This window comes from Gorilla gorilla, chromosome 15 (assembly GCF_029281585.2).
Source record: "Gorilla gorilla gorilla isolate KB3781 chromosome 15, NHGRI_mGorGor1-v2.1_pri, whole genome shotgun sequence".
NCBI lineage: Eukaryota > Metazoa > Chordata > Mammalia > Primates > Hominidae > Gorilla > Gorilla gorilla.
In genome coordinates this window covers 102,425,602-102,569,780 of record NC_073239.2, presented here as the reverse complement: position 1 = coordinate 102,569,780, position 144,179 = coordinate 102,425,602, and the positions used below count along the sequence as shown (strand labels likewise).

General features: G+C 39.0%; 1 protein-coding gene across 1 annotated transcript; it reads right to left on the bottom strand.

Moving 5' to 3' along the window:
* Nucleotides 1–35,240: 35,240 nt before the first annotated feature.
* On the bottom strand, nt 35,241–115,962 carry FLRT2 (fibronectin leucine rich transmembrane protein 2). Its single transcript, XM_063698097.1, has 2 exons — nt 102,062–115,962; nt 35,241–42,026 (listed from the first exon to the last, which is right to left on the bottom strand). The coding sequence occupies exon 2, from the start codon at nt 41,648–41,650 to the stop codon at nt 39,668–39,670; it is 1,983 nt and encodes a 660-aa protein (XP_063554167.1). The 5' UTR covers nt 41,651–42,026; nt 102,062–115,962; the 3' UTR covers nt 35,241–39,667.
* Between the last annotated feature and the right edge of the window lie 28,217 nt (nt 115,963–144,179).

The window sequence follows — 144,179 nt, the reverse complement described above, 5'->3', positions numbered from 1 at the left end:
CAACAACAACAAAAAAAAAAAAAAAAGAAGAAGAAGAAGAAGGAAAGAAAAAAAAGACAGGACAGCATCAAAATTTTAAAAATATTTGTGCATCAAAGGGCATTATCAAGGGAGTGAAAAGGCAACCTGCAGAATGGGAGAAATCATAATATATCTGATAAGGGTGTAGTATCAAGAATTTATAAACAATGGGAGCTTCTATAGCCAGAGACTTCTGGAAAATATGTATCTTTCAGCTTCCAGACAAATAGTTGCCACTATGAAGTTATGGTTAAAAACAATATAAAAGAACAAGAAGTGCTAAATGAGAAATGTCTTTTATAGCTCATTATTTTGAAATACTTTGTGCCCTCTCTTCAGTTTATTTTAATTCAGGAATACAGTAGTTCATTTAACAACAGGGGAAATCTCATTCCAGCTGATAGATAGGCAGCCCTGCTTGTGTTTTCATTGTTACTCCTCTAAGCACTGTTTTCTATTCTGTTTGTTCGGGCTTTTTGTGTCTATTGTGTATACAAAGCATTTCCAAATCGCCTTTGAAGGAAGCAGTTTGACATGCTAAATTAAACGAAGCTCCAGAGACATTTGTTTTAGGCAGGAGAACAAACTCAACTAGACACACACACACACAAAATGCCGAGCCCATCAGATCTGAAACCGTATTTCTTCTTGTCTGCAAGTTAAATGGCAGTAATGTAAATGAATGTGAATCGCTTGGCGAGGTGTGAGAAAATAAGCTGCAAATTACAAAGCTGGCGAGTGAATGTTGAAACTGGTGGAATGTGATAATAATGCAATGGGTGGGGATCTGAGCCTTCATTAGAGATCCTTATTTCTCACTCATTTCATTTCCAGTTATAAAGTCCAGTGAAATGGATCTTGGTAATTGCAAAGTTGATTGCTACATTGGTTTAGGGGAAATGAATACCGCAATTATTTTTTCTCTTTCTCTCTCTCCCTCTCCCGCTCTTTTGTTACGTCCACGGGATTTTCAGAGAGCTTTTCCAAACTATCAGAAGGGTCTTACTCTTTGGTAGTTTTTACATTTCTATGGCCTATGGGCTCTGGTACAATTTTGTCTTTTAAAAATGAGACATGATACCATCACCAGATGACAAACCAGAGCTGCAGTCTTGGTATCTTGGATATATAACTCTTCATACTACCAAGAAAATAAAAAGAAAACAAAAAATCTCTAGTTGTCTAAGTAAAGGTTCTATAAGGAAATAACGGAGGAAAGCAGGTTTATTGGATATTAATGGTGACAGGATATAAGCTACAAACCCTTACATCAAGGGTGCTCATTAAATTGCATTCCAAGCTCTTTCTAAATTAAATTTATTATGATTTGGTAACCATTTAAAGTAGATTTGGTGGGACTGATCCAGTAGTCAGTTTTTCAGATTAAACAAAGAGAAACATCTCTGTTAGGTGTTGACATCTGTTCCCTGTCATGCTCAGAAAACATGCTAAGAATTGGCTGGATCACGGAAACAACAGTACCGTGTACTTCTTCATGAGAATAGTCCAGTTTCAAAATGACTGACACAGCCCTTTTAAGGTCAGTTGAAGGCACAGGTGGGGAATGACATACGGGAATCCTGCAAGAATCAGATCGACTTCCAGCCTGAAGTCGATAGGGTTTCACATCCCCCATGCCCAAGTTCTACTCTGTGTCTATGAGACTTGATCCCATATCCTTATTCAAGAAAGGCAAAGCAAAATTTTAAGATGAATGTTTACTGTCATAACTCTGATGAGTTGGACAAGGGAATTTGACCTTTTTGACTGCAGTCATCAGGTTTACAACACAAGCAAAGCTCAGTAGGCTATATCTAAATTCACAGTCACAAGTGAGTCTTTCTTCCCTGTTTGGTTGGCTCTGAATTGTATAAATAGCCTCTGCCACTTTGCTCTGTCTCTCCTCGGAGAAGGTTTCTTATTGTGAAAAATAAGTCACACAGAATGCTTAATTCATGCACAGTCAGGCAAATTCTGTCTTTCTCAAATCCTGAGCAGCTACAATTTCATGGTATGATGGTTTACGTGTCAACTTTACTGGGCTACCAGATGCCAGGACATTTAGCTAAATATTACTCATATTGTCTTGGATGTGTCTGTGAGGTGTTTCTGGATAAGAATAACATTTGAATTGGTAAACTGAGTAAAGCAAATTGCCCCCCTAATGTCGGTGGGAGTCATCCAATCAGTTGAATGCCTACATAGAACAAAAAAGGCTGAGTAAGAGAAAATTGTTCCTGCCTGACTGCTTGAGCTGAGCCATTGGTCTTTACTGACCTTCAGGATCAAACTAAAACGTCAGTTCTTTTTGAATCTCAAGACTGCTGGCTTTCAGATGAGGACTTACACCATCAGCTATCCTGGTTCTCAGGCATCCAGCTCAGACTAGAAGCAGACCATTGGTTCATCTGGGTCTCCAGCTTGCTGACTGAACGTCTTGGGGCATCTCAGCCTCCATAATCATATGAGCAAATCCCTTATAATAAATCTCTATAATATTATTTAGCCCATGTAATATAAATAGATATTATAAATACAAATGTGTCATAATATAAATATATAATATTGAAACAAATAGTATAAAATACATATAATAATATATTATATATGAAATAATACATTATATATTGTTATACTTGTATATATATTATATATTGTATATATTATACAATATATAATATTATATATATATGAAATATATAATATATGAAATATATATATGAAAATATATATATGAAATAATACATAATATATGTTATGTATTATACTATATAATATATAAAATAATACATTATTTGTTATGTATTATACTATATATATAAAATAATACATTATATGTTATGTATTATACTATATAATATATAAAATAATACATTATATGTTATGTATTATACTATATAATATATAAAATAATACATTATATGTTATGTAGTATACTATATAATATATAAAATAATACATTATATGTTATGTATTATACTATATAATATATAAAATAATACATTATATGTTATGTATTATACTATATAATATATAAAATAATACATTATATGTTATGTATTATACTATACAATATATATGAAAACAGAAACAGATTCTATATTAATAATATATAACAGATCCTATATTAATAATATATGATAAATATATATCTAAATATTATTATATAATACACATATGAAAACAGAAACAGATTCTCCAAAGAAACAGCACCAATACTATACATACACATGTGATTTTTAAATAATAGTTGGAACTTAAATACTTGAGTATGTTCACTTTGGCTCTGATGGGGCCAACCATTATCTTGAGCTTCTGATGGCATTAGCAGAAGACACCTAGAAAAACTAATGAAAATGTGTTTCATTAGTTTTTCAAGTTTGAAAATGCGATGCTTATTATGAACTTACATAGTAACCTTGCATGTGTGTGCTTTGAACAAGTACTATACCACTAGCAGAGATTTTTCTAATTTGAATGTTTGACTACATAATTATAGTAAAAATTATCATTGTGAAATACCTGCTATGTGCTAGGTATACTGAGATCTCTGCAGATTTTTTTTAACCTACCAATAAAGTTGCAAATGATGAGGAAATGGCATTCAGAGTCATTTAACAACTTGCCCGTAGTCAGTCATTCAGTGGTTAGAACAACAAACACATGGGTCTACTTGATACCGCCAACCCCTGGTATGGGTAGAAAAATAGTAACAGGAAGTATCAGGAAAAATAGTAACAGGAAGTATTTGATTCCATTGGGAAGAAATGAGCAGTAGTAAGCTTGTATTTGTCACCCAAGCTATAGTTATCACTCTGTTCATCTCCTCATCTTTCTCCTACTTACAGAGCAAGATTTCACTTAGCCCTCTGTTCTTCTATTATCCCTACAAACTTATAGAGAGAAATTCAAGCCAAAACAGGTTGCAAGACTCTCTTCTTTGGGCCATAATGGTGCTGTGCCCCAACTGAAATTTGAAGGGAATGAAAACTCTCTCTACATATTTTTTTAAAAAGAAATTTATAACATATATGGGGTTCTTATGCTGTTATAATTGCCTCTACTCATGATTTTATGTTGGGAGTTGGAGGGCCAAGTGAAAAGTAGAGAGAAATCCATTAAGTAATTTCACAATATCAAAGTCAATTTTCTATTTTTGTAGATAATGTGTCTAATTTATAAAATAAGGACTTTGAATGAGATTGTCTCTAACATTCCCCAGGATTAATGTTGTTTATATAATTCTATTTTTAATCCCACAAATATCTAAGACATTGTTTCATATTCCTCCTTCTATAATCACTTTTTAACTGACTTTTCTCAAACTTTTAGCAGTTGAAATTTATGAAATCTTTTAAATTCGCAAATTCAAAAGACTTTACTCAGGCCCATTCTTCTTGAGCCCCACGAGGTATTTGGCACTGGATGCCACCCAAGACATATGTAGAGATGTGTTTTTATGCATTAGTGTAATGTTCTAAGGAAAGATCCCATTGATTTCATCAGAATCTTCATCACATTTCATGGCACAAGAAATAAATCCTTTAACTGATACAATAGCAAAAATAAATAAATAAAATAGAAAGTCATTGGAGACCATTATTAAGGTAGCTCCGTGAAGTGCTTCAGATAAAAACAATGTACTGTAAAAAGGCATTAAAAGGTAAAAGAAAACTGATGAAGTGGCAACACCAGATGTAGTCAATAATTTTCAGAAGGAGATCTCTCTTTTTGTAATCGCCTTAATCAGATCTGTGGCAATAATTCATTAGTAACATTCAGAACGCTCATCTGCCAGGATGTGTAATGATCATCAATTGATTTCCTTTATTTTCTAGAATGTCTTAATGGGTTTATCTAAGTTGACACACTGAGTTGTCGTAGATCAGCCTACAATATGGGTTTCCAGATCATTTCACCCAAATCCTTGCCACCATTTTATATCACTTCTTAATGCTTTACATATGCACTTAGCAAGTCAGAAGCATAATCTTATATCCTCTAACATGATGTGGCTAACAAGTATTTGGGCTTTGACTCACAGGACCTAAGTTCAACCCAGTTTCTTCCTCTGTAAAGTAGAGCTAATATCACATTCACCTCACTGTGCTTTTGATGTGAGGATGCATAGAAAGCATTTTACAGTGCTTTGGAAGAGCACAGCCCACAAAAAGAGGCCCGTAAATACTGGTGTAATTATGATTATGATACTTGTATTGCTTTGCACGGTACAATATAACATCATGGTAAAAAATGAAGGCTTTGAGATTGCAAAGGGCTGAGTTCAAGTCAGGCATCACTCTTTCCTAGCTGTGGAAATGCAGGCAAATTTTATTATCATTGCAGGACCCATAGAACAGATGAGTAAATGAATTGATATTTGTGATTCACCATACTCACTCTTAGAAAATATTCATCCATGCCTGCAATGACTGTGTCATTCTTTTTTTTTTTTTTTTTTGAGACAGAATCTCACTGCATTGCCCAGGCTGGAGTGCAGTGGCACTATCTCGGCTCACTGAAACCTCCACCTCCCCGGTCCAAGCGATTCTCCCACCTCAGCCTCCCAAGTAGATGGGATTACAGGTATGCACCACCAGGCCCGGCTAATTTTGTATTTTCAGTAGAGACAGGGTTTCACCATGTTGGCCAGCCTTGTCTCAAACTTCTGACCTCAGGTGATCCGCCAGCCTAGGCCTCCCAAATGCTGGCATTACAGGCGTGAGCCAGGGTGCCTGGCCATGACTGTGTCATTCTGCATTCAAAGGTTATTTTCCCTTTTATCTCAGTAGTCACAGAAGGAGTTAATATGCATGCCACACCTCCCCCTTGGCCTAAATCTCAGCAAGTAACCGTTGCTTTGGCAAAGACACGGCTTCCCAGGTGCAAGCAGTAAATTGCCCCATCCTTTGTGAATAAGCTTTTTGTAAACAAAAGTAACAAGTGTCCAATGCCTTGGAATTCAAGAAAGCCAAACTGGCCAGGCGCGGTGGCTCAAGACTTTAATCCCAGCACTTTGGGAGGCCGAGGCGGGTGGATCACGAGGTCAGGAGTTTGAGACCAGCCTGGCCAACATGGTGAAACCTCGTCTCTACTAAAAATACAAAAATTAGCTGGGCATGGTGGCACGTGCCTGTAATCCTAGCTACTCAGGAGGCTGAGGCAGGAGAATCACTTGAACCTGGGAGGCGGAGGTTGAGGTGAGCCGAGATCGCACCACTGCACTCCAGCCTGGGTAACAAGAGAGAAACAAAAAACAAAAAACAAAAAGAGAGAAAGAAAGAAAAAAAGAAAGCCAAACCAAGAAACCAAGGAAGATATAAAGAGATATGAGGATTTGGAAGGATTCTGAGTAACACAGCCTCCCTCTCTATTAATCTCTCCTGGCCAAAATATTTTTTTTATCACCAAAATGATGCTGCAAATTCCACAGTTGTGGCTAGAAGTTCATATGATACTGCCATAAATCCATGTGATAATTTGAATTCTCACAACATATTCTGTTCATGTAGAGGAGAATTTGTCAAAGAGCCATAAGACCTCTAGGAAAGGAATATTTTGCAACCATATGAAGAATCAGGAGAAAAAAATCAAAGTTCCCAACATCTGATTTTTTTTTTTTTTTTTAGACAGAGTTTTGCTCTTATTGCCCAGGCTGGAGTACAATGGCATGATCTCAGCTCACCGCAACCTCATGCCTCCCGAGTTCAAGCGATTCTCCCGCCTCAGCCTCCCAAGTAGCTGGGATTACAGGCATGCGCCACCCACGCCTGGCTAATTTTGTATTTTTAGTAGAGATAGGGTTTCTCCATGTTGGTCAGGCTGGTCTCGAACTCCCAACCTCAGGTGATCTGCCAGCCTCGGCCTCCCAAGGTGCTGGGATTACAGGCGTAAGCCACCACGCCCAGCCCATCATCTGATTTAACAGCAGTAAGAACTTAGACTTAAAAATGCTCTATTATACACATCTGGCTGTAACTATCTAGTTTAATCCTGATTAACAATTCCGTGAGGCAGATATTATTATTAGTCCATTTTACAGATAAGAAAATTGAGTTGAGGAGAGGTCAAGTAATTTGCTAACACCAGGAAGTGGTAGAGCTAGGCTTTGCTCTCTAATTCAAATCCTAGCCTTCTGAGTCTGGACTGTATTAACTCTTGCTATGCTCTGTGTAGCATGGCATTGTAAAATCCAGGACAGCACTGCCTTCTAAAATCCAGGAGATTGTTTGCAAAACTGATATCTCTTTTCATTTGCTGACTTCTGATGGGGCTTCTTAAAAGTGTGCTGAATTTCACTATCCAGGTCAAAATCCATCAGGAAGTATCTATCCTGATGCTGACACCACCACTACATTAAATTGTTGGACATTAGAAAGAGACAACTCATCTATTGGAAATAAATCCCAGATTCTCTTTTGCTTTCCTAATTCCTTAACTTTCAGAAAATATGTCCAGATTTTCCAGGCTCTCAAAATTATTCAAATAGAGCAAAAAGGATCGAAGAGCAAAACCAGGAGAAACAATGTTGTTTGGGTATTTTGACTTTAAAACTATAAAGGCTTTCAAATCACTTTCCGGACTTGTGAGCTTGAAATTCTTTCTCAATAACACTACAGGTAATAAAATAAAACCAGCATCACCTTCAGAAGAGTTAATTATTTCTCCTTCCTTTGTGTGCTAGGAGGGAGCTTGCTTCCCCGATGCCAGCTGTTTCAGAGGCCTGGGGCCTGCTTCACCTCTGGGGACATTAGCTCTAACCTTTCCATCTACCGGATTTAATCATATAACCATGTAATTAAATTCCAATAGTCAAGTTTCAGGGGCAGGGAAGCAAGGGCTGGGCCAGTTCCATTTAGCCCAAACAGATGGCAGACACTGCTCCTAGAACAGCATGCTCAGATCGCATGTTGCTAGCATTTGTGTTGAGTCCCCATTAAACACGAGCAACAAAAGGTAGAGTCAGTCTGCTTAAGGAATGAAAGCCTCTTCACCTGCTTCCATGAGATAAGGTGCAATGTATTTTTAATGTACACTTTTATCTTTTCTTGGCATTCAAGATTGTTTCCACGTGATAGCCAAACCATAAGGTAAGCAAAGCTAATGGGTTTGATTTGTAGACAGCATATGGACCCCTAGGTTCCAAAATTAACGCGTTCTTTCTTTTTCTCTTGCCTACAGCTTTTCAAATCTTGAGGAAGAGCTTCAGGATTGAGTTTAAAGATGCTTCTTCAATTTGTTTAATGGTTGTTAATAGCCAGGTGTTATTTCAACATCTGGTTGAAGTCTGTTTTATGATTTTACCAAGAAGACATCAGCAACAACTCCTACCTTGTTAAATTAACATTGCTGTGTTGAGGATATAGTAAAATTGGGGTTTCCATACACTGCAGGTAAATCTGTAAGTTAGTAGTACAAATTTCATTGAAAGAATATGACAGTGTAAAATAAAAGCTTACAAATTCCTTTGCTCAATTTTTCCACCTAATTGAAATGCACAAGCAAAGCAATGTACATATTGCCTTATATATGATACTGAAAAAAGACATCTAATACCCTTCATTGGACCACCAATTAAATAAATGTTGTTACATTAATAAGATAAAATATTATGTTTGAAAAGTATATTTTATAAAAATAAATTGCTCAAGTAGGATGCAAATCTGCTTAAATGTATTATACCATTTTTTATTAAGAGTATGCACAGAGATATGAAAATGGTAAAATTAGTTAGATCTGGCTGATAAGAATATGGGTAACTTTTATTTTGTACTTTATGTACTTTCTTCAAGTTGTCAATGATAAGTATACACTACAATTACATAGACAAAGTTATTTACAGAATGATACCATGGCATTTTCATAACTGTCTCAAATCCATGCTATTAGTCATAAACAAATCACAATTAAAAAAAGACAGTCTTTTCATTCCACCAGGAACTCAGCAGAGCAAGTTTGGCATAGACATAAACATCAAGGTATTATATTTATGAATTTGTATTTTAATATGCCTTGCCTTAAGTGAAATCATTCTGATTTCATCAGACGACCTCAAAAAACAAGACCATACATGACACTAAATCCATTAATACAAAGTGACGTTGACTTGAGATAAGCAATAGCATTTAGGAATCATGTACTGTTAGTGTCAAGAAAGATAATTATAGCTACAGTTTCTTTGTACTTCAATTAAAAAAATAGGTATAATTTTGCTATGTTTTCTTCATTCATTTCTAGAAAGTTTGTTACTCAGCTCAGTTCTTAATGTCTTTAATAGCAACACACAGAGAAGGAATCACACACATCAACATATCCTCAAAACATCCCTGCAACACAAGCCAGGAATGGAGCTTAGAAGAGCACAGAGGTTAAGTGACACAATCAAAGTGACTCTGTGGCTGAGCGCTCTTAATAGTCTACATCTCCAGTCTCCGTGTGGGCTCTCTCCAAGGTGGCTTTGGTGAAGGAGACAGTTCGCTTGGACCAGGGTTTCTTTCATGTGCTTCTAGGAAAAGGCAGCAAGTTTCAGTAGCAATGTGGAGAATACTAATAGATCCCCTAGCAGAGGTATTTTTAGCTTTGTCAGTTTTCCTTAAATCTCCAAAGGATACAGTTAAATTGAGATGCTAGAGATCACTTGCTAGGAAGTTTATTTTAAATGACTTAATGGAGCATCCATCCATGTTCAATGACTTGACATAGAGCCTCCGGATATTGGTCACCCAGGTGTGACTAGCCAAATTGCATCCCATTGATGGCACCAGAAGATTTCTCATCTAGAATGACAAAATTGGTACTTCTCCAAGTTACATCTGTTCCCTAGCAAAGCTATTTTGTGGGTAGGGTTACAACTTTGCTCAAAACATTTCATTTACATATGTGACTCAAAATATCTTGAGCCTATCTATGTACAAGTCCTCAAGCAGATCACAAATTGAAAATGTTTAAAAAGAAAAGGTGTTCTGACTTCAGATGCATAATTATAAATGTCTGGAACCATTTGCTGCCTTCTTTCTTTTAGGTAATGGCCATTATCCCAGCCATTGCATATCAGCTGACTTGAGTTAAAACCTTAATATTCTCTTATTCGTTCTCATGTGGTTAAAGGCAACTTCCACTCACAGAATGAACTATGACATTCCCCAAGCAGAACAAATCGAAAGGTTCACAGTTCTATAACCTCAGAGTTCAATGAATGTAAAGTAAGTTGTTCTTACATTGATTAATGAGCAAAAAATACTTTAATCTCCTAGAGGGGAAGATTTGCCAAGCAAAAACTTTTTTAAATAATAGAAAAAGAAAACCCATTGATAATTTCTGGATTCTTATAAATCAGTGAAAATATTTCATGCTTATTAGTTCAGCTATATGTTCATTCTAAGCAACTTAATTGATATAACTTACTGTGAACAAAAGCCATGTGTGAAAATCCTATGATTGACTCACTAATAGATGAAGCTCATATTTAACTGTGGCCTAATAAGTCATAATGTCATCTTAAATTTATTTAAAGTTGTATAATATTTTATTCAGAGGCTTTTAGTCTAAAAATAAAGATGGGTTTTTTGTTTGTTTAATCAGATGAAGGACGTTATAAGAAAAAAATTCTCAGAAAAGAATTTTCCTATGGCAACAAACAAAATGGCAAGTGCAACTTCAAGGTGGAAAATGCAAATTACTTCTGAAAGAAAACTTGGTATCTTGGGTATTCCTCAATGAAAAGGAAGCATGTCATAAGAAATAGAAGTCTTTCCCCAAACAATTAAAAAAGTTGCTTCTCAATATAAATATTACTGCATATCAGAGCACTTAATAGTGCTATTTAGAGATTCTTCAAATAATACATAAACTCAAATCATTAAAACATCATCTGAGCTAATAAGGTCATTAAAAACAGAATTATAATTGACTTTAATATGTTTATGAAAGAATCTTCAGCAACATCAAACATACTTTTAAAAATACTTTGTTTTGCCTCCTAAGGAGTCTTTGTTGTTCCTTGCTCATTGCTTTTTTTAATAAACAGCTGATTTAATGAGAATTATCTGATCTATGCTATTTTCCTAGTGTTGTTTTGAGTCCCATGTTTTACACAGAAGACTTTTTAAGATGTATTTTCCATTAGCCCCAGCCCTAGTGGGAAAGCATATTTAATAGGCAGGTGATGACTACCAATAATATGTTTGAAATTCCTTTTATTGTTCAGGAAATTAAGAAAGTGTTTATTAATTTTAGAATTTAAGTCAAATATGCATGCTGAGATTTTCAGGAAACCAATAACAGAAATAAAAATAGAACATATATCTTCCAAATCCATTGAGGGAAAAAGTAAAACCTCCTTGTAAGGCACACAATTTAATCATAAAGACATAGAAAGGATAAAAATAAGAAAAAAGTAACGAAAAAATCAGCCAAAATAAAAGTCTGTATGATCAGATTAAAAACAGTCAAAATAGAGTTTAAAGTAATAAAACAAAATGTACTTCTGAGAAATTAAGTGGGTCACTGCTTAATTAGAAAACATACGTTAAGTATTCTAAAATCTTCCCAATTAATAATATAGAGTCATTGTATAAGATATTATTGAAATATATGGACACAGGCACATACATTTAACCCATTATCTCAATAATTCACAGCACAAACAAACAAAAACAAAATGTGATGAGAGATAAAATGAAGCGATATTAGCTTAATGTAATGGAGTTGCATAGAATTCTGTAGACAACAATCAGGCAAAATCTCTAATTTAAAGCAACTGACCAAATTGCTAAAACATAAAAACAAATCACAACAAATACACACACACACACACACACACACACACACACACACACAAACAAACGAATACTTTCCAGGCTATGTCCTTTGACTTAAATGAAAATAATTTAGAAATATGTAATTAAAGATATCTATATACCAAAAAAATTTTGAGACATTATCCTAAACAATTGATTAATCAAAAAAGATAATTGAATTAGAAAAGTTTAAAGCTGAATATTAACTTAAAATTACATATAAAAGATTGAGGGAGGCAGCTAAATTAGTTCTTAGAGGGAAATGTATAGACTTATATTAAGAAAAACAAAACAGGCCAGTGGCTCAGGCCTATAATCCCAGCACTTTAGGAAACCAAGGCAGGAGAGTATCTCTTGAGCCCAGGAGTTGGAGTCTACAGTGAGCTATGATCGTGCTACTGCATCCTAGCCTGGATGACAGGGTAAGAGCTTGTCTCTTAAAAAAAGAAAAGAAAATTTTAATTAAGAGCTTGTCTCTTAAAAAAAGAAAAGAAAATTTTAATAATTATTGCAAAGAATATAGCTAGCTAACACTATTCAGCATGTATAGAGAATATGAACCAGTAAGAGAAAAAATGAAGAAAATCATGAACAGATAATAAATAAATAAAAAACAAACTTAAACACAACAGGAACTGGGGAAGTACAAATTAAAATCAAAATAAGACTCCATTTTTATCACAAACATAAATACTTAAATGTTTTGCAATAGGAAATGGCAAGCATGTGAAAGTGGAAACTCACATTTTACCAGTGGTAAAGAAAATTGGCACACAGAGAACAATTTTACAGTATTTAGTAAAGTTAAAAATGAAAATTGAACGTTCAATTTTAGCAATTCAAATTCTAGATACACTGTGTGTGTTTAGGAACTCTCATACCTGACACCAGATGACATTAAAGGAGTGTTCATTGAAGGATAGTTTATGATACTAAAAAATGTAAAACAGTGGAAATGTTCACCAATATAATACAGTAAAATTAAAATACCTATATATTTTAAATATATATGTATCTATACAATAACATATTATACTGTTTTGCCAACGAATGAATTAAAGGAACATGGAAATGTTTCGACAACAGGATATTGAACACAAAATAGCAAAATGTAGAATGATTCATAGAGTTTGAAATTGTTTATGTATAAATTTAAAACACGTAAAATAAGGCTATACCGTACATCAATACATATGAACGTAGTAAGTATTTGACAAAGCAAAGAGGATAGTGTGGCAGGTGAGGGGCTCAAGGGCTTCAATTGTATTTGTAATTTTTAATGAATAAAAGCAATGAAGCAAATTTAGGATGACATTAATTTCAGACAAAGCTGGTTGATGTGTACATGAGTGTTCCTTTTATTACTTTCTTTACTTTCTTGTGTTATTAAAATATTTTCTAATAAAAAATAATGAAATAATATAGCAACAAACTTTGTAATCACCTAGGACAGAAATGCTTCATTCTTCAGAATATGAGAAAGTATTTTATGTGTATAAGATGTACATTAAAAAATAAAAGTAATTTATTGCCTTTACCAAAAACACTCTCTCTCCTTTGAAACTGTTGATACAACTCAGGTAAAGAAAAAAGAAGAACTCACCATTGACACAAAAATATTAATGATATAAGGTTCATTAAATTTTATAGTGAGGAAAAGTGTGGATAGTATCACAAATTCCAATATGAAAGAATTTATCTTAAAATCTTTTGCCTAAAACCAGTATGATCAAAACAACATTCTGGTTTTGATTCTGAGCTTTATGTTTGTTAGGATCAATCTGGCATCGTCTTTGCACATCATTCAAAAACTTAATCCAATATATTGTGTGCTACTGATAACAAATGTGGTTAAGGAGTTCATCTGACAAAACACTGAACAATTTTGAATTAAGTTCTGCCTCAAGACACACATATCCATCTTGGTTCCTGATTATCTTCTTGTTTTTCAAATTATTAAAGCACATAAACCAAAAGACCAATGGATGCAAATAAGAGTTACAGCATCTGCAACATATTTTATCTGCTTCAGGCTAGTTCTTTCAATGAGCTATTAAATCATCAGAATTTGAGTCAAGTGATTTCTACTCAAGTAAATTGTTACCCGGAATAAATACATAGGGGCTTTCTGGAGGAAACTGTAGAAAAGAAAATTAATAGTTTGTAAATTTCCAGATTCTAAAATCATTTCTAAAAGGTATATTTTTACATATATGCTTCTGCAATCAGACTACAGAATACTGATGCTCTCCCTGTCAATCTTAATTTATATTGAGGTAATAGGCATATTGACAGGGAGAGTATCAAAGTTGGAGCACTCCCTGTAGCCAAAATATTTTGCATGGATGCTATGATGCAAAGGAATTGGTAAATTATAATAGATCAGTGAATTCTGTGACTGCTCACACATGGTTTAAAATCTATTCATTCAGAAAAATGTTATTTAATTCCTCTTATGTGCCAAGCATTGTGTTAAGTCCTTATCAAAATAAATTATTAAATTCCTGGATCTTATAACTTAATGGGAGGCAGGCATTAAAAACACAATCACAGAGGTAAATGACCACTTAGAGTTGGCATCCTTGGTGGAGTCCTATGGGCAGTTAGGGTGGCAGACAGGACATCTCATCTGTGTTTGGTAAGAGGTCCAGTTTAGGAAATAAAACCTACCTAGTTATTTAGGGAAAATGGGCAATTATACACTTAGAAAATTATAGGAAGAACTAAAAGAGCAAAGAAAAGGGACTGCCAGTGGAAGTATTAAGTACAAGAGCACATCTGAGTGATTGCTCTCTGGGAATCAGGAAAACAGCTGCACCATATAGCCACCATCTCCACCTCAACTTCCCTTGACACTCATGTCTTAGCAAACTTGCTAATCAAACCAGCAGCACAAAGATGGCCTCTGCCTCATTTTTGCCTTTCCAAATGTATAAGTATATTTAATGGTGAAACCTCGTTCGCATTCAGCCCCCTAGCAACAAGGGACTCTGGGAAATGCACATGTGGGCTTACAGCTTCTTTAGTACAAGATGACTCCTAGAAGGATGTGAAAATAGATGTCAAATACTAAATCCAGTACAGTGTACACTTTGTACCTAGAACTTAGACTTGAAAAAAGCAGCAATAACAACATGCACCTGCCTAACATACAGTAACTATTCCTCATGCAATTAGAATGAGGCTTACACTGTCCCCAAATTTTGTTAGTCACTGAATCTATAGCTGGGTTTTCTTTAACCTTCAATTCCAATCATAATTTGAAGCTGATAGTCTGTAATTTGAGGGACAAATTACAAATGTATCACCATTTTTATAAAATTGTAGGGAAAAAGAAAGAGCTAAAAGGTCAGTACATGCATAACAAGGCAAAGAAGAGAACAGGAGTAGTTATTAATTTCTTACTCTGCAACTGGCCATAAGATCACAGTTGTTTATGACACTGTTTATCCTCTTCCTATTCCATATTACTTTTGGCCTCACCTAGCACTGTGACTAATTAGGGCTCTGCCAAGCAGGGTGACCCGAATCCTAATTCCTGAGGGGTTTTTACTCTTAGTGGTTCTGCCTGTATGTGGTTGCGATAGTTGTCCATTTAACTTGACAAAAAAGCATGGAAGTTCTTAGAGATGCTTCTGTAAAATTCCCTGGGTCTCATACATACATCTCTCTGTCTGCAGGAAAAACTTACTCTCCTTAATAATCAGGACCAATTGTTCCAGTTAATACACGTAACTTCTTTGCTTATAGGCATGGAAAGACCAAATTATTCAGTGGCAATCATAGAGTTCAAATGAATCATTGTTGTGTCCTCTTGGAAGAGAAACATTCTTCCTTTGACTAGTAAGACTTCTAAGCCATCATATCCCAACATTATGTGGATGGAGAGCTAAATATTGTGAGTGATGCATAGGTGAAAAATGAGTGTTATCTCTCCCAGTTCCATCCCTTGAGTTTTAAACACATATAATTTGGTATGATTTACATATAGTATATTGCTGGGCAACATTCAATTCTGCTACAGATAACAAGAAAACAAAACTCCTCTTAAGTAAGTTAGTAAACTATAAGGCATATTAAGCAAAGGTAAAATAAGTATGTCTTGTGCATACTAAACATAGATAGAAAGGAAAGACCAAAATATGCCTAACATTCATAACATACTATATATACATGGGGTACCTCAGGCACCTTCATACATGACATGTACATGAAGCATATGAGATACTACAATTGTATGAGGTTGTGGATCAGTTGCACATTAGTGACATCCATCTTGAGCAGATATGCACTTTGTCTGAGAAAAAGAAACAACATTCATAGCTGTTCATCAAGTAATTGGGAAGCTATAGCTTTGGTCAGCTGTGCATGTATGTGTCCCTGTGTCTCTTGGACAGAGTATGTTGGTCCCAGGCAACTTCCATATCTTAAGCCCCTTCCTTAAACTTCAGTTCTGGTCCACATAACCATACCATCAGAGAGGAAGGATGATAAAGTCAAGAGGCAGAACCAGCCTGGACAACATGGTGAAACCCCATCTCTACCAAAAATACAAAAATTAGCTGGGCATAGCGGTGGGCACCTGCAATCTCATCTACTCAAGAGGCTAAGGCAGGAGAATTCCTTGAACCTGGGAGAAGGAGGTTGCAGTGAGCCAAGATTGTGCCACTGCACTCCAGCCTGGGCAGTAGAGCAAGACTCCATCTCAAAAAATAAATAAAAGAAAAAAAAATTCAAGAAGCCCTGAAACAGAAGAGGCCAAGGAGGAAGAATATCTGATTCTGAACTCAAGATTCAAGTACTATGGTCCATTCCACCCACTTTTACCTTCTTCTAAGAGGACTGCAAACCTACTTCATCCTTTCCTCCCTTCCTTCTCATGATTTGTTTTAAATTGATTCATAAGCCATCTGACTTCAGCATCTTAATTTGGTCTGTGAGCTTCTCTGTCCAATGACATCTGAGATTACCATGAGCTTTGGTATTTCCTCACATCACATTTAACTACAGACAAAAAGGGCCAGGTATTGGCCACTAATTCAGATCATACATCTTATTCTGAATTACACTGTCCTCAACTTCCAATTACAGCTTCATCCAAGTGACACTCTAACTGATTTTTCCACAGTCCATTATAGTATTTTAAAGGCTGGTTGCTTCAGGCAACTTGTGGTGAATGATAACAGTGACTCTTACCGGCCTGAGTTCATTTTCTTAACCTCTGTGCCATAAACAAATCCACTGTTTAAAAGTGATGTTGTATGGGTCACCATAATAATGTCCCATTAAGTAAGTAAACAGATGCAAAGGCATGGTTACAAGGCAGGCAAATCTATATACAGAGTAATTGTCTATTTCAATATGGATAGTTGTCCTTTCCATAAGAGAAGAAGTCCACTGTCACCACCTGCCACTAAATAGATTGCTGAACCTCCTAGTGAATAGTGCAATATGAGAGTATAAGAATTGGGCTCTTAGGTACTCAGTATTGACTCTACCAAATGAACTATGTTGTTGAATGTGTATGTTACCAACATCTTTGCTATCATAAACTTTTCATTCATGAAGTCATTGAGCAAGACGTGAGGAGGGTGGCTGGGGAAAAGGACAGCTTGACATCCATATAATAGATCACCTTATCTACTGAATCTCTGAAAGATTCCTCAACTAGGAAGATCTTCTGAAAAGAAATAACATGTGGCATGAATATTCTCATAGGTTCTGCCACTTATGAACAATCCTTAACACGTATTTCTTCCCTAAGTCTCCTTATTACCAATGATCCAAATTGTGTCCATGCTTAGTGAAACCTTTGTTTCCAAGCAGAGTGAACAAATAGATGTACCATTCAAAGACCTGCTCACTTGGAAGTTTCCTCTTCTCTATAGTTTCTCTGAGAAGCAGGTATGGGTTGAAGAAAAAGTGGCAATTAAGCAGGATGAATTTATGTGGGAGGGTGAACACCTGCTCAAGCAACAAATGGAGCACTCAGCCAATCATATATATATACATGCACACATATATATGTGTATATATACTTCTATATACATATATGTATATACATATATACACATGTATACATATATACACATGTATACATATATGTATATACATATATACACATGTGTACATATATACATATGTATACATATACATACATACATATGTGTGTATATATATACTTTTTACTTGATGTAGGAGTTCTGCTGCCCAAGCTCAACTTTATGGTTGGTTGATCAAAACTCATGATTACAGTTCAGTTGCATTACTACTCGGGATCCAATAGCCAACAGTTGAGCCTCTTTCGGCATCTATTTCTATTAGCAAGACAAGAACTGTCCCTCACAAGGAGATTAATAATCTAAGAAAGAAAGCATGATTTTGCTTCAGAACCACAGAGCTCTACGCTATTAATCTCCTACGAGATTGGCAAAGTTTTACAAACTGCATGACCATCTGCCTGAAACATTTTATGCACCGTTGAATTTGCTGGATCGTTGTAACCAAGTAGCAAAGACAGCAGCCTGGACCACAGCCTGGAAAAGCTAGAGAGTCTACTCTTCCTCAGCAACAAACTCCAAATTCACAGCTTTAGGGATTACTAAGTATTGAATCCAAAGTATCGAAGCAGCGCATCTAAAACTAGTATATGTTGCCTTCAAACATCCAGGGAGCCCATCAAGAACAGGCCCAGTTTCTTTGGAAAGGATTTCCAGACATGCCGGACTAAACTCCCAGAAATTTGCAAAAGGTGGCACGTCCCTGAGTTTTAGTGAGAATTTTCTTCTACCTTCTTGAATGCATGTGAATTACTGAGTTTCTAGGTTATCTTTTCCTTCCAGTTCTTCCACTTCAGTCACATGATGTTATTAAGCTGTAGACCTGTGGGACATCCTCTGGTATGACAAGATAATCAAGGGCCTGAGAGTAATTCATGATATCTCCATGGGGCGTGTTAATGAAAGTGAAAGCAGACTACTTTAGTGTTCTTTGCCTATTGAGGTAAAAAGAAAGAAATTTCTAAATTGACAGTTGCATTGGAGATGCCATAGCTCAGTTGAATTTGTTTAAGTAGAGACCATATCTTCCACAACCATAGCAACTGGAATTACCACCTGAGTAAACTTACATTAATTGTATATTCTCCAAAACATAGCCAACTACTTCATAGATTAAAAAAAAAAATCAAGTTAAATGAGGACATCTTAGAAATATCCACTGCTGCACCTTGAATCTGGGAATTGTGTGAGTGTTAATGATACTACATTGTGATAATTAGTCTGGCTTCAATTTGCCAAACCTGCATCTTTCCTTCATTTGCACAATTCAGGTACAACTTAAGTTGGCTGAACATCTATATTATTCATGAAGCTATAATGAGCAATTATCCATTCTTGAAAACAGGTTAAACAGTTTCCTACTACTATACTTTTAATGCTTATAATAAAAACCACAACCACTCTGCTGCAACTGGACTAAATGTTGTCGTTTGTTCTCTGTCACTCCAGGATTCCACCAACCCCACTTAAACAGGGAGCACATTTTGTGGGCAGCATCTACACTTTCATCTCTATCTAAGAGAGGAGAGTCCTCATCAATGCATTAATAAATGCCTTTAAGAAACACCCTCTGGCCAGGTGCGATGGCTCACGCCTATAAACCCAGCGATTTGGGAAGCTGAGGCGGGTGGATCACCTGAGGTCAGGAGTTTGAGAGCAGCCTGGCTAATATGGTGAAACCCCGTCTCTACTAAAAACACAAAAATTAGCCAGGTGTGGTGGTGCACACCTGTAGTCCCAGCTATTCAGGAGGCTGAGGCAGGAGAATCGCTTGAACCCAGGAGGCGGAGGTTGCAGTGAGCTGAGATCACGCCACTGCACTCCCGCCTGGGTGACAGAGAGAGACCCTGTCTCAAAACAAAAAAAAGAAAAAGGAGAAAGGAAAGGAAGGAAGGAAGGAAGGAAGGAAGGAAGGAAGGAAGGAAGGAAGGAAGAAAGAAAGAAAGAAAGAAAGAAAGAAAGAAAGAAAAGAAAAAAGAAATACCCTCTGAACTCTCTCATGAGATGTTTTTAGACATTAAAGTGAATCATATGATGGGTTACTCCAATGTTCCTATCTCCCTGTTATGGACTGTATATTTATGTGCCCCTAAATTTCATATGTTGACATCCTAGCCCCGAGTGGAATAGTGTTTGAAGATGAGGCCTTTGGGAGGCAATTAATCCATAAGGGTGGAGCCCTCATGTTGAGAATAATGACCTAATAAAAAGAGACAGGAGAGAGCCTTCTGAGGGCAGTTGTTTACAACTCAAAAAGAGGAGCATCACCAGACACCAGATCTGCAGGCAACTTGATCTTGGACTTCACAGCCTCAAGAATTGGAAGTAATAAATGTTTATTGTTTAAGCCACTCAGTCTATGGTATTTTTGTTACAGCAGTCCAAACTGACTAATATACAACCTATATTTCAGATTCTACAATATGCCAAGGAATTTCTTCCATCTCAACTTCAATTAGTGTGACTCACCATTGAGTCCAGATTTCAGTCAACCAATCCAGAAAGCAAAACAATTATAATCACTCTGAGCTGGTTGGGTAAGCTCATTGCATGCAGGCTCTAGTATATGTACCCATATTGGCTAATATGGCCCAATCTGGTTATGATTTTTCCTACCTGGTGTACCTCCCTTTGAGTCTATTGCCATACATAGTCCGCAGATTTCTCCTGATAAAAAATAACAAACTATTGCCGTTTTTTGTTGTTATTTTAGCCTTTTCTTCCCAGTTTATACTTCATATTTAAGCCCTACTGAGACACTGGGAACGAACTCTAACTCTAGACTTGGAGGCAGTGAGGTGATCAGAACAAACTATTTTACATTAGTTACCTCAGGTGAGTTAGTTCTCCCCACAAAGGCAGAATCAACCTTATATAACAGAGATGAAGGAGTTCTACTGGCAAAGAAGGCTCATCGGACTTGGGGGTTCAGTATAGTCAGAATAATTTAAACCTACCTAACATTCCCATTATAATGCTCTGGGTTTCTGATATTTCTCACTCAATGTCCTAATTTTCACAGAGAAGACCTGATGAGGGTGTGATTCAACTGAAATTAAATTTCAGCAATAAACAAGATCAGACACTGTGTGCCATTTTTTTCTTTCTTTCTTTTTTTTTTTTTTTTTTTGTCAACAGCAACCTTGAAACTGTAAGAAATAAAATAGTGTCGGAGATAATCATAGATGCTCCTTGGACCTCTGACTTGCCTTGAGCCAGTTATTTAAAAATCTGAATTTGTTGTTTTCTTTCTATACATGCTTCAGCCTACCTCACAATTATTATATTTACATTCTCATCATAAAATTCTGAAGCAATCACATTGGTCACCAAAGCCTTGGCTTTAATAGGCTCTTCATTCCAGGTGATCTCAGGTAATAATTTCAGCTGCTGATTTTTTTTTCTCATTGCAAGCCAAAAATTATCAGTGATCCATTATGCATGAATAAGATTGTCTCTACTTTCAAATTCAGACAGTTTAGGTAACCAATATCAAATTTATACCCTTAGGTAAGTAGACCCACAATCAGTTTTATTATCAAATACTTAATCCAACAAGATAAAATGCAGGAAACAGAAATTATTCCAGTTATTCAAAGCAGGAGAGGTATTTAATATAAGTATTAGGTGTGCACAAAATCAGGGAATGAATTGGAAAGGGGAGGGGAATAAATCAGGAACTACCTCTTAAACTGTTGCGTCCAACGACGTACTACTGTAGTCCTTATCCAGAAATCAGGTCTCTCCTGCTACTATTCACATCACCTGACTCCACTGAAGATAGTGACCAGACACTAAAACACTGATTATGGGCACCGTGCCTGATGGCCTCTTGGGCCCAAGACTGACATTAGTAAGAAGAGAGTTTCCACTTCACTTCTACCTTGAAAATCCTGCACACGTGCCTGTAATTGGTAGAACCTAATTTATACATAGAATCCAAACATAAAGGAGTCCAGCAAATGTGATCGATTCTATCCAGAAAGGAAGGTATATAGAAGGAATTGGGAATAATGAATACCAATAAGCCACATCCAGGGAAAAAGCTGACTCTGACAGCTTTCTACCTTGGCATTAAACACCATGCTCTATTCTTCAGTCTTTGGAGGCTGTTAGGTTTTTAAAAGCCTTCTTTATTGTTAGTTTTCACTTTCGTGGGTTTTCGCAGAAATAAGTCATAGACTAAATACTTTGTGGAAGGGATTAGAATAATTGCCACCCACATTATGGAGAAATGCACTAGATGTAGTACATGCTTTCTATGCATTTTAACTCATACCAAATCTATGAGGAAATTATGGCTACAGTTTAAGCAACTTGCCCAAGGTCACGGGGAAGAAAGGCCAGAAGAAAGCAAGGTCAGGATTTTCATAGAGACGATTCAGCTGTGCAGCCGAAAAGCCTAAGGTAGGATCTGTATTTTAGAAACGTTTGTGTACAATTCTCTCAAGCTATTTAAGAGAGTGAATAGGAGGCAGTTTCTAATGATGTGTTTGCCACACTATGTGGCCTATGTTCTACTCAAGGGGCTCAAATCTCTTTGCAGAGATGCTCGACTCTAATAGCAAAGACTGAACCTGACCAGTGAGAACTTAGCAAATGTATGGAATATTCACAAAGCATATTTATTCAATAGTAAAAAATTTATGGCAGCAAGTAGTTCAATCATGGTACAGACCTTGATGACAGAACTTAGTCATTATTACCATTATTATTAAATAATTCTGTGTCTCCTAATTTGCTTCTGGCTCCCAGAAGGCTCCCAGTGGCTTTCCTATGAATTAAACAATTAAAGAAAACTTCTCAAGATATTTAATACTTGCTATGTATATTGTGGTGACCAAAGTTTACTTCCCAAGGAAAGCTTGGTCACGATCTTTATTAAAAACTAATAATTGCATGATTCTAGATGTAGTCAGCAGTTTGGAAGGATCATTACTCCACTGATTGCCTTACTGTCCTGATAAAATATACAGTTTTGGAAATAAAGTATTCAGGTTGGCCATTTCCAGATTTCCTTTGCTTTATCTGCAGAAGGAACCACCACAAGCTCACAGCAGAATCCACACTAGTCAAGTAGTTAGATAACAATAACTGTTAAGAATTTCTGCTAGTGGGTGGGGGGCAGTGGCTCACGCCTGTAAACCCAGCACTTTGGGAGGCCGAGGCGGGCGGATCACGAGGTCAGGAAATCGAGACCATCCTGGCTAACACGGTGAAACCTCGTCTCTACTAAAAATACAAAAAATTAGCCAGGCGTGGTGGCAGGAGCCTGTAGTCCCAGCTATTCGGGAGGCTGAGGCAGGAGAATGGCGTGAACTCGGAAGGCAGAGCTTGCAGTGAGCCGAGATCACGCAGCTGCACTCTGGCCTGGGGGACAGAGCGAGACACTGTCTCAAAAAAAAAAAATAAATAAAAATAAAAAATAAAAGAATTTCTGCTAGTGAAGCACCATGGTGCGGTGAGGGAAAACAGCCTGATTTGAAATCCTAAGCCGTGTGTTTTCAAAGCTCACTCCATCACTTATTGTAACAGCTTAGCCAGTCCTTTCTGGGGGCTTCAGTGTTTCCATCTTTAAAATGGGTAATGCACGTAATAATATCAATAGTCTATAAATATAAATTCTACTAACACACACTCTAATTTTAGCCAAACTCATGAGAGAAAATTCAGCAGCTATACAAGAAGATTGAGATAAATCAATCATTGCTACCATCATTTGGGCTCACTAAAAAGTAGCAGAAAATGGAAACACGTCTCAGAATGACTGGCGGGGGCCCTTCTTCTACTTGCATTGTAGAAAGTAAATGTGGTACCTTGAATGCCTAATGACCTTTAATACTCATCCTCTTTTTGCCCATCCCGGTAAACTACTTTCAAGAAAAGCTGCTTATTTTAAAACCATAAATCACTTCACAAAGAGAATTCGATTATCTTTTACTCCTGTCAAGATTTTGTCAACTTAACGAGAAGGCATGCTCATCAACAACTTGCCATCGGGTTAACTGAATTTGTCAAGGAGAAGGAAACAGGGCAACAGTGAATGAGAGTCATCACTTTCCCAGCTTCCAGCCAATCACCGAGAAAACCTGTGGGATCCTGCAGGTATCCTTAAAATAACTGGATCATGAGAAAACCTTGTTACAGAATAGAGACTGCCTGCTCTGGAAATTCTTTTGGTTTCAGTTTAGTTTTTATCTATCTACAAGAGACGACACTTATCCTAATGCACCAATCGTTTTGATTGTCATTTTCTTGGACATTTTTATTTTCAGATAGAGTTGATAAACTTGGTTTCACTGGGCTTCGTTCAAAGAATTGATTATTAGTTAACTTTTGTTTGCTTTTTTGCACTGTATGTTTTTTAATCTTTTATTTTTAGCATATACCAAGGTTATTTGACAATCATAAGAGAAGGGGAAAAATTCAATACTGGTTGATCAAAATAGGTTTGCGGACGTGCAGCAAAATCTAGGCCTCATATATGTTCAGGTGCGTCATTTAAATTCATGGAATTAGAACATTCAGTGGTTATAACACAAATCAATGTTACTTCGCTCTGCTCAATAAGTAAAGAAATCCCTTGGGCCCAGCCTCACACTTTTACATAATTACAGTTCTATTGTTGGAGGAATTCAAGACAGCCTTGAGAAGAAGTGTGAAGTAGGCTGTAGCAGGTTGGGTTCCCAAGGAAACGGACTCTGAGACAGAGTAGCATACAAGAGGCTTACTTGGGAGGGTTTTTGCAGCTGACACCTGTGGAAGGCTATGAAGAACCAGGACTGGTAGAGGGAGAAGTAAAGCCATGATGAAATCTCAAGGGAAGCCTAAACTGAGCCTGCAGCCCATCAGAGCTGATCTGAGCTGGAGTAAGATGTCTAAGACTTCCTACCCCAATATCGATCAGTCATCAGGAAGTGTTGCCTGGAGAAAAAGACAGAACCATGGGAAAGCACTCTGTCTTCAGCCCGGGCGAAAGGCAAGAGGCTAACAGCAAGGATCTCTGCCAATAGAACCAGAGCACTTCCAAGAACGCCAACCACACAGGTAAACCTTGCTCTCTGCGGTGGCGTCTGTCCATCGCAATGGCCTGTGCTCCAGACTCTTCCATTCCTCCTTTCTCTATCCACACTCAGTTGTCCTTTATCCCATTCTCTACCGGTAATTGTTACATTTAGGATAAGTCATCTAGTCCCAGCTTCCATCATAATGGTTACTAAACATTTCACTTCTTGAAAATCTAGGTAATGTGTATACATTTTGTAGTGATGCCTGGTATCAAAAGAATAAGGATAATGGTAGGCATTTCAAGCACAGTGGAGGATGGTGGAGCAGAGTAAGGACAAGAGAGAATTTAAATTCCCTTTAAATGACACTACTATATGGGTTCATATAATTAACCCTATTATTACCACTGGTGGGTGATTACAACATGAAAAATTTGCAAGAGTGTGTGCCCTGCCAGCTTTTCCAGAGACATCCACAGAAGCTCCAAAGGAAACTATTATGTTTCAAATCTTCCTTTAAGACAAGTGATAGATGAGGCTACCCAAGGAATATGGCAGGAATGGTGGATCCACCCTCAAAGCTACATCACTCCTGATTACATGAGAAGGCACCCTTCTCTGTCTGAGATATTCATGGAAGAGCAGACTGGGGGAAATTTGCTGTCATTGCAGGAGCATGGAAAATCACTTAGTTCTACCAGGAGTGACAGACGATTGTGGAAAGAAAGAATATTGAATGGAGTTAATGTAACAAAGCAACTGTATATACTAGACACTGTGCTAGTAACTTTAAATGAGTCTTCACACCAACACTGTGGTAGGTGTTTTTATTATACCTTTTAAAAAATATGAAACCAAACATTAAAGAGGTGAAGTTTTTTGACTAGAGAACACAGCTGGTAAGTGAATGAGTCAATATTTGAACGCCAAAGCTAATGCTTTTCCTACCATGTCTATGCCATGGTGATTCTTATATGACTTTTAATTACTGCAGTTTAACTTTCTAATACTTAGAGGGATAATATTTTCAACTACTTGTTAATGCTTTTAATAACTTCTTGGTCTAGATGAAAATTTTTTATAGTTTATAAATTACACTTGATTAGTTACATTTGTACCCATGCCAGAAAAGATTTGTATGTGTAAAATGTGTTTACATTTATCTCCACAAAACATGTTGCTAGTTTTTCCCTAAAAATGTATGTCACACCAGTATTTACTTGCCCACTTAGATTATTGTTTTGTAAAATGTGTTTTTTTGTTTTTTGTTTTTGTTTTGTTTTACCTGTTAGAATGTTGTCTCTTTTTTTTTTTTTTGGAGACGAAGTCTCGCTCTGTCACCCAGGCTAGAATGCAGTGGCACTATCTCAGCTCACTGCAACCTCCGCCTCCCAGGTTCAAGCAATTCTGCTGCCTCAGCCTCCCGAGTAGCTGGGATTACAGGCGCCTGCCACCATACCCTGCTAATTTTTGAATTTTTAGTAAAGGCGGGCTTTCACCATGTTGGCCAAGCTAGTCTCAAACTCCTGACCTCAAATAAATAATTCACCCACCTCAGCCTCCAAAAGTGCTGGGATTACAGGCGTGAGCCACCGCACCCGGCCCAGAATGTTCGTAATGTCATATAAACATTTTATTTGCCTTTCTTTTTCTTTTCCTGAAGATGTTTTGTTGCTTACTTTTCAGTTTATACTGGCTTTTTAAAACAGATTTCCTTTAGAGTAATTACTTCAATAGTGACAGCTATATTTACTGAAATAAAATGTTTCAAACATGTCTCGAAGTTTGAATTTCTGTCACTAAAGAAAATTAGTTAAGATTAATAAGAATGTTTATTGTTTTTTGTTTTTTATTTTCTGCAGGTGGCTTCACCTTTGATTTTCCTACATTTAGACAATGTTAGTGATGTTCTTTAAACCGCCAGGTAGAATTTCAATGTTTGCAATACAAATACCATTAAATACTTTTATTATAGTTACTTTGATAAATTCTTTTAAAAATACTATTTTGGTCCTTTATAGAGGTAGCATAATATTTAAAACTAACTTTAAAACAAATTATTTTACTAATCTGCTTGCATTTTATTAAATTCCCTTTACAGAATTAATGAACTTTTAAAGATTTCATAACAAAGAACTAATTAATGAGAAGCATAAATAACAGCTTATGAAAGAATAGATAATGATACCTTAATCTGAGTCCCAAGGACCACTTTCCAGTTACACAATTACAAGCCATTAATTTAAAGTATCAATCATTAGACTATTATCAATTATTAGAAGTGTGTATTATATAAAAATTATATAAACATCTTTAATAAAGCAATGTTGATTACATTCAGGTGTATGATGTGATGAAATAAAGCTAGTGTTCACTGGCAGATATTCTTAGGTAACCGCTTTAAAGACTAAACATTTTGAAATGAACATTTCATTGTTAGCTGCTAAGTAGTGGTTTTATAAAAGTATTGAAGGTCTGGGAAAGAAGAATTTCCTAATTATTCTAAAAAGTTTTCATCTTTCTTTTTTTTACACCATAATTGTATGTTTGTTCAAGGTTCAGATAAAAGTGGCAGGGATCAGGGTTAAAATCTGTTCTATTCCATCAAAAATAAACCACATTTATTATTTAATATTTTCTAGCTATTCTCATAATTCTTTCTCTGTAAATATTAGGGTTTAATAGCTGTTATATAATGGCTTGAAAACATAAAATATTTAATATTTTAATAAACAATTTTTTATACAATTTTTATTGTATGAAACTCTATCTTTGATAATTTTGACTTAAATAAAGTGTTTTATTAATAGTCTACTTAGTAATATAGTTTGCATTTCCTTGTTTTGAGGGAGAAGTGATTGAACTAATGAGTTTTGTTTTCACTTGCTTCTCTTTCTATTCATTTGTAATTTTTCAGCCATAATGGGTTTGAATATATGCCAACCACTGAAGTGAAGATGATATAAATTATCTCATCAAATCCTTAAAAGTATTAGTACCTCATTTCGTATATGAGGAAATGAGGCTTAGGGACATTAAATAATATCACACAGATACAAAGTCACAGTTGTTTGTGATTCTGTAGCTCCTGATTTTAATGGTTATGCAGGTTGCTTCCCAAACATATCAAGTTTAAGGTTATTATAACTAGTGAGAAACATGTTAGTCTTTATACTTAAGTCAATGAAACTGAGTGTTTATATGTTTGCTTTATCTATCCTAGTCACATCTTCCTGAATCTTAAAAGCACACAGAACACAAATCAGTCCAATGAACCAAATCTAAACTACATAGAAAATGAACAACCATAAAACAGAATTTAAGGTCCAAAGTAACTTGGGAGATCAACTAAATTCCTGCGCTTTGACTATAAGAAACAAGCCCGAGAGAGAAGTGGTCTTATCCAAGATATAAAGGAGATTTGAGTTATATAGCCCAACTTTTTGCACACTAATTCCATATATTTTCAGAAAGTAGCTGGCATTTATTGAGCACTTTATATGTGTCAGGCGCTGTGCAGTATGGTTACTGTTGAGGTGAGTGTTGTTATTAACCCATGTACAGATGAGAAAATTGAAGCTTATACATGCCCAAGGACCAAGGTTAGTATGAGCCAGGATTTAAATTTAGATGTAGACAGCATTGGACTCAGAATTTAAAAGATTCATCATGTTTTCATAATATAGCTTCCCATCCAATAGGCTACAGTCTTATAGACACAGTTGCTGTTAGATATAATTGGCCTCCATTACAAAACAGCTCACTTCCTGCTTCCTCCTTACTTCAGATACACTAGTAAAGCATGCTGTATTCCAACTAATGAGGGCAGTTATGTAAAATACTTAGCAATAGGATAGCTGAGGCCCACCAATCAAAACAGACACTAGTCCAAACAGAATAGAGATTGGCTGCAGACCACAGGAATGCCAGTACCCATTGATACTACTTGCCAAATAACTGTCCTGAAACCAATTAAATCATGCAGTCAAGGACTGAAAAAGTATATTTCCCCCCTCATCAAATATCTCAACTTCTGCATTTATTAAGCAAGGAAAGACATAAATAGAAAGGAAAATAATGCTAATACAGACCGTAGTGAGTGAATTGCTTTGAGACTATTAACTACCACAAAGTGTACAGAAAGAAAACAACATGATCCAGCTGAAGAGGATGCATGCCTGTTAATAACAACCAGGTTCCAAACTTAATAATGATATCGATTGCAAAAAGTAACCGCATGACAGGTGGTAGACTATTGCACCTGCATTGTAGAGACATTAAAATGTTCTTCCATTTGACTGCTACCATCCCCACTATCAGCAAACCCAGTGTGGATTTAAATGCCGTAATTGGTGGTGTACTAGCATGAAATAAAACTATGTCTTACTAGAAATTATAGATTTTTGAAACAGAATATCAGAAATTTATTACTTTTTTTTTTCTTTTTTGAGACAGGGTCTTGTTCAGTTGCCTAAGCTGGAGTGCAGCGGCACAATCAGAGCTCAATGTAATCTTGATCTCCTGGGCTCAAGTGACCCTCCTGCTTCAGCCTCCCAAGTAGCTGGGACTATAGGCACATGCCACCACTCCTGGCTAATTTTTTTTTTTTAGAAATAGGGTCTCACTGCATTGCCCAGGCTGGTCTGGAAATCCTGACCTCAAGCAATCCTCCCACCTTGGCCTCCCAAAGTACTGCGATTATAGGCATGAGCCACTGTGCTCAGCTTATCTTGATTTTGTTTTTAGTATTTTGATTTCCAATGCCTTCTGAATGCTCATTCCCAGGGCTCTTTTGACACCCACATACTCTGAATTAATTTTCAGCAATAACCACATCTATGTGTACTCTAGCAACCAGATAGAATATATGCTACATTATAAAGAAGTCTGTTCTCTTTCTGTTCAACCATGTTGTTCAATGATCCCACTCACCATGAGAAAAAAGGCCTGCCATGGTTGTGCGTTATCCCATGGCACCTCATCTTCCCAATTTTTTTCCCCCAGAAAGAATACAGAATAATGAAAACCTTTCTGACAGACTCATCTTGATAATGGCTGTGCAAATTATTGAGTGTTTTGAGGAATTTTGAATGCTAATTACCTTTAAATAGATCATCTCTACATGTAATTCTTACCCCAATACACAAGAAATTTGATTTTCATCATAAAAAGGTGGCAATTTGTCACCATGTGCTTGTGAATTACATCTGCATGAAAAATACATGGTGCTTCATGTCATTTATTCAATGTATACTCAGTACCAGATACTCTGTCAACTACTATACATGCCTTTAATTCTGACAACCACCATATGTGTTAGACATCATTGTCCCCATTTTAGGAAAAGTACACTGATAACCCTAAAGTGCAAGTTATTGCCAAGGACAATTGGCAGGTCAGTGATTGAAGCAGGATTCCAAGGTAAGTCAGCTGGATTTCAAACTGATTTCTTAATAACTACCACTCTCCACTCCCTTCTTTACAAGCATATCATTTCTAGGAAGGACTATTCTCATGGCAATAACCAAGATAACACAACGTGAACCTTTAAATGATAAATGCTGTATTTTTATATGGGATATGACATAGTGAATAATGACTGTCTTTTTTAATTTTGCTGATGAAAATGAAAAAAATCTCTGCTTTTCACATGCAAAGAATTCATTTTGACTAGCTGACTGTCGAAATGTTTAACTGTGTGTCTACTTGTGCTTTGTGGACTATTCATGATGGCGATATTTTGTTGCAAGGTGATTTTTTTTTTTTTTTTTTTTTGAGTCTCACTCTGTCACCAGGCTGGAGTGCAATGGCATGATCTTGGCTCACTGCAACCTCCACCTCCTAGGTTCAAGCAATTCTCCTGCCTCAGCCTCCTGAGTAGCTGGGACTACAGGCATGCACCACCAAGCCCGGCTAAATTTTTTGTATTTTTAGTAGAGACAGGGTTTCACCATGTTGGCCAGGATGGTCTTGATTTCTTGACCTCATGATCTGCCCACCTCGGCCTCCCAAAGTGCTGGGATTACAGGTGTGAGCCACCGTGCCTGGCCTTAAGGTGATTTTTAAAGATACCTCTTTGTATGCTTTTCTGCAAGCTGGTTCAGTTTTGAGTTTGTCTGTAATATATAAAAAGGATGTTCTTGGCTGGGCGCAGTGGCTCACACCTGTAATCCCAGCACTTTGGGAGGCCTAGGTGGGTGGATCACCTGAGGTCAGGAGTTCGAGACTAGCCTGGCCAATGTGGCAAAACCCATCTCTACTAAAAATACAAAAAATTAGCCAGGCATGGTGGTGCACGCCTGTAGTCCCAGCTACGCAGGAGGCTGAGGCAGGAGAATTGCTTGAACCCGGGAGGCGGAGGTTGCAGTGAGCCGAGCTTGTGCCACTGCACTCCAATCTGGTGACAGAGTGAGACTCCAACTCAAAAATAAATAAATAAATGAATAAAATAAAGATGTTCTTCAGGTCTTTTTAATTGTTATCTCAGCACACCCTATGAATGTAGACACACTGATTCCATCTAAAGCTTTCAAATCAGATGCATGGCCACCAAATAATCATAAAAACAAAATTTATTTTAAAAATGTTGATGAGTAATCAAGAGATTTTAAGGAAAATATATATGTTTGTTTGTTCTTGTAAAATGCATACTGTGGTGTTTGAGCAAGGCTAATTTTGTGCAAGTCAGAACTCCACAGCTCTTTCTCGGGCTATTAAAAAAAGAGCATCTGGCCATAAGCAACTGACAGAGGGGCTCTTCCCCTGTAGGTGGGCACCTACCAGGGCCTGGGCATGGCTCTTAACACTGGACGAGGTACAACAATTTACAGAATATGTTTTCTGTTTCCAGGGGCCCCATTGTATAGGCATGAAGCAGATTCACAAAAAATTACAATATATAGGTGCTAAAAATAAAAGTATTTTAAAGTTATATTAACTACACAAAGGGGTAAGATAATTGGCAGGTGTGATTCCAGCAGCTTTGGAAGACAGGCCTTTGACTTGCATCTTAAAGGACAAATATGTCATCAGGCAAAGGGGAATGTCATAGGATGAAAGACCTTGAGCACATATATAGTGGTTTGAAGGAACTTGAGATCCCAGGAAGATAAACTGAAAGCATTTTGTTTGCTCATTTCATATATATGTATTATATATATATATATATATAAAATCTAGATTATATATGTAATTATATATATATATAATCTAGAGCATGTAATGAAGGAGGAGGCAATATTGGTAAGGAATGTCAGGGAGCAACATGTAGTAGGATACATAAGTCACACAAAGAGTTTGAATTCTATCTTGCAAGCAATAAAAATGCATGTTTTGCAAGCACTACAGTATCATACTCAGGCATTCCTTATAGATTATGATTACCCTTTGTCCTTCAATGTGTTGGAAAGGCTAAATTAGAAAAAGACTAAAGGAAGGGTCTTAACCAAGTCAGAGTCAGGGAACCGAGAGGAGAAAACACATTTGAGAGGCCACTCTAGTGCTGGAACTAGCAGAATCCTAGGCTGATTATTTAAATGCAGTGGTGTGGCTCATGCCTGTAATCCCAGCACTTTGGGAGGCCTAGGTGGGTGGATCACCTGAGATCAGGAGTTTGAGACCAGCCTGGCCATATTCTGCTCAAAAAAAGCAAAGAGGCAGAAAGAGCCCAGGCTGACGGTTAAAAACCAGCAGCTTCCAAGAAAGATTTTTGATGAGCAAAATTTAACTCTCCTGGAAAACATTCTTATTCTGCACCAGAACTTACCAGGCCTCGGTAAATATTTGCTGAATGAAATCAAAACTAAACCAACAAAGGCCCATCCAATCCCAACTAGGGAGTTTAGAAGACTTTCTGAGCCAGCATAGTTTTATATTAGGAAAAGAGTGACCCAATACTGAGGTTTATTATGTCATTGAAGTAATAAGAATTCCCCTAAGGATATATTGAGGTTTTCATCTAGTTTAGACTTCATACCAAAAAAAAAAATAGACAGATATGATCACCCGTTGGTATGTGTGTGCTAAAATGACATATAGTTTGGGTTATTACCATTAAAAACTTTTGTATCCTTAACTTTCAGTAGAGCCAATGAAAATAAAGCTTATATAATATCCCCTAAAGCACACATTTTTATCTATGTTATGGGGAAAAAAAAGAGCATAAATTCAGAAGCCAGTTTACTAATGCCCTAATAGATTGTGACATACGTGCTTTTTCAGCAGAATCTACAAAATACTTAGAGCAGCATCTCAAGTATGAAACAAATTCATTCCTAAAAATAACCCAACTGAAGACCTTTTAGTAGCTCTTTCAGCTCACCCTATGGGTACAGACATATCTTGATTCCATCTGAAACCTTCAAATCAGATAAATGTGCAGCCATCAAATAATCATAAACAGAATTTTTATAAAAAATAGGAATGGATGACCGAGGGCTTTAAAAGACAAGAATTTTGAGGCTTCTAAAATGTTCCCTTTATTTGCCATAAATGATAATATATGTATCCACTGAGAAGTTATGATAGCTCCATCATGAAAAATCTGAATGCTAGTCAGTCTCAAGGATGGTCAATTTATTAAGAGGCAGGAAAAAAATTAAGAGTCCATGGAGTCATGCTCAGTGGTAATTGCTGACTCTGCCATTTACAGGATTTGTAGCTATAGACTAATCACTTAATTTCTCTTGAAGCTAAGTTTTAAAATCTAAAAATTAAAATAATGCACCTTACAGGATTATTTTAAAGACACAATGCAAACATACATTATCACACAGTTTGCACAAGGTCTTATATAAACAAAGGTTGTTAGTAATTATCAGGTGCCATTATTATTCCTTTAGATTGAGTTCCATTGTAGTGCTTAATAAAAATTTAAACAGCTGCATGTGTAATTACCAAATACAATATCTAAGTTTTCAAGTACTTGGTGGAAACTTGAAAATTTAATTCAAATTAAGTTCTGACTTTAGCAATGTACTCTCTCATTGCTGCATCTATTAAAAACCAAGAACATCTAATATATGACAGTTGTATCAACCTTACCAACAGGTAGAAACATCTGTTTTGTCACCTTAGATGTCCTGTCAATTTAGTGAAGTAGTATAAAGTGATTACGCAGGCTCTGAGACACTGGAATGCATTAGAAAAAGTGTTTATTACCTGATCTGTGAGTTTCTTAAAGGCTCACAGACATTTTTCTCTGAATCCCCAGAAGACCCTAACATAGTGCTGTAGAAAGTAGATGAATAGTAAATATATCAGATGAAGAGATTTCTTCAGGGACATAGCGAGGGAGAAGATTTGCCTGATTTGGCTAAGACCTCATTTCACTATTCTGTGAGGCCTCTGAACTCAGCCTAGTGTTTGGAAGAGAGTAGGAGGACATTAATGAATTACTGTGAATGAATGGTATTTTTTGACTAATGGTTTAGTCTGTATAGAATAAGGTCTGTAACTCTTGGCAAAAGTACCCAAGAATAGCATAGATGTTACTTTACATAAAATCCCCAAAAGTAATATGAATTACTTGTTAGCACTGTCTTTCATAGTCAATGTTCCAACAGAGATTCTACAAACAGGTAATACTAGTTAACTGAAATGTCATAAATTTGTTTCCTGATTCAATCTCTGTCAAATACATTATTAATGAAATGGCCAAGAGGGGTTAGCAAAAGGGGTTCTGAAAAATCATATGAGACTAATCAATTGAAGTTGAGCATATGAATAGATACATTTCCTTGAGTGCCTATTGAAAGGATGGACAGATGTGCTATAAATTCTGAGGCAGAAAAGTACTATGAGAATTCTTAAAGAAATCTGACATTTAAAACCAATAGTGTGGCTGGGCATGGTGTCCTCTGCCTGTAATCCCAGCACTTTGGGTGATCGAGGTGGGATGATTGCTTGCATCCAGGAGTTTGAGACCAGCCTGGGCAACATGGTAAGACCATCTTTAAAAAAAATTTAAAAATAAAAAATAAAGCCAATAGCATCTATTTTGAAATAGGGGAAGAGCCTATTCTGATAGGATAAATACAATGACATTATCTATATCCTAAACAACATAGATTTCACCAGTATAAAATAAGATGCTCTGTGTATGTGTGCATACCTAAAAGGTATTCGTAGGAACACACAATTTAGTTGGGAAATTTGAAAGAACATGAGGATTTCATATAAACTCCTCACACAAAAAGGATCAAATGGCCTTTAGAAATGCAAGTCATATTCATGATAGGAGAATACGAAAGTCCTATTACCTCTTTTATTCCTGCCCTCCTGCATCATTTCTTCTACATTAACAGCACAAGTATTGACTGTATCCCAATGAACTTACTCAGATAAACACAATGTGGTTTTCTTTTAAAATAAGACTTTACTGAATATATCAACAAGGTACTGTATAGTGTAGAGTGAAGTTTGTCATGAACAAAGTGTGCGACATGGTAGGTCTCAGAGGCTGTGTGATGCAGAATCTTTCAGCCCCTTATCAGAGAGAACACACTAAACAGAAATCAGAAGCAAATCAGCATATGGTTCAAACAATAACAAATCATCAGGTTAACTTTCAGTGAATATACACTAGTCCTATGAGCGACACACACTTGGCAATGCCTTCACCTTGCCTTAAACATTATAAATCTTACATTCCAGGGACACCTTCACAAATGCCCCTGTGTGTGTGTGTGTGTGTGTGTGTGTGTACAAGCATGTGCATGTTTGATAATAATTTTTAAATGCCTGTTGCAATGGCCTTGCTTTGTGCTCTTCTGGTGGGTGTGCAGATAGAAAACAAAAAACTATAGTAAAAAAATTTGTTTTGTTATAACAACGGTATCAGACATATACAAAACTCTTTCTCCACAGTGACAAGCATTCCCCATTGCTAGTAACTGTCTTTTGACCCTGCTGAAGAAATCAGAGAAGGATGTAGGTTATGCCTTCTTAGCATTCATATTTTGACTTTAGAAAGAGCATCAGGCAAGGTTTGACAAGACCAAGAACAAGACCAAGAACGGTTTTGTTCTGTGTGAGTATCTTTTTTCCATTTGGGGCACTGTTTTCTGCTTTGCTTCCCCATGCAGCTGGAATGGTAAGTCGTGAGCAAAACTGCTATTCTCATGTTCTAAAGTAAAGTGTAATGTCTCCTTGTTATGGGTTAGAGAAAAATGCTTAAGCAAAGACACCAGTGGAAAGTAACCACTTCACTTTTCAAAAGCTGCGATGGCCTCTGCAGCCGAGGTCCGGCGATCAAGTGAAGCATCCATTCCCTGTGGACTACAATATTGCCTCGTGTTCTGAATGGATGCTTCAATCACAGCATGAAGATGTTGTCCTCCCTGGTGGGGAAGGAAGTTCTGATTTGTGTGAAATGACTAAGACCATTATGATAGGTGCTAGTAGAAAATGAAGCTGTAATATTAGCTACTTCATTAATACTTCTTACCAGACTGGTCACATACTTTTTGTTTTTAACCTCAGGGAGAATGTCTAATATATTTTCAACGAACATCCAGATAATTAGAAATTGCATTATTTCTCACAGGGGAGAATGTTTTCCGTTTGTTACACAAGGAAAATAGGCAGGGGATACATTCCTCGTATCTGCCTGCGATTGTCCCATGCAGTGGGCTGCTAATGCATCTGACGGTGTTTGAGGGTGGCCCAGAGTCTCTCTATAATCAAACACATCTCCCCAGACAAGCAGGTATTAACAACTACCCTGGCTATAGATAACTGTCAATATATCCTTTTGATCATGACTATGCCTCTTCCTTTTCAATGTCTTCTGTACAGTGACATTTACCAAGCTCTGAACGGGATCAGATTCTATCTGAACCACCTCATTTGGCCAGGCAGCATCAAGCTCTTTATTGGCCAGTGAGCATGGCTTTTTTCCCCATGGTCTTGGCCTGTACTCGCAACCTTGACTCTTGACTAATCATCTCAAAATACATCATAATGACAGCAAGAGAGGCCCAAACACAGAGCAGGTATATCAGCAAAAATACATTCCCATGACTGAAAATGCCAATCAAAGCAGAATCCCCAGGGACAGTTGTTTGGCAATTTTCATAAGACACATTAGACATCACAGATTCCATCACGTGCTTTCTATCCTGGTGCAGGTGAGGCTGTAACAAATGGGAGACGGATTTTAATCTTAGCAGTCTTTGCCATGTTGTACACAAGGTGAAAATAAAGCCTGTTACTAGGTTCAATCTCTTCAGGAACACCTCCAGCAAAAGGGACCCTGTCAGACCATCTTAAGCATTGCACATGACTGTCTCCATTGTACCATTTAAGCCCCAAATAATTCTGTGAACCCCATAAGAAATGACAGGAACCTCTTCATCCTTGTTCTTCCTGGCCCAAAGCGGTTTCAGCAGCCAGAAATCCCACTGGGGGTTAAACATACAATATACATAAATGAGAATGAATATTTTGTGAATAACAGAAATAAAAACCCTCAAAAGTCAAAGTACCATCATTTGAATGCACAATTTTATCTACACAGCCAAGAGGAAGAGGACAGTAGAAGGGAATTATCCAGCTAAGTACACAAAGCCCCCATGTCATTGTCTTGATTTTAGATGTCTTACTGCTACACTGATCACCTTCACAGACTCTTTTCCCTTCACTGTGTGTACCTAACTTTAAAAAAAGCAACAGCCAAAACCCTCTAGCTAATAGACTAAAATGGAAACCAGAGTCACTTTAGAATTAATTTAAATTAATTCATAGCTAAGTTCAGCTCTACTGACTGCACAGTTTCAATTCTTGTGTCTACGACATACAGCTGCAGTTATATTTTCTGCTTATTCTGAGGGACAAGGGAGATTAAAACATATAAGTTGGGCTATATTATTAAAGAAAATAAAGCTCTTACTATAAAGAAAAAGTTGCATAGCATTTTATACCTAAACTTTACAAAGAAGACACATCACAGTTTTATTTTGCCGAGAGAGAGAGAGAGAGCTAGTAAGATGATTGTGACATTTACTTCATGGGTCCCTATAATAATGGTCAATGGTAAAAGAAACATGCAGCACAGAGTGAAATGTTTAAATTTGATTTTCGAAAGATTTTTTTCGAAGAGAGTAGTTTTTGATAATGTATGTGATCTATAGCCCTTCTCTATCTAAGGATGGCAAAGATTAAATTATGTGTTTTCTGAAGATGTTGTCTCAAAAGTATCTAGAATTAAGCATGGACATCCTCTCTTTTCTACGCCCTGCTCTGCCAGGATTGGGGAAAAAGCCTTCACTCTCTGACTTGTTTTTCATGGGTTGTCCTGCTAACATAAGATTGATTAGCCCTCCACAATTGCCAAAGTAGAGGAACATCCACGATGGAAAAGGAACAAATACAATTTCAAAAGTGGAACAGGATCAAAGTCAGTCCAAGGTGGAAACCAGGTATTGCTTTTTTAAAAAATTCATTATTTTGGCCAGCTTTGATGTGTCCTTACAGAATTATTAGCAGTGAAAATTAGTGCTCATTTTAAAATGTATAAGTACGTAATGGATATCTTGTGCAGCCAAGACTGGCATCCATAATTTTCCTTGAAATACTGAACAGAGGGAGAAAAACAAAGGTGTCATAAACAACTAATTATGAAAATGTATGGGAGATGATTGGAAGACAAGAATTTGCAAGGGGATAAAAGATATTACTTCAAGCTATTTCAACATGATACTAACAAAGTCAGCTGACATAACAGAACCACTGATCAGTTGTTTTTGTCTAAATAGCAGGAAGGGTAATTTTTAAATAAGTCATTGTTGTATTTTCCAAACATTGATCACCTGTTGGTCTAAATATCATGTTGACATAGCCTCAGTGAATCTACCCAAATAATTCTCATTATCAAAAATAATTCCATTCAATATAATTCTTCCCTTTATTAGCCTCTTCTAAAAAAGTATTCTAGAATATATCTCTGTTGAATGTGATTCAACCTGACATATGATTTGAACAGTAACACTTTTAAAGGGAGTCTTCTTGCTACAACATCAGACTGGTCCCTGATGATGACTGAAATCAGACTCAAGTCTCTAACTCTGTTATCACATAGGACCAGGGAAGCATGAAGAGTGATTTTTAAGTTCCCAGTCAGAAAGCCAACCCCTGCATTTTCGGGTCCTTTCAAATCTCATCTCAATTTTCTTGATTCTGTCAGGCCGGGTTAACTTATCTCACGGGAACTGGCTTCCTCCTGGTGCTTTCAGCATTTCCCACACAGGGTCAAATCAGGGTAACTACCTCCATTCTTATGTTATAGAATTTTTTACCTGTCTTCCGGACCTGGAGGTATAGGAATAGTGTGAAACTATCTGGGCCATTTCTTGTTTTACCCATATTATTCCTCTTACCCTCATGAGTCCATTTAATCTGCCCTTTCATCTGACCACCAGGAATTTATTCTGACAGCTTCAACAGCAAAGTGGTTGATGTGTATCCTAAGGAAGAATCACTCGTTCTTTTTGCCTTGGCATTGGGTTCTCATTGTACAACCCTGTACAGTACTTCAGCAACTTTTTTTTTTTAAGATTTAAAAAGCAAAGAGTTACAAAACTGTTTGTAATTAACTTGAAATAGAAAAGATAGCACTTTTTTTAAATCCCATTATATAGTACACCGTATAAATTACAGAGTATTCAAATGCACAAATGCATCTGTGTAACATTTATCAAATGTAATCTGCGTGTCTTTATGTGCACACACGAGTGTGTTCTCAAGAGTCTAATTGTCCGCCTTGATAACGCCGGGCCTCTGGCTGTCACGTATGGCAGTGCTCCAGGTCTGGCACGCTGCTGTTGCAGTATCGCATGTTGTTGGGGATATGGCAGTCTGTGTAATTAATGCCCCCATTTGGGGTGTAAATGGGCTGCAGTCTGAAATCTCCTTTAAGGAGTTGATCGTTATTTAAGGAGACGATCTGAAAACTGGTTTCTGTCATCTCCAGGATGGAGTTGTCCTTCTTGGTGCCTGCCTCGCAATAATCATCTTTCCGCCGACCCCGGTTGTATTTCCACTTCTGGGAGGTGTAGCGCCCCTTTTTGTGCATATGCCAGCAAAAGACGCTGAGCAAGACCACCAGCACAAATATCACCGCACCCCCGATCAAGCCCGCCAGCAGAAAGGGGGAGCCCATGCTGTGGGACGTCGTCTGCTCATGGCTGGACGCTGTGTTGCTGCCGTTGTTCAGATAGGAGGCATGGGTGGTGGCCTCTGAACAAATGGTGTCTTCTACCGCGCGGTAGTTAAAAGCATCCAGTGGCACTAAACAAATCCGGTAGGTGGATCGGGGCTCTAAGTTAACCAGGCTCAGGTGTTGCTTCTCACCGCTGACTATGCGCTCCTGAACGATGCCCCCTACTAAACTGTGGCCCATTTTCACCCATGTGAGTTTGTATGCCATCACGGTGAAGAGAGAGAGCCAGCTGACTTGAATGGAAGTATCATTCACAAAATGGATAGAGAGCTGGATCCGTTCAGAAATAGGTGGGGTCACTCTTTCTCTGCCATCCCAGTCAGGAATCGTGGGAAGTTTCGATGTGGTAGGAGTTGGAGGCGTGTAGCTTCTGCTAGGGTTTGGAATAGAGAGGGTGGGAGGCTGAGTGGTCGGAGAAGCTGTACTTGGGGCTGGGGTGAAGAGAGCCAGGCCGGGGGTCGTGGTGGGACATGACAAAAGATTCATATTTAATTCCCTGACGGCCATCCCCCGGACTTGTTCAGGACCTTGGCACATGAAACCCCGCACATTGAGAGATGAAGGGATATATTTGAGCCATTCTGTGACCCATTTAATACTGCAGTCACAAAACCAAGGGTTATTCCGAGCAGTGAGCTGCTTCAGGTTGGAGAGATTATCAAAAACCCCTTGAGTCAGCATCCGCAGTTGGTTGTTGGATATATCCAGCCGTTCCAGTTTACGCAGATTTGAGAAGGCTGTCAAAGGAATGTGGTTTATCTGGTTGTCCTGCAAATACAGCCTGATCAGATGCGTACCTGGGAGATCGGGAGGAGGGTGGGACAGCGAATTACGTACAATTGAAAATTCCTTGAGCTTGGTGAGATGGCTGAAGGTGCCCTCGGCGATACCCTTGTTGGTCAGGAGGTTCCCGTCCACAATAAGACGCTCCAAGCTCGTGAGATTCTGGAAGGCCATGTTGGATATGACAGCAATTCGATTTTCATCCACTCTCAGCTCTTGCAAGTCCACAGGAAGCCCAACAGGCACACTGCTCAGGTGATTCTTGGACAAAAACAACAATTTGAGGCTAATAGCCTCCCGGAAGGCCCCGTCTTCCACCCCCACTGTGGATATGGAGTTGTCATCCAGGTGCAGCTCTTCAAGCTTCAAGAGCTGGGCAAGAGCAGCCCGTGAAATGGTCTGAATATTGTTTTCCTGCAAATGGAGAACTCTGACATTCTTGGGAAGGTTCATAGGGAATTCGTCCAGTTGGTTGCCATACAGGTAGACTGTGTGCACCGACTGTACATTGTGCAGTTCTGCAGGAAATCCAGCATTATTAATTTGGTTGTTGTGGAGGTAGAGTACGGTTACGCCCTCCGGGATCCCAAGAGGCACTGAGGTCAAGCTTCGCTCATTACAGTAGACAAAGTTCCTGTCGCAGCGGCACACACTAGGGCAGGCCAGGAGTTTGGACACCTGTGAGTAGAGCCCCAGGGAAATGATAAGCCAAGACTTCAGGAAAAAAGCCCCATGGCTGGGCCACTTTGTGGTCTGTAGGCCCATTTCTGAAGTACGGAAATAAAATACAATGTGGTGGGAAAAAGAAAAAGAAAAAAAAAATAAACAGCAAAATCAAAATGACTGGATGGGATTCTGTTGAAGTCCAGAACTCCAGCTAGAGGGAACGTCCTGAGGGCGTATGGTAAAATAATCTCCCTGCTGTCTCTGTTCTTATCAGCCTGTGTTGCCCTCTTTGCTGCTGTCCTCCATGTGCAAAAAATTCAACAGGGAGAATTTTTCCACACTGGCAACAGGTGATGGCAAGTTATCAGCCGTGTCAACACAAGCCCAAGTGGGCAGGCAGAACTCTCTTCTTCTTTTGTAGGTCAAGCCAGCCTTGATTAGCCTACAAACTTCTTGCTTAAGCTCAATCTGCAATCTGTTGCAGGAAAGAAAAGAGCAAATGGTCAGTTAAAGGCAGTAATGAAAGAAGTGCCCAATATGACTCTGAGCCTTTCAAAAACAATGAGATTGGGATGAAATGTTGAGAGGCCAGGGTTGGCATTAAGTGGAATTTCAAATAACAGTAACTTAGTTGAAAAGGTATTCAAGAAATAATTAATATAGTATCTTCAAAAGGACATCATGCTATTACCTGTCACTATCAACCATCATATTGTGAATTTAACATCCTAATCAGTACCTTCTCTTTTATCTATTCTTTATCTATTTGCATATCCAAACACTTAATTACAACAGGCACACTGCTGAATCCACTCAATCAGTTAATGATAATTATCTACAAATCCTACTGGTCATAGACTAGTTTCAAGGTAGAGGTGATGACTGACAGCTAGCAAAAGTGAAGGGGAAAATGTGAAGCCCTGCAGAGTTATATATTTAAAAATGCAACATGGAGACTAATAAAGTCACTTAAAAAGATGCATCCTTACAGAAAAGTTATTCCAAATGTATTGTATTTCCAAATACATTTACTAGATATGAACTTTCATATACTATGTTATAAAAAAGCTGTAGCTGAATAAGTTGCCATTTCCTTTTAAAATGTATTTTAAAACTCTGATACAAAACCTTATTCATGCTTAATGGAAAATTTTAGAGAATAAAATATAAAGAACACAGTATGATGGTGATAAAGATTATTCATTATATTATCACTCAGATAACTGATCGATTTGCTTACTTTCCTTTTTTCTATACATCTACTTAACAAAATTGGAATCATTATTTTTCTTTTTGTTACCTAACATATGTCATGACCACATTACCACATGATTTAAAACAATCATTCAAAGAAAAAAAAAGAAATTCAAAGAAAAAATTTTTCAAAGAAAAATAAGTAGTATAAACATAGTGAACAGAAGCATATATGAAGGCAGAGAGACTTTTTGCTTTCCCACTTCTTGTCTCCCTTCCTCTTTATCTTCCTCCAAAATAGCTTGCACCTCAAGTCACCGAGGAGAATGACTAAGCTCCAGCCCACAAAACATTTCCACTTATCTCCTCCTTCGAGACCTCTAGGTCCAGATGAGATACACCATTGTGATCCCTTGAAGAGTTGCCAAGCTCACGACTAGGGGTAAATTATTTTTCAACAGCACCACCTTCCTTCCGTCTGTGCTTTCCTGCTTTTATAAGAGGTCTTTTAGCGAATTTTGAAATGACAGAAGACACAGTTGAGGAAGTCAAGGCAATCCACAGATAGTAATCATGCCTTCTTGCTCCAGAATGTATTCTATCTGTTTTTAGATTAGAGAGGTAAAGAAGTTAATTGAAAGGTGCCAGATTTGATTTCCCTACAAAATAAGCTAACATGACAGGACATGGCGAACTGCAAGTCTCTTAATTCTCACCAATACATGGAGATTGAAACAACTTACATCTAAAAGCACAGGGGAACTATTTGAAATTGTTCCCTTAGCTATCTTTAGAAATATAATTAAAAAAGAAAAAAAGAACACTGGAAATGTTATTTAAGTGTCAAGGATGTTGTAAATGTGTTCTATAATTTAAAAGATTGTAAGCCATCTCAAAAAATGCCTTTGGTGACTAGAAATGGTAAAATTCATTTTTTATTGTTTAGGAAATATAAGGTGGGTGGGAGGGGATCTTTTTTCAGGTAAAATAGAGAGATACGATGCTTTATTAAAAATCAAGCATGGCCGGGCTTGATTTCATGTGGTGGCTTACACCTGTAATCCCAGCACTTTGGGAGGCTGACGCAGGTATATAGCTTGAGCCCAGGAGTTCGAGACCAGCTTGGGCAACATAGTGAAACCCCATTTCTATTAAAAATTAGAAAAATTAGCCAGGTGCGGTGGTATGAGCCTGTAGTCTCTGCCACTCTGAAGGCTGAGGTGGGAGGATTGCCAGAGCCTGGGAGGCGGAGGTGAGCCAAGATCATGCTGTTGCAGTCCAGCCTGGGTGACAGAGCAAGACCCTGTCTCAAAAACAAAAAAAAAAAAAAAAAAAAAAGGCAAGCATTATTTAATTTTTTACAAAACCTAATATACATTTTGCTGCTGAAAAGGATGCCATTCCTTCCAAAAGAAACCTCTCTATAAACTTAAAGAATAATTTATATAACTGAGGTGGCATAGGAAAAATGAGTTTAATGCTATCAGCCTGATGGCATCCTTAGCTCAGGTTTCAAACCATCTTAATGTTCCCTAACATCTTGGTACTCAAGTGTGGTCCTTGGTCCAGCAGCATGAGCCTAACCTGGCAAGATGGTAGAAAAGCTAAACCTTAGGCCCAGAATGTTAGCGAGAGCCTGGGATGGGCGCATTCAAATTTGTGAAGCACTACGAACATCTTATTTAATCATTCATGTTTTAATTTATTAAATGTAAAATAGATGCAAGAGCATGTTACATGACTCTTTTGAGAAGAGTTAAGGCATAAGGCATACTAATCACTTTTGTCCCCGGGAGACAGTCTCAAATAACATCTTATATGTAAATTACATCTTCTGGGTGGAACAGTGCAATGACTATGTATGACACTTGGCCTTAACAGAAAATGTTTATCTAGATGACAAGTACTAATGCCTAGTAGGACATTAAAGAGTTACTTGTCATCACCGGAGCCCACTTTTGTAAAACATTTAAGAATAAAAAACAGTTTGGTGCTATTAATAATTACTTCCACAAGAACTAGGAAAGTGAGACTAAAGAATAAAATGTAATGTTTTTGAGTATTCTACTGGAATCTTCAAAGTGTGATAGAAGCAACCACTGAAGAGAATGTCCTAAGAGAGAAAAACAGCAGCACCAGGGTCTCTAAGTTCATATGTAAAAAGAATAGATACTCCTACATTGTCTTATAGGCCAAGTATTAGGGGCTAAGAAACAAATCAATACTTGAGGATGATGGTGTTTGCTTAGAGTTCATCTAACAGCCTCAAGGACATTAACACTGGGAGCAAACCAAGTACCCATGGATGGGCCTAGAAACTATTATTATGCATCCAAATCGTAAATTTTCCATTTCCTGAACTGTGTCCTCTGCAACGAGAGAACAGGCCCCCATCAGCCAACCCTTTGCCCCCAGGCCTTGCTCTCTTGCAGGCATATTTTACTCATGAGTGGCTCTTTTGTAATTATATAAGAAGATGATGTGGTTCTGAAGAAAGCTCCTAATAAGATTACATGGGGCAAACTGTCACTGTTCATATACCTTAATAGGAGAAAAGTCCCATCTAGACCACAATGTGTTGATCGGCTATGACAAGTTCAATTTTGAATGAAAACAAACTCTCAGAGCTTTCTTTGACCTTCCTGGGAATCCCACAAAATAACAGCATTTAGCAGATTTGTTCTGTTCCGTGTATCAACAGCAGCTTACACCTATCAGTGAATGCACTCTATTTTTGTTTCAATCAGTATACATATTGGTAAAATTACAACCACCTAGGCCATAATGATTTTCTAAATTTAAATTTTTAAATTTAAATTTTCTTTGCATTTCCAGCTGTGGTTCCTACTGAATAATGAAGGCAGCGATCCTTTTAGACTTTAAGTTGGGGACCATATTTACAGAGAAAGAATGTATAATGGTCACCAAGCATAGATCCTGAGTTCTCATCCTGCTTCTATCACCAAGTAGCAGCAGTATCTTGAGTACACATTTCTCTTTTCAAGTCTTAGTCTCCTTATCTGAAAAATGATAATAATAGTTCCTAACTCACAGCACAGTTGACAGGGTTAAATAAAATAATACTTGTGAAAAGCTTATGTCTGTACATGGCAAGAACATAATAATGCTGATTGTTCTCTATGTAATTATTATTATTAATGATATCCAAAGAGCTGAATTCCACTGTGTAGAACAAAATAAAATCAGCTCTGACCTGCCAAGCTTTATGCACTTCCAACTACCCCAGTTTCTCAGCCTAAGCACTACTGACATTTTGTGCCAGATAATTCTGTGCTTTGGGGCTGTGGTGTACATCCAAAAATGTCTCCAGATGTTGCCATATATACGTCCCCTGGAGTGGGAAAATCGCCACCTGTTGAGAACCAATGATCTACACACACCTTCTTACAAGTGCTTTAGAAAGTTGGCATTATTGCCATAATTTTCTAGAGAAAATTAAGAAAAATTTCTAATAAACATAACCTAAAAATGCTTCTCCCATGGACATCAAAAAGCATGAAAATGTAATAACTTTCCATTCATTTATTGAACCAATACTTATTGAGCACTAGAACGAGGATACAGCTGTATACAGAGCTGATGTAGTTTTTGGCTCATGAGGCTTAAAAGTTAAGTGAGGGGAGAAAAATGAGTAGGCAGGGAATTAGGGTTCTATGTAAAGAGTTCTTAACCCTAGAGCATCAGGTAATCGTTGTCCTGTGTAAAGAGTTCTACCCTAGCCCATGAGGTATCAGGAAAAACACTGCAGGGAAAGGATGGCTCTGTGAAAACTGGAAGGATACAGAGGCCCAAGCCAGGGAAGAAATGTAAGTTCTGCACACAGATCCAAGCTGCTTGTAATGTGAAGCCAGAGATGAATCCCAGCTCAGCTGAGAGAAGCAAAAAAATGTTAACTGCACAATAGTTTCTCCCAACTCTCTGTCCGCTTCTCACTGAGGTAGTCGTGCTTCTAGAAGATATTAAACAAACTCATGTTTCAAAATCATTGGGCATGTCACCTATAAGCCTAAATGTTGGTGATAAAAATAGTTGCTTTACAAGATGAATTTCAAATATCAAAAGGAAAAGGGTTTTTTTTTTTTGTGGTCTTTTAAATATGTCTCTGTTTGTGTGAATACTGTATTGAATATGTTGCTTCCTCTCCAGGAAACTAGAAATTATAAAGAATGGCTTAATGGCAGGTGCTAGGTAAAAACAGAAATTCTCATTTAAAGGAGACCATAGCTTCAAAAGCCTGGGTATAAATCAACATGCAAAAAAAAAATGCTCTTTGGGGGCAGCAAGAACCCGTCCTTGCCAGTCTCTTAAAGATGACAGTAAAAGCAGCAGCTATTCCAGGCTACTTTATTGTAATTTAACTCTTTTCATAGGAACTGAGACTCAAAGCACGAAAGTCATGCTATAGCTTTCTGCTCAGTGTTTCTCTCCTAGTGCTGCCTAAGAAGGTTTTTTCTTTTTCTAATTAATTCCAGGAGCCTGTATTCCAGGAGCACTTAATAAACTAAAACTATAAAAATCATAGTACAGAAAATAAGAATTGTCAATAAGCATTGCCAATCGTGTAATAGAATGACAAGGACAAACTTAATAAAATCTTAATGGTTTCAGCACTGGCTGAATTGTGACAAGGCAGCACAGTGCATGAAGTGATACAATGAGAAAGCTATACTGAAGAGGAATTCTCTTAGAAAATTTTCCCAGGGTCATATCTGACTTATAGCTTCTGGAGTTAAGCAGTTCATGCCAAAAATCAGACACAGGTAGGTACATAATCCACAGGCCTAACTACACTACAAATCTGGAAACACTAAAGCAATTTATAGATTTTATGCACATTTCCACAGTCTTAACTATAGGTTATAAATACTGTTTGCACAGTAATCAGGAGAGTCCTATCGTTAGCTGACCAAGGTGTGGGGATTAGCAAAGGAATTTAGGGAAACATATATCAATAGCCACCCCGTAGCCTGAAACCATTTTTCTATCTCATTCACTAAACTTCAACCAAGCCCCCGGAAGTTGATCGTTAGGCAGATATTTCTCTTTACTGAGATAAAGAGAAAGAAACAAGGGAAAGGAGAAAGAAGGAGAGAGGGAGGGGAGGAGGGAAGAAAAGAAAAGAAACACTTTGTTTAAACAGTTGGCCATTTCCAGGCTCCAGTCAGTCTAAAATTGAAAACATTAAAATCAGACCAAAAAGGAAAAGCTATGCTCTTGGCAAATACAAAATATTCTAATACATTTGAAGCGTTGTTCTCACATGGTTTCCACTTGGTTGAAGTAATGGGGGTAACTTGAGAACAAATAACCAGTGTTATAAATTCAAATGGATGAAATTGAAGACACTTTCACTACTGCTACCTGCCTCTCTCAGCCCACTGGGAGGGAGATCCCACTGATCATCCCTGGCTCCCTTTAAAATCTGGAACTGCAGGACTGGGTGGCCTCTTTCCACGTCAACTACTGCCTGCACGGTGTTTGGATCTAGAAGAATAGCCAACTGTCTTGATGCTCTGAAAGCTATTCCTGATAGCAACTGGTTGGGTAGTTGGTCCCCAGTAGTAAAAGGAAGCTGGTAGAGCAGAATTTCAGGAGGCAAATAAATTGAGAGAGTACTAATAAGATATAAAAGTATATGGTCCATAACAGATGTATCTTCTATAGTGAATGTCTATATACTTTCAGTCCATTTCAAAGGAATATAATTCAGTTCATTCATAACATTCATTCATTTGCTCAAACAGATACCAACCATCTTATGTTTCAGAGAAAATAACTGATTTTTTAGACCCTAACCTTTGGGAAAAATATTTCCCCCTCATCACTTGGTACAGTGGTTCCCCAAACCTGAGGGTCATTAAAAACACTAGGGGAAAGTGATGAGAAATGAAGGTTTCTGGGCCCCACCCCTGCAGATTGTGGTTTAATAGGTCTGCAAAGGAGGTGGGTCAGGTGCAATTTGTCAACTTTCCCAAAGTGGGGCTGATGATTAGTCACTAACGTTTGACCACCCAGCCGCTCCCTATCAGGAATTGCTTTCAGGGAATTGAAACAACTGGTCCTTCTCTCTTCTGGGTCTGATCTCATGTTGTGGAAAGAGTTGAGGGTTTGGAGTCAGTCAGAATTTAGTTTCTTATCTCAGCACTTCCACTCCCTAACAGCATGACAAAGGGCACCTGACTTAACCTCTCTGAATTTTACTTTTTTTTTTATCTCAAAGGGGATAATCAGCTTGCTTAGGAAATTGTTGGGAGGATTAGATATAAATCATATAAAGTGACTAAGAGTACCAATTAGGCACTCAATAAACTGGTTTAAGAGAGGTAGAAAAGGTGTTATGAGCAAGAGCTGGGCTCTGAAGACAGACGACCTGAACAGCTTTTCCACTTCCCAGTTGTGTTAACTTGGGCACACTACGTCACTTCTCTATGTCCCAGTTAATTCATATAAAATGAAGAAAATAATAGTATTAATATTTCACGGTTGTTAGAGGGCTGTAAATCACTTAGAACATTGCCTAACATGTGGAAAACACACACTCTTTATGTTGGTCATTCCTAAGATTAGCTTTAAACAACAACAAAAGCTCCTGTGCCGGGGAGCATTTGTCCCTAATTTGGTAGAGAGTTGGTTGTACTGAATCCATCAACTTTGACTTTCTTTGTTCATTCATTGATCACAGTTCTTTCCTTTGGTAATATACATATACATCTTCCTTCCATCAATCCTGAAAATAAGTGCAGACATTTATGAAGTTGATCAGTGAGTAAGTGACAGTGCTAGGACTTGAACTCAGGAATGGGCTGCAGGGCCTGCTCCTAACCTCTGTCCTGCTTCTCTGTAAGCTCTAGGCAGACAGGCTGGTCTGCTTTCCCTCACCGTTATTTCCCCAGAGCCTACAGCCGTAAGTGGCAGGCATTCAAGATCTGTTTGTAGCACAAATGAACGAGTCAAAGAACGACCTTCAGATGATTACTTTGTTTGAAAAGGCAGTCTGCAAAAACTCTTTGACATCTTCAATCTGAGGTCCCATAAGGAATCAGTGAGATAATATTTCAGAATAGCTTTCAAGAGTTTTAAGCTACCTAAAGCTATCTGGAAAGACTGAGGGATAGATAGAGCGATGGATGAATAGTCCCTGGGCATAAAGAAACTAGATGACCTTTGTAAAAGGCATAGAACATGCAACTAGGAAATAGTTGCAATTACTACAGCACTATATTTGTTTTAACCAAATAACATCAAATTCCATGCTCTTATTGACTTATAGTACTGCAGAAATAGGGTCACTCAGAAACATTATAACATACTTGGTTTGTTCAGAGGCATGTATGTACCTAACAGTTCAGTTCTGTGATGGCTGTGACCTGAAATCAAGTAAGTATTTGTGATCTATCACAAAAAAATATGAATTTTTACTTATATAATAACAACATATTTTAAATATTTATATAAATTCAATGTGACAGTTCAACCGAACTTTAATTGCATACTACTTTACCATTCCACACAGTTAGAATCAACGTAAAATAGGCCAATATCTTTGAGAGCTATAAAAAAGCTTATGAAAAAAACAAACTGAATCCAAAAATATAAACACGGCCTACTTCCCTACCCTAATATTGCACATATGTAATATACATAACAAAACAGAAAATCTTACGTCTCCTTCACAAGAGGAATACACATTTCGGTCGAAGATATTGATTAGGCCCATGAAATGAAATTACATAGTGCGTATTTCCAGGTGAGTTATCTGGTTTTGAGTCTAAAAAATGAAAAATTCATTGCTTAAGCCTATTTTGGTATCATAGAGATGGCTCTGAATGTAAATGGTATAAAATTTCCTCACTGAATAAATAGGTTTTTACAATGTGCCTTCTCATCTTCAGAACACCTGTCATGCTGAGGTGTCAGGCTATGTTCAGGAGACTATTTCTGGATTTCAGGAACAAGAGGGGATAAGAAACAGAAGAAAAATTAGTATTGCTTATTATCCTTGACCCTCTCCTTCTTTCAAGGACATTTCCCCCCCACCCACCCCAAGAACATGACTAGAAATGGGTTAAGATCAAATCGAGTCATTCTAAAGCTTTAAATAAAACCCAGATAAGCTGCCTCAATATCATATCCAGTGTGGTTGCACAATACTCTTAAGGAATAATTTGAAGGAGAATATTGAAAATACACAACAGGTTTTAAAAGCTACCTTTAAAATAATCTATAGTGGTGGGCTTGACTATGTGAATGAATTCTGAGATGTGTTCTCCAAACACAGAAGAATTTAAACGTACAGGCAGATCCTTTTACAGGTTTATACATAACCAGAATGCTGCTTTCATTGAAGGCCACGGCAGCTTTCAGACTCTACCCCAAAGGCAAAAAGCTCATATTTTTGTAGTGCTAATCAATTTCAACCACTTAACTGTGTTTTTTTTTCTTTTTTTAAAGAGTTCCCACCAATAATAATTTTAAAAACTCAGGTGCACATAATGACTTAGTTTTTTTTTTTTTTTTTGAAAAGTAAGTTACATTCTGACTCAGTCCATGTCACCCAGGCCTTGTGCATATAATGGCCACCAGAGGGAAGCAACACAGCTGAAAGGTGGTCCCAATACACACACACACACACACACACACACACACACACACACACACACACGCTTTCGCGCGCACGCTTTCTCTCTCTCTCCCCTCACATGAAAAGGTAGTTTTGACTTTTCATCCTTGACTCAACCATGTGATGTTTTTCCAGAAAAAGGTTCCAATCTTCAATGGTCAATAAAAATAACATTCATACATAAGGGAATAATGTAAAATCTGTGATGATAAAGAAGACTTAAAACAGTGAGAGTGATGAGAGAATCCTATGCTCGAAATGAGAGTGGGTTATGCATTCCTCCCTTAGCTACACTCCCAAGCTTGACTGGACTGCAGGCCCTGGTCCTTGGGAGGATCATACTTGGTTCCTCTTATAAAGTACTACATCTCCAAGATAGGTCAGCTGTCTGAGACAACACATTCTAGAAACAGGTCAAGGAAAAAGACATGTGAGTGGGCAACAACTTCACATGTTGTGCTTTCCTGATGAGCCTCCATTTCCTCAAAAATCTTTCCTTGTTGGTTCTCTGACGCTTTTTAAAATTTCATAATTATAAACCAATTCTTTTGGATTAGCCCACAACCCTCTCTAGAAAAGCAAAGGTTTTTGGTAAACATTCCAAACCAAGTGAAGTGTATCAGACCTTTCTTTAAAACCAGTATTTCTCATGCATTTATTCATCAGACAACTGTTGAGTGGCCACTGTGTGTCTGATGAAGCAGGAGGCCCGTGTGATGCACAGGTGAGCAAGACAGATAAAGTCCCTACAGTCAGGAAGGTGCTATGTTTAGAAAGCAAGATGGCCTGTAATCCCAGCAATTTGGGAGGCCAAGGCAGGTGGATCATCTGAGGTCAGGAGTTCGAGACCAGCCTGGCCAACATGATGAAACCCTGTCTCTACTAAAAATACAAAAACTAGCTAGGTGTGGTGCCAGGTGCCTGTAATCCCAGCTACTTTGGAAGCTGAGGCAGGAGATTCACTTGAACCCAGTAGGCAGAAGATGCAGTGAGCTGAGATTGCACCACTGCACTCCAGCCTGGGCAACAAAGTGACACTCTGTCTCAAAAAAAATTCATTAATTAAAACTACAAAACTTGAGATTAGAAAAGATAAAATTGTAAGCAACGTCATGAAGGAAATAAAGAAGTGTCATAGACGATGATAATGGTGTGTGTCAGGTAGATTTAAATATGGCAGTCACAGATGGCAACTTAGAAAATGGGATTCCTAAAGAATGAGGAGTTGCTAAGGATGGGGGATTCAGGGTGCAGAATGATGCTGCTCAGGAGAAGAGAGGCCAATAAGTAAGTCCAGGTCTAGGCAAGAGCAGGCACAAGGATACAAGGAAGGGAGAGCCTTAGCTCTGGCAGGAACTGAAAGACTGGTGTGTCTCAGAAATTTTATGAGAAATGAGAAGGCAAAGTGCAGAAATAGGGCCAAGAGTTTTAATGGACTTAAACAGGCAAATCTTTATGGCTTTGGTAAGCCATTTAGATTCTATTCTCATGGCAATGAAAAGCCTGCAGGGAAGGTATGGTGAGAAGGTAAAGATCAAAGACGCTACCTGGATCTACCCAATAAAGAGCTGAAAGAAGTTCTTGAGAAGTAATGATGAAGTAGAACAGGAAATTTTATCAAGAACAAGAGCCTGGAGAAGAAAAGTATGCTCTGAACTTCTGTCAGAATTCTCTCTTCAAATGTCCCATTTCAGAGAGTCTCTTCTCACAAACATCCCCACACTTTTTTTTCCCACCTGTCTCAAATTCTCTTTAGAAAGAGAGGAAGTATAAATAATAAATAAATAAAAGAAATACAGCTTTGACTAAACAAGGGCTTTGATGAGAAAGTGAGGAACCCATGCTGGGTAAAGACAGCCATGTAATTAATTAGAAGGGTCTCTTGACTTCTATCATGAGCACTGAAGCCTGCCACCCTGCTTAGCATAATGTCCCTTCCACTGGGGAAGGCACAGGCCACCCACTGTTCCCTAGCAAGTAAATTGGTCCCTACCTATAAATTATTCTATGTGTGGTGAAGAAAACCATTGGCTTTTTTCCTTCTTCTGAAGTTCTGTGCACAGTCTGGCAAACAACCTCCGATAATTTGAAAAAGTGGCTTTTAGTGACCCTAGCAATAAAAAAGTTACTAGTGCAATAGAGTTTGACACGTTTCTAGAAGGCTGCCTGGGCTGTGTCACTCACAAGAGGTGACCCTGTCTCACCTGAGAATAGAGGTGCGGGGCTGCTCCCCCAGCTCATGGCTCACTGCAGAGGGCAGGCCCCATTTAAGGCGTGCAGGTGCCCACTCATGCTCTGGTTCTTCCTGAAATCTGCTCATATGTTTCTAGAACCAAGTCTCCTAAAGGAGTTACTTTGTCTTTTGGGGGGACTCACAGGTGCAGAAACTAGGTATTCAGGGTCAAGACTAAATGAAACAAATTCCCGGTGAACAACAGCCACCTCCATTAACTACCTTTGCAGGTGGCTAAGCTCTGACTCTAGTGTTTTCTCCAAATGTTCTATCTCCCCAACTCTCTTGACCATTCTGCAGGGAATTCAGAATGTGGGAATAATCTCAAAACCAGTGAGAGTTCCTGAAAAAGCTGAAATTGACCACAGTACCAACCTTAGACCTACAACCAACACCCCTCCTATCAGGGTAAGGAACGCACAGGGTCAAAGGGATATGACCATCCAAAGCCTGTATTGCTCCTTCTAGGCTCCATCTTGGGTGCCCAGATTCCAGAATTTCCTGGCTCCAACTTTCTCACAGGGCCCTGGAGGACCTCTCCACTGGGTCTGTCCTCCTGAGGTTATGACACTTCTAAGATTGTTCGGATTGGGAAGGAGGAGTGCAGAGCTGGGGTGTCTGTGTGCAAAGCCTCTTGGGTTTCAGGACGGAACCTCAGTGGGAAAGGAAGAGACTTTAGACCAGTTATCCCTGCACTGCCGCTTTCTGTTCTGTATTTGGTAGAGTTTGAGAATTCTAAGGTCAAATCTGCCTGGCCTTCCAGGATATTCTGAAAGCCAGATGGGTCACAATAGGCAAAGTGCCTACACTTTTTAAACAACTTGCTAATGAGATTTGTAACTTTTGAACAATTAGATCTAAAGCAGGCCTCTCCCCATGTTCTTGCTCAGGACGCTGGCAAATGTTTGCGTGGGCCTGTTGAGGGCAGTGGCTCTTCACATGATGAGCAGACCTGCCTCCAAGAAGAGAAGGGTCGTGCATACTTCCTGAATAAATAGAAACATTGCTGAAGAATGTCATCTGTTAAGCATATCTTCAGGGTGGAAGAAACACAAAATCTTTAAGAAACATTATGACTTAATTCACGAATATTGCTAGAATTACTAATTCAACAGATTTACCACAATTAAATAAAAATCCATCCATCCATTCATCTGTTCATTCACTCATTCAATAATCATTTATCTGCTGGGCAAGGTGGCTCATGCCTGTAATCCTAGCACTTTGGGAAGCCGAGGCGGGTGGATCATTAGAGGTCAGGAGTTCAAGACCAGCCTGGTCAAAAGGGAGAAACCCAGTCTCTACTAAAAATACAAAATTTAGCCAGGCATGGTGGCAGGCTCGCTCTTGCAATCCCAGCTGCTTGGAAGGCTGAGGCAGAAGAATTGCTTGAACCCGGGAGGTGGAGGCTGCAGTGAGCTGAGATAACACCACTGCACTCCAGCCTGGGAAACAGAGTGAGACTCTGTCTCAAAAAAAAAAAAAAAAAAAAAAAAAAATCATTTATCAAGCAAACACATGAGAGGCAGTGGACTGTTAACGGACTAAACTGTTCCCACCCAAAACTCATATGTTGAAGTCCTAACCTCCAGTATCTCAGAATGTGACTATATTTGGAGATAGAGTCTTTAAGGGGAGCATCGAGTTAAAATAAAGTAATTAGGGTGGGGCCTAATCCAATATGACTGGTGTCTGTACAGGAAGAGGAGATTAGGACACAGACATACACAGAGGGAAGACCATGTGAGGACCCAAGAGAAGAGAAGATGGCTATCTATTAATACAATCTGAGGAGAAAAGCCTAGGAAGAAACCAGCCCTGCCGACAGCTTGAACTCCTAGCCACCAGAATTGCAAGAAAATACATTTCTGTTGTTCAAGTCATCCAGTCTGTGCAGTCTGTGGTACTTTGTTCGGGCAGTATGAGGTGACTCATACAGAGACGCTTGATTTCTTAATACAGTAGAAAGCACATAAAATGCATAATACATAAGACAAGCATGCCACAACTAATTACAACACAAGGTGATTAAGAAACAGCTCACTTACAACCAACTCTCATAGAAGGACTGCAAAGCAAAAACTTGTTTGTAAACTGAAGGCAAGTCCTTCTTCTGGACATTCACACTGAATTCAATCTCAGCTTCCAGGCCTCCCCCAAAACATTTCTTCTTGGAGCTGAAAACTTTCTTTTCCCTGGTGCTGTGATCCCACCCCTAGCTGTTGCAAGAATCCACTGACTCCCTACTTTTCTGTTCAATGAATAATGACTTTGAATCTTCAATGACAATCCATTAACAAAAATGAAAACTGCTGCTAAGTGGTTATTAAGAAAAGTCATATCGCCTAACTCTAATTGCTTTCCCAGACTCTAAAAATCACTGATGTGCATCAATCCCTTACTGTACCCTCTGCACCATTGGCTCCCAAATCTAAGCTTCCATCTCGGCAGGAAAACTTCCAGGAGAGGAGGGAGCATGACTCTTGGGTCAAAACTTGCTCAATCCCACATTAGAAAGTCAACCCTCTTCTAACATGGTGCTCTGATGCCTTGGGTTGAGCAAAAACGCAATCATCTATAACCCAATAGATCATGCATTCCCAATGAGCATATGGCGTCTTCCCCAGCGGGATAAAAACTGGTTCTTGTGGAAAAGAGATTTTAAAAAACCTTAGCTATTATGAGAATTTGTGTCCCTCCAGGTGGCTACAGTACATCCACAGATATACAGTAGATCTGTAGTATTAAAATGTCATGAGGGAAGGCAATCTTTAGAAAAAAAAAAATCTAGGCAATCTCCTTCGGATGGTGGCGGGGGTGTGGGGGAAGGGGGTGTAATAATGCAAGAAGTTTGAGAGACACTATCATAGACTACCAAGCATGGAAATAAGAATAACAGCTAACGGCCGGGTGCGGTGGCTCACGCTGTAATCCCAGCACTTTGGGAGGCTGAGGCAAGCAGATGACGAGGTCAGGAGATGGAGACCATCCTGACCAACATGGTGAAACCCTGTCTCTACTAAAAATACAAAAATAAGCTGGACATGGTGGTGCGTGCCTGTAATCCAAGCTACTGGGCAAGCTGAGGCAGGAGAATCGCTTGAATTAGGGAGTCGGAGGCTGCTGTGAGCTGAGATCGCACCACTGCACTCCAGTCTGGCAACAGAGCAGGACTCCCTCTCAAAAAAAAAAAAAAAAGGAGTAACAGCTAACATGTAACATGTAACGTGTAATGCACCAAGCCACGTGCTTGAGATTTGCTACCTAATTCTGATGGCCACACTGTGTAGTAAATATTACATTGCCATTTTAGGGATGCAGAAACTGGGACATCAAGTGTTTAAGTAACTTTCCCAAGATTGCAGGTAGGTGGGATATATGTAGCAGAAAATTTTCTACCAATATTCCATTTAATCATAGAAAACACTGTGTTCTCACACCCTCAGCAAAATACACGAGCCCATGACATACTGAGTGTTAGTGGTTGCTACAATATTCTTCTAATACCTCCACACAGTACTCTTAACCATTGAGCTGTGCGCTCACAAAGAGTCCCTAAGTATATGATGCCACTTATACCTTTTAACTGTAATTATATAATATAAAGAAATATTTGGTTGGGCAATATTAGGAGTGCAAAAAGGAGTTACTCATGGTATGAAAACTTACTTGAATGGTTCAGAAAAAATCATGAATGCTAGCTAAAGTTGCTGGTATATGGGGGGGAGGGGGAAGTAGGGAAAAGAGAATCTTACAAATCTTTCATCTCAATATAATAAAGCAAACTGGAAGTCAGAGTTGACATATTTGGGGGAGAAAATAATATGAATTCAATCGGTGCTATGGAAATATATAGATGAAAACTGAGCTGTATATCAAAAGATTGGCCAATTAATCTCCAATTTGATGTTTCTGTGTACAAGTTATTTTATTTTATTTATTTATTTTTATTTTTGAGATGGAGTCTTGCTCTGTTGCCCAGGCTGGATGGAGTGCAGTGGTGTGATCTTGGCTCACTGCGAGCTCCAGTTCATGCCATTCTCCTGCTTCAGCCTCCCGAGTAGCTGGGACTACAGGCACCCGCCACCATGCCCAGCTAATTTTTTGTATTTTTAGTAGAGACGGGGTTTCACCGTGTTAGCCAGGATGGTCTCGATCTCCTGACCTTGTGATCTGTCTGCCTCGGCCTCCCAAAGTGCTGGGATTACAGGCGTGAGCCACCATGCCCAGCCACAAGTTATTATTAAATATCTTTATGATTTCTTAATTTAACTGAAGTAACTGTCCCAATTATGTCTGATATTAGGTAACATGTACACTATATAAGTTTTCAAATGTATATCATGGTTCTATCAGCCATAAAATCTGGAAAATCTATGACTTTTTTGAGGCAAAACTCAAGCAAAAGTGTTGAGCACCATTCACAGGAGAGAGCTGCCAGTACTGGCTTAAAGGTGTTCCCAATCTCCAATTATATTTCCAAGTTATCAAAAGCACAATGTAGCTGAGAGAAAACAAAACTCTGGGCTCCCTAAATGGTCTTTCTTGACAATAGAAAGAGGGGGTGTGGGGAAATGTAGGTTTTAATCAAATTAGCTGGAAAGGCCTGAGATGATATTAAAAGAAAAGATAAAAACGCTCAGTTAAAGTCTTCCACACCCAGGCACTTCTGACTGCCTGAATTATTTATCAGGTTCACTGCAGTTAGGCCCCAAAAGGGCTATGAATTCTTACTGGCATCTTCTCTGTGACCTGTGATGATTCTGAACTCTCTGTGTCAAAGAATCATGTCGGCACTAACAGGAGTGACAGCCAGACTAGGCTGGGAGGACCCAATGTCTTCCTATTTTCCTTCCTAACCCCCACCCACTTCACCCCTCTGCCAACACACACAGCAGGAAAGACTAATTTCTTCCCCATTTTCTAAGCACTCTTTGAAGGTATTTCTTTAGCACTGCTCTGAACTACAGCTATTTAGAGCAATTTAGTTTATCTGCATCCTTTTATTCCCTCTACCATTAGTCCAATTTCAAAAACAATAAGAACAACAACAACAAAAAATCTTCTCAGTTTTAAAAACAGTCCTAGGCTTATTTATTTTAAATGCTTCTGATTTTTTTTTTTCTTTCTTGGTGGAGTTTTCCAACTCTCTCTCAATTTCTTCACCCAGAGCAATTTATGAAAACAAATGCAGCCCACAGCAATCATTAATCCTTAAAGTGAACAATACTACTGTGAATTATGATGTTCAAAGACTTGGGCTAGATGGTGGGAGCTCAAAAGAAGTCAAAGATATGATTCGAGTGCTTAGTAAATTGGTAATCTAGTCACGTAAATAAAATGAGCATATTGGAGATTACCAGGCAATATATAAATGTTGAAAACAGAGGAAATAGGCATAAGTAAAGGAAGATCTGGATAAGAGTCAGGAAGTCATGATTTTACTCCTGAATGTTCCGCTAAGGCAGACACATCACTTACCTTTCTTAGGCGTCATGCCACCCACCAGCATGAAAGGAGACAAAGCAGATTATAGTTAAGCTCCTTTTCAATCTTAAAATATGTGACAATTTCCAACCCATCCCACCCTCAAGATACTCCACAAAAATGTTTTCGCTAACTAGTAAGACAGGTTGGGATAGATTTAGGTAGGATGGCTTCCTGAAGTTCTTCAGCGCATCAAAATGATATTGAAGAAAGCAACAGAAATGGCCTTCCATGAAAGCAGCCATGTTTTAACACAGTAAAAATGGCACTCTCAAGACACAAGGATAAGTTACCTTGTGTTATCCAGAAACATGCATACATTTAATTTCGGATCTGTTCTCCATTCTCAATCCAGGTTTCAAGATGGAGTCTCGCTCTGTCGCCCAGGCTGGAGTGCAGTGGCAAGAGACCTCGGCTCACTGCAATCTCCACCTCCTGGGTTCAATCGATTCTTGTGCCTCAGCCTCCCAAGTAGCAGGGACTACAGGTGCATAGTACTATGCCTGGCAGATTTTTGTATTTTTGGTAGAGTGGGGTTTCACCATGTTGGCTAGGCTGGTCTCAAACTCCTGACCTCAGGTGATCTGCCCACCCAGCCTCCCAAAATGCTGGGATTACAGGGGTGAGCCACCGTGCCTGGTCTCAATCCAGGTCTTAATTACCTAACAAGACGTGACAGAAAAGAAAGAAAGGTAAGAATGAAAATGAAATCCCATCATCTATTATCAGAAGTTATTTACCTGACCTTATCTCATCCTTATCAGAAAGCCTCACTCAGCAATGAGCAGTGAGACACAGCTATTCTTTATATGCTGGTTTTGAAGCTATCAGTTATTCAGTCAATCCCATTATTCTAGAAAGCATCATGACACATCTTTTTTTTTTCTCCTTCATAATCGATGCCCAGAACTTTCAACTTTCCTCTTTCCCATAGACACAAAGGGGCCTCTATCTACTGTTCTCTGTAGATAGCTCTACAGGCGTTGTTCTCTGTCGCAGCTTGTACCAAGTACCTTCAGGGAATTCAGAAATAAATCAGTTAAAGTCCTTGCTTGCACATTATTTAGGAGAGAGGACGACAAGGATGATAGCCCAATTAATAATTTAAGTCAGATGGTCATAAATGCCATAGAGGTATCAACAAAATTATACCCAGACACCAAAGAGAAAGATCTTATTTAAATGGAATATTTGAAAGACTTGAAGAGAACAGGGCATTTAAGATAAACTTCATTTATACTTTTCACATTCCCCATCAGACGTAAAGAAGGAAGTTATGCTCAAATGCCCCCATTCTCCAAAAGCAAAACAAAACAAAACAAAACAAAAAAACCCGAAACCCTAAAACAGAGGTAATCATTATTCTGGGGTTATAGTAGATTTCTATGTAATACCTCTTCCAAATGGTTTATTTGTTCCATTTTAAACAGAAATGAAGGGTCCCCTACACAAAGAATTCACATGCATCAAAGAAGACACCATCCGTTTGTGACACTCCAGCAACTTGTTTCCTAATAAGTTGCCAGATCTATTCAGTTAACAGGGCAAAAATCACTGATGTGAAGGTGCAGTTCCTAAAGCAAAATTATGCCCACTCTTTCCATTTCACTCTTCATAATTGGAACTTTTGCCAAATCATAGTTCCCTGTGCAGAGCATAGAACTCCATTCAGCTACTCTGGCTTTGAAAGCTCAAACTTGGCTTTGAACAAACCCGGAGGAAGACAAAGAGAGCACATAACGTAATCAATCCTGATTTCTCCAATTTGTTCTTTGAGCTCCAGGGTGCTTTAATAAAATCGGAAGTGCCATCTCGCCTTCCAATTGAGAAGCTGGGCAGGGAGCAAAGCCAGTAGTGTACCAGGAATAATTCTGCAGTGACAACTCCAAGTCGGAGCAAAGGGACTATTCTAAGGTTGTGTTAGCAAAATGGTTACTTTGAGAAACTGAATTTGAATAGATTGCTTTGTCAGGAGACAGCAAAGAAAATCAAGTAGGTACATGTGTATTTTTGTGTAATATACATGCATATTTATGCATGCATTTACAGGGTGGACGTATGTATAAGAGTGCATATGTAAATACATATGTGCAAATGCATTTATAAGTCACTATATATCTAAGCAGACACTTTAATACCCTTCATTATAAATAAATAATAACAAATTGTATTCACAGGCTTAGATATGGTTAAAAAGCAATTCTCTATTGTGAAAATGGCTGCTCCTTCATACAGATCAATAATCATTGTTGGTGGTAGACAATGAACACTTTCACCGGACTTCCAGAAGCAACTATTTCTAGAACCTGATATTCAAAACATTCCACGGTGACCTCAGGGGAAAATTTCCCATTTTTGAGCTGAGTATGTCAGACACAGGGAAATCCTTCTGCTAGTACTCTTTCTTAGCTATCCACATCTCTGTGACTTTACCAGTAATAATTATAATTATTTAAAATCTAATATTTGCATAGAATTTACAAAGTTTTCTCTGATGCATCGTGTTTGATCCTCACATCTCTCTAAGGCAAGTATTATCATTGGTCTCATTTTATAAGCGACCAAACTGAGGCTCAGGGAGTAGCAGGACTTTGCTCAAGCTTGTCCAGTTAGCAAGTAGCAAAGATGGGGTTCAAACCCAAGTATTCTGACTCCAGAGTTGTGCTTTTTCCTATGGGCTGGGAAGGTCTTCAGGGCTTTGCTCCCTAAGCCATTAATCCATTGCAGCTTGCCATTCACCAGCTGCTAGGACAGCCTGCTGTCTTCCATTATCCAGAGGCCTGTGGCTTCCCCAGGGAATTGGTGATGCTGGGCATAATTTTAGTCCTGGAAGTCTGGCTGTGTTCCAGAACCTCTTCATTAGGATCATGCTGTGTCATTTAAAGTTCAAAGAGGCTTGTAAGCAATGCTTAAAAAATGGCTCAACAATGGTCCATGAGTCCATGGTGAGTTCAACCTAGCCCTGATGGCTTGGACTCATAGTTTACCGCCTGCCCAGGGCAACATTATTTCACTTGGTTTCTTCCACGCTGCATCTCCCTTCTATCTCATCCTACACTACCTACAGCACTTCAGCTTCCATCCCTACATCTTCACTGCTTCCTGTACCTTAGTCCCTACCTGGTCAGCTGAACATTCTCCTTTCTGAGGTTCAGCTTGTGCCCCTCATCCAATCTCCCTCTCACCCTCCTGTTACTGTAGGACACGACTTCCAATGGTTTATTTATTTCTACTTTTTACACAATATGAAATGAAGTCATATCTATCTCCTGGCTTGATAAAGACTAAACTTGTCATTCAACGAACATGTATTAAGCAGTTAGAATGGATAACACTCCGTGCAGCATAACACATAAGTCACAGACTCGACCCCCAACCAGGTCTTCTCTGATGAGAAAGAGGATCAGGTCTGCACTATTCCAAAAACTCTTTCCCAGCACTGGAAGTTCCCCAAGCTCCCACTCCACCTTTATTTTTGCTTCCAGGTAAATTATATTGTCTCTATTTCTTACTCCCTGGCTCCTTATAATCCAGCTTATACTCTCCTGAAATACTTTTGAAATTGCAAAAAAAGTCCACAATATAATTTCATAATAGAAAATCTAATGGTCTCTTTCAATTTTCCTTTGCCTTGACTTCTCTGCAAGGATTAGATTCTCTTGACCACGTTTCTTTTCCCCAAGCTCTAACCTCCATCAGTTTCTCTGATGTCCTGTCAGAGTCTTCCTTTTTCTGACCATGCCTGTTTTCTTCCCTGCATATAAACGTGGGCAGTCCTCATAGTTCTATTTCCAAGCACCTCTTCCTCAGTACACAGATTAAATGTACATGATTAAATGCTACCACTTTAATCTTAGAAGTCTGGATACCAAATCTTTAACCCAATTAGAACATTCTGATCAGAAATTTAGCCCTGCATTTCCAAACCCATGGATACTGACAGCCACACACGTCCATCTGGAACTTCAAATCAAATCTTTCAAGCTCTTTTTCTGACTTCTCCATTTTGACCAATGGCATCAACATCTTTTGTTACAGTAAAGAGGCCTATGCTGCCTCCTACTACTTCCTCTTATCGCCCAAATGAATCATTAGTGAGGTCAATTCTTCTTTTACAACATCGCTCACATGCCTCTCCTCCTTTATTTATAGCTACCCCCATAAATGAGCTGAACTGCACTTGCGTCACATCTCTTTGTCTCCAGTCTCTAAACACCATCAATTACTTACAGATGATATTCTGAAGGTATCACTGTGCCCATCATATACTGTCCTATTAACAACTTTGATTTCTACTGCCTGTGACAATAATATTTAACATTTCCATGGCTGTATGCAGCCTTTTTATTCGGATCTTGGATTTAAATCCCAGATCTAACACTTCCTAGCTATGTGACCTTGGGGAAGTTATTTAATCTTCCTGTGGCCTGGTTTCTTCACCTGTAAAATACACATATAATTTGTTAATCAACTGATAAAGGGAAGAAAGAAAGAAAAGGAGGAAAGAAGGAAAGACAGAGGGAGGAAAGAAAAGAGAGAGAAGGAGAAAGAGTAATTGAACTGATTAAAGATTAATTAATGGCTAAGGTACAACTTAAGTTTGTTTAGTTGTATATAGCGCTGTCAGACTAACTTAAAACTTCTTTCTTCAATCCAATGTGGTAGAGAGGAAAACACATTAGAGAAACCAGTGTTCAATGCCTGAATATTCTGAAATTACTGGGAAGTAATTTAATTTCACTAGGTCACAGTTTTCTCCTGGTACATATGAATAACAATGCCTACTTTACATGGTTGCTTTAAGAATTAGGAAGAGAAATATGTTGTATCTTTGGTAGCGCCCTACTTATAAGATTGTTCTTCACAGTGGTTTAGAGAGGCAGTAGCCAAAATATGGCCATTTCTGACCTTGCAAATACTTTTAGCCTATTGAGTTAATAGTGATTCATAGGATCAAAAGCTGTTTGCAATACTTGTCACCTTGAGAAAAAAAAAAAAAAAAAAAGGCCAGGCGCAGCGGCTCACACCTGTAATCCCAGCACTTTGGGAGGCCGAGGCGGGCAGATCACGAGGTCAGGAGATCAAGATCATCCTGGCTAACACAGTGAAACCCTGTCTCTACTAAAAATACAAAAAGAAATTAGCGGGACTTGATGACGGGTGCCTGTAGTCCCAGCTACTCGAGAGGCTGAGGCAGGACAATGGGTTGAACCCAGGAGGCAGAACTTGCAGTGAGCCAAGACTGTGCCACTGCACTCCAGCCTGGGCGACAGAGCGAGACTCCATCTCAAAAAAAAAAAAAAAAAAAAACAAAAAAAAAAACCCATCCCATTTCTCTTATTTCATCTTAATGTATAGCTATATAAAATAAGTTGCACAACATGAAACCTATCACACAACACAGCTTTTTAAAGAGAGGCTGTCTGAATAGGAGAAGGAGGTAAATTTAATTCCGAAGACCTACATCTTTGTCTTAGTTCTGTCACTAACGGGAAGTGTTGTCACTTCATTTATCTAGGATTGCATATTAAAACCGTAACAGGAAGAAGAGGAATTTTATAACATCTAAGGTTTCCTTCAGCTCGAAAATCCTATGAGGTCCAACTTAGAAGCAGCTCTATGATCACACAAACTTCTAAAGAACTTCTCAGAGCATCAGAACATCACCATCAGAAGCCAAGCCCTACGATGAATTCAGTGGACATAAACGGCTGATAAGGATGATAGAGAAGACTTGGTTTTCTGAATCTGCTCCCAGTATCTGGTGTCACTTGTGCACTGCACCCCAAAATCACTTGAAAATCTAAGTTTAGAATTCCCGTATAATGGCTTTATTCAGTTGTGAAATCTGTTTAATTCCAGGATGAATGAAACACAGTTCACCCAATCTCACTCCATCATTCCCTTTTCTCTGAAATGCAGTCAGACAGACTTGTATGTCCCAACACTTCCTCTGTCATTAATGAGCGCTGGACAAACACGCAGCAAATCGTGTAACTACTCCGATCCAAAATCTCCTTGCAACAAGGTTATAAAGATTAAATGAGGCTACTTATGCAAAGTTTTTACTTAGTAAATGGCCTGAATAGAGTAAGTGCTCAATAAATGGCAATGATTATTTTCATCATTAGATGTGGGATGTGTCTATATGAAGTGACTAGATTGACAGTTTTGAGTGAAACAACTGAAGGAAATAGTGACAAGTGTAGGCAAGCCATAAGAAAAAGAGTTTGAAAACTGAGATCAGCTCAGATGAGTTCCCAACTGCAGACAATTATGTTTCTGACTGTAAATAAACCACTTTGTGGGTATAAAGGCATGCCAACAGAATATATCATCTCAGCAGTCCCACTCAGCTGGAACATCTATCAGTATACAATTTGAAGCCACAAGTTTCCACATAATTCACTCATGTTTTTAGATTTCCACAGAAGTAGAAATAATTGTGTCTCTGAACAGACTGGACTCCTCACAAGTTGTTTAAACCAAATAAATGTCTTAAAGTTGGCCGCATCCTTAGCGGGGCAAGGTGGCACATGCCTGTAATCCCAGCTACTCAGGAAGCTGAGGCAGGAGAATCCCTTGAACCTGGGAGGCAAAGGTTGCAGTGAGCTGAGATCGTGCCATTGCACTCCGGATTGGGCAACAAGAGCAAAACTCCATCTCAAGTAAATAAATAAATAAATAAATAAATAAATAAATAAATAAATAAATAAAGTTGACCACATCTTGTTACTTCCAGTATCAAGCTTCTAATCAAGAAAATAGAGCAACTTAAGAAAAAAATAAGTTCACAGACTTTGCCATTTAGCTGGTAATGGCAGCCAGCAAAATCAGGTAGAACAAATAAAAAGACAAACTTAGAACGTATGTTTGTAATATGATGTATTTTCTCATAAAGAAATCAACGTTCTCTAAATCGCCCATCTCCTTTTCTCACATAGCTGTCTTAGTTAATAAGAGAATATGTATGGAGTATTGTATATATAAATGTAGTTCATGCCCTAACAGCTTATATTTCTCTTCATCTTTCTCTCATGGCTTGATATATATTCTCTCATTTTCCAGCTCCTTGAGCTACATTTTTCCTTATTATATTTTAATTGACTTTTTCATATTAAATTTTGTTTGAAAGGATGATTTGAGTTTAAAAGCGCCAAAGTTGTCATACCTTTTGAGCAAAGCCTTATGTCATATTTAATTTGATCCAAACTTGGATAGCAAATGCTGGTGTTCCTCTTTATTTTTTTCATCTCAATGCAATAAAATATAATAAAGGCATAGCTAAAGATAATAAAGAATAAATCGTTTCTGTCATTCAAACACCCAGCTTTCACCTTGACTTTGACGCTCAGAAAACTCTATCATTTTTAAATGTTTGCTTGTTTTCTGAGAATCAAATCGTTAAGGCCATATGCTCTCTCCCAGCTCAGTATTCTCATTACCATTTCAAGTGTGCTTAAAATCAATTGAAAGTCAACACACCCCATAACAAGGCACAACTAGCATGTTCTCATCTGTGCCAGATGCACAGTAACTGCTCACCTGTGAAAATCTGAATTCTCCCAGGTACCATCATGATAGGCTAAGAGAGTTTAAATAATGAAAATGTTTTTTTAAAAAAAGTCTTTAGCAAGACGATGGGTTCAATTACTTTAGAATCTCTACCTTTGAAATTATTTTATCTATTTGTACATTGGACAATTCCAGAAAATAAATTCCCACATTAAAATCCTTTTTCCACATTTAAAAAACAACAACAACAACAACAACAACAAAGACTGTCTTACATTAGTGTCTAATCTCTGTTTTGGTCCATGACTGTAAAAGGCGTAACATGACAAATAGCTAACAAATGTGCTGGAGCTCCTCAGAAAGAAAAACAGAGCGACATGAAAAGTGTATGTCCAGTTGTTTCAATATTTACAGAAACGCCTGATTCTATTTAAGATTCTTGTGAAGATGAGTATTGGTGGTAATTCAATGGACCGCACCTAAATCCGCGAGGACAGTTTCTATGTCAGTCTGCAGATCTGGAAGAGAAGATAACGTGTGAAAACAAACAACGGCAAAGGTTCAGGGGCGCCTGTTTCCTGGCCCCTGGGTGAGATGCAGCCTCCTTGCCCTATGCAGGGAGTCATTGTTTGTTTTTTGGGCATCACTATTTTAAAAGACTCTTCCTGGACGGTCAAAAAATGAACGGTAATTTCCTGAGAGATACAGCCACAGCCCATCTGAATCAGAATGAAAACCAGTCCAATCCCAATTGCAGAAATCTCAAAGACCTCCAAACCTGCCCCAGGGGACTTGTACAGCTCAACTCCAACCAACAGACAAAGAAACACGATCACTTCTTGCCCGCCAACTGAACCCTTCCAAATCTTCTTCACAGAACCAAGAAAATATATATGTGAAGTGAAGAAAACATAGCAAACCAGAAATGGCCTAGTTTTCCCACTGGGTCTGTTACTTGATATTGAGAACTTATTCCCCTATAGAAATAGCTATGGGTTTTACTTCCGGGTCCTTCTGTATCAGGGCTTCAAAGAAAATTTTGAATATTAATTCTATCAATGCCCTTTGAACATGGTAGGCAGTTACACCTTGGATAAAAGCAGGACATTAATTCCTAAGCTCTTTTCATATAGACTTCACAGGGTTCTTTCTTCCACATTTTTGAAAGGAATCCATGATTTCTCATAGCTGTGCGCATATACACATATGTAACAAACAAGCACACATATATACTTGAAATGTATGCAAATCAGTTACTGAGCACCTTCTCAATGCCAAGCACCTTGTCAGGCATTTTATTTTATTTTATTTTTTTTTTTTACATCTTACAGCTAATTGTCACAAAATTTTTGTAGGTCATTATTACTAGTCCATTTGTGAGATTTATCTTAAAACTAAAGTTAAGTAAATTCATTTGCTTAAATTTACACAGACCGTAAACATCAGCACTTGATCCTAGGATTATATGACTCCCAAAACCAGGGTCTTTCTAACTTATAAAACACATCTCTTATTAATTAATGACTTTGGGCATTATGGAAGTATACTTGGCACTAGAACAACATGGGTTTGAACTATGCAGGTCCACTTATATGTGGATTTCCTTGAATAAAAGTAGCACCAAGTGTACCTGCCTCTCCTGCTTCCCCTTCACCCTTCATCTCTTCCACCTCTGCCACCCTGAGACAGCAAGACCAACCCCTCCTCTTCCTCCTCCCCCTCAGCCTATTAATGTGAAGAAGATGAAGATAAAGAACTTTATCATGATCCATTTCCACTTAATACATTTACTTAAGTAAATGTATTTTCCTTACAATTTCCTTAATAACATTTTCTTTTCTCTAGTTTATTGTAAGAATACTGTCAATAATACATATAAAATACAAAGTATGTGTTAATCGACTACGTTATTGGTGAGGCTTCCACTCAACAATAGGCTATTAGTAGTTAAATTTTGGGGGAGTCAAAAGGTAACGGCAGATTTTTCAACTGTGCAGAGGGTCCGTGTTCCTAACTCCAGCATTTTTCAAGAGTCAACTCCATTAAGTAAACTTTAGTTTTTATGAGGATTATAGGAAAATTGAATAGGAGACGGGTTTAGATTCAAACGTACCAAAACATGTGTTTCTCAACTGCAAATGAGTGAGATTAAAACAACTCCAAAGACCCTCATTCTTTCAGAGCTCAGGGAGAAAGTTCTCAACTGTTTATTGAGCACCTACTGGGGTAAGAGAGATTTAGAGTTTGTGGTGGAGGGCCAAGGTTTAAACAGTCATAGTCAAGCTAAGCCGCACCTAGGGTATGTGAGTTGAGACTTACAGGCATGAGGGAGCGGCACACACACATCTCTGGGAGTGGCTATTTGATGAAGTTTTACTCACTCACACAAAACCAAACTCAAAGATGTGCACACACATTCCACACACAACACAAATCCCCAGGCCTTCCCAGCCATACTGATCAAGGCCTACACAATTTTTTCCTCTTGTCCCTTAACTGAGAGTGTTTAATATTTAAGCAATAAGTTAAATATTATATGCTTAGTGTATGTTTAACATTACTAAACAAAACTTATTTTAATGAATTTAAAAACAAATTATTAACAAATAGTTGGACCTGAATATTCTAAATAAGTAGACATATGATGGGATCCACAATATATAAGGTGACTAGGAATTTTAAATACATATATATATGTTTTGTTTTGTTTTTGAGACAGAGTCTTGCTCTGTCACCTAGACTGCAGTGCAGTGGCATGATCTCGGCTCACTGCAACCTCTGCCTCCTGGATTCAAGCAATTCTCCTGCCTCAGCCTCTGGAGTAGCTGGGATTACAGGCATGTACCACCACACCTGGCTAATTTTTATATTTTTAGTAAAGATGGGGTTTCACCATGTTGGCCAGGCTAGTCTCAACCTCCTGACCTCAACTGATCCGCCTGCCTTGAACTCCCAGAGTTCTGGAATTACACAAAAACATAATTTTTAAATATCAGATGCTAAGTATCTTTAATGCTCAGAGCTAGTTATAAAATTGTTTCAATTAAAGGGGAAAAAATGCCCAGGTAACTGTCACACGAACAATGCTAAATAGCCAAAAGAAACAGTAGAAGGTTGGCAATGATGTAAAGAGTGAAGAATTTGTAAAACATTATTCACTGGCTCTGAGATAGACTTTAAATACCCAACAATACCTTGGTTCTTATCCTCAGAAAGTACATGACATTGAAAACCCTACTGGCACTCACAGATTTGGGCTCAACACATTTTCAATCTTATCGAATCAACAGAGTTTCAATCATATGTAAGGAAGAGTCCTGTGAAAGGTATGACAAGCTCTAAATTAACCTTACTGGCCCTGCAGCCAGAAGGTGAGGTCTGAGAAAAAGAGTTTGAACATTATGTGCAAGAGATAGTGGTTAATTTCATGGACTTTCAAAAGTCACACAGAACTGGACACACAGACATTGTAGGAAAATCTGAAAATTTTAGGAAAAGCCTAAAATTAACCATTTGAAAGCAACCCATGCTTCAAAAAAAATTAAAAGTTAATCTAGGAAAATTATATAAACATCTAGCAAAATGTCTGTTTCCTTTTCTCTTTTGTAGTTAACCTAAATGTTCTCAAAAAAACAGTATAACCTGGTGGCAATTACTTAGCCTAAGAAGAAAAGGAAATGTTACCCATATCCAAATGTGAATTGAGATTAGTGTACAGTAGATGAAGATATCTTTTCTACATTTTCAATCCACTGATTTGAAACTATTACTTGAAAATATTGTGTTAAACATGTATGTAATTTGAAAATATTATAGAATGACTACAAAGGAAGCCCTGTGCACATGGAGCCAACAATGTAGAATGTTCTCCAGCTCCAAATATTCCATTATACTCTGCATGGTATCCTGTATGAACAGGTACAGAATTCCTGTGGTTCCAGGTTTTCTTTTTTTTTTTTTTTTTTTTTTTGAGACGGAGTTTCGCTCCTGTCACCCAGGCTGGAGTGCAATGGGACGATCTCGGCTAGCTGCAACCTTCGCCTCCTGGGTTCAGGCGATTCTCCTGCCTCAGCCTCCTGAGTAGCTGGGATTACAGGTGCCCAACTTGATGCTCGACTAATTTTTGTATTTTTAGTAGAGATAGGGTTTCACCATGTTGGCCAGGGTGGTCTCAAACTCCTGACCTCAGGTGATCTGCTCACCTCGGCCTCCCAAAGTGCTGGGATTACAGCCGTTGCGCCACTGCACCCGGCTGATTCCAGATTTTCACCTGGCAAGTAATGGTGATACTTCTTTGCACATTCCAGACCCCATTTGTTCTTAGAGTTGACGTATATTTATCACCAAACAGGATGGTCTATCAGTTCTATCTACCTGATAAAAAAAAAGAAAGGAGAGTGGAGGTTCCCATTTACCATGTGTCCCACAATTTGCAGCCCAATTGCTACCAGATAAGGAGAGGAACCAGGATGCGGTTTTCGGGATGTAATGAGCAGAAGAAAGGGGAGCTACCATCTTCTTTCTCTGGGGACATTTTCTTATTTTTCTATTTTCTCTTCTACCATCACAAGAAAACCAAGTTTATCCTATCACTTAAAAAGAAATCTTATAAAATATTTTTTTGTTTTCTTCCTGTCACATCTGTTTTAACGACCCACTGCAGGCAAGGTAAAATCAGCAACTATGGAAAAAAGTATTTAATGTGACACTTTTAAAGTCAATTTGTAATTTACTTTGTTAATTTCAACTTCATGGAGTTATTCATTTCTTGACTGTTTATGTGTTTAAAACAATGACATAAATGCATATTAAAATTATATAGCATTCTATATAAGCATAATGCCTCTTTATTCCCCACATCCATAAGAGTCAGGGCTTAGCTCATGAAATATTTATTAAGCAGTAAAAATGCTATGTATTCACCAGACAAAACACCACCTCATTTCACTCAATAAATCAAGAGCAGTTAAGAAGAAACATTTAGTTGCCTACTGCCCTAGATAAATGGAGATTTGTTATATTTTCAGCTGTTTCATGTAGTAATTGGCAAAAGCAATTTGATGGCTATTTTGCAGGGTTGAGGTGATGGGATTCCCAGTCACCTAAGGATTTACCTGTTACATTTCAAGTGCTTAATTACAACCTGCTCTGTAACTTCCTCAAGCAAGAGGCAGGGCTGTGGTATGTCCCATGCCTATGCATCTTCAGAACTTCAGAGGCCAAATCTTTTTTTCCATTGCCAAATTTCTAATTGGGAAAAGGCATTCCCACAAGACAATGTACTTCAAACATATCTATACTTCAAAAGGGCAAGATGTGTCCTCAGCTTCTATGAAATGAGTGGATGATACCAACATCCAGTCACTACTGATGCGTGCTTTCATTCAGTTTTTCTACAGTGGTTTTGTATTTACCCAATCCTCAGTGACTCCAAGGCTTGAGAAAGGGCCTATCCCTGAGAAAATGGCTTGGGAAGGGGTTGTGTTACTACCTCCTGGCTTTCTTCTTACCATATTTTAAATATCGATGGCTGATAAATGAACTAATTCATCTGCAAAATTAATTCCAATGAACAATGCTTTCTTTTTCCAAAAATTATATTTGCTTTTCAATGCATTGGATGTCTTGGAATTCCTTTCAAAGAGTTTTGCAGTTACTATCATGCTACCCTCCAAAGTCAAAAGTAAAAGGTATTACAGTAGAAGATGGTGTTTGCTTTCCCAAAAAAGATAAAGAAGAAATACAAATGATTTAGTGACTCACTCAAGGCCACACAGAAATTCAGGGGAAAGAGTGATTAGAAGTCTGACTCAGTGAACATGTATCCCAAGCACACAATTAGGAAAGAGAGGTGAGCAATTTAAAAAATGCTACGGCTCAAGCCTGTAATCCCAGCACTTCAGGAGGCCAAGGTAGGTGGATCACCTGAGGTCAGGAGTTTGAGGCCAGCCTGACCAATATGGTGAAACCCCATCTCTACTAAAAATACAAAAATTAGCCGGGCATGGTGGTGGGCACCTGTAGTCCCAGCTACTCGGGAGGCTGAGACAGAGAATTGCTTGAACCGGGGAGGCAGAGGTTGCAGTGAGCCGAGACCGCACCACTGCACTCCAGCCTGGGCGAAAGAGCGAGACTCTGTCTCAAAAAAATGAAATAAAACTAAAACTAAACTAAAATAAATATCCTTACTCTATCCCTTCTCCATATGCATGATACTGTGCAAATACTACTGCCTTCACAATACATGGATCTCTATACAAGATTTAATTTACTATACCCACAAAGAGAAAAGGAAGTATTCATCAATGCACTTCACCTATCACTGAGATGAAAAAGCAGACATTAGTGATTTGCTTTTCAAGTTCTAAACTCTTACGCTCAGATGAAAAAACAGAAGGGACAAGAAGACAGGTATTGTACAGTACATGGGTTAAGAGGAAGGAAATTCATCTAGGGCATTCCCAGGCTCTGTCACACGGCTAGCAAAGTCATTCTAATGGGGGCAGTTTTGCCTCACTGCCCCCACCCCAAGGAAATTTGGCAACGTTGGAGACATTTTTGATAGTCTTGACTGGGGATGCTACTGACATTTGGTGGGGAGAGACCATGAATGCTGCAAAATCCCATATGATGCACAGCTCAGCATCCTACAACAAAGAGCTCAAAAGGTCTATAATGTTATGTTTAAAAAAAAAAAATCTGAGCAAAAACAACAAAACTGGAGGAATCACATTACCCTCAAATTATACTACAGAGTTATAGTAACCAAAACAGCGTAGTACTGGCATAAAAACTAAAACAGAGACCAACGGAACAGAATAGAGAATCCACTCACCTACAGCGCATCCACTTTTGACAAAAGTGCCAAGAACATATGCTGGGGAAAAGACAGTCTCTTCAATAAATGGTACCAGGAAAACCTGATATCCATACGCAGAAGAGTGAAAATAGACCTGTATCCCTTGCCATATACAAAAATCAAATCAAAATCTATCAAAGACTTAAATCTAAGACCTCAAAGAATTAAACTACTACAAGAAAACCTAGGGGCAAATCTCCAGGACATTGGTATGGGCAAAAATTTCTTGATCAATACCCCACAAGCACAGGCAGCCAAAGCAAAAATGGACAAATGGGATCACAAGTTAAAAAGCTTCTGCACAACAAAGGAAACAATCCACAAGGTGAAGAGACACACCCACAGAATGGGAGAAAATATTTACAAACTATCTATTTGACCAGGGCTTAATAACAAGAAGACATAAAGAGATCAAACGACTATAGGAAAAAAGCTAATAATCCAATCAAAACATGGGCAAAAGATTTGGACCGACATTTCTCAAAAGAAGAAACACAAATGGCAATCAGGCATATGAAAAGGTGCTCAACAACACTGACCAATAGAGAAATGCAAATTAAAACTACATTGAGATATCATCACACCCCAGTTAAAATACCTTATATGCAGAAGAGAGGCAATAAAAAATGCTGGCAAGTAGGCAGAGAAAAGGGAACCTTTGTACCCTGCTGGTGGGAATGCAGATTAGTATAACCACTATGGAGAACAGTTTGGAGGCTCCTCAAAATACTAAAAATTAAGCTACCATATAATCCAGCAATTGCGTTACTGGATATATACCCCAAAGAAAGAAAATGTTGGCCATCTGTATATCAAAGAGATAACTGCATCCCCATGTTTGTTGCAGCACTGTTCACAATAGCCAAGATTTGGAAAGAACCTAAGTGTCCATCAACAGATGAATTAATAAAGAAAATGGAGCACTATTCAGCCACAAAAAAGAATGAGATCCTATCACCCATCCAACATGAATGGAACTGGAGATCACTATGTTAAGTGAAATAAAGCAGGCACAGAAAGACAAACATCACATGTTCTCATTTGTTTGTGAAATCTAAAAATCAAAACAATTGAATTCATAGACATATAGAATAGAAAGATGGTTACCAGAGGCTGGAAGGGTACTGAGGGGCTGGGGTGGGGGAAAAGTAAGTATGGTTAATGGGTAGAAAAAAAATAAAAAGAACAAATAAGACCTATTTGACAGCACAACGGGGTGACTATGATGAATAATAACTGTACATTTTAAAGTAACTCAAAGAGTATAACTGGATTGTTTGTAACACAAAAGATAAATCCTTAAGAGGATGGATACCCCATTCTCATGATGTGGTTATTTTACATTGCATGCCTGTATCAAAACATCTTATGTACCTCATAAATATATACACCTACTATGTACCCAAAAAAAGTAAAAATTAAAAAAAAAAAACTGAGCTAGTGATAGGACCTGGATCAAGTCATTTAATTTCTAGAAGGCCAAGTCTTATTTGAGTAATACTATCATTAACACAGCATACCTGCCTTGAAGGGTAGATGAGGGTACCACGAGAGACAATTCAAGCAAAGACCTTCATCCAGTTACTGAAATGTTTATTGAATTGGAAGTATTTTTATTATTCTTAGTAATATTAATGCCCGTCTGTCTTTCACTTAACAAGATATGAGGAGAAGAAGCTATAAGAGGAGACAAAAATAGGCACTAATTTTAAGTGTATAATAGTATGAAGAAAATAAAATTCGGGACTCAAATAGTCACTTGTTTTGTTCTACAATATTTTTGTCTAATCCCATCATCATCATCAATAAGAAAGAAGCTGAAATACTACTCGGGAGGCTGAGGCAGGAGAATGGCATGAACCCGGGAGGCGGAGATTGTGGTGAGCTGAGATTGCGCCACTGCACTCCAGCCTGGGAGACAGAGCAAGACTCCATCTCAAAAAAAAACAAACAAAAAAGAAGCTGAAATAAAAGCAGTCCCCCAGAACATTTCCTCATCATTCACCATGCCAAAGTTCCAGACATCTTACTAACCAGGTGATTAGACAATACAGCATTGTGGGTAATATTTAATCATGAGAAATTTATGCTAAAAGAGGATGTTAAAAAATATTCTCATATTAATATCATCTTTGAAATATGAGCTCCTCTTCCAAGGATGAGTTTTTATGTAAAGTCTTCAGGGTTTTGATTTTGTTCTTTTGAGCTGTCAACGGTGACCACATCTAAAGAGGCTGCTTGCATGTGTCTGCTGAACCTGCGGTAGGGTTTGAGGAATGGCAAAGTGTTCACTTAGAAAAAAAAAAAAATTCATGGTCAAGTCCTTTAATTTGTTGACATAGTTGGAACTTGAAGATCAAGTTCCAGTTAAAATGACCTAGGAACTGAATATGCTTTTTCTGTTTTAGGTGGTGAGGAGGGCCAAACCACAAGATTATACATCAAATGCACAAACAAAACAAATCAGGAAAATCTCGGACAGCTGAAGTAGCTTTTGCGTAGGAATTCTTTGGAGCTATTGGCACACTGGTGTTTGCTGTCAGTGCCAATTACAATGATCAAGATGAGCTCTGCTTTCTTTTTTTTTTTTTTTTTTTCCATTCCTTAGCCAGCTACAACCTGGATGACAAAGCAGTTTCAAGGCTAAAACCTACTCATGCCCACTTCCTGAAATACTAAAAGAATGTAAGTGCTGGTGTGTGTATGTGTGTATGTTTTCAAGTATCATTTTGAAAGCGAAGTACAACAAAGCTTCCTCGTTTGATGGTAAAATGGGCAATTGCAATACCTTTGTCTTAGACAGAGCCAAGGGCTAAATATCAAGTTAGATACTGGTTGTAGAAAGTAATATATAATTGTGTATAAAATAGCATGTAATTTCCCTATGGCCAAGCAGGAGAATATATACTGGTCTATAAAGGAAAACCAGCTCCACCTAAGCTCAATGAAAACCAGCTTATCTTTCCACGTCAACCTTTTGGATGTGAACTTCTTTCTTCTAACTTTGAGAAATAGCATGACCCCACTGTACAAATGACAGGATCACGACTAAACTGATTCTATATCTACCATGCCCATGAGAATTTGCCTGATTGGCGTTAAAATTTCAGTTGCTAAAACAAAAACCTAAACAAAGACCTTTTTTATTTTTTCCTTTTTACTTTGAGATATGTGTGTGTCTGTGTACATATATATTTACTTCATATATTTACCTATATATATCAAAATACCATATTTTCAATTCCTAAACTGTGTAAGAATTGGCACATAAATATGAGTGAGTTTTATCACGATTATAAAGCATCAATTGTAAGTATTCTTTTTTAAGTGTTCGTTTTATTATAGTAAGAACATTTAATATGCTGTCTACCATCTTAACAAATTAAGTCTTTAATACAGTACTCTCAACTATAGGCACAATGTTGTACAGCAAATCTCTGGAACTTATTCATTTTCCGTAACTGAAACTGTATGTTATTGACTGAGCATTGTTTCTTATATCAGCATTGTCAGTGCAGTAAGCAGAGTACATAAGAAAACTCAGGCTCCAGAGTGCTCTGGGATTGAAGCCTGACTCCAGTGTTTACTGCTGTGTGACTTATGGACAAGTTACTTCACTAATCTCTCTGTGGCTTCTTTTCCTCTTCTGTAAAATGAAGATAAAATGATAAAGATAAAATCATGGAGTTGTTAGAATTAATCATATTTATATTAATATGTAATATATATACATATGTGTATTATATATGTATTATATAAACACTGATTATATAAAAATATAATAAATATACACTGACTATATAAAAACTGTATATAGCTTATATCACTGAAGTACAATACATATTTTAATTAAATATATATTTCATTAAAATATATGCTTTTAATGAAATATATTTACATATTTAACTAAAAACATATATACTTAATTAAAAGCATGTAGAACCAATATCAAAGAAGTAAATTATCAAAATATCTTCTATCATTATCATCTGGTGCATCATTACTCCCGCAGAACATCAAGAACAGAAAATTCAGCTGCTCATCTTTGGTTCCCCAGCTCTTCACCTAGACAGACCTCATGGCAGGTGCCGCAAGGGCCCTTGTAGCTTTATATCTCCTTTTACCAAATATCCTGTCATTTAGATTTAGTTAAATATGAGAAAAACAAGGTTCACCCATCTTCATTCTCAAAAAAAGTCATTTATTTTACAGTATCAACAACCCTAAATAATAAAGAAATACAATACAAATAGAATGCCCTCTATACACATGCACATGCATATAATACACACACACACATGATTCTTTCTGTGTGCTGAGATTACAATTAGTAGTAATTTTATCCTTTAACTATGGATTTTCCAAATTATCAACAGTATACTTACCTTACATTAATGATCAGAAATAAAAAGGTTTACATTTTTTAAAATGAAGATAATTTTGGTATTATCAGTATAACTGAACACTGCTGGGCCCCGTCAAATGGGGAAGACAGCCTGAACACAGTGACAATATAAATACTGCCCTGAAAAATAATAGTCTGGGATGAACCAAACCTGCAAGAGATTTATAAGAGAAATAAAATATTTGAGCAAACCATCTTGACCTTTCAACCCAGAGGGCAGATCCTCACTTCCGTCAAATCTGAAGATGGATGGCCACGAAAGGAAAAGGCTTATTGAGTGTTGATGACAGATGATTGGACATGCATTAGGCCCCTTATTCCCACCTCCAACCTTGTAGGTAGTCATCAGGGCCACCATTTTACAAAGAGGGAAACTGGAGCTCAAGGTCACACAGGAGGTCAGGAGCAGCACTAGAATGCCACCCCATTTCTTGGTGCCAAGTTAAATATCCTTTCCTCATGCCACAAAAGCCCTCGACTGCGTCTGGTCTCTCCTTATCCTTCTTACATCTTTATCCATCATTTCTACCTTCCCCCCGCCCTGCCACCCACCTCCCACCCCCACTCTGTGCCTTTTGGATACAGCCCCATTTGCAATGAAAAGTAAGCAAGAGTACAAAAGCCTCATATAGCTCCCACACAGAAGGCTTGGCTAAGGTAGGGCCAGCGTTGCCTGAACCCACCAGTATTCTTGCAGATGTGCAGCTGCACACATGCACACCGCCTCTGCAAGGCTCATAAAGCAGCTTTCAGCACCACTTAGAACCCTGTGTCAGCCAGCATCTGCAGGGGCGGCCAGCAATTGCACAGGAAGCGATTCTCTGCTCAGCCCGGGCAGGACCTGCCCTGTTTGCAGAGGAGCAGGCATGGAGGCCCAGAGAAGGATGTCTGTCCTCTGTGGCTCTGGGGGGAATATTGTCATGTCCTGAAAGACACCAAGAGGAGAAAGAACTGCAGAATGTCTAAGGAAAAACCTCAAAATCTGACTGTATTGAGCCACTCCATCTAGGCATTCAATACCTACTGCTTTACAGAAATACAGAATTAAGACACAGCATAAGAAAGGCCGTTCACAGCTTTGATTGGCCATCACATTTTTCTCTTTATACCTTTCAGCATTTTTTAATATGATTTCTTTGCTAATTATTTAAACAAGGAAATAAGTGCAATGTCCTGAGTCAATACTATGCAGCCATATGTGCCCATCTCATTCAGAAAAGGCATTTTCTAGTCCTGTGCAAATATTAATCAACTTGTTCATTTTGCTAGGCAAGTAGCTAAGGAGCCCTAGTTCACCAGTGCTTAAACAGAGAGGTTAAAACAATAGAGCAATTTAATTGTAGAGCTTTCCTGAGCCTGCAAATTCACTGGTGAGGAAGTGAGGCAGCCCATATTCTCTGAGGGATAAATAAATAAATCCTATTGCAAGAATAAAAACGGTCTACTGCAACCACAGAGGCAGATCCAAACACTAATGCCAATCACTACCTAGTCTTTTTTTTTTTTTTTTTTTTTAAAGAAACAGTGTCTTACTACATTGCCCAGGCTGGCTTCAAACTCCTGGGCTCAAGGGATCCTCCCAGCTCAGGCTCCCAAGTAGCTGGGATTACAGGCGCACCTTTGCATTCAGCCACCACCTATTCTTAAAACATCCATATATCCATTTTCAGATTCTGATTAGTTTAAGAAAAGCCCATTTTCTCTTCCTTCTGCCTGATTTTCAGGAGGCTCCTGCCTCTGCTCTTTCTAGGGCATGGCAATCAACATGCAGCACTCCACGTTATGTAAAGTAAGTTTTATCTCCTTCCATGCACAATGCCTTGAGGGAATATTCTTTAAGCGGACCAGGATCTCTGATCCTGACTTTATCCTGTAGGAGTCCAGGGCTGTGCTAGGAGCGTCTCTCCACAGCATCTACTGCTTAATTCTGGAAGTACTTGGGGCTTAAGTAACTGTTGCCAAAATAGGAGCATTCTGTTCCTAAAATTCATTGCTTTAATCCACATTTGAATTCTGTTCATGGGACAGAGTGCTCATCAGTTGCTCAATGGATTAACTCCTTGACAACTACAACTAGGGGAAATCTGGCCACTTCAGCACACCAGCTGCAAGGCTTCTGAATGGGTTAAGAGTGTTTGTTGAATTTCTGATTCAACAAAATGAATGTACTTTACCTCTTCTTTTCCATTACCTTTATTTCTCTAAGTATTACAACACAGTATACAAAATGAAGGTGGACATTAAAAATAAATAAATCTCCCTTGTATTTCCTATTGGAAGCACTGGCAGAGACAATTTAACCTTCAGAGTTGATCCCTGCCAGTAATTTTCAGCATCCTATAAAGATTATCTTTCAACAATTTTCTGCACACAGTTCCTAGAGCCCTAACCCTTCACAAGGACAATTTCATTTCTCACATGGGAATTTTCCCTAGGTTCTTTTCTTTCAGATGGCTTTCTATTTTAGATAAGGGCAGGGACAGGAGAGTGGAGAGGTAGCTTAGCTTTAACCTCCAGAGCTGTGAAATCAAACAATGAGGCAGAAAATTATAGAAATATATAGTAAAAACTATATATATATATAGTTGGATATATATATATATATATATCCAACCTACACAGAATCTTATAAAATGAGGTCCTTTCTGCTAGCCGCTACTTAACAACACTCAAAATTAGGTGCTGTCATCCTAAATTAATAATAAAAACAGCTAGACATGTAATCCATACAAGGACTATATTAGTCCATTAGATAGACTAATTATTATTCCCATTATACATGTTATAGTAATGATTATAATGGCAATAGCTATGGTTTACTGAGTGCCTAACTACGTACCAGGCACCTTATTTGAGATGACTTCATTTAATTCACACAGTAGGATTATAAGGTCGATGCTCCAGTTACTCCCATTACACAGATGGAGAAACTGATCCCAGAGAGGATAAATAATGCACCCAAAATCTACGCTAATAAATGCTAGGATTTAAACTCTGACTGGCCTAATTCTAGACTTCTTGACCACTTTGCCACAATGCCTCAAACAAACACTAAGTACAAATCACAATCAATTAGTAGTATTGAAAAAGACCTCTAAGAGTTATTGAACAAGTAATTTCTACCTCTTCCTTAGGGTCTCCATTCAAGCTTTCTGTCACTTTCACAGAGGTTCCCAAATGGAAACAATCCACAACTACACCCTGCATGCATATACAAACACATATATCATATAATCACAAGGTTGTATTTCATATGTATCAGAATAATGCTCATATGGCTACTCAACAGAATTCTATCAACACTCCATTTGTTTTTGCCTTACCATCAATCTACAGGATCTAAGAGCAGGATCTACATATGGATTCAACCTCCTATATCACACAGATTGTAGAGTGGTAGTTAACATTATGTAAGCACCTCCCATTGTTAGTGGTACTGTTCCATGCCCCTCACTGTATGGAAAGATAAAAGTTAATACCAAACTGCATTCATGTTTACAGACACAGCTGTCAACCATAGTCAGGATTTCATCCTTTCAAAGGCTAAGTAAGACCCAAGTTGAAATGAAATGACATAGAATCACATGTGTCACATGTCCTAACTGTGGGTGGAAAGATATTAAGAAATAACACTACAAAATGATTCCAAACCTTACACCAAGCTTTACTCAAATGAAACGTGGGTCAAGAACTTTGGGGCACCAATCTCATAAGCCCCATAAATAAATACACATTTTCCCTGAATAAAAATAGATAATTTCATTATATACAATCCATTTCTATAAATTTAAAATAATACTGTAAAACAAACTTTGGAAGAATGTATATAATGTTACTACTTTATAGAGATAATTCAATCTTTTATTCCAGAAGAAAATGGAAGTCTCCATTCTGGAGTCAACTTCTAACATTAATATTCTTTTACTTGTGCTATGAAGGCCCATGAAGACTCAGGCTGTGAACCTAGAGGAAGGGAACAACCGCCATATTGCTCCAAGAAGTGGAGATGTGGTAGTTTTCTAAACTGTTTGAACTAGGACTCAATGGTACCATCCAACAATTCTTTTCCTTTCTTTGACCACTAAATATAGAGGTCAGTCTTCTCTGGGGGTAAGTGGTATCCTGTTATGAGCCACGTGAAGCCAAGGGCTTGTCATTCAGAGCACTGCTTGCTCTGTTCTAAAATCTGGAAGACTCAAGGACTGCTGCTGCCCTCGACCATCTTCAAACAAATGGGAAGCTAATTTGCATAAGCCTCATTTCCATTTTATTCATCCTCTGCCCAAATCTAGATCAGAATGTTTTAATACCATCCCACTGTGGGCGGTCGTGCAAATTTCAAGGGTATCCGTGGTCAACAATTAGAAGGCATGGGTTTCAGAGTTGAGTTTATGTTAGAAATTAAAAGCCAAAATAAGAGAATGCCTGTTGCAAGATAAAGAATAAGAAAAACAAAAAGGCCAGCTAATATATAAAACATGAAAGAAACCTGAATCATCACTATGGACTTCTCATCTAATCTCTTCGGATTAGCCAGAACGCCACTATTTTTGGAATGCCTAGGATGTACACCAGGTACTTCACTTGCATTTCCACATTTATTCTTTAAAAGCACCTAGATAAATGAGGGCTTTCTTTTTTTACTCCTTGATATATAAGTAAAATCCCAGAGGAAAAAGAAAATCAAAAGGCAGGCATTTTTCTCAATCCGCTAAATAGCAGAAGCAAGATTGAAACACAGGAACATCTGGCTCTACACCCATTTCCTTTCCTCACCAGCCCACATGACCTGGCTTCTGCTGACTGATTGTTTTCTGATGATAGCTCATCATATAGCAGGAATATGTCCTAATAAGTGTACACAAGAAACTTCAGCAATTCACTCCACTTTTGGGTGTTTTCTTCTCTTTGAACATTAAACAGACTAAGACAAACCGTTAACTTTAACGAAACTCTATTAAGGTTTATGAACCAGATTTTTAGGTATGTGTGAATACTATTTTCTAAAAATAAATTGGCTCGATGCCATCATGAAGGTATTATAATAAAGGGGCATGCATGCACTCGCACATATATGAACACAAACTTCTTTTGCAAATGTAATCCCATTAAAAAGGAAAAACAAAATTACTTCTGAAAACTTCTGAAAATCCCATTAAAAAGGGAAAACAAAATTACTTCTGAAAACTGCAAAAATCTTGCAACACCAACAGTACCTTCCCTGGCTCATTAATTCTGGCCTAAATTTGCTACTGTCAGGCAAACCAGGCACACTGTCCAGCAGACACCCACCTGCTATTAGGCTGAATGTGCCTGGCATCTTGACATTCTATTGATTCCAATCCAAAGCTTATGTAAAAAAGGCAGCTCAGAGTCCAAAAGGAATTTCAGCCACACTTTGGGAGAAATCCAAGCAACTAAAAACAGAAAGAAAGACAAGATGCAAATCTGAGTGACAAAACTGAGACAACCCAAGCCAGACTGGAGAATGTTCAAGGACAAATCTCCAAATGACCCAGGCATCAACCCCTTTGGATAACCACTTATTTCAAAAAAAAAAAAAAAAATTCTAATACCCTGTGCATGGAATGACCACCCCTGACCCAATCTAGAGTATTGGTGGATATATTCACAAAGAAGTATTCACTAGTATCCCAGTGGCATTGCTTTTAAAGACAGCCCTGTCATTTTTGCCCTGTAAGCCCTTATTACATATTCAGTAGAAACTTGCCATCTCATAAATACAGTCTTGATAATGACAAAGAATTCAAATTATTAATCAGTTAAAATGAACCAGAAACTATGTAAAGTGCTTAAGAATATCAGTGTTTGCATCTTCAAAACAACCCCATGGGCTAAGAATTTTATTTCCATTTTATAGATAAGGAAAATTGGGGTTCTGAGAGGCAAATTAATTTGCTCCAAGTGGCTGGAAAACGAGATACTAGAAAAGAGAGGACAACAGGATTCATTTATAAGTTTTCTGACACTTTCCAGCCCTTCCCCACCCCTCCCAAATAACTTAAGCATAAATGAAATGGGTTTATGTCCAATTTCCAAATCCTGGTACTTGTGGCTTTGGTGGCGGCTACTTGTCACAGTCAACTCTGTATGAATAAGCTGGCTCCAGAGGGTTCTTTAAAGCCAGACCAATTCCCCCAGTCTTTATTTTAGCCAAGAGAAGACACACATTTCAAAATAAAAATAAATACATAAAAAGGAAGGAGAAGGAGAAACCCATAATCCCAGTAAGCAGCATAGATTGCATCTGGTCCTGGTTCCCCCACTCCAGCCTCCCACTCTCACCAGCCCACTGCACAGCTCCCACTGACTTCAAAGGCAGCTCCCGGGGGAAGGAGAAACAAAAGTCCAACAGGGCTGGCAGAAAGGAGGACCTTATGCAGAGGGGAGGGTGGGAGAGGAACAGAGATTCACTGCAGACACCAGTCGTCTCAAAACAAGAATTCGAAGTGTTTTCCCAAAGCTGATTTCTATCAGGGGTGCTGGGGTGGATCAGAAGGTTGAGACTCCGACTGGGAGAGATGTGTTTCTGCTGCTCAAATATTTCCCAAGTTTGCAAGACATCTCCAGCCTTTGGAGTGCCTTCTGGTTTGAGGAGCAGGGATGGCCGTCCAGGTCTCAATGAGACTCAATTAACTCCTCTCATGACAAGGCAGCCATATTTCACCATCCAGTAGAGCTGCCTGTGATTTTTTTGTGTGTGCATTTATTCAATTTGAAGCAATACTCCTTTGGTGAAAGAATGACCCCTGGGTTGAGGTATGTAAAGTAAATATGTGAAAAAATCAGAAAGTTCCTTAAAAGAGGTTTATTATATCACTCAACCCCTATCTCCCCACGATGCTACGATGACTATTTTCTTTGCCTGTGTCAGGGTTGAAAGCTTTGTCCTGAAGTCAGGCCTGTCCTCCTTCCCTGTGCTCTGCCTCTGATTTATAAGCTGACTTCTCCGAGACAGCACTTAGCCATCCGTCCTCGGTTTATCACCCATCGGTTACCATTGCTATTGCTGTCATTAGTATTCAAAATGATTATAGACTTACAAAGTTGTTCTCTTCTGATAATAATACTTGCAATATGCTTTTACACTGCCTAGTTAATATAGTGAGCCTGTGATTTTTTTGCTCTGGCACAAGTCACACAAAAACTGTTGCAGGAGAATATTTAGGAGATTTCTAAATGGCTACATGGAGAACTAGGGGCTAAAACACAGGTGCCTATATATATACATAAAATATATATAAATATATATACATATTATATATAAATATATATAAATATATACGTATATTTATATATAAATATATATACATATATTTATATATAAATACATATAAAGATATTTATATATATAAAGATATTTATATATATATAAATATATATATACTTTAAACAACAAACTGGGTGTCCTTTTGTGCATAGGTGACAACAAAAAGGTGGCAGTGGATGCAACATTAGAAACATTGGGCCCTTTCCTGCTCAACTCAGTTTGACACAATCTCCAGAGACAGTGATAGCCATTTCCTGAATAGAGGCCAAAGTCTGCTCACGACCTTCTCGCACAAGTCCTATTGACAGTGAAAAAAATAAAAAAGTAAATCAGGCCCTAGTGTGGTAGCTCACACCTGTAATCCCAGTGCCTTGGGAGACCAAGGCCAGAGGATCGCTTGAGGACAGGAGTTTGAGGCCAGCCTGGGCAACACTGGGAGTCTCCATGTCTACAAAAAACCTTAGCCAGGTGCAGTGTTGCACTCCTGTAGTCTTAGCTACTCGAGAGACTGAGGCAGGAGGACCACTTGTGCCCAGGAGTTCCAGATTACAGCAAGCTATGACTGCACCACTGTACTCTGACCTGGGCAACACGGTGAGACCCTGTCTCAAAAGAAAAAAAAAATAATCAGGAAAACACACACGGAAGGTAGGGCATAGTCCTCAGAGGCTAATAGCCAGACTAAAAGAGACGAGACTGCCTAGAAAACAGAGTCTTGAAAGGGAGCATGGCTGCAGGGAATTAACAAAAATCCATGCATCTCCTTTTAGAGACAGCAGCAGTGAGCTTGTGACTAGAATTCTCCTCTTCATGCATGTGCTTAACTTGAATGTCAACAGGAATTTTGTAAGAGCACTGCCGAGGAAAATGGATTCATTTGTCATCTAAAATGAATCATTTCACTTCCTCTCCTTCATTTTTATATATATTGACAAAATATAAAAATACATTTTTGAAAAATCAATCCAGCTTTGTAGTTTTCTACTCAAATGCAAAAGTAGCCACCAGAATTATAAGATTCAAAAGCCTTTTACTACAGTATTTAAATAGGGTTCCCCCAAAATGGGATTCCATGGGCCTCAGATTTACCAACCCCAAGCGAAAACCGCAAGTGGTAATGCATTACAAATCGCTCATCGTTTATTTTGAGGTTTGAATTTCCATTTTATTTTTAACAATAGCTTCACAGTTCACTGACAAATGTCCTGAACTATATTTAGAAGAATAACAGTATTTAAGATCAGGAGCACACATGGGCAGAGCTGGCTTTCCACTTTTTCTAAATAGAAATACAAAACGTGTGCACATTTTGTGAATTTCATGTCAAAGATTTGGGGTCTGCCAGCAGAATTTCTGCTCCCCTCTGATGGCTGAACGTCAATGCTCTTTCAGGTACATTTGGAATACTTTCAAGGTGTGTCTACAATACCTTTTCTCCAATGCAATAGAATATTTCCACCACCAAACAAGCAACTAGTTTTAATATGGAGAGCTGCAAATCTGAAATGGGTTTGAAAACAAATAGGACAAACAGCTTGTTAACCTACCCCTAAAAGGTCCAACCAGTGTGTACTGCCATTGCATTTGGAATTAGATTTTCGGAAATTGAAAAACACTGTCTTTGGCTTTCCTTAAAAGAATGCTGGAGGCAAGCAATACGCTGATTATTTTTCAAAGGAGGAGAAGAAGGTGTTGAAAGCTTTTAATAACATGTAAAGCTCCCAGTTTGCAAGCACCAAACACAAAACAATGGTAATGGTTTAGCACTTCATAAATGTATGCGATTCTGTCTACTGTTTGGAGACAGCAAGTACTTTTGGACAAATTACAATGTCTCTGCCTTTATGCCTAAATAAAGGAAAACAGCCAAATACTTTGAGGCATCAGAAGATAACCATGGTAATGGAAATATACAGCTCTTGCCACGAAAGAAAGAAAAAAAAAGTAAATACTTATAATTAAAACAGCACTAGAGCTGAATGAAACCCGGATAACTGAGGTCATGAGTTTTTGAGGTGGCCACGGTCAGCCAGAGTTTCAAATATAGCACACATTTTGAGTAAAGGAAGATCATTTTACCTCATGCTTGGTCGTGGTGAGCTCCAAAGTAGGTTATTAATCAGAGAAAACACAGCATATAAATAAACAAGTCCATGAACAATCTCTTAACGAGTTAGTGCAATAAGTACCCTTTCTAATTCTAGAATATACCCTCACAAATGGAGTTTTAAAGGCAAGAGGGAATTAAGGTTTTCTGAACTCCTTAAAAGCTATACCCCTCCCAGGCATTGTGCTAAGCACTTAACATATATTGCTTGCTTTAATCTTCTCCATAGCCCAGCCAAGTAAGTGGCATTATCACTTCTTTACAGATGAATATTTGACACACAGACGTGAAGGCATTTAGCTGTAGACTAGGGCTTCAGGAGCTGGGTGAAGGGCAACAAAGCCAGGCTCATTCTGTCTTCCCTCCTAAACACTTTCACTCTCTGCAGCTCTTCTAGAGCTTTAAATTGCTGCCCATTGTTCTTTATTCATTAGTCCATTTGCCCTATGGAAAAAAAAGTGCAGTTGAGGGAAGGATTTCCAATGCTCCTTGTGCAAAACAGTGGTTTGGGGCCTCAGGGAAGCAAACTGTTCATCTCATTTCCCCACTGACTACCCTTTGCCTGGGATCACCACTGTGTCTGACCCAACACAGACAACTGTTTTATTTCCCCAGGTCCAACCTAACATGTGCTTACCAAAAAGGTAAGTAAATTTGGGAACACTTTGTTTTTGAGCTGCAGAACTCCTTAATTCCTTCGACAACAATATTTTAAGGTGGAAAATCAGAGGTATTAGTAGATATTTTTGAGTTTGCAAAAAAATGTTTTAAGAACTAATCAAACTGTCCTTACCTGCAGACAGAGAGGAATGTGGTTCCCAGTCACAGAAGCCGTTATTCCATCCACCCACATTCTACCCCAAAGCACCCAGAAGCAGCAGATCCTTGACAATCACAACCCCCATTGCAGGCTCTGTGCTAGTATCTGCCATATTCACAAGATAAGTGTGCCTATTAGGGGCCTAGAAAATCACATTCGAAACCTTATTAAATAAAAGCCAAAGCAAAAATATTTGCTTTTCGAATGGCCACAGGCCTTTTTTGCTGACTCAGTTTGTAATAACTGTGGGTGGTACCCAGAGATCAATTTCAATAGAAATGAATCCCGGCTTTGTTGGTGCTGACCTGGTTTGCTCTTGAACAATGGCCAATGCCTTGGTTTCCTACCCTGTTTGGTATGTCCTGGGTAAATTTTTTCCAAAGGAGCCTAAAGAAGTACAATTTAACTACAGTAAGAAATATTCTATTTGAAAGAATAACTATTTGTGAAGACAACAAATTGGCCAGTGAGGAGGTCTTAGATTTCTTACACACCTCACATCAAGATACTCTGCAATTCAGGAGAAGGTGGCAGTATCCACATGAGAAAGATTGTAACACATTTCTGTATGCAATGATGGCTTAATAGGAGCCATGTGGTTAAATTGCTTAACACTCTAAAAAAAAATCTTCAATTTATTTAAGAAATAAAAGTGAATGTTGCACTGGCAAAATGCAACAGAAAGAGAAGAAAAGGAACCAAAAATTAAAAAGGCATCTCCAAATTTCCAGTATAATGGTTCTCAAAAGGACTCAATACATTTTAACGGGCAGTACCAAAGCCTCTACAAACCCTCTGTCTCAAGGCCCTTTGTGACCTCTCTGCATTCATTTTTGTGAAAGAATTGAGATTTTCCTGGCTCTATGGCATGAAGCATTGCCAAACAAGATAAAACAAGATTCGAATATTGCGTGGGACATATGGATGCAAGAATATGCATTATCAGAAATTCAAATATACCTATTTTTATTTATTATCTTCTATTCTTATGTATTAAATATACAATTATACATATATGTATTTTATTTATATATAAAATATTATCATTTATTCTCTATTTTTATGTATTAAAACTATCAACCCTAATAACAAAATAATGAAATAGTCATGGGGGAATTTTGAATGAACTATTTTTGAGCTGGTTAATGGTGCAGCCCAGATGCCCTTATCACTAGTATGCTTCACGGTTTCCTGGGAAGAACTCTGAAAATCTGAACTACTGGGACCTTCCCCTGTGGATCCGGCCTCTTACGGGCCAAGCACCACTATGTTTACAAGCTCCCAGGTGAGCCTTGATGCATAGCCATTTGAAAATGATCTGGCAACTCAGACTAATCAAAAGAAATGAGGAAGACACAACAAGCCAGATTTCTCTGATGGCTCAACTCACTCCACTGAGCCTTTAGATGTGGTATAAAAGTCTTAAATCTTAAAGCAGTGTTTACTTGAGAATGTCAAAAGGAGATCATGTAAACCCAAATAATGGCTGCAAAAATACTGTCCTGGACTACTTCATTACCCAGATGAGGACGCTGAGGGGAAAATCATTCTCACCCTAAATTAGCAGTCCAGAAACAAAACCAAGAATAGAACCCCTGACACCTGATGTCAGAATTTACTCCGTGCTGTCACTGTTAAACAATTCCTCCTCACATCCTGTGTCTTGAACAGCTGAAAGGGTTGGCACACCCAGCAGAAGGAGCTGAGACATTTTTTCAGGCTTAGCTGAAGTGCAAACTCCTTTATTACAAAGCAACTGGCCAATCACGGTGGGGCATAAAGAAACCCACATCTGATTCAGAAATTACCTCAACAGGCGTAAACTGCTTCTTCATTTTATCAGAGAAAGCTAATATAATATTAAAAGCGAGTAAAGAAAAATCTAATTGCACTGACCTAAAAATAAAACTCAATTACTTTTTGCTCCCAAAGATGTGTGTGTATGTGAGAGAGAGAGAGAGATGTGTGAGTGTTATGTATGTGATATGTGTGATGTGTGGGGTAGGAGTGAAGGGGTGGGAGAGGGAGGGTCTCCCTCTCTTAGCAGGATTTTTTTCTCTGTGATATATCAGCTTTTTAAAATAACTTGCCACCCATCCCTCTATTTACATTGATAGGAACTTTCCTCTGATGGAGGATATGATAGACAAATCTGGGTTGCTGACTATGAGTTTCAACCCAGTTCTATGCCCAAAATGATGACTCACAAAGAAATGTGTGCACACAAAACTGTGACTAATCAGTGATAGGAATGACTAAAAAACTGAAGTGTGGCATGTATGTAGTAAGAATTCAGTAGAGTGGAAAGTAGTGAGTGACAAAAACTCTCTCTTGAGAGAGTTACTCAGACTTGTGTTCAAATCCAGGTTCCACAGGCCATAAGATCCGGACAGGCTACTCAAACCCTCTAAGTCCCTCAGCCATCTGTAAAATATAAATAACAGCAGCTAACTCAAGGGGCTACTATGAAGAGTAAGTCAATTAATATGTTTGAACTATCTTCCACAAGCAGGGCACAAGGCACACTAAATGTATTGAATGAGAAGCATGAATGTGTGTTTCTGTGGACCCAGTGGGTCAGCCAGTCACCATATACTTACAGGGACTAAAGCACAAAACTTACTCTGTGCCTAGCAACATGCAGGACAAATGAGCTATAAAAGAATAGCGAGGCCTACTGTCTGCACATAACTGTCTTACAATCAGTTAGCCAACACATGCTTAATAACAACCCCTGCCATGAATACGGGACGTGAATAATTATGCAGACAATGCAAAAAATTACTGGATATACTGTCCTGCTCCCCATGTCTGGGTTGAGGAGATAACGCATACCTGCTTGAGAAGTTAATGAAAATGACAGTTAAATAACAACTACAAAAGAACATAAAAGTACACACGGCAGCTCCTGATGAATAGCCCAAAGTGGTATAACTGATAATGACTATGAGCTCCCAGAAAAAGGGAACCACTGTGAGTTAAAACAGTCTGGGAATTCTTCATGGAAGACAAGCCACTTAAGATTGGCCTTGAAAGAGGAGTAGGATTTAGATAAGCAGAGAAGAGGAAATCCTAGATTTATGATCTAAGTAAAGACACAGAAATGAGAAAACACAGGGCTGAGTGACAACTTCAAGATATAAAGTACATGATTTGTGTTGTTTGTAGCAGTGAATGCCAGACACAACAGTGAGGCCATAGCTGTCTAGGCTGGGGGTTATCAACATTTTATGGTTTGTCTCACCACTATGCAGCTGTCAGATAATAATAGTGATCATTCTCAAGGCTCTGGACCCCAAAATATTTGGGGTTGCATAGGTAAGACTGGTTGCAGATTACAGGAAATTGCTAGTAAACTGGCACTATCCCATCCTTCCAAAACACATACACACATATTCACCTTTCTATTTCACTGAATGCAAAACAATGGTGTCTCTTGACAAATGGTTTAGGTCACTGTAGTGAGAAACAAGAGCCACTGAAAGCTTTGGCACACCACATCATGAGACAATTGATAAGTGAAAAAGGTCCTAACTAACTGTGTTCTTCGGATATCAAATACACAAGAAATCAGAGAAGCTGTGCCTCCCTTTGGCTCTGTCCCCATGCTGACCCACCACAGCCCACCTAAGTAAGATTCCTCCCACTCCACCATGGTAAGCACGTCGAGGAAATATTCAGTACTGGACTAACAATGATTACATTTAATTCTAATTCTTGGAATCAATCTTTGGTATAGGCAGCCTTTGAGCATGTCAATCGAAGGGAACAGCAGAGATTATACAAACCATTTCTTCTTCCTTATGTCTACATCAATCACCCCATCCACTGGTTACACTCTTCATGCTGCCAATTGTCAACAGTTAAGTGAAAATGTCATATTATACATTATTTGACCACCTAATAATTCAATATTCTCCCCACCCCGCAACTTTTTTTATAGTTTGTTAAAATTTCTGAAACTATTATATAAGGTGATAATTTCTATTCTGAAAGAAATTCCAGAATATAAAAACATGATAGCAGACCCTAAGTTAACATGATGGGATTCTTAAGATGACATCATTTTCTACAGAAACACATTCACAGATATCATCCAGGGCTGAAGTAAAGTATATCCATTGAAACCATCTCAGTCTTGAGCAAAGCAGATGAAGAAATGCCCTGAGTCCCAAATCTTCAGGATGTTACCAGGACCCTAGATCTACTGTCACCACCTACCATCACCCAAATGCAACACTACTGAAAACCATAAACTTTAAGTAACAGAAGCTTTAAAATCTAAACTCTTGACTCAGTAAAGTGCAAAGAAAAGGCAAGTATAATGGAATACATTAAGCCACCAGAGTTGTTTTTTTAAAAAATAAGGAGAATTTGGCCGGGCGTGGTGGCTCACGCCTGTAATCCCAGCACTTTGGGAGGCCGAGGAGGGCAGATCATGAGGTCAGGAGTTCGAGAACATCCTGGCTAACAAGGTGAAACCCCGTCTCTACTAAAAAAACATACAAAAAATTAGCCAGGCATGGTGGCGGGTGCCTGTAGTCCCAGCTACTCGGGAGGCTGAGGCAGGAGAATGGCATGAACCCAGGAGGCAGAGCTTGCAGTGAGCCGAGATCGTTCCACTGCACTCCAGCCTGGGCGACAGAGTGAGATTCTGTCTCAATAAATAAATAAATAAATAAATAAATAAATAAATAAATAAATAAAATAAAAATAAGGAGAATTTAAAGGGAAACACAAACCTAAAAAAGTCTGTAAAACTATGCACTTCACTCTTTGCTCTTTCATTAACTGTACAAACTGAAGCACAGCTATGCAATGTTTAAAAAAATAATAATTGATAGCTAAATGTAAAGTCATTTGGATACTTCTAATACTGTAATCAGATTAAGGTAAGAAAGTAAGACTATGAATTCTAATTCCTAAAATGAAAAGGAAGTTGAATTGTTACATGTTCAATTTTCATATGTGTTTACTGAGTTATTTACAATATCCTCACGTAGAATCTAATTTGGAGTTGGAATGTGATGCCTATAAAAACCAAGGTCTTCCATCTTTAATATTCAATGCAAACTTGACAAGGAACCAGAGAACATTTTCAAAGGAGCCCAGGGTACAATTTATGTGTCAAAATAACAGCTCTACCCTCTTGGGTGATAGCTGTTAATATCAGAAGCTAGAGAACAGGACGGTGGAGATACACAGTCTTACTTGGTGTGAAAGCTTGTCACTTTCTGTTTCTGATTTCTGTAAGGCTGAAAGACGATACGCCCATTTGGAGAAAGGCTGTTTAAAGAACACTGAGGTAGACAAAATGGCCATACCAACATCTTACAAATACCGCTAAGACCCACTGTCATGTTAACGTGATCCTACAATTCAATCTGGCCAAAACTTTTAAAAGAAAGTTTGGTCATGACAACACTTGTCATCATTTTTTTGGCTAATGCAAAATCCCTCCAAAAGCACAGAAAAAGAAAATGCTTTAATAACGTGATTTCAGGATTGGTATTCTGCTATTGTCTCATCACTGTGTAGCAAGATAAATGTATTTTTTATTAGCTCTGCTAAAACCAAAACAAACCGTGATAACCAAAGGGCTAGGGAACAAAATAAACCTCATCTGAAATTCTTACAGCGCATTCCTCACTGTGACTGTCTGCAGACTTTATGAGAACTCTAAAGTACACGTCCAGTGTCCTGGTTCCTAATGGTGCCTTTGTCTCTAACATTTATCTCTAAGGCCTGAGTTGAATGCATCCAGTGTGGGTGATGTTTGCTGCATGAGTTGATCTTTCCTTCCTGCTGTCCTTGCCCTGTCCTGGTCCCACAGTCCCAGCACAGAGCACTCCACTAGACTCTGCCCTCCCTGCTGCTCCTGGTACGGTTTCCTGGTCAGCTGAGGGAACCAGAGGAGCACAAACTTCCCCTTCACTCCATGCCAGGCTGGCAAAAGGAAACCTGCATTGCCCACAGTGGGCTTGACAATCAGTGTTCAACTGCCAAGGGTGTGGGGGGATGGCAGAGCTGCTTCAGGCAGATTCCTCTTTTCTTTCTAGGAGAAATTAAAGAACAATGCTCAAAGGCAAAAATGGTAATCTGGAGTGGCTAAAATGTCCTCCTTTGTCCCCAGAGAGCCCTCACGAGTTTGTCACAAAGCCTAAAAATCCACCACCTGTGAAGTCTTTGTTTCAGTGAAGAGTTGCAGTCACTAGGAAACTGCTACTATGTATCATGAAAGGGTTTACTGATCCATCAGTACCACCGTTGGGATTTCTAAAATAAAAGATAGATTGGCAGGCAAATCCTTAAGAGAAGGGAGACGAGGGAAAAGAGGAGACGGACGGAATGAGTGAGAGGCAGGGAGAGGCGGCTGATATACACCAGGCACTGTGCTAGATGATTTACATACCACATATGTTAACTTCTGAAGTCCGTAATGGCATCTCCAGGTTACAGGTAGTAAAACTGGGGTTCCAAAGTTAAGTAGGTGAGAGAAGAAAGGTAAAGATCCCAGAAATAGGGAGAGAGGGCAGCCAAGGTTGGGCTCCAGAGTGAAGTGGCCTCATTAATTGTGGGGTGAAGAGTGCAGGATCAGGCCATTGAGTCCCTGAAGAAGTTCATGGAAACAAAGAGAAAAAGAACAACAACAACAAAAAAGCAGGAACTGGATTTGAAGCCCAAACACCACCTCTTGTGCAATTTGGTCCAGAGCTGGTTCCAGGCTTCTTGAATGTGAGCACATTTTTTAACTGAAATCCCCAACTGCAGGATATACCAGAAAAAAAATTAAATTCATTCAGAAACATACCTAGCAATGACCACTGACTTGGTATTAATGCCTTACACATGGTCCTTGAGCCTGTACAATCATTTTATGATTTCCATGTTCACTCTCCTTACAATAAGCATTTCAAGTGCACAAGTAGGAAAGCAAAACTCAGCCCATTCAGCGAGAAACTGAATGACTTACCTAGGGCAGAACTAGAGCCAAAACTATGCGCTCTGCCTCCAAGCCCCATGATCTTCCCCCAGCAATCATCCCCCCGCAGATCAGCAAGGTCCCATGAACAAAGGCAATGCCTACCTCCACTTCCCTACCTCATCTTTATTTGTCCCCTTATAAAACAGGGAAAGGGCCAAATTCTCAAGGAACCCTCCACAAGGAGAACAAAAACAGCTAATTTCCAAATAAGTAGTCAGGCCTCTTTCTTGTGGTACTCTACAGGCCTTCTGTAACTCACCTGCTGAGAGGACGGCAAGTCATGCTGTTTCTAGGGGAAGTTAACATTCCCCTGATCTCTATAGAAAAAATAAAAATCAGGCCTTGTGTGGTGGCTCACGCTTATAATCCCGCACTTTGGGAGGCCGAGGTGGGAGGATCACAAGGTCAGGAGTTCGAGACCAGCCTGGCCAATATGGTGGAACCCCGTCTCTACTAAAAATACAAAAAGTAGCCGGCCATGGTGGCGCGCACCTGTAATCCCAGCTACTCGGAGGGTTGAGGCGGAAGAATCACTTGAACCCAGAAGGCGGAGGTTGCAGTGAGCAGAGATCGTGCCACTGCACTCCAGCCTGGGTGACACAGTGAGACTCCGTCTCAAAAAAAAAAAAAAAAAAAAAAAATCATGTAAGTCACTTCCTGTGTGCTAGGCCCTCTTCTAAGCCTTTCACAATACTAACTCTTTCAATCCTCACAAACACCCTAAGAGTAGTTACTCTAACTATGTGCATTGTACAGAAAGATACTGAGGCAGGGTGATGCAGAAACTTACGCTCCTGAAGAAGTGGCAGAGCTAAGATATGAGCCAATGCAGTCTGGCTCCAGAATCCATGCTCTTAACCAGCATAATGTGGCAACTGGGCACACACACACATTGCAAACACAGAGTGTATGCTTTTCTAGAAAGCCTCAAGTTGGTCTAATAAAGGAAGATGCCGAAGGAAGCTTCGAGATTCCAGGTATCTTTGGAGCTTCTATTACAAGCAGACACCCACCAGGGATGGGGAAACCACAGCGTTCAGGAAACTGTCCAGTGTCCACGGGATTCTGAGGGGACATGTCAAACGTGGCAGCTCAAATACGATGCTTTCACCCACTTTCATGAAGCCCAAACTTTATGCACGTGTTTGCAGGTACCTTCCCCCAAACGCAGCCCCTCTGATAAAATTACCATGAAGTGAAAGCATACATACATTTTTCATTTAAATATGTTCTAACCGATGTGTCCTTCCCCCAACTTTCAATGACACTGTTTCAATCATGAGAAATTTTGTGTGACCCATGGAAACTATGTTGATTACTTTTTAGGCACAACAGAAATATTAATACTGCCTCAAAGTTCTGTGCTGTATTACTCTTCATCTGGCAGAAACGGACGGCTTTTTCATCATGACTAATTCACAAATGACCAAACTGAAAAATATTTATGTTTGCTTCATTCCTGGGAAGCTGATACATAGAAGGGATATGTTCTTTTTTTTTTCATGCTGAAGATTTCATAGTATCCAACACTGAGACTATTTTTCAGCCACGAGATGCCACTTTCTTTCCCTGCAACCAGGCCAGGAATATAAACCTTGTATATTCTACCATATGTATTTGGATCAACTACTGAACAACACTAAATACTGCATTTTCCAAAGTGCTTTCACCTAAATAGCTGCAGAAATTTCTATCTTGCACACACACACACACACACACAACCACGGAAGTTAAGAGGACTGAGTGTTCCTTTAGGATTTAACTTGAGAATTTACCTTTGATTATCTTACAGGCTGAGCATCAAGATAATTTTCTTGATTCCTTTATGAAGTCATTTTATTCTCAGAAAACAGTCCCTGATTTCAGTCTAAAGCAGAATAATAATTTGTTATGTTTGCTTCTTTTTTTCCTCAATAAAATCCTCTCTTGAAAGTCTCTACAATCAGACTCAACAGGCATCCGGTGAAAACCATCTTCCCTGACCCACGCATGTGTGGCTCATCAGGCCCTCAACCAAAATGAATTAGGCCAAGTATCATTGTGATAGTGGGTCTCTATCCAGGTAGAATCTATTTTGTCTCCTGATCTCCAGTGTATGAATCATCAGATTACTTCATGGAAAAAACTACTGCTGGCATAATAGCACTTGCAAATTTCCCTAATTGTGTCATTTTCCTATACAGGTTTACTCGTTGGCATGGCTTAGATTTGGCAGAGGACAAAGACTCATGTTTCTTATTCTAATGATTGGTGGGAACATTGGGGTGGGAGGGGTGGCAGTTGACAAAAAAAATCGGTGTATTTTGCTTATTCATCCTTTCATCCTCTACTGAAATCATTCCCCAAACAATGAAGTTTCTGTCTGGAGGACTAACAAAGCAATGTGTTTTCTCCATTAAGATAAGACCTCATGGTGGGTATTTTATCATAAATTCCATTTCAGGTTCCAAGGCCCCATGGATTCAATTGGTATGAAGTTATCAGTGTCACATCAAGCACATTTTCCCTCTTGACCTAAAATAGCTTTCAATCTAGGATTCTTTTAATGCTACTTCCAAGAGTCTTTCAAGCATGACAACTCGAAATGCCAACTTTTATTTTAAAAGCTAACGATGTGTATTTTAAAACCAATAACCTCACCACAAGAAGCTTATATATCTTAATACATCTCCATGCATATGGTTTCTAAAATCATTCAAAAATTTAAATAAATAAAAAAAATTTGATCACTAACCATGCATGTAATGGAGAGGTAGTAATATCACTATTAATAATATTGGGAAACTATCGGGGTTCCAGATGCCACATAATATTCTGAATAGCAACATCAAGGTCATTATTTTTACATCCAGCCCAATAAAACAATTGTAGATTACACCTGTCACATATCCACACTTTAACTTAAAATGAATGTGACAGATTACTTATGAGACAAATAGCAGCATACAAGTGATGTTATGACAAAAGCTATTTTGATGACTGCATACATACTCAGGTTATTAATATCACTCCTACACAAAAACAATATATGACACTCCAGGCTGCATACGCTATTTGGGTCAGGAAGACTTTCATTATCTTCATTCAGAAAATAAAACAAAACAAAACTGTTTTTCAAGTAAAGTAGTTCGTTCCCTTTCCCAAGATCCCTGAAAGGAATGGAGGTGACGAAAATGGAAATCTGGTTTAAAATAACACTTTAGGATTTCTGTGGCTTTGTACCACTGACTGTTATACATACTATCTTACAAATTGCATACCAAGACTGGCAGAGTTCATAACTTTGCTGCTCTTTCCTTGCTATCATAGAAATGGTAAGGCAGAGAGCCAAGATAACTAGTGATCATAGGATGAGTCTCTTATCTCCTTCACTTGATAAAACTAGCGATCACATGATAAATCTTATCTATCTCACATCACAACCAAAAACCCCTTTGAGATCAGTGCTATTAGAATTCTCATCGTCCAGATGCAGGAGCTGATTTGCAGAGGATGCAAAGCTGCACAGTTTAAGAACTATTACATTACATTACATACAGTTTGTTTCAATCATGCTAGGTATAATGGTATTTTTCTGTAATAGTGTTACCCACGTCTTCAAAAGACACAGAATACGGTGTGCATGACAGAATCTTACTTTCAAATACTGCCTTTCGATGTTATTTGAGAGCCTCATAACCCACCAGAAAACTAGCCCTTTTGCCAATGTCAAAATATCCTTGAATAAATCTTCCACGAATACATTTGGAACAATCTTGGTTGGTCCAATGGAAATGTAATGACTTAGGCTTTTAATTACCTAAATATATTTTTAACCTGGGTTACTGGTGATTGTATTTACTTGTTTAACTTTTGATTACTTTCTATTTCTCTAAGACGATTCATTTGTACTAAAATGAGGTAAACCAGTGTTTCTTTTAATACTCCCAAATTGCTACTCGACATGTGGGTTAAACATTGTTAAAGCTTCTAAATTGATACAGGCAATTGAAGCCAATCCAAGCAATACATATTCGAGTAATACATAGTCACTGGCCAAATCAATTCGTGGGTTATGAGAAAACAATGCCATTTGGCTGAAATATTCCCTATTTACAGGCAGAGAAGAGCAGGTAGCCAAGTGCCACTTTGGTGTTCTGCCATGTCAACATTCAAAACAGGGCCATAGAAAAGCAAAACACTCTGTCCACCCTCTCCTTCCCTTAATAAGGTCACCTATGTAGGAAGAGGACAAGTGCCCTGACTTCTGGCTGTCCATGTAAGTGTCAAATGTAGGGGCCCTTTCACACTAGGGCTTCTACATGAGTGTCTCCCTTTAAACTCTCATGTCTTCCCTGGAATTTAGATCAATTATCATCCATTGAGTTATGTACAAATAGCAGACATACTCATGGTCTCCACCTAAGAGGAAATAGAACATTTCACTTTTCTTGAGAGAAAAGTCAACTTTATCTATTTTTTTGTCTGTTTTTCTATTTTAAGATTACATAAAGTACTAGGGTTTGGAGATAAGAGATCTGAGCCAAGTCATGGTTTTGCTGTGTCCGCACCCAAACCTCATGTTGAATTGTAATCCCCACATTGGAGAAGGGGCCTGGAAGGAGGTGACTGAATCATGCAGGTGGACTTCCCCCTTGCTGTTCTCATGATAGTGAATGAGTTCTCAGGAGATCTGGTTTTTTAAAAGTATGTGGCACTTCCCCCTTCTCTCTCTTCCTCCTGCTCCACCATGTGAAGAAGGTGCCTGCTTCCCCTTCGCCCTTCTTCCACAACTGTAAGTTTCCTGAGGCCTCCCCAGCCATGCTTTCTGTGCAGCCTGAGGAACTGTGAGTCAATTAAACCTCTTTTATTCATAAATTACCCAGTTTCAGGTAGCTCATTACAGCAGTGTGAGAACAAACTAACACAAGGTATGTGGGACTCAATGTATCTGGCATTTGTTAAACAACATAGACCATGGAGTCAGACACATCCAGTCTCATTCCAATCTCACCATTAGGAAGTGGTTGTAAGGCCCTGGTGACACGGGTAACTACTGTGATATTACCTGGGAACAACTGTGATAACCCCTACTTCCCCAGGCTTCTGTAATTGCCAGGCAGCAATGCCCAGAGAACCATAATTCTCCAACTTAGTATGTGATCCTTTTAAGGAGTGGAGGTCCAACAGATGCTTTTTGATGTCTAACTTTACATAGGTTAAAAAAAAAATTAAAAATCACACTGCTTTATTATTTATTTACATATACAACACTGTGAAAAGGGCACTAGATAAGTAGAACAAGAAGCCCAGTTTCTGGTACATCCTGCTTCTCAGTCACCTCTAGGTCTCTGGAACTTGAAAGCTATGTCTCTTCTTGCAGGGTTCTGTTACAATCCATTGATTTTCCCTCACGGTATAAAGTTCCCTTTGCTTAGTTTCACTGGACTATTTCCCCCAGGTCATTCTGACAAATGATGTTCTTTGTTGTTTATAATGCTCAATAGATTTCATTTTGAAGAACATGATGCAATCATGTGACGACATTCTTTCCTGTTATTGAACCGTGTGGCCTGAATACTGCCCTAAAGGACAGGAAAGAATTGATGCCCATGAGCATAGTCTTTAATACACCTTGAGTCTAGATTCAAAAAAAAAAAAAGAAAGAAAGGTGGGTTAGGAGGAGATTTGGGAACTAGCTTCAAGTAACTAACATTATAGACCCACCTACTCTTTCTGATCTATTATCTCATCTGATCCTTAGAATGAGTTCATGAGTTGGTATTACAAACCTCAATTCTCAGAGGAGGAGACTGAGTTTCCCAAAAGTCAAATAACCTGCATTTGGTCTTCACAGCCAAAATGTGGCAGAGATTGCATTGAAACACGGGTCTTCTTGATGCCAAATGCCACACACCCAAGAAACACACAAAACAATGTAAAAATGTTATGTAGCATTTGAGTTACTTTGGATTTAACTGTCAGAAATGTCTATGTCTGTGTGGAAATGAAATATTCTCTTGGAAACGTGAGTGAGTCCCATGGACTAAAGAAGGTGACCAGGTGTGTAAACAAGTGATGCCTTCCCTTCCACGGCATTGTTACTTACTTTCTCAGATACCTGCATTTAGTCCAAGGTTTTACTCATAGCTTTAAAGTGTAAAAACTGTCAGAAAACTAACACTAAGCATTGGTATTAGTCATATTCCCTGTAGCGGGAAAGAGTCTTCAACTTATCTTGAGACCAGTTTCAATTGGTAAGAAAGCTTAAGGACAGAAAAGAAATGAGGGAATGTGTCCATGGAAGTGACAGAAGTGTCACATAGATGTGAGGATGAGCAGCTCTGGAATTTTAGGGGCACTAAAACCAAACAACAGCCACAACAACAACAAAATACAAAGACAATGACAGCAATAGAAAGAATTTCATAATTTTACCAAAGGCTGGGGCTGTCTAAATAACTGATGATTTTCAAGGTTACTTTATTATACATTTTTAAAAAAGGGCAATTTGACATTCTAGTCGGAAAGGCTTCTGGTACGATTCTATTTTATCTCGTTCCTAGTTTATCATTGTATTCTAGGCAGTCATTCTGTAACTTTATTGGTTGTCAACAGTATCATCTGCTGTTAATAACGGAGGGAGAATTTCCATGATGGCAGGAGCCATGCATCAGGATGCCTTGCCATCTACCTGCCAGGGTGCTGTGAGTGTTCTAGAACATTTCCAACATTCGTTCTGTACAATTCATAACCTAACAGATGGCACCATTAAGCAAGTGTCCCCAGTAGTCAGTCTCTTTGAAAATGAGGGCAAAGAAATGCAGAATAAAATTAAGTTGACTAGAATAATACACATGCTTATTCCTTACAGTATGTTGACAATGGCTGACAAATTTCTAGCGGATATAATCTCAGGGAACATGCACAGTAACGTTTTACAACAACATAAACTGAGATTGTAAGATACCTTGATAAATAGCTACTTTCTTACCCCAGGCTGGTTCTCCTCTCTCCAGATACATGTACAGCTCCCATTACCATCAAACAGCCAGGAGAGAATTACAAACTGCTCAGGAGATAGCTTCTGAAACTGCGAGATGTTAAAAAGCCATATTCAAATCACGGGGTTGTGCAACACAAACATGTTGTACAGAATGTATTATCATTTTCTGAGGCAAAGAAATATAGACTGTGCAATAGAAAGGTAATGGGGAAAAAATGTAGTGCTCTACATACTGACAGTGAGCCGTTAACAAGGTAAAATTACCAAATATTGGTGCAATTTGGAGCATGCATTTTTCTGTCTGGGGAATTACGATAATGTGACAAGGTTATCGTTATAATTGGGAGAGTAATTAAAGTAACGGAGTAATTGCTTGTCTGCATTTTTTCTTAGTCAAGAAGATCTAATTGTACAAAAAGAAGAAAAGAAAATTCTTCACATTTTTTTTTTAAGTTTCCCACCAGCATCACTGAGACCCTAATGCAGGCAGGCTAGCCATACTGGCATATTGTGCCTTCTAATTTTTTTTTTTTCTTATGAACAACTATGGTTTCTCAGCTGCTACAAATTCCTGGTCACACAGCATACATTCTGTGTGTGAAGACTGCTTTATGAGGAGCCAGCCCTTTTTTGTGATGTCATTTCTTTTCTTTTCTTTATTTTTTATTTATTTCTTTTATTTATTTATTTATTTTTGAGATGGAGTCTTGCTCTGCAGCCCAGGCTGGAGTGCAGTGGTGCGATCTCGGCTCACTGCAACCTCCACCTCCCGAGTCCCAGTTCAAGCAATTCTCCTCCTTCAGCTTCCCAAGTAGCTGAGATTACAGCCATGTGCCACCATGCCCTGATCATTTTTGTATTTTTAGTAGAGACGGGGTTTCACCATGTTGGCCAGGCTGGTCTTGAACTCCTGACCTCGTGATCCGCCCTCCTCAGCCTCCCAAAGTGCTGGGATTACAGTCATGAGCCACCGCGCCCGGCCTGTGATGTCATTTCTAATTCTGATACATTTCTCCTTCTGGCTTCAAGATTCTAGACTTAGTTTCAATTAACTGTATGTTCACATCTTCTCACCTACAGACACAAGGAAAAACAAAACCTCACCCAATAGGATGTAAATCCACATGGAGTTGGAGACATGTAAGAACCAAAAAATAAACAAGTAAACCTACTCAGCCCCAAAGAGTCAGAGCTGGGACAGACAAGGTATGCCTGGCAGAAACACTTTGAAGTACAGAAATGACAAAATAGCATTAAGAGATTTGTTGAAATTCCTGAGGGGAGTGAGATGGAGGACCCGGCAAAGCCTCTGGGAAGTCTGCATTTTTGCTCAAATTCTATGGCTTCCTGAGAGAGCTCATCAACATGAAGTGAGAGTGATCCAGGCAGGCCCAGGAAAGTCACTGACTAAACGCTGCTAATGCCATCAGGAGATCCGGATATGAGAGATCTAACTTGTAACCTGTGATCTAACTTCACGGAGGTAATGGGCAGCACAGACCTGAGTAAGAGCAGTGAGTCCCAGAACATCATTGGAGGGAAACTGGGCCATGTATCTGTGTGAGCCTCCCTTTCCTTAGCTGAAAAATAATGATCATATTAAACTGACCTGCTGAGCTGCTATGAGGTTAAAAAAAAGTGTGAAGGGGCTTTATAGACAACGTATAATCATGGGTAGACATATTACATATAGATATACATATATGACATACATACAATCTTTACTAGAAGCATGTATGGTTCAGCTCACTCTCTTTCCTCTGGGCAGTAAGAACAGTGCCTTTAAAGAACATCTGAACCATTTGGAACCAAAGGAACTAATACTCATTTTGGTGTAAATTTAGTCCCAAAGTGGTTACTTACTGCATCCAGTATTCCTTCTTCTTTTCTGCTCAGCTAATCCATGTTCTTTCACCAATGACCAGCTCAAAGTTCATCCATCACCTCCTGGAGTCTTCCCAGGGGCCCGCAGGAGAAAGGGCCCCTCTTCTACTCTGTTTTCAGGCTGCAATGTACACAGCCTCCCCCATCATAGCATCTCTGCTCCCAAGTCTGTCCCCATCAGACTGTGAAGAAGTTGAGACTGGGGTCTGAGTCCTCTGTATGCTTGTACCCCTCTGCTGAGCATATTTTCAAAAAGTATGTGTTGATGGGGCTGAATAGCAAAGTATTCTGCATGAAGAGCTATGACAGTGATGTATGTGTACACATGCATGTGCACCTATCTATGTGTACACATGTGCTTCTATGTGCGTGTATTGGTCTGTGTTAATGTATTTAAATACAAGTTTATTTGATTAGAATACTAAACCTTTAGGAAGCCACTAGCCACCTGTACACATTATCCAATCCAGAGAAAACTATGCAAATAACTAGTTCCTTTATTTCAGAATACATTATTTCCCGAAGGTTATTATCTGCTCTGGCAATAGCAATATCACAGCAATCACTCTAAAGACAAACCATGTCAAATATGCATGATACAAAAGCATTCCAAAAACAAAATGTTGATCTAGAAAAGAATCATGTAGCAGGAACTCCCTGGTGAGTAAATACCTCAGTGCTGCTGTGATGGCTGCCCTTCATCTGAGCAATTACATCTTCCCCTCCTCTCTTTTGTGATGTCATTTTAAACTGAAAGCATTAGGTAGCAAGGAGCACTGTAATTAAAGCTTCAAACAAAAAAAATGATTGAAGAAACACCGAAAGAGACTTCTCCTTTGAAACTGCATTTCAATTCTCCTCATGTCTCTAGAAGAAAAATGCTTCTGACAGTCTATATTTTACCACTGTTTCATTTAATAATGCATATCGACATGTATCCAGGAATATGCCTTCACTTCTCATTTTAAATCACCTGAACACCTGCCCATTCCCATGACTCCAAATTCCTCCTTCCCTCCCAACTACTCGGTTTTTCTTTTATCCTTATTTACTTTTTTAAAAAATTTATTTTTGATGCAAAGATAAATGTTGAGGGATTAAAAAAAAAAATTCCTGAAAAGGCTGACTATATAATTCTAGGGGCATATGAGAGCCCTTAGCCTCTTGTTCTGCTTACAAATTAAAAATAGGGCATAAACCCAAATGAAAATAAACACGCAAGCACATGCACATGCACATATATTCCAAGGGCAAACAGAATACATGGAGGGCTTCAATCTCCTTATGGTCTGTTCATACAACATTATCAGTGCTTTCTACAGAAGTCTACGGATGCTTTCTGCGGAAGTCTACGGATGCTTTCTACAGAAGTCTATGGATGCTTTCCACAGAAGTCTACATTAAGTGTTTCATTTCCTGAAAAAGATCCCAGTTTGACCATTTCTACAGTCACCATTTTCCTTCTACCATGAACTAGTGACATAAGCAAAGTAGCTCTGAGAAGTGTCTTTTTAGTTTGCTTTTGTTATTTATTTATTGAAATGGAGTTTTACTCTTGTTGCCCAGGCAGAGTGCAGTGGTGCAATCTCGGCTCACTGCAACCTCTGCCTCCTGGCTTCAAGCAATTCTCCTGTCTCAGCCTCCCAAGTAGCTGGGATTACAGGCACATGCCACCACACCCGGCTAATTTTTGTATTTTCAGTAGAGACTAAATTTTAGTTTCATCATATTGGTCAGGCTGGTCTCGAACTCCTGACCTCTGGTGATCCACCTGCCTCAGCCTCCCAAAGTGCTGGGATTACAGGTGTGAGCCACTGCGCCCTGCCGTGCTTTTGTTTTTATACTCTATCTGGGCCTAGTGGAGATGCCATCTATTCTATCTCCTTTTTGAAAATCTAGGTGCCCTACTCATAATACTTCATATTCCTAATGTAACCTGAAGAAAAAAGAAATTCCAGAAGATTTATTAATTCAACACTTCAATACTCGGTTAGGTGCGGCAGAGGTATTACAAGATGAATATGATATGAACCTTGCTCTTAAGGCATTTGCAAACTAGTAGGGTAGCTGGCTAATTAAAAAAAGCTTCAAAAAAAAAAAACACTGGAAATTAGTCATGGTTTTTAAGCTTCTACCTTAGTAAGAGGGTCTCTGTGTTTTGCACGTTTATTCATAACATCTGATATGGTTTGACTCTGTGTCTCCACCCAAATCTCATCTTGAATCGTATTCCCATAATTCCCATAATTCCCATGTGTTGTGGGAGGGACCCAGTGGAAGATAATTTGAATCATGGGGGCAGTTTCCCCCATACTGTTCTTGTGGTAGTGAATAAGTCTCATGAGCTCTGATGGTTTTATCAGCGGTTTCTGCTTTTGGGTCTTCCTCATTTTCTCTTGCCGCTGCCATGTAAGAAGTGCCTTTTGCCTCCCGCCATGATTCTGAGGCCTCCCTAGCCATGTGGAACTGTAAGTCCAATTAAATCTCTTTTTCTTCCCAGTCTTGGGTATGTCTTTATTAGCGGCGTGAAAACAGACTAATACAACGTGGTTTACCAGATCAATCACAAAAGGTACAGAAATTGTGCTAGCAAGGCATTACTTACAACTAGTAGCAATAGCTAATACTTATTGTGTATACACCATGTGCCAAGCACTATTCTATGTATTAACTCATTTAATTTCTCAACAACTTTATAAAGTTGGTCTTATCTCCAGGCTCTACATGAGAAAACTACAGTACAGAGAAATAAGTAACTTGTCTACAGTTAGCCAGTGTGTAGAAAAATGAGACTTTGAACCCAGGGAGTCCAGCTCCACAACCAGCTTAGCCATTTTCTCCAACTGCCTCTTGGCATAGGTGCGCCCTGCAGAGTAGCATATACACAACATGACAGGGTTGAATGTGGCTTCTCTCCCAGAAACATGTGTCCTCCCCAGATCAAGCTCAGGCAAGCTGAAATATTTTTAGCAACAGTATTTTTTCACTAACATTTTGAAATTAACACATCACCACTTGTATGGGAAATGGAGGAAAAGAAAAGAAGGTATTTGGGATGTAGGATAGAGCCCATTAAAGGCAAGCTAAAAATCTAAAAGAAATCTCCTACCAATGAAATTACTGTGCCATGCATATACCCCTATAAGCTTATTTTTCAATGACCCAGTGGGCATTTTCTCGCAAAATCTATATAGTTGTCTCTAGGATACCAAACTTTTAAAAAAAGTTTTAAATGTCCAGACAGCACTGCTTATTATTATTGCATTGATGATATTCCATGTAGTTTTATGCAAGCCTAAAACATCTGTATTCATGGGATAGGATTTCCCAACTTAATGGTAAATTTCTTAATTACATGCCTTCCGTCTGTATTATACTAACATCTCATTGCTAGAAATTAGAAACATGTATACGTCTTAATGCTTATTTCTTCCTCAAGTCCTTAAAAGTGTTTTCTAGTTTTTAATAGTTGGTTTTCTTCCAATTTTCTTCTTTCCTCACCAGATTCATTTTAAGATCTCAGAGAGAGGCCAGGCACAGGGCCTCACACCTGTAATCCCAACTACTTGGGAGGCTGAGGCAAGAGGATCACTTGAGGCCAGGAGTTTGAGATCAGCCTGGGCCACAGGGTGAGACCTCGTCTCTAAAAAAATAAAATAAAATAAAAAAGATTTCAGATAAGAGAGAAATAGTTAAACTGCTTGATACGGTTAGGCTGTATGCCCACCCAAACCTCATCTTGAATTGTAGCTCCTATAATTACCACCGGTTATGGCAGGGACCTGGTGGGAGATAATTGAATCATGGGGTGGTTTCCCCCATACTGTTCTCATGGTAGTGAATAAGTAAGTCTCATGAGATCTGATGGTTTTATAAGGGGAAACCCCTTTTGCTTAGTTCTCATTCTCTCTTGTCTGCTGCCATGTAGGATGTGCTTTTCGCCTTCCACTATGATTGTGAGGCTTCCCCAGCCACAAGGAACTGAGAGTCCATTAAGCCTCTTTTTCTTTATAAATTACCCAGTCTCAGGTAGTCTTTATCAGCAGCATGAAAACAGACTAATACACTGCTGATCTGCTGATGTGTAACATCTTCTAGGAATCTATGCATATTCTCACATACTGACTAGTTCATTTCTAAATGTACAGCAAGGTTATCAGGACTGCTAACCTTTTTGGCCTCATAAGTCAGGATCTGAATCTACTGTGATATTTAAAGTAAGAAACTAAGCTTTAGTATGCTACCACCTTAGATTTTAGCTCTTTCTTTAAAAACAGCTTTTATACAAATAGTACAATCAAATTTCTAACTTGCATACCACATCTCTAAGGCCCAAAGTTATACTATCAAAGTGATGCCTATCTCCAATAGATAGGCATTATTAGATGATGTTACAGATCTTTAATCCACATCAGTGCATTCTGCGGAAGTGGCATGTGACAGATGCCACCACTGACTCTGCAGGACGGCAAACTACCACCTTCAGCCACAGGGAAAAGGGACCTTTGAGTCAACTCTTAATGGGCATCCTGTAATGATACAGACAGAATTGTTCTCCCAACCAGGCTGTTTATTGAAATTCATAGCACAACCCTCTATTTTTATAATCAGAAAGGAAAAACTAAAGAGAAGTAACCATTCCTTGGATTAGATTAAAACCTAGACTAATATTCACAACCCTAATTATTTAGATCAAAGTCAGTGAATTCAATTTTACAAATAAGGGATCAAGTAGAAACCACAACTTGAGAAGAAAATATTCTCAAGCCTATCAGGTGAGCTGAATTTCTAAGCAATTTTAATTGGAATGTGAGGTTTCGATTCAGGAGAAGACTAGAGGATTCAAAATAGGTACACAAACCACACAGAAGTGATCCAAGGGGATCTGAGAGCCATCTGTAGTCCGCTGGCACTTAAAGACAATGAAAATACTGTACATCCTATACAACCTGGACAATATTTCTCAGATTTACTAATATATCAGAAAATGAAGCACATACGTCCACTCTGTTGTAAGGGCACTTGTGGTCTGTGATGACTCACTGATAAATGTTTATCTTCTACAATGTATTTTGTGACATGACTTTGTTAAATACCTTAGGAAGACCATTTAAACTAGCACTTTGAACTTTCTGGTATATGAGGCTTCAGTAAATACTTGCTGATTGCTGGCTCACTCATGAATCCTTTTTTTTTACTTAAATATGGGTAGTGTCCTGCAGAGTGTAACAAAGCCTTTGAATAAGTTACGCTCTTGAAAAAAGACTAAAATAAGATGTTCTCCCCTTTCTTCCAAATGAGAATGAAAAGAGAAGGGAGGCCTTGCTTCATATTTTTGATGAGATTTTTCTTTCCAGTGTAAACCCTCAAAACCACATTTGACAAGTATCTACCCTACCCTTTAAGTGAATGAATATAAAACTGAATCTATTGTTTTTTAAAGTAGTTTGGACAACTGTGTCCATCTTATAGGCAGAGTTCAGTTTTAAGACACCTGAAAACTCATCTGTTAATGCTATTTCTTCAACAGCACAAAAACACTCTATCCTTACCCAAAGTGACAATGCAGAATGAAAACTAAAAACAACAACAAAATATTTATAGTCACCTATTGGAGGTAGGCTCTAATCTTCTTCCCTTTCTCTTTCTCCCTCAATTTTTCCTTTCCGTCCTCACCCTTTCCTTCCACAAATATTTGTTAACTCCTGACCTGATGACTAAGCAGTGCTTGGATCTGGGGATAAAAGTGTGAATCTAATGTCCGTAGTCCCCACAGGATTCAACAAAAGAAATAACCCTTAGATCAAGCTTGTCCAACCCATAGCCCATGGGCCAACAAAATTCATAAATTTTCTTAAAACATAAGAATTTTTGTGATTTTTTTTCTAGCTCATCAGCTATCATTGTGTTTTACGTGTGGCCCCAGACAATTCTTCTTCTTCCAATATGGCCCCAGGAAGCCAAAAGATTGGACACCCTTACCTTAGATGGTCCCAGCAGCATAGCCTCACTGAGAGAGCACGTGGATTACTCGGCACAGGAATTTAAAAGTTGGCCACTACTAAACTCCCTGTCTGCATTCTAAAATTTTATCATCACAGTCTTTATCTGTGTTTCGTGGCCAATAAACCTTAATGCTGCACAACACTAAATTATTTGCTCTTTCTGAAGGCTACAAAGAAGAGCTGGGTATGCATTTCATAACAATAACTAATGCAGATATTCACAGAATTTTAATCAAATCAAAAGAAAAGGGCCAATGGGTGAAAGGGGGCTGCTCTCTTAGGTATTCCCCGCCTTATTCACTGTATCTATTTTACCTGAAAGTCTTTAATTCACAAAAATCCCATAGTTAAAATTCAGTGTAGGAGTTGTATGTTGAGCACCACATGAAAAAATACCATTACTCCTGCAGTGTTCTACAACTAGATCCTGGGTGTCAGGCTGGCAAATTTTTCAGAGACTTAACACAGTGGCAGAAGCATCAGATACATGAGCAACAAGAGTCATTACTTACAGCAGCTTAGGTGTGTCGGAAGGATTGCAGGAATACCTCCTCACATCAAAGGCGCCACAATCAGCCCTCCAAATCTTGCCATCAACCCAAAGGTCTCCGTGTCTTACCTGTCTGCGCCAGAAAACCCAATGATGCGACGGAATTATCAACATTATCATCCTGAAACAATTGCTGAGCTCCTAGAGGGGCCATTTTTCTCTTTGAAGAGGCCTATGGGACATTGTGGGATTAGTTATGATGGCTCTGCCCTTTAGAAAGCTTTAATGATTTGGGCAGGATTCAGGCAGTTGGATCAGTCATATAGGAACCTGTTAATACCAACTGCTTTCTAAAAACATCAGTGATACTCACCTTAACGTTTTCTGAATAAGCCACAGTAGAAGATCTGCTAATCTATTGAGCACTTAATTGCATCAGGCACTACGCAAAATGCCTCCTGTGGATTATCTTATTTAATCCTCATGGCAACTCTTCAAGGGGTTTTATTACTGCTATCCCCACTATGCAGATGAGAAAAGTGAGGATTATATAGGTTAAGTACTTTGCCAAGGTAACAAAGCTATGAAGCAGCGAAGGTACCTACAAACCCAAGTAGACTAAATCCAGAGCCAAATTCTAACCACTGAGACAAGCTCCCTAGATTCTGAGAATCAGAGAATTACTAGAACTGCCCGGCCTTGTACAGATGAAGAAACTGTGCCTCCAATGTTCAGTAAATTGACAGAAGTCACAGATTTTTTTAGGGACAAAATAAAACCTAGAATTTAATGTTCCTGCTCACTATCCTATTGATATTTTGAGTATCGCCCATTGCTTGACAGTCCAATTCATGGCAAGAGTTGTTGATAAGGTGTCCATCTGCCACACAGATGCACAAAACAGAAAGGGACATGACCTTTGGTAGTTCATTTTCCTCTCTGGAAATCTAGAAACAGGGATAAATACATATGCCTTACCTACCACAGGAGATATAGAAGTGAAATGATAATCAAAATGGAAACTTTAAGAAATAAAAATATGTGAGTTACAAACATGGAAAAGATTATGGAAAATGGTTCTCACCTTCAAGTTTCTCACCACATGGCTACCTTTTCTCACTGGCAAGAAGTGAATTAAGTCATGAGTAATCTCAGTTGGGTCCATTAAAATCTAAAATACAATAAATCTTAAGGTATTTCAGGGTGAAACCCCTATATATATTCAACCATTCCATGTGTCCATCCATCCATGTATGCGTGCATTCATCCATCCATTTAGTAAAGAACTTAGGATACAATGATAATTAGCCAAAAACATCATAGCCACAATAATAAACAGGACAAACGGAGGTAACACTGGAGCCATTTTACTTTCTTTGTGAATACTCAATACATATCCCTTGGAGAAAGGTAAGAGCTACTGTAAACAGAAGAGGAGATACTAGAAGGTAATTTCCACCAGTGGCATGCCTGTGCCTTTCTTAAATTGCTCTCCCACCCCTCCCATTTCCTAATTTTTCCAGACAACCCCATTCCTTACATCATATCAGTTATGATCAAATGGTCCCATATACCACCTTGCACAGATACCAATCACTGCTCCTCCATCAACAAGGTGCTTTTAATTTCAAAAAGAAAAGGAAATGGGATTTGAAGTTTAAATTTCTTCATTTTCTCTTTAGGAGTTCTGGTAAACAGGTGGAATCAGAATCACTTCTAAGCTACTAGCTAAATGAAACTAAAGATTTCTCACTAGATTTCATTATTTACAAATCTCTGTCACTTAAGGATGATGAATTATGTGAATAGTAATTTTGTCAGGAACCTATTTGCTGTATATTTTCATAGAAATTCCATTCATGATTTCACAAGACAGAATCATGGAGGAGGATAGGGTAATAACAAGCCAGCTTGTGTGCATGCCTGTCATAAGACCAAATTTAAGCTAAACCAGCAGATTAATTATTCTTGTTATTTTTAAGGGTAGCTAATAAAGGAAATGCTACAATTTTCCAATGAAACCCCCTCCAGATTTTCAACGTGTGTTAGACAAGGAGATCAATCCTTCAGCACAAAGAAAAATATAATCAAATATAAGTTCTAATATCCATGTTTTAAGTTAAAAAAAATGTGTTCTATAGATCCTTCTTTATCTTTTAACATTGCGTTTCTAGATTGTGGATAAGCCTTAAACTGAAATGTAGGTAAAGGCTAAAACAACCCTAACTTCTCTCCAAGAATCAGAAAGGAAGTCCACATAATTTTGCATGACTTTAGGGTTTTCATCGGAAAAAAATACCTTCTTAACTTTGGATGATGTTAATATTATGCAGAAAAAGAAAAAAAATTCATTAGCTGATTGTAATTACATTAGTTATTCATGCTAAATGAAATGTGTCTCATATCACGTCACATTTTCCACAATGTGGTCTACAGTGAATTCATTTACCTGATCTGCCTTTTTTTGCTTCCCTGTTTGAAAGGGCTCTCATTTCATTGTTTACCTGATTCCTAATAGCCATTCCCTAGGGTTTTCTAAGAGTAAATGCTCATTCTTAGAACCTCTTACTTGAGAATTCCACCAGTAGAAACACTCACAGCACTGTCCCCACAGAATATATTACGAATGTGGCTATTTTCTCATTTATAGTGACAAGCTGAAATTTAGTAGAAAAAAAATCTCCTTTTTTGCCTGTTGATAAGCCAGCCTCCTCTACATGCAGTTGTTTTTAAGAGCACTTTCTCTGGGTAATTCCCTTCCAATAATCCATGATGCCTGCTGTTTTTGAGGTGAAGAGATGGCTGAAAATATTTCTTTTTTTTTTTCCAGAAATAAGTGGTTGTAAGAGTTCTTCAACAAGCATATCCAAATTGAGATAGAAAAGTGACTACTTCTAAGGTACCTTATCTTCTTCTTGACCACAGAAATAAATATTGTTAAAAAGAAATTAGGCAAGATGTACTGTGGCCCCACAGGGAGGCCCTTTAGGAGAATGGTAACACAGCCTTATGGAATTGCCTTATCTATGCAGGACAAAAAAAAAATAGCTATGTGTAAGCCACAGAATTCATATCATTTTACATTGGAGGGCAAAGGGATAGGGATTTTAATGCATGCTAGTACTTGAAGTGTGGCAGATAACACACAATCTATTCAACAATTCACCAGAGTGGTCCTATGAGTATTATTTTTTCTCTACTGAAAAATTGAGGAAGTAGACACAAACACAAGCACCAAGAAACATGCTGAAGTCATCCTAGCTGCTTGAGACAGAACCAGGATTCAAATCTAGTCTGTCTGATTCCAAACTCCATGACCTTCTCTCTGTGTTCACTCTATATCTTTATGAAATGGGATATTCCCCTCAGACTCTTTGCAAGACTCGTGAAGGGGTTGGCTCATTTACTCATCCCACAGCTCTCAACCCCTCATGGGCAGGGTAGCACACAGGTGAGCAGGTGCAGAGGCCAGGACAAGAGCTTCTGGGCAACTGGGCAGAGGCAAAACTCCGTGCAGGCCCATGGCAGCATCTAGGGGTTGCCCACAAGCCCCCAGAGTCCCAGAGGCCCTGTGTTACAGTGTACTCTTTTAGTTTTGCCATCCATGGATGGCTTAAGTGTTAGACAGCTCAGTGGAGGGTCAGTGTGACAGTCTCTTGCACCCGTACCTGGGTCATTGTCTGGCATCCAGGAGGAATCAGGTGACACAAATGAATTGAAGATGGTAAACCCAGAGGATTTTACTGCTGATGGAAGTGGATCTCAGTGGAATGAGGAGCTGGAAAGGGGATGGAGTGGGAAGGTGGTCTTCCCCTGGAGTTTGGCCATCCCTGGTCAAACTCTTCTCCAAGGTCCCACTGTCAAGCTGTCCCTCTGAAGTCAAGCTGCTTCTCTCCAATGTCCAGCTACTTCTTCTCTTCTGTCTTTCTCAGCTGCTCTGCTGCTCTGCTGGTGGGGCCTGTGGTTTTTATGGGCACAGGATGGGGGACAGGGCAGGCCAGTATGGTTTTGGAAAAGGCAACATTCGGGTGAGGAAAACAGAAATGCATGTTCTCACTTTGGGCCATGGGTCCAGGCTTGAGGGTGTGGCTCTCACCAGGGACCACCTTCTTCTACCCAGTATTTCCCTGCTTCCTGTTTGTATCATTTACACAGCTCCTTTTTAAAAAGAATACAATTATGGAGATAATAAAAAGCATGTGATTGTTGTATTTTCCAAAGCATCCAGATGTCTTCGAAGATTCCAGCAAGCCAGTTTATGGTTTTGCAATATCACAAGCATCTCTTCAATATAAACTATAGCACAATTAATTTGGCTATCAAGCCTCAGCTTAATAATTCAATTCAACATAATCAAGTTCTAAGGCCTCTGATTATTTCTATTTGTTCTTGCCTAGAGGCTTGGAAAGAGTACAGGTTTTAAAAATATAAACAGAGGACTTATGATGCATTTGGAATATTCTACCTTCCTGTTTTCAAAGCAAGAGGCTGCACTGCTTTGGAAAAGATTCCGTGGAGAGAACAAAGGAAGCTTCTTCTATGAGATAATTTTAAAATTCATATATATCAGTTATTTGTGCAAACTTGGTAAATATTAATTTATCCAATATTTAAATCTAATGGGAAGTAGCATACATGAGGTAGACAGAGTGGTACTCTATGGAAGTTTCACAGAAGTAGGTTGAGGCCACACACCTGAGTTCAATTCAATGCCTCAAACATTTATTCAGCATTATCTTCACCCTTGTGAAAGGAAAATAAATCCTGGGGCCCCAAAATCACTAAGCTAAAGGGAAAAGTCCAGCTAGGAACTGCTTGGGCAAACTTAGCTCTCATTCTATTCAGTCACCACTCTGCTCACTGAGATAAATGCATATCTGATTGCTTCATTTGGAGAAGCTAATCAGAAACCCAAAAGAATGCAATTATTTTCCTCTCATCTACCTATAATCTGAAAGCCCCCTCCCTGCTTCAAGTTGTCCCACCTTTCTGGACTGAACCAATGTACATCTTACACATATTGACTGATGTCTCATGTCTCCCTAAAATGTACACAAACCAAGCTGTGCCCCTACCACCTTGGCACATGTCCTCAGGACCTCCTGAGGCTGTGTCATGGGTGCACATCCTCAACCCTGGCAAAATAAACTTTCTAAATTACTTGAGACCTGTCTCAGATTTTTGGGGTTCATACCCTAGATGAGCTTTCCCTCAGAAAATAAAGACAAAGCGGCCGGGCAAGGTGGCTCAAGCCTATAATCCCAGCACTTTGGGAGGTCAAGGCGGGCCAGGAGTTCGAGACCTGCCTGGCCAACGTGGTGAAACCCCATCTCTACTAAAAATACAAAAATTAGCCGGGTGTGGTGGCAGGCACCTGTAATCCCAGCTACTCGGGAAGCTGAGGCAGGGGAATTGCTTGAAACTGGAAGGCAGAGGATGTAGTGAGCCCAAGATCACGCCACTGCACTCCAGCCTGGGCGAAAGAGCGAAACTCCATCTCAAAAAAAAAAAAAAAAAAAAAAAAACAAGAAAAGAAAGAAAGAAAAGAAAGACAAAGTATTTGGTGAAATTTTACATCACATTGGGGCTACTATGCAGATAAAAATGGGGACACATCCTAAATTTAGGTCAGAAGGGAAGAATAACTTTCTTTGGAAAGATTAGGGAACGTTTGAGAAAGAGGGACCTTGAAAGTCAAACTGGGGAGTTTAGACTTGATCCTCTAAACAATGGAGAGTAATATTGTCAGCACAAGAATGAGGAAGAGTAATGTAACTGGTGTGCAGGTCAGGAAAGGAAAGATGAAAGGGAGGGAGAAATATGGGCTTAATTACAATGACCCCAGGATAACCAAAACAGAAATTTGTTTTAAGTGCCTAAGACTAGTGACAGAACACGTGACGATGAATAAAAGACCAAACTACTGATTCTAGGCAGCATATTTTGTTTAATAAAGAAATGTTAATTCAGCACAAGTAGGACTTTATTGGGAATGTTTAGTTCATTCTAAAACACACTGACACTGAAGTCCAGTGGAAAACCCAAGTGAGTTCAGCACTTGGAGGGAAGGAAGAGGGACACCATGCCATAGGCTGATTCTTGACGGATGCATGTAGTCCAGACAAACAAGGAAGCCATTTCTAGCAGCAGAGACATTGGTATGTTAAGGTTTCCTTTATAGGGCCTGACCATTTTTCAGGAGCAAATTGCAGAGGGCAAGCGTTTTGGTTCTACCCAATTCAGCTAAATTTGCACTTCCATAGACAGAAGAAACACCACAGAATTCACCAGGAAGCCAAATGCTGCTGGTGCTTTCACGTGGTAATGGAGCTGGCTGGCTGTGGAGCCATTCACCTAACTGCTACCACACCTAAGTAGTACCTATTTCCCTAAACAGCCCCACCAAGGATTCCATTAGACTGGCCCAGGGCAGAAATAATTCACAGTCCCCTCTTGACAGATAATGAGCAGATGGTGACAAAAGAACACAGAAGTGACAGAAGCCACAGTCTAGCTACTTAAAGGGAAGTGAAGGAATTAAGGAATGGATCACATAATTTCGACGGTATTAATACTTACATAGAAATACCATGGACAAATAACTGAAGGGTCTTAATTACAACCCTAGAATTCAAAAGACACAACTTTCATACATGTAGAGATGAGTGCAACCACAGAAAGTGCAAAAAGCGAGGGATGGTCAAAAATCTAATTCAACAGTGTAAAGATTTGCAAGCACATACTGTGCTTATTTTCCATTCATCAATGTGGAACAAGCCTTTCCGAGCCCATCTCTCATCATTTTTTCACCCAATAAAAGTTTACCGCCTCAGCAATTACATAGATTTCGAAAACCAGTGAAGCTGACCTATTAATAACACAGTCAATTCTCCATTTTTCCCAGGCCCTCTCAGAGGCCACACACTTTATGCTATTATCTTCCCTCTGGTCATTCCGTTGTCCATTATCACCTCCACAGGGAAAAAGAGGTGAATCTCAAATCAATCCATTTAGCAGTGCTGGTAAAAGGGTAAGGGGAAAAAATGGAGAGTGTTCTCTACAATAAATATAGCCCCTAATCATTAGGCATGTATCCACAAGCTTTCCTTAGTACTGAAAATGTGCTAGAAGTTGTCATGCTTTGTTTTCAAATTAATGATTCTTCACTATTTCCATGTTACAGAAATACATTGAGAGACTCATGAATCTCTTTCACCCAAAAGCGGCAGACTAACTAATGATTTCTTAGGCAGTTATCTGCTCGAAAAGACAAATATAGAAAGTTGGACCACTGGTTAGCAGCTCATCATTTATACCCACTGGACGGTGAGTAATCACCTCTGAATTTTATTTTTAAGCCATGGACAAATAAATTTTGAGTTGATTTTGGAAATTATCCAGTGTCCACCTACCCTTTTAAGACAATTAATAATAACTCTAAAGTAAAATAAGCAATCTGAGGCAACTCTCTCTACTTCAGTTTCCCTTTGTGTAAAATGGGGCTATTCACAACTTTAATCAACAGAACCTACTGTATAAGGTTCAGATGAGATAATATACATGAACTGCATAAACAGCACTCTAAATAAACCTTATGATCAATATCATTACTAATATTGTTGTTACTGTTGTTATTACTGGACTTCTGGATAAGAAGTTGGCCCTGCCAATACTCTTTGTAATTCAAGAAATCAGGAGAGCACATTGTTTCCAAACAGTCTCATAAATTAACATGAAAAGATCTGGGGTGGTGTTATAAGCCTCCAGTATTAAGGGGTAGTGTCTGATCAAAAATCATCTCATGTTTTTTCACGTGTTTCCCACTGGCTTGGGAAGTATTCCCAACATGCAGACAGCCCAGATGAAACCAAACGCTAGGAAGGGGCATATCAAACCATGCTCTATCCTCTTCTACTCTTTTCAGCCACTGAAAAGTTTTGCTGAAAAAAGGGGAGGCAGGGATTGAAGTGTGTTTAATGTGTGTTTGCAAATACACCACTTGCATGCAAGTCAACTTTGTCCATCAAATGGCAATCTACCGCGAAACTTAACAAAGTATTGTTTGAATTTTCTTTTGGCCAACAAGAAGAACCTAAAGTCCAACTTCCTGTAACCATCAACACATTAAACCATATAAATTTAGAATTTATTGTAACCTTCCCAAGCTTTGTGCTGTACTCAATGTGCAAATCATGAAGACTAAAGATGGATCCTATTTTGTGGAGCCAAATTAAGGCGTTGTGATTTCTAGTCTTCTTTTCCCTTCTCTGGAGAGCCCTGGGTCCTCAGAGGCCTCTATCAGGAAATAATGGGCCTAGGATGAAATAAACAAAATAATAACAAGCAAAAAATAAAGAAGAGAGCAAATGCACAAAATTTCACAAGACCTTTGCTTTGCTCTTGTTAATTATATCAAGACAGATACACAAAGTTAATGCTATGAGTTAAATTTCTCATTCTGTGGAAAACCACATCTGTGTGAACATCTACTTAACCGATAGTTTTACTCAGTGCCAGGAAAGGTGTATCACCAAGCGAAATTATTATTCTTTAAACAGACCTATCCAGTGTGGCATATGAATTGCCTCATGTGTGGTTTGGAAAGCTTGCTGCTGATCAAGGTTGGGTTTACCAGCCAATATTTGTCTGACAAACCTGCTCAGAGTAAGGCAGAAAGGTGGTGGTTGTATTTCCCCCTCCACTGGGTAATCAATCTATGGGAATGAAAAAATACTTCTGAGGAAGCAGTCCTTCTCACTGGATTATGAAGATCTTGTGTTCCAGGTCTGGTCAGTGCTATTCCATTTACTAACTCAATTACATTTTTGCAGAATGCGGTACACTGGGCAACTTTGTTAGCACCACAGAGATGAAATGAATGGGCCAAAGTTCCTAAAGTCTAATGAGAGAGATAGACATGTAAGCAGACACATTTTATAATACAATATAAACAGGGAACCAATCAAGGTTCAAACAAAACTCTGTAGAAGCCCAGAGAAAGGAGTAACCAGGAGGGAAAGTGTCATCCACGTGCCTCTTAAAGGAAGAGTTTGCCAAATGGAGAGTATGCGATAACGTTCTAGGTAAATGGTAAACAGCATGGGAAAAGCAAAGTATGAAGAGGGCCATGCCTCACCATGTTTGGCATGAGGGTACAGGGAATGGGTGCTGAACAATGAGGTCTGAGGAGTGGTTTGAGATCTAGATTGTCACGGATCTTGCATGGCATGATAACAAGTTTTGATGGGCTTTATCCAAAGGTATAGATTTCTAAAGGAATATGATGTGATTTCTTTATTTTTTTTTTAGAAAATTAATTCTGGGGACACCAAAAACAGTACAGTGGTTTAGGGGATACTGATGGTGGGGAGAACAGACAGGAGACTGCCGCTACCAAGAGAGAAGCCAGCCCTGATATCTAGCCTCTCTGAAGGTACTTTTCTAGCAGATGGAGTTAAATTGAGCAATATTTTCTATGTGGCAAAATACACAGAAAAACTTTCAGAAAGTCACGAGTGACTACAAGTCAGACAACTATAAAAAGCACTGATTCTCCAGGTCAGAAAAAAAATTCTAAAAACTATCTAGCTCAGTGATTTCCAATAATGGGAGCTTTCAAGAACTCACATTCCCAGGTTTCATCACAGACTTAACACATCAGAATCTCCACCAAAAGAGGATCCACCTTAGTCTTCATGATTTGTACACTGAGTACAGCAAAGGGCATGAGAAGGTTACAATAAACTCTAAACTTACAGGGTTAAATGTGTTGATGGTTACAGGAAGTTGGACTTTAGGTTCTTCTTCTTGGCCCAGGAATCTGTATTTCTAACCAGCTCCTTCGGTTAATTCAGGTAGACAGGTCAAGTTTAGAAAAGAGTGACTATAGGCCAACCTATCAGATTTCTCTGTGAGCAGGGACAAAGTCTTGTCTGAAAGAGTATCCCAAGTGCCTAGCACAAAATTTAGCATGGTGCCTGGCACACAGTGAGGACTCAATCTTTGTCAAATCCTCAGTTACAAGCTCGTGACTCAAACAGATGTCTGCATGGCATTCCTTCGGGACTCAGAGATTATTCGAATGAAGTTTTAAATTCCATTGCTGTCAGCACCACTGGACTTGTTCTTTACCTATCTGAGTACAAAACTACTTTTTAAAACCATTTCCCAAAGAATTTTAATCTCTCTTACATTTCCTAAAGTAGCAAAACAAGGTCTTTTTGTTTTATGCTGGGTTGAATGTTGGTTCAGAAGCTACTTACTAAGATGTTAACAGCTTACAAAATACACTCTAGTGCCTGCTTCTCTCAGGTCCAATTTGATTAATTATATGTATATATTACATTATATATTATGTGATCTTAACAGAAAAAGCCTATGTGTTTCCTAGCTTGGAGGTCTGGGGCATGCCTAACATCTTGTTAAATATAGCTTTCCTACATCAATAAATTTACGGATTCACAGTGTTGAAAAAAACGGGCAAATCTCAAATGTTGAGTGGAACACAGAAATTATACTATACATACATGCAATTATAATGATAAATGAAAAATAACCCCAGTACCATGTATTTTTACCAGGACATCTGAACACTGCTATTTGTTCAGAAGTATCTGCAGTAGAAACAGTAAGAAGTTCCTTTACTTAATTGAAAATTATCTTCTGAAAGAAATAGTTCCACACTGAACTCATAGCCCAAGAGTATCATTCTGATTCCAATGTACACAGCAAGGTATAATCATTCTATAAGGATAGAATAAGCCTTAAGCAAGCATAACGATAATTTACATGCTAATCTTCTACAATAAAATATTTTCATGACTCTGCCAAGAGTCATGTATAAAGTGAATTGTGTGAGGAAAGTTGCTAAAATTCATTTTGATAAAAATCTTTGTACTTTGGCAAAGACATAACCATGGCTCACTGAGCTCAGTGTCACAGTCTAGACATGGAACTCCTTGGAAGCTGCAGGCACTGGTGTCATCGGTAGAAGGACACATGGCTGTGAGACAGAAGGCATGGGGGTGGGTATAAACCCGTTAATTGCCACAAAGGCTATGCTTTCAATGAACAAATAAAGTCCAAGTTAGGACCCAGTTCATTCCCCAAACTGAGACAAGTCAGTAGAAGGTAAGGGTAACACAATGAAATCATTATCATTTTGGAGACAGAAAGACCTGCAGTCGGCATTCATTAGGCCTCTCCTATGTGCCAGAACGGGTAGCCCATTTTAAAGAATTATCTCAATCCTAAAATAGCTCTAGGAGTAGAAAGAGCTACTCCTCCATTTTCCTCCATTTTCTACTTAAGGAGACAAAGAGTAAGACTGTCCATCTCCAAATGAAGAGCTCTTTTCACTAACACTATGCGTTTCTGGCATACTTAGTGTTGACTGCACTCCCTTCAATCTTGTATAAAACTGCAATGCAATTAGGTTTTGTGTCTACCTCTCTGCTCACTAGCCTAGCTGGCCTCAAGTGGAGGGATCATGCCTTACCTACTTTTGGCCTGTCCCATCTTACTCTATGCCCAGTTCATGGCTAGTGCTAAAAATCATCTCCTGAATGAGCAAGCTTTCTTCATTTGGTGAAACCTCCATAAGAATATCTCCTTCATGAAGATCAGGCCAGTCAGACTTAAATATATTTTCTGATTGCATTTTGTACTTTTCTTCATTTACAGTTTCCCTAAGACCTATTTGGAAAAAGAAAATCCCCAATTAAAAACTATTTGGGTTATATCATGATTTTTATCATATTAAGGACATACGTGCTAAACTGGCACTACCTAGCTTCAGGGTATAACCATACTTCCTCCCCATAGTACATAAGACTTATATTTGTTGGTGCATTTCAGAGATATAAACACGTACTAACTCCCCACATATATACCTACAGATGATTCTCATTTTATTAGTAGACCTCTTTAAAGTAGTAGCAAATATTTTCTCTCTTCAAATATTATATCATTCAACACTGCCAGTACAAAAGGTATTCAGATTAATTTTGCCGAACTATTCAAGTAATTTTCCATGTTAAAATACAGTTCTGTGGCCACATACTTTACAATGTACTGCTAAAGTACTAATCAACTTTAAAAAAAACATTAAAAAAGCAAGTGTCAGAACTCCAACAATAGCAAATCATAGATTGAAAAGAATGTTGTTGGATACAGACTTCATACCTCAAATCCCCGAAAGAAACACTCATTTTGGCCAAGAATCAGGATCCAACCACGTATTTTATAAATATAGATTTCACCAAGGCATTTGTTTTCTGAAGCCTTCAACTATGCAACAGAAAAACAATTAAGAATTAACCTTTACAAAGGTCTAAATGTAAACAATTTAGCAAAGAGAAATAAACATACTCACTCTTGGAACCTTTAAAATTAAGAGTCTCAGATTTGACAATAGTAAAAACAGAACTGAACAAAACATGCAGAAATACACTGTAAAGAACTGTTCCACAGGGTTTAATGACACTAACATCAAAATAAAGCCAAGCTTTGGAATACACGTTGGCTTCACAATAAATTGTCTTTCTATTCACTGTTAATGGGTTGAGGAGGTTTGCCAAACTACAAAATGTCTCTTTTGCACTAGCCTGCCTTATTCTGCAAAACAAAATTTTAAAAAATCATTGTATTTCTATTGGTGTGTGTTTGCAAAAGGTAACCTGGATAGTTAAACTGTAAATCCAGTCAAAAAGAGAAACGACCTCATTTCAGAAAACATTGATGATTTATTTTTCCAAAAAAAATCCTCAAAATTCTCTCTCCAAAATCAAAAGAAAAGTTTGACCCTCGAACTCAACTCACCCTAATTATCATTTATCCTTAAAATGGATACTTTCATCAAAATAGCGCAAACACAGAAAAGGAGATAATCCATTATTAACTGAATGGAAGAAATGATGCAGGGGCTAGCAGCCAGTGTATTGGTTAGATGATATCCCTTGAGCCCATAAGAGCGAAAGCTCCTGAAAGGCAGGACTCTGTCTTGGTTACCAGTTTATTTATATAAAACCTAGTCTATCATAGCACAAGACAGGCATGCAGTGATAAATGTTATCAATTTGAATAATGCCTCTTTATAGGAATATAACACTGTATTGTTATCAAGGTATTTTCACACACATTAATCTTATGTGACCTCTCAACAACTCTGTTGAACTCTGTAGAGAGGAAATTAAGTCTCCAGGAGATTAAGTAATTCATACAAGGCTGAATATAGAAAGAAGTATGCTGACATGAGAATGTAGGTTTTCTTTTCCTTCCCCCAAAGCAATCTCATTTATTTCTCACTCCCCACCACAAAGTGCCAAATACGTACATCATAGGATTATACTCATTCAGAACAGGCAAACTTGTCATCTAATCTAATGCTGAAGAGTGAAATGCTATTATTTTAAATCGAAATATTTTTAGGCTTGTGATTTTTTTTACTGTTCCAACTAAAACAAACAACTCTCATCATTTTGGGTGGTTTCATAAAGAATGGAACTTCTCAATTCTGTCCGCAGAATTCTACATCTATATGATAAAATGTAAAATGCCCAGCCTTAGTAGCCCTTAACTGCTTTCTGGCTCCAGTTACCCAATCAGAAGTGAGGCAGGTAGGACTTTCCTGTATAAATTCAGAGGCAGTTGTGAGAAATAAATGAAATCCTGGATGTGAGAACTGGAAAATGTAAGGGCCCGGAGTGATGAGGATGGATACGAATGTGCTCTCAAAATCAATCTTAAAAAGAGATTCCTGGAACTTCTATGGCCCATATGCACGCAAACAAACCTCTTACCTCCACTTTGTCTATTAGATATGATGAATATTACAATTCCTTGCATTATTTCCTTTGTCTAAGTACTTGAGTCCAATTTTGGGAGCAAAGTGGGAGAGGAAATCATTACAGAGGCTGTTTAGATGCTAGATTCTGATGAACGTGACATGTAGAGGCAGCTGGGGCTAAGAGTGACACCAGCATGTGAACCTATTTCAGGACTGATATGCGTCTAATGTTTTCCATTCAGCCATATGACCTCTGTTGACTTCAATGGACAGTATATTTGTGAACCAATTTTAGGAGCCACTGTTCTTTTGCTCCCTGCTGAAGGTGGTTTCAATTGTTCTGAGGCCTAATGTCATCTATAAACTTTGGGACCTGATATTTTTTCAGTGGGTTGAAATCCAAAAGCCCTCAGGTTCTTAAGGGGTTCAGATGGAAGATTCTTTTATCTGTGTCTTGAAAGCTCTAATAAAGAGAACTGAAATATAACAGTACGACATGTGAACCGAAGGGAACAGAAGACCTTTTTCCAAGTTTCTTGCACATTCCCTTAAAAGTAACCTGGGAACAAAGCGGGGGGAAAAACTACTCAGTTCTAATGAGCATCTAATGGTTAGTAGCTCCAGAGAGTTACTCTGTGAATGCTTCAAAAATGGCTGAGGTCTTTAACCATTAAACTGCCAGAAAAAGTATGTCCTTAGTAAGTATCAGCAGAATAACTGACCAGTGTTTGAGAATCATCAACGTGTCCTTTTGACTTTCTAAATTATGTAAGAATATTTTCTTTGACCTTCCCTGATGAACAGATCCGGATGTAACAATGACACTGCTTTGTTTGGGTGACTCAAGGCACATGGCACTGCACACTTTTGCAGGAACACATCCTACATTAAATTAAGTTAGAAGTGGTATTTGAAAAATAAATAAATAACGGAGTTCCAATTCACTGCAAATGGTACAGGAGGCCAGTAAGTGGGAGGCTTGCAAGAGAAGGACTTCTTTTAGAAAGATGTTTTACAGAACTTTTTCTGCATCATTAACTCTTCTGGAATCCTGAACACAACATGATGAATTTCCCTGAAAAAGTAGCTACTGTTTAATTTTGAATCACTTCAAAGAGCCACAGTAGAAGGAATCAAAGAAAACCAAAAACACCAGTAGATGTGAAATTCGCTAAGGAAGAAAAAAAAAAAAGAAAAAAAAAACATGAAGGTTCTAACAGATTTTGACCATGTACTCAAAATAAACTGATTATTTTACTAGTACAGTGTTTTACTGTTCCATGAGAATGAAATAAGTCTCTGTATTCATCAGAACACAGGATATTTTTATTACAATATTTGTGTCATAGCCTTTAAAAAAGGAACATACTTAAAACCTTGAAAAGAATCTCTGTCTTAAAATGGTTCTTGATGTATGTGTGTGTGTGTGTGTGTGTGTGTTTTACTATAAACAGATACGTAATTGGAGGTCCTTTATTACTGAAAGGAGTAAAAGTATACTGATACGTCAATTCGCGACATGTAGTTTTAGAAGAAAGATATAATTGCACAAAAGCAATTTGGAGAGTAGAAAAAGTAAGAAAGTTGTCTGAAGTAAGATAATGGTTGTTTAACTTTAATAATAATAATAGCTAGTCTTAAAAAAGTCTTTTGTGTAAAAATTGCCCAAGGGAAAAGAAAGAAAACCTCCTAAAAATTCCATATCCCCAAATACCACTAGATCAAAAACCATCTGGAAAATGTCAGATAATGGTATCCACCCACCTAAGAAATTCAGTAAACTTTGTCTTCAATTAGCATTTGAAATAATCGGCTAAAATTGAAATTTCTATCTGAAAACCCTCACAAGACAAACCTGGATTAGGAATCAGATTTTTAAAGTCTCCTTAAAAGGACCATCTGTTTATAAATACTCTTCTCACACTCTTTGATCTGTACCATAAGTTCACAATGGAAGCACAGCAGAATTTAAAGACATATACACACAGCTACCATGAAGTCTAGTTACCACATACATATTCTGAGCTCGTCTCAAGTTTCCCTTGTTATGTAAGCACTTAGGAGCAATAAAATTTCACTTACATTCAGCAGCATTGTGAGTCCCAAAACAATAGTCAGCCTGACTGTACAATCCCTTCATTGGCAGTGGATAGCTCTGGTGTTTTATTTATGTTGATCACACTGTCAATGCTATATGGAATAACCATTTAGTTGCCTCTCTATTAGTCCATAACATTTTTATTACTGTAATTAAATGTCATTATCCATATTGAACTCTGTATTAGAACAATCAAATTAGGTAAACTGAAATATCCAGAAAGAACTACAGAACTGTTGGGATTCACCCCCAGCACCCCGACATCATCTTCAGACTTTGATGAGAGGGAAAAAAAAAAAAACAATGATTATTCACTTCTCACAGATAGAGGTCACTAATGGACTGAATTTGAATCACTGTAGCAGAAATCACAAAGTTATTAAAGTAATCTAGTGAAAAAGGAACTCGAATTGAAATTAAAGATATCAAAAGATGATTATCCAGAAAAGTCTGACCTGAATACAAATATTACATCACCTTGACCTTTTTTGAATCTTCTAAACAGAGAGCAAAACCAAAAGCCGCTCGGCACCCTTGCTGTTTTTTAACTTCAGACGCTTCAGATCCCAGAAGCAGGAATTCTTCCTTGTAAAGTACAAAGCTCAAGAGTCAAACTAGATCAGATGTTCACACTGGGTCTCTACAGAATAAAGCTTCTGGACTTGTACATACTTGAGCCTTTCTTAAAACCACAGCTTCAAACTGGGAAAATATAAAGTTGTCTAAATCCTAAATCAAACTCTCCAGCAGGCCAGAATATAAATGTAACGGGCATCAGAGAAGGTTCAAATTAGATCCAGCCGGTCAAAGTCAAACTCGTATATGATCACATCATCTGAAACCTAACATACAGGAAAAGCCAGGACTGCTTTGGGGACTCCAGGATAGCCCAGCACGGTGTCATTTGGGAATCTACTTTCTTCTGCTAAAAGCATCCCCTGGAATTTCTAAAACTGCAATGAAACTACTGAAGTGTTAAGACATGGGCTTTAAAAACAAAACAAAACAAAACAAAAAAACAGCATTCCTTCCATGCTAGGTTTGTAATAGGTTCTGCTACAGTACAGCTAGCCCAATTCTTTTTACAATTTCTTGTATCTACTGGCAGACACATGGAATAATGTTTGAAATTTCATCTTCCAACCTCCTCCAGTCAAAGATATTTGCAACTCAACATGACAGTATGGTGTTGCACTGTCTTCAGTGATTATTAAAAATCCCTAAATGGTTTAACCCTATCCTGTTTCGGGCTTTCAAGGAGGGGAGAAAGAGAAGTAGTATTCTCAGACGCAATAACGCTGTGGAGAAAGAAGCAACTTTTCATGGTATGCGTATTACCTACAGATTGATTCTCTGCTTATATGGTGGCTGGTGGCTTGCCCGTCATAAGTAGCTGGCCCATGTTGTTCAGTAATGAAAACAAGTAAGAATCTAGTTCTAACACTTCAAATACGGACCTAAAATTTTACATTCACACTGAACAACCTAATATATCCCTGGACAAATGCCAATCTGCATTCTATTTACCTCAATTTTTTTTTGGGAGGGGGGGCTTTTCATTGGATATTTATTAAGGTCATAGCGGTTAAGTCTACAGATAATATCGGTCCGATACGGAAGCTAGCCTTCAGATTAGCTTTTGGTCGTGAGAAGTTAGACATAATAAATCTAGCAATAAGTCTGTGAGCGAGTGGACATGCTCCAAAGCGCCCTGAAACCCTGTGTGATTACAGAGCCTCCCAGCTGAGTGGGGAGCAATAGCTCCCATTTAGAAGAGGCTTTGCATAGCAAATGCAGCATGTAAAGAAATCTAATCAGCACCTTGCACTCTTGAGCGAGCGTTTACACGGATTTGTGCCTTGCACTTGGTTAGCTAACTGTAAGCTTTACAAGAGATTCTATTACTAAAATTAATCAAAAGCTCTTGAAGACTGATTCCCATTCACGGGAGAAGACAGGATGAGTTTCCAGGCGAATAAATAATGATCATAATAAAGATAGCAGCAGCAAACGCTGAGCTGCTTTGAAACTAAAAACTCAGTTGGGGGAAAGGGGGCGTCGGGGAGTTGGGGCTGGAATCTTTTTGCTTTTGGAGTGAGCTGCAGCTATTTTCTTAGCCTAAGTAAGGCTGCCGTTCGGGAAACGTGACCGTCTTCTCTCCGCTGCCGCCGCCTCAATGCGCACACGCGTCCACTCACTACCTCAGGACCACTGCGCGTCAGGCCAGCGAGAAAAATTCCGCCTCTTTGCAACACCACTAACCCCCTCCCCCAAACACACGCGCACACACAAACACACATACGGACAGTCGTGGCAAATTCACATCACCAATAGCTAACACGTTTCACCTCACCCCTGAATGAAAATGTAACTTCTAAAGTTCCTATTTTATGATGCCAGAAGGTGAAGGGAGGGAAGGAGGATTCCAGGGATGTCAAAAGGGGAGAGGATATTTTTTCCTCTTTGCTTGCAATATTTCACCCCTGAAATTTGCTGTCCAGCTAAACGAAGCAGGCGAGTAGGGAGTGGGATCAAATCATTTTTTAAAAAATGCTAAACGGGTGAGAGTGTGAAGGGGGGAGCGTGCGGTAAGTGACATCCATGAACCATTTCTCTGGACTGAAGAATACTAAAAGCCCCTGGATTCACGTTCCAAATTTCCAAAGAGCTACAAGATGAGGCACCAGCTGGGGCTGAGGGTTCTCACCCACTCCTGGGGGGATTTGCCTCTCAGCACAGCTGCCCCTCTAACGTGACTAGTGATCTGCCAGCGCTCGGTGCTCATCCCCGGGATCTTGAACTTCGCCTCCCTCTTACTTTCTGCCAGACCCGCGAGGGCCAGGAAAGGCTCTGGGAGGAAGCGGGAGCGCAGCGGCGGGGCATGGAAGAAGAGGGTTGGGGGCGCGCGTTACCTGCAAAGGTTCTCGAGGTCTCCTTCCAGCCCTGGTGGTAATCCCGCTCAGCGCCGCGCCCTCCCCCAGATCCAAACTTTCGCTGGGTCCTCCGGGTGGCGGCGGCGGCGACGGCGGCGGCTGCTGGAGCCAAGCCCTGTCGCCCGCAGCGTCGGGGCGCGGGGGTGCGGAGGCCGGAGCCTCAGAGCGGCGCGCGCCTCCCCGCAGCGGGCCGGGGCCGGGGCGCCCAGCTCGCCTTGCTTGCTCTCGCCTACGTCCCCTACGGAGCTGCGGCATCGTCTTCCCCCGTCCTCCGCCACCTCCGCCTCCAGGGTTCGGGCATGCCACTTTCTCTTGGCTTCGGCCGCCGCGGCCCCCGCCTTCTCTCCTGCTCCGCCTCCCCCTCTCCGCTTCGCCAAGCCAACGAACCCCAAAAGAAGTACAGCGAGCGGGGAAGGCGGCGGAAAGCTGCCCCGCGGCGCCGGAGCTCCTCGGGTTTGGAGGATCCCGGGACTCGGCGGGAGAGCTAGGCGGGCTCTCCTCCGACGCGTGTGTGCGGACAGCTCGGAGCCGGGCCTGCGGCGCTGCGCGGGGGCGGGCGCAGGGCTCGCTCCAAGTGCTGCGCCCGCCCGGCGTGGGTCTGGAGGCTGCTCAGACCACACTACTGCCTCAATCCGACGCGGCCGGGATAATGTAGGCGCCGCGGCCCCCACCCCCACCCCTCCTGACACCCCCGGATATGTTTACAGTAATGAATTCGCGGGATCGCCTCCGCAGCTCCCGCGCTCCTCCTCTCCCTCCGTCCCTCGCGCTCTGGCGCGCTCCGCTCCTGGAGCCCTCTTTCTCTCCCTCCCTCATTCCCTCCCTCTCTCCCGGAGTCCCTCCTACTTTTCTGGTTTAAAGAATGCTTGGGAGGCGCGGCTGCTACCCAGTGATTTCCAAGAGGCAAAGTCAGACTTGGCTTTTAACCCTGTCCTCTCTGAAGAGTTGCAGAGCGCCTGGCTAATCCTGCAGATGCCACCCTGACCTTCTCTCTATCTACCCGGCACATGCCGTTCCTACCACCAGCCCTTAGGGATAATGTCACCATCTGAACCCTGAAAGGAGATTTTCCCCATACCTGCTTAATGGTGTACTGCCAAGAGGGAGGATCTATTACTTAGACACTGAGAAATGATCGAAATGTGAGATTAGAGGGTAAAATACAGCAAACCTCTCAACCAAAATGGCGTTATTTCAAATGCAGGCAACCTTGGTGATGTGCCCCCCACTCCTCACCCCATCACTAGTTCCCTCATCCTGGATCACCTTAAATGACTTTAACTGGGGGAGTAATCCAAAATTTAATAGGATTAATTTAAACACCCCCACTTTCTTCCTTCAACCTGGCTGCTTCTGGCAAGAGCGTTGTTAAATTTCCCCATAGACTGCAGCGGACAAAGAAAGATTCAGCCTAAAGATTAGGAAACAGTCTTGACAGCTAAGAAGCCTGATTTCTGTACAGGCAACGTTTCCACTTCGCAGTCTCTTTCCAACGGTTAAAGGGTAATGTAAAAAAACAAACAAACAAGTAAAAAAAACTAGGTGCACGTCTCTATTTAGGAAGGAGGAGATGTTTTTGGTTTTCTCATCTTATTTCGTGCTGCTCCTCCCGCCTCCAGTAAGTTGCTGTCATGTTGTAACAAGTCCGGTGAGGCTGAATCTGAACAGAAGAGGGAGAACGAGCCCGCGCCAAGAGCTACGCCGAGACGCGCCGTCGGTGGGGCCACGCGAGATGCAACCGGAGAGTTTAAAACTAGCCCAGGACCAACCCCCCAGGGATCCGCTCAACTCTCCCCGCAGAAGAGTTTAAGTGGGGCAGTGGCCGCCACAGGCTGAGGATGATTTCCGGACGCGCCCCAGGCGCGACCGCACTACTCGTCCTCAGTTCAAAGCCTGAGTGACTTGGCACCAGTTCCCCAATTGTTTTTTATTTCCTTCGCATCCCTGTTGTGTCTACCGCCTTCACGTATTTGAGAGCCTAAATCATGTTAAGACGACTTGGAGAAACGCCCGATTTGCCTCCCAAGCCACGCAAGGATCCACCCAGACGCACGCCCGCGCGGAGACGCACGCTGACACACGCGCTCACACACGCGCGCATACACACGCGCACACTACCCGGTTCGTGCGCGCGGGTCGCTGTTCCTGTTGCATTATGCAAAGGTGGCTAGGAAAGCGCGTTGACTTACATTTACATAGCCCATCTTCTCCCCACAGTATGTGACTAATACGTATCCCGGGGAGGAGGGGGCGCGGCTGGGGGTGCTAATCGGAAGGGAACAGACAGTGAGTGCCATCTTGCTGGGAGGTTCCAGAAGCAAAGCGCCAACGACGACAGTAGCGGTGGCCTCAGCTCCACCAGTAACTGCCGCTGGCAGGAGCACCACACGCTCTAGGAGTTTCCCGGGTATCAAGTATGGGTCCAGCCCGTCCCAGTCATCCTCTTCCCCTATGGCTTCATTCCCGTTGTCAGTACCCCGACTTCAGCTTGCAACCTTGATCTTGGGCTTGATTACAAATGACGAAAGACCGCGGCAGCCCTCAAAGTGCGGGAGCGAGCCCCGTACTGGTCAGAGCGGCGGAGGGATCTTTCCATGAGGCCCCCAAGCCCCCAAGCCTGTGGAGAGACTTGGTAACAGCTGGCAAGGCCTGCTCCAGCCACCTTCGCTGGCTCCTTGCCCCTGCATTCAGCGCCTGGGTGCGTTATTCGCCCTCTCCCTGCGTCCCACGCAAGCGGCTCAAGGAACTCGATCCCGATTCCGCCTCGTATGCTCTCCAAGCCTTCGCCACCTCCGCAGGCGCTCTAGAAAGGCGCGATGGCCCCAGCTCAGTGCCCGCCAGCCCGAAGAGGACAAGCAGGGCTGGAAAGGACTTGGTTTTGGAAAAAGCACCCGCCCCACCCAACTCGAAGGAAAAGGAATTAGTATCCACCGCATCTGTTTAACTGCTAATAGATCCCAGATTACGGGCAGGTAGTAGGCTGGTGTCTTTAGATACAACAGCCTGATAATAACGCTGGTGACATTAACAACAGCTTGTGGAGAGGAGAGGGTTGTTACTGGTGAAAGTTAAGAGATTCAATCTAGGGAAGTAGGAGACTGAACTCTGACAAGGTTAGGGGCACTGAGAACCCCAATTTAGCATCGATGCATCTACCAGGCAAGAAAATTTGCGTTTTGACCCAGAACTCAGTCATGATGCTCCGTAGAGGAGGTGGATTCGACCAGCAGACAGATGTCCCCAAAGTCGAGAGAGAGCTAAGCTGCCTATTTTCTCTCCAGGTGAAAGACAAAGCCTAGAACACCCCACTTAAGATGACCACCCCCAGCTCTTTCAAAAAAAAAAAAAAATCTCCCGAAGAGACAGCGTGGTGCCAGCGTAGCAGCAGCTCGGCCGGTTACTGGAAACTTCACCTGGCAACGCAGCCCCTTTTACCTGACGGCTGCGTCTTCTCCTTGCAATGGGCTCATCCGAATCCGACAGGGTCAGGGAGGTGGAAAGGGAAGACGCTGGCGCGGCAGCAGCGGGGATCCCGGGGCATGGTATTGTTTTAGGGGTCGCCGCCGAGGTCCCTCCTGCCCATCGTTGAGAACTGCCACCCTGATCCCAGGGCTCGGTGGACACGGCGGCGGGAGCGGAGATGCCGCCTCGCCGCTGCTGGGCACCCGGGACGGAGGACCAGAGGCGCACCTCGGAAAGGAGTAGCGCAGCGCCTTGGCGCGGAGATTTGCGGGCACTGATGATATCTCGAGCGCTCGTTCCTCCGCGGTGACAATGGATAATGCCAAACGCGCAAGTGACGGCGACAGGTTTCGAACGTACAACTAACTACAAGGTACCCAGCCAGAGAGAGTATGCTGCTTTTCCCCTCCTCCTCCTCTCCCTCCTACCAGGGAGGGAACTAACTTAACCCTGTGTGCGCCTGACACTCCCTAGAGAAGCTGGGATCGACTAGGAAACCGCAGGCAGCGGCTCCCGGGGGCGAGAGCTTTGTTCACGTGCGTTTCCAGTGGGTGTGTTGCTGTCTAGGGGCACTCGCGTGGCAAGACGCCCGTGGCTGGCTTCCAGCGCCCAGATTCAAGGATGAGAAGGAGCCCTAGCGTTTCATCCGGACCAGACCCAGCCCTCGGAGTCTATTTTTTGCCTCCAGTTACCGGATTTATTGAACTTGCCAGCGAAGTTGGTTTTATTCCTTTACTTCTCTGCTCTCCGCCCCCGTCCACATCCCCCAACCCTGTATTATTTCATGTCCTAGCTGCGCTTTAAAGATTCGGAACTTTTCACTCGTTCTAGCTACAGATTTTAACTGTGTTCCGTGTGCGAGACGAATTGTGGAGGGCACCCACCCCCCCATGCCAAGTGTAAATGAAACCGCAAGAAAAGCTGCCTCCCACTCACCCATCCAGTGTCCGAGTAAGCCTAATGACACACATTCACATAACTAAGAAGACACGGGAAGATAGGAGTGCGGAGGACGGAGTTTGATGTGTGAATGGGAAATGGAGAGGGGAGAGCGCGCGCGAGAGAGACAGCGCGAGCCTGAGCCTTCGAATGGAATAAACGGGAAACACACACAAGAATGACGATGCAAAAAATGTATCTAAGTCCCAACATTGACAGCAGCGGGTCAGTTTTAAGCGCCTACATTTTGATCCGCGAAATTTCCCAGCTTTTTTGGAGGCGGTTACATAGAGAATACAGGAGCCTCTGCCTGGGCCGCCCACATGCTTTGCATTTTGTAAACAGCTTTGACTAAGTGCTCTGGACTTCCAAGAAGTTAACTGGAGTGGAAGGCGAGTCATATTGTGGATGCGGAATGGAAGCTTAGACAAGAAAAAACTGTCAGCAGAGCGCCTCTGCTCTCACCGTCACACCCAAATGAGCCAGGACGTCGCTCAGAGCGCAAACTGAGATCCACACACGGACATCTTCAACCGAATCCTTCTTCTGTCTCCATTCCGGACTAAGGAAAGAAAGAAAGAAATACGGAGCCTGTATAGAGTATTCAGAGGCTACACACATGGATCTTGCTGAAACGGAGTTATTTAAAAACAGAGAAAGTGTGTTTTCCCATGAGATAGATGTTATAATTTCTCTCTGAAACATACCCAAGTCTATGGGTGTCAATAATAGCCATTTCAAATGCCTCTCTGAGCCTTGCCAGCCCCAGAAGAGGTTGTGGGAATGCTGCTTCCAGCTTCCCCCGTGCAGAACTCCGTTGTAAATCCTTCTGAGTTTCCAAGGTGGCAGCAGAGCATAGGGATAGCTCCTCAAGCTCCAGCATCAACAAGGAAGAGCACATTTTAGGACAAATATCATGTACCTGCATTTAAACATCCATTTTCGTATGTAAGTGTACATAAGTATCCGCAGGAGGTTCTTCCTTTGAAATCTTGATCCAGGAAAGCAGCATAATTATTTCATCTTTAAGAACACATTTTAAAAAGGCAAAGCAGGATCTTTAAAGCAACAAAGGTTTTGCTTTCCGATTTATGCTGCTAGAAAATGAATGAGATTGAAAATGGGGGAGGGGGTTGTTGCAGATTTACAGAATTCATATTTTAAATTATTGGTGTTTCTAAACCATGAGCAAACCATGTTATGAGTATGTGCCACCTATTAAAAGCTATTGGTTGCATCTATTGTAATCACGACAAGGAAAATTAAGTAAGAAAAAATATCACGCCAAAGTACAAGCAGAATCGTTGTAACAAATTTCTTATGCACATGACCTATGAGTCAGCTTTAGAAATGTGTGATGATGGGGCCAGAGGAAGCAAACGAATAGGAAATGTGGCTCAGGGACTCCAAAGAGCAATAATTTTGCAGACTTAGAAAACTATAACAATTAGGTTACTTTATTTTTATTAGGAAACTCACTGATCCATAAGAGAAGTGGGTGAAAGAAAAACAAAAAGCAAATCTGCAAGCTTCAAAAAACAGAGGGTCAGCCCACTATTCTTAAGACTTCAGTCCTCAATAGTTTTCCTTTCAATTGAAATTGATTGTCATCTCAGATTCTTTAACCCCCCACCCGCGTGTTTCTCACATCATTCCCCATCTATACACACATAGGTACATTGGCCTTTCTTTTCTAATACTTTGTGAAAGTAAAAATAACACAGTATAATAAGATCATGATTTGAGCTCAGTTTTGATCTTGGGTAAATTGAACTCTGAGGTGCCTGTTCATTTTTAAAATGGACATTAAAAAAATCCCTGTTCTGCCAGCCTTATAACATTGTCCCACCATGAGTCAGCATATGTGAAAGTGCTTTAGAAATTTGACTTGTTGTTACTACTAACGATATTATCATTACATCACACCGTATCAGCCTTCAAAATATTGACAAATTATATTAGTGTAAACATTGTCAGTTTCCCCTGATGTTATCATCTTATATTACCTTAGAACATTTATCAAAACTAAGAAACCAGCTACATTGCTATTAACTAAACCTTAAACTTTACTCATATTTCATCAGTTTTTCCACTAAGACTTTTTCCTGTTTCAGGATCTCATCTAGGATACCACAATGACTTTAAATATCCTGTCTCCTGTATTCTGTATAGTTCTTCAGTCTTTTCTTGTTTCGTATGATCCTGTAAGTTTTGAGAAGTGATAGTCAGGTATTTTGTAGAATATCTGCGACTTTTGGTTCATCTGAAGTTTTCTCATGATTAGATTCTAGCTATAGTTCTTGGTAAAAAGCATCAGAGGTGGAATGCCTTACTGATCACATCATGTCAGCTGGCACATGATATCATCATGATGCCACTGATGACATTAACATTCTCCAAGATATTTCATACCAGGGTTCTCTACTGTAAAGTTATTTGCCCTTTCAATACTCTGTCCTTTGAAAGTGAGTCACTAAATCTGGCCTACCCTTATGAATTTAGAATTTTTAAATGAGCAAAATAAGCATTTATGACTTGTAAACATCTCAAATATCAAATTTACTCAGGAATAATCTCTCACGAAATTTTTCCTGTATGCAGTTTAGAGAAGTCCTCCTGTATTTCCTTAGGAAAGTGCTGAACAGGCCGGGTGCAGTGGCTCATGCCTGTAATCCCAGCACTTTGGGAGGCCAGGGCAGGTGGATAACGAAGTCAGGAGTTCGAGACCAGCCTGGCCAAGATGGTGAAACCCTGTCTCTACTAAAGATACAAAAAATTAGCCAGGCATGATTATGCGCACCTGTAGTCCCAGCTACTCTGGAGGCTGAGGCAGGAGAATTGCTTGAACCCGGGAGGCGGAGGTTGCAGTGAGCTGAGATCGTGCCATTGTACTCCCTCCTGGGCAACAGGGTGAGACTCTGTCTCAAAAAAAAAAAAAAAAAGAAAAGAAAAGAAAGAAAAAGAAAAAGGAAAAAGGAAAGTGCTCAACAATCTCCTCCGGCTATGTATTTTGAAGCAATTTTCAGTTAGTCTGTGTTTTACAATTCCCAAACCCTGTCATTCTCCAAATCTTGGTAAAGTTGTTTTTTTTTTTTTTTTTTTTTTCATTCTCCCTTTCTTCCAGTCCCATTGCCACATTTCCGGATGGTTCAAAATTCCAACTTCTCTATGAAAAGATAATATCCATTATGTCCTACACTTCTCTCTTACATTTTTCCACCATTATGGTACTCATTTCATTCTCCCTTAAAGTAATATTAGCAATCTACATGTTTAATCTCATGTCTAGATCTTATTGACTCCAAGAGTTAAGTTGGTTTCACTTTTCTATTCTCTTAGTGTCCAGTATAGAACTTTCACCTGATTGATGCTCAAAACATGGTTGCTGAATTCACAAATAAGCTCCCCTGTCAGGTAGAGAGCATCTTTTTCTCCAAGATGTGGACCAGTGTAAGGAAACCCATGCCTACCACACTATGGAGAAGTGGGTTTTCTTTTCTCTCATGAATATAAAGTACTCAATCTATGACATCCTTTAGTGAGTGTGACTTGATTCATGTGTATCTGTGACATTGAAATGCATACCTTCTGATTTTGAAACACTACTCTACAGTAAATGGCTCATCCATTTATCCAACACACATCTGTAGAAAACACAAAACATGTAGCAGGCCCTTGATGAATAGATTCAGTCCCTATCTGTCAAACCTCAAAGTCTAGAGGAGACCCATAGAAAAATAATTATCCTCTCTTTAGGGAAATATAACAATTTAGATATATACAAAGTACTTTTGTGCCCCGAAACAGGTTCTCTGTAGAGAAAAGACCTCATTCAAATGATGATGAGGCTCTTTTGACAATGTACTGATTTTACCAGGGACTTCGTAGCATTATTTTATATCCAGCCTTCTGCATACAGCAGCCCCAGCTACTGGAGTCCCCAGTCTCGAGGAAAGTCCTTTGGGCCAAGAATTGGAAAATCAGCGTGGAAGTAATTGCTTGAATATCCATTGCCTCAAGCCGTGGTTTCTTTGCCTTTCTGTGCGGGTTACAAGATGATTACGCGTGAACAAAAACAGAAGGTACATACTGGCAGGAAACAAAAGCACGTTAAACCATGGAGATTTCCTCTTACATAAACCTGCCATTTGTTAAGCAGTTGCTCTCTGTTCCACAGGGAAGCTGGCAAAAACTTGATACAAACATTCTCCAACTGCACTGGGAGGAATAAGTGAAGGTAACACCTTTTTAAGAAGGGCATACAAAGAGATAAAAGATCTACCTAGGGACTTATTCAAACCTAGATGCTACCATTGTACAAAATGTTACCGAGTCTACCTATATCTAACTATAGTTCTGATAAAGAGGGAAGTGATGTTTTAATTTTGGAAAACACACTTAATCAAACATGTAAATGAGATTCTGAATTAAAATTCATATGTATTTTCTCTCACTATCTATCAACGTGCTAGAAAAATAAAATTGCCTTCTTTGGAAGGACAGGGGCAATTTTCAAGAGTGCTTATTCAAAGAAAAAAATGAATATTTGCACTCAAACTTTATGCAGTTAGAAAAAGGTCTGAGCTTGGTCTTGGAAGATCTTACTTCGTGTCTCCATCTTACCAGGGAAATCACGTAACTGCTCTGAGCCTCAGCATCCCTTCTATCAAATAAAAAAAGTATAATAAAGATCATCTTTCAGGGTAGGTATGAAAAGATCAAGTAAAGTGAGGTGTTTCAAAACTCAAAATAAAAATAAGCTGTCATTATTTATATAATTATTGTGTTTATATAATATATAAATATATATAATGTATATATGTATATAATTTATATAATTAAATAATATAAATTATATAAACATAATTTATATAATTAATGTGAACACAATTTAGTGTGAGATATATTTTAGTCCATCTAACCTTCAGCCACTTCATGGAGTTTTAATTGCATTGCTACTTCCTGCTTTGCTGGTACCCTTGTTCCATATAACCTCTGAGAGCTTCAAAGGTGTAGAGCTGCTTAATTCCTGCACAGTTAACTCTGCAGTGCTTTCAGGTGTCACCATTTGCTACCCTAGAAATAAACTTGACCTACCCTAGAAATAAACTTCCTCAAACCAGGGAATTCTGAGCTTGCCTTTTCACTACATGTATTATTTTAAAATTCATATAATTGCTTAGCCAATTTTCTTTCACCCTTCTTTTTCTTAGCTAACAGAGGTAACTGTAAAGTTTTTCAAGTGAGTCTTTTATTTTGCTTTTTAATTTTGTTCTTGAATTATTTTAGTGCTTGAGTTTTCTGGATTTAGTCATCTCATTTACTTACACGGTTGGAACACTTGGATTTTTTGTTTCCTTTTTCTCTACATAAAACATCTTTGAAAAATAAAATTAACACTAAAACTTGATAAGAAAGTTAAAGAAACAGTTCCTCACAAATAGTGCCTGTTTCTCTGTCCTCTGTCTTACCTTTGAAAGTTTCCCTTAGTACAATATTTTATAAATAGGCTGGGCAATCACTTACCGTGAATACAAGTGAGTTTATTAGTATTAGATTTTTGCTTTTTATTAATCATATAGGGAAAGGAGTTAAATTCTTCCTAAACATGGAAGAGCTAGTCTGGACCCAACCGCCTGTTTTGTAGGTTGACAAAGGCCTAGGGGCTCTTTTCTATAATAAAGAGCTTGATTTTGAAAGTCCTTCTCATTTTCCTTGGTATTTTGAAGAGATGTCTCTGTCTAGTCAATCCCAAGCACAATATCAAACCACAGAAAGGTCAGCATTGTTCAGTTTTTGAATTATTTATTTATTTTTCCCTCTAGTGATTCTGCTGCATTTTCATGTTTCTATACTGGAATTCCTTCTTCCTTTTCCTTTAATGCCTTATAAATAACATAGTGTTAGATTATTTTTAAGTTCAGCAGATAAAAGAACATGGATTGTAGATCAAGGTTGATAGAAAGTCAAGCAGTAGGCATTAAAATGCCTCTATTTGTAGAGCCTTTATCCCTTAGAGCATTCCTAAATGAATTATTTTATCTGAAGGCCTGCCACCCACACCCTCCAGGACATGCTATTATGAGTTAAGTGTCAACTCCTTATCCAAGGTCACAGTGAGGTAGATAGTAGTGAATGCTAGGTCTTGAGAAACCTGTCCAGAGTTGAGCCCAGTGACCTACTGTACATCTTATTCTCTCATCAGCAAGAAAATTTGTTCCTGTCATTATGGATAAAACCAAAAGTACTTTCAAAACTTTTTAAATATCTGTGAACTAAAAGCCAGATCCCATAAAGTGACAATGTCTTCTTCATAGGTCTGTCTTAAGCATGAGGCTTTAAAAATTATAAAAGTAAGCCTATAATAGCTAAAGGGGCCTCAGCATCATTAAAGAAATGCAAACCAAAACCACAATGAGATACCACTCCTACCCATTAGAAAGGATATAATAAGAAAAACAATAACCAAGACTTGTCAAGAAAGTAGAGAAATTGGGCCCCTCAATCATTCCTGATGGGAATGTCAAATAGTGCAGCTATTTTGGAAAAAAGTTTGACATGATGGTTTCTTTAAAAGTTAAAACATAAATTTACCATATAACCCAGCAATTCCACTCTTAGGTGTCTACTCAAGAGAAATGAAAATATGTTCACACAAATAGTTTCACATGAATGTTCTTAGTAGCATTATTCATAATAGTCAAAAATTGGAAACTACCTAAATGTCCTTCAACTGGTGGATAGATAAACAAAATGTGACATATCCTATGATGGAATGCTATTTGGCAAAAAAAAACAAACAAACTCTGGATACATGCTGTAACATGGAAGGACCTCAAAAACATTATGTTGGATGAAAGAAGATGTACACAAGAGACCACATACTGTATGATTTAATTTATAGAAATCTACAGAAAACTCAAAGCTATGGAGACAGGAGGCAGATTATTGATTGCCAGAGGAGTGGGATTTGGGGGAGAGAAGAGAGAATAAGGATTAACAGTAAATACTCATGTGGGATCATAAGACTGTGATGAAAAGGCTCTAAAATTGATTCATGATGATGGATGCATAACTTAGTAAACTTACTAAGAAGAGGCTGGGCACGATGGCTCACTTCTGTAATCCCAGCACTTTGGGAGGCCTAGGTAGGTGGATCACCTGAGGTCAGGAGTTCGAGACCAGCCTGGCCTACATGGTGAAACCCCATCCTACTAAAAATACAAAAATTAACCGGGCATGGTGGCACGCATCTGTAATCCCAGCTACTAGGCAGGAGAATCACTTGAACCCACGAGGTGGAAGCTACAGTGAGCTGAGATTGTGCCACTGCACTCCAGCCTAGGTGACAGAGTGAGACTCCATCAAAAAAAAAAAAATACTAAAAAGATGTATGGAGAGCTATACACACAAAAAGAACAAATTATATGCTATGCAAACTACATCTAAATAAAAGTGTTTTTTAAAAAGCTAGGAAGGAAGAGGTCACTACCTATATCTTGGTCAAATTCTTGTTAGATCCTCATACATCATCAATAAATAGGACTTGAATTATCTTAAGAGGATAAAGAATATGAAATGTATCAGAAATAGTAAACAAATATACAAGTCTAAAGAATTTTTCCTGTAGTTCCCTAGCTTTTCAAAACAGCAGGTAATTTCCAATCTAATTAAATACACTTTTTGATCTGTAACATTTAGATATAAAATAAGCAAAATACAAAGTGACATATCTCTTTTACTCTATTTTCTTTTTTAAAAAAGTTAACATTTTTTAAAAGTTTATGAATCACCAAGAGTAAACAAATTTTCCGTATTTGTATTAAGTTCTCTGCTCACTAGGCTCTTCTGCCAGAAGATTCTTCTATTTTTACAACCCGTGGTATGTTTGTTTACTATGGCCCAAGTTAACATGATTGTTTATTAATAAAAATCTATCTTTCACAATATAGTTAAGAAGTATTTTAACATATTCAGAATGGTTTAATTCCTTCAGATATTCATCAGTCATGTGTTTTTTACTCTGTCCAGTTAGGGCAATAGAAATACCATTTTGTGAGGATGTCAAATTTTTCTTTTTTCTGGCAAAACTAGAAAGCATAAGACAGATGGGTTAAGAAGAAAGTCAGACACAGTATCAGTTGCCAAAGGGGGGAAAACAAGTAAAGACAACATCTTGTCCATCAAGGAACTCAGATAAAGGCTCTTTCTTCTCTCAAATGATGACAGCTCCAGAGCTGTGAGCAACGAGAAAATAAATAAGCACAACCACCAAAAGTGTTTCTCCATGGTTTCCACTGTAATATCTGGAATAGACAAACATGTCATTTTACTGGGAAGATTACCTGAAAAAAAGTAACCAAAATAGAAAAGGAAGAAAGAAGAAAACTGAATAGGGTCATATCATGTCTATTACATCTGGGTAGACGGTTATCATGCTTTTCTAGATGCAGCTGATGAAAACATCCAGGAAGAATAATCCACATCCCTTTCAACAATATAAAGGGATCTAAAGCACCGATGTGTGATTCTGACACGAGAAGCTTCAGGACAACTGACATAGTTGCTGTCAGTTGAAAACGGACCCTAGTTGGTATTCTGAGTTTATTTTTCTCAAATGGAAGTTTGCCCACAAGATGTGGTAAAATTGAGTTTGTATGCTCTTAAATGGCCTTTTTACAGGCAGGAAGATCTTGTTTGTCAGGCCTCAGGAAACTGTTGATAGAATGAAGGAGGTTAGAATTGTTACTGGATCTACTGAACCTGTGAGCCATCCATCACCCATTTACGACGGTATCCCGAATGGAAGAGAGATGAGGGTGAGCACATTTAATGAGGTGTGAGCTTTGAATGGACAGAAAAACACAATTCTGAAGGTTTTGAGATCAACTTCTTGAATTAACACAATGGAAGATATTTTATTGTGGCTATAAATTATCTTTTAAAAATTCTTTACATTACTTAGACTTTAGGAAAAGAATAGAAAGTAGATTCAAAAATACTAAGAAAATTTGCTAATTGCCCAGGTTGTTTTCCTAATTTTTATAGGGTGTGTTTAAGCATAATAGCATGTTGCAGTCTATTTGGAATAGAATCAGGCTGAGTTTTGGTATCAAATATGTTTCAAACTAGCTGGGTATTTAGGAAAGTCACTTAATCTTCTTATGCCCCAGATGTCTCATCTGTCACAGGTGATAATAATTTCTGGCAAACATGCTTTACATCATTTTGTAAGTATAGCATAAAATGATAAATGTAAAAACATTTAAGGGAAAAGCATTTCCCAAAGCAAAGGTGCCATTCTTATTAAAAAATGAGAACGTCTCCTCTTTAACCCCTAAGTTTACTTGAGAATAAAAGCCAAGGTAACTCCTTTAGGAAATGATTAGGTTCTGGTTTACATTTCTTATGTTATGGGGTGATAAAGGCTGATCTTTAGACATGACAAGTACAAAGTCCTATGCTTGTGCTGGAGTTTGAAGAGTCTCATTAATCATGCTCCATTGTGTTACAGGTTCTGTAAACATTGCAAAAGCATAAAGTACAGCCCTTCTCTTAGTGACATCTTTCCAGTCTAACTCCAGGAAGCCTTTGAGATTTCTTTAAATGACTGGATTTCATTTCAGTCATAAGTTAACCCTGCCTAGTGGGTGACTATGAATCCCACCAGGCAGAAGTAAGGGGATATGTATTCAAACAGTTCAAACATGGTTTGTCCCCTTCACATAACCATTAAGAACAGTAGGAGGGCTTTCCTTTCTTGGGGTAAGTCAAGTTGTTTATGTGAATCAGATAATCCACATTTATTTGCCTTTAGAAACCAATGCTATAAAGTTATAGTTAGAAAAGAATGCTGACAATTCTTTCCATGGATATTTTAAGATTAAAAGGCAAATGTTATTTCTAAGGGATTCATAAATTCTATTGGCAAAGTCTTTTATGTAGGAAGAGGCTACTTTGAGACAAGCAAGAAGCCAGACCACCTTTGGGACTATGGTCAGAGTACACTCTTTATTCACTAGGACTCATTTACATAAGGTTCCTTTTTATATTTTGGTTACACCTAGCTTTCCAAACCCTCTAAAATTCTTTCATTTGTGAAAGTTTTATTATTTATTTTCTGATATTCTATTCATATTTTCCTTCCTAGAAATGTTCTAAAGCACATCTATTAGTTGGAGTGTACTTTCGTTTTGTAGTTATACAAGCAAAGATTCCAACAGGATTAATGCTAACAAGACCATTTAAATAATTGTGTGGGTGAAATTTGTACAGAACTTATAAAAGTATATTTCAATATAATTAATTTTACAATATTTTTGAAGAAGACTATATTCAGTCCCAATTTCCAAGTTGTTTTGGGAGGGCCAGATACCCTAAGCTGAATTAAAACATTAATTTCCTGGCTGCTTTTCTTGCCTGTGAACCCCCCCATTCATTTTACTCCAGGTAAACCGATGGTTACAGTGGTTAGGGATTGGTCTAATGAGGCAAATGGAGTTAATGTGA

Bases quoted from the DNA above. Each gene is read 5' to 3' on its own strand.
- FLRT2 (XM_063698097.1), bottom strand. From the start codon at position 41,650: ATGGGCCTACAGACCACAAAGTGGCCCAGCCATGGGGCTTTTTTCCTG.